Source organism: Chamaea fasciata, unplaced genomic scaffold (genome assembly GCF_029207755.1).
Source record: "Chamaea fasciata isolate MVZ Bird 193981 ecotype frontalis unplaced genomic scaffold, bChaFas1.0.hap1 SCAF_5, whole genome shotgun sequence".
Taxonomy (NCBI): Eukaryota; Metazoa; Chordata; class Aves; order Passeriformes; family Sylviidae; genus Chamaea; species Chamaea fasciata.
In genome coordinates this window covers 73,181,020-73,289,218 of record NW_027094090.1, presented here as the reverse complement: position 1 = coordinate 73,289,218, position 108,199 = coordinate 73,181,020, and the positions used below count along the sequence as shown (strand labels likewise).

At 40.5% G+C, this 108,199-nt stretch overlaps 2 protein-coding genes across 6 annotated transcripts in view; one reads left to right on the top strand and one right to left on the bottom strand.

Annotated features, from left to right (window-relative positions):
- Nucleotides 1-19,632: 19,632 nt before the first annotated feature.
- Nucleotides 19,633-80,498, bottom strand: SLC15A5 (solute carrier family 15 member 5). Of its 5 annotated transcripts, XR_010720928.1 has the most exons (12): nt 80,366-80,498; nt 79,393-79,510; nt 78,206-78,713; nt 76,310-76,532; nt 72,095-72,264; nt 70,006-70,226; nt 67,384-67,570; nt 63,639-63,827; nt 59,325-59,456; nt 51,332-51,440; nt 20,673-20,959; nt 19,633-20,260 (listed from the first exon to the last, which is right to left on the bottom strand). XR_010720928.1 is itself a non-coding variant. In XM_066184446.1 (11 exons), the coding sequence occupies exons 3-11, from the start codon at nt 78,642-78,644 to the stop codon at nt 20,797-20,799; spliced, it is 1,833 nt and encodes a 610-aa protein (XP_066040543.1). In that variant the 5' UTR covers nt 78,645-78,713; nt 79,393-79,510; nt 80,366-80,498; the 3' UTR covers nt 20,611-20,796. The 5 variants fall into 5 exon arrangements, 4 of the variants coding, with proteins under 4 accessions (XP_066040543.1, XP_066040546.1, XP_066040544.1 ...); XM_066184446.1 differs by lacking the exon at nt 19,633-20,260 and having other exon boundaries at nt 20,611-20,959; XM_066184447.1 differs by lacking the exons at nt 19,633-20,260; nt 20,673-20,959 and adding an exon at nt 49,522-50,004.
- Nucleotides 80,499-106,072: 25,574 nt separating this feature from the next.
- Nucleotides 106,073-108,199, top strand: part of MGST1 (microsomal glutathione S-transferase 1) — a 5,856-nt gene continuing 3,729 nt past the window's right edge. Inside the window, exon 1 of the mRNA XM_066184670.1 lies at nt 106,073-106,179. The gene's annotated coding sequence lies outside the window, so the exon portion shown is untranslated. The remainder of the gene's footprint in view (nt 106,180-108,199) is intronic.

Below are 108,199 nucleotides of genomic sequence, written 5' to 3'. Positions count from 1 at the left end.
CAGCTGAGCAGGTATGAGATCCATCCTGGGATGAGGCAGGGCTGGAGGGCAGCTGAGCAGGGATGAGATCCATCCTGGGATGAAGCAGGGCTGGAGGCCACCTGAGCTGAGTGGGGTTGCTGGGCAGGGCCAGAAGCATTCCCAGGCTCATGCCAGCACTGAGCCTGTGAGAGAGCCAAATACCGGGACTCCCCTAAGTTGTGAGCTGAGGTTGGAGGTGGCATGGCAGGATCTTCATTCCCACCCACCAGGAGCTGGGAGTGCTCACAGTGTGGGCTCCTAGGCTTGCTGTCCTTCACCCTAACCCTTCACTGCCCTTTTTTCCACCTTTCCCATCTTTTTCCTGCTGGCCATTTGCTGCTCTTCAGCTGCGGTCAGCTGAAGTTTGTGGAGGCTGCAGCAGCAGACAAGGACCTGAACTCCTGGGAAGCGTGCAGCTCCGTCACTGCGCAGACTTTGGGAAAAGTTCAGATTTAGTTCTCTGCTTCAGGCCATTAGAAAAGGAACAGGCAATTATGCACTCATGTCTAAATATATTTCAGAGTGTAGCATATGTTTTGTGCAAGTCAGTCTTGTATACTAATTTATTATTTTTATAACACTTATTCATTTAGGATTTTAAATAGCTTCATTTTGTAGACCACATTACTTTGCAAAGAAGAGAATAAATTCAAGAAGAAAGTAAAGTAGAAGCTGCAAATCTAGAATATTCTGCATCAGCTTATTTACTAGAAGAGGGAATTGGGAGAGAGGGTAAGCTTTTTTCCTGGTTTGTAGGAAACAAAGATATTAAATAGTAATTATATGTGAAGTGCACATATCAGCTGGGGCAAGTAATACTTTGATATCTTTATTTCATCAGTCATATAAGTTCATTCTTTCATTTCCTTTGTGAAGCAGGGAACATACATTATATACACCATAGCACATGCCACTGAGACAGAAAAAAGTGATCTACTTTTAATTTTATTTTGCGCAGTTGGAACTTTTGACTCCTCGCCTCTCTTGGGGAGAAAAATCCCCACGAACAACAACAGCAAGTTTTCTCCAAATCTTGATGAGCTTTTGCTGAAATCACAGCTGGATATGTATTGTGTGGGGTAGGAGGAAAAGGAGAAAACTGCTTTTATTTAGGTGCAACCTGCCCAGGAGAGGAAGAATATTGTCCTTCCGGTCAGTCCTTATGTAACAGGGCAACCAGAGAGAAGAGTATTCTTATTATGTAAAGACATCATTGGTAAAATTACTGATTGCCTGTTACTATTAAAGTCCCAGAAAGTCAGAATAATGCTAAATTAAGAGGTGGATAAGACTTACAAAGAAGCACCAATAATGTTTGCAGTCCTTGCACTCCTTAAAATCAGGAGTAAGTGGGTGATGGCTGCAAAAGAATACAGCAAAGCTCTCTTGAGGCATGAAAGTTTCAGATCTCTGAGATCACAGGGAGTATTTGAAAACACTGAATTGAGGAAGCATAAATTTAAAATCGCTTCTTTAGCTGAGATGAAAACAAAGGGCTTTTAAAGCAATGTTAACAAAGTGAGGAAGCCATACTGGAAATGACTACATGTGTTTTCTCAAGTCTTGCTTTCTCTATGGGAGGAGTAGAGGAATCACAGAATCACAGAATGGGTGAGGTTGGAAGGGACCATGGCTGGCCCAACCTGCCTGTTCCAGCAGGGCCATCCCAGAGCACACAGCGCAGGATTGTGTCCAGAGGGGTCTGGAATATCCCCAGTGAGGGAGACTCCACAGCTTCTCTAGGCAGTCTGTTCAGTGCTCAGTCACTGCACAGGAAAGTTCTTCCTCATGTTCATATAGAGCTTCCAGAGCATCAGTTTCTGCCTCTTGCCTCTTGTCCTCTTGCTGGGCACTGCCAAAGCAGGGCCTGGCCCATCCTCTGACACTCTCCCTTCAGATTTTAATGGACATTGATGAGGTCTCCTCTCAGTCGCCTCTTCCTGAAGCTGAACAGGCCCTTTGGTGATGAGCATCATCTCTATACACTACAGCAACCAAACCCTATGACGGATGATGATTTGTCCAGAAGGATGAGGGAAAGCTTCATAACCTGATTTTTCCATTTTAGTAATAGCATGAGCTCTGCTGTCTTTTCAAAGTCTTAAAGGAGTTCTCACCTCTTTGCTAGTTAACAACACAAGCAAATGAGCAAATCAGGCAGCCAGTTCCCTCCCTGTGTCTGGGCCAAGGCTGTTTTGGTAGTGCCATGGGTTGGTGTGATGGTTATGGCTTCTTTTCTGCCAAGGTTGGGAGCCATGAGCTCTAACTAGCAAGTTAGAAAACAAAGGTAAAATGGAGCACCTCTCTGTCTCTACAAGGTCTTTTCGAGGACAATCCATCCAATTATGAAATGCCACCTAAATTATTTTTACTTTAAACCCAATAACTAACCACTTGAAATCTGCAAGCAGACTCTATCAACCGATTACAGAAAACCACCCAAACTCATGAAGAAGAAGGAAGAAGAAGGTGAAGAAGAAGGACTTAGACATCGCCTTAAATCCTCCATATTGCCCCCCACGCACCACTGTATACCAAACCCCCAAACTCTCAGTTTCCAGAATTCCAACAGGTTAGGGGTCCCTGCCACTGTCACAACCTGGAGAGGAAGTGGGCTGGTGGAGGAGCTGGGTGAGCTTCACCTCTGAGCCCGCCAGCTGCAGCAGCCAGCCCATGCTCTCACTGCCTGAGAGGCTGCTCTGGGGCTGGAAAGTGCTGAAACCTTCTGTAGTCATTACTAGTCTGTTGAGAACTCTTCGTTTTCACCCTAAAGCTCAGACCTGAGCAACCAGCTCCTGAGGAGAAGGTGAGGAATGCGTAATGCTCCACGATTTAATTTAATTACACGTAAGATGATTAAGGATGTTATCTCCATTTCCAGGGGAAATGAAACATTCAGGCAGCATCATGTCAGAAGGCTGAAGGCTGGCATGTCTCAGTGCTGGCTGCTTTCTGCTGCCTTCTCCAGGGTGTGAGGCTTTCTTCAAAGCACAGGCACCACAGCTGACCCAGAGCGTGATTTCTTGGTGAAACTTTTTTAAAGGCATGAACTGAAACATGAGAAGCAAAGGACGACTATGGGGGCTCTGAACTAGAAGGGCTTTGTGTTCTAGTTAGCACATATCTGTCCAATTAAAAAAAAACCCAAAAAACAACCCATGAATGCCTCCACCCCGTGTGATAGCAGCTGTAACGAGGCCTCTGGGACGGCTGTGATGGGAGGATGTAGATAAAGGAAAAACAGAGGGGTGTAAAGAAAAGTTGTGAGGAGTAAGGGAGATCATTGCCACCACTGTTATTGCACTGTTATTGCTATTGAAGTATAATCTTTTGTGATCTCTTTGGAACAGGAAGTAAATAATAAAACACAAGGGAGGGAAAAAATTAAAATAAATGCAGCATGCGAATGCATGTTAAAACAGATGTCAGATTAAAAATAACTGAAAAAGAAATTCTACTGTAGGGGGAAAAACTGCTTTTTCCTTCAACATTTTATATTCCACCTTCATTAGGCGAAAAGTGAAAGAGCTGTAAAGGAAAAGGGGAACTTTTGTGGTTTCCCTCTGAATGTTAAGAAAAGCCTAATGCAGGCACAGAGGGGAGGCTCTGTGGTTCATGGTGCTGGAGCAATTCTCCGGCTGAAGCCCAGAAGTTACAAGGATGTTAAATAGATGCTGTGTGTGCCTAACTCTGGGACTTGGAGCTTTAAACCTGCAGTGCTGCACATCCAGGTGGTTTCATCCTCTCCATCCTCCTTCCCTTAGTCCCTTCAGGGTTGACAAGTCCTCTAATGTTGTAAAGAAATAAACCCTGTGTTCTGGTAGGATCACATCATCCAGTAATACCCCTCTAACTATAGATCCAGGCACCAGGGACTGACTTCTGGTTTCTTCAGCACTTTTAAACGGGTTATTTCAGTGTTTGATGACAGCAGAGGTGGGAACATCTACACAGACACATATTTTCCCCCACATGGCAGCCCAGACCGCACCCTTCCTCAGAGATAGGAAATGCTCACAGAATGCCTGTGCCAGTCCATAAATCAATGTCATCCCAGGCCTCTTCTGCTAAATGTGCTTCAGAACGCCCCCTAAAAACTCATGATCTGACAAGTGACCTGCCCTGCACCTGTTAAAAGCTCAAGGAGCTTTAAATAAATACCTGAAGACATTCTGAGGCTGGACAGTAAGCCATTTCTCGGAGAGCTGGCATGGGTTGCTTGGCTTCTTCAGGTCAGCTAATGAAATGGGAATAATCTTTACATGGTTTCCTTCTTTATTTCTGAGTGTGGAATGCAGGTTTAAATGAAAAAGGCACAGCTCTGTGACTAATGTCTCAGCTTACAGAAAGAGCTAGAAATGACAGATATCTTTGGCTGCTCTTATCGTGCAGATGTCCAACATATTCAAAAAACTTGATGGGATCCAGTGTGACTATATTCCTGCAGTGATTGAGAAAAATATCTTTACTTTTCTCTACCATTATCCTGAGCAAATTCCCACAACTCACATTTCTTTAAGACAAGATGAGGAGGTGAGGAGGAGGAGGCAGCTGAGACAGAAGAAAAGGTATCCCCAGCAGACTGAAGTCAAAGCTGTTTCATAACTTCTGAAACATTTCTTAAGCTTGCCCTGACAATGCCAGGTAAGATCCCAATGCAAGATCCCTAAGAAGAGCTGCTGAGGAGTAGCATAATCTTGACATTGTGCTGGTTTAGGATTTGCCAGAGAGGAAGGAGCAGATGTGGCCCAAAGCAACTCCACACAGCCAGACAGGGTGAAAGGGGCATGTTAGCAACACAGGAGGGTACAGAGCTGCTTAAATGTGTTGTGTGAGACTGCAGGGAAACCAGCATTTTCAGAGAGTATGGACAGACTGTCCTTGAAGACACAGCAAGGATGTCCCCAGTAGCAATGACCTCCCCACCAAAGTTGTGCAGGCAGAGGTTTTCAGGAGGTCTCACCTGTCCTCTTCCCTCTGATCTAATTTCAATCACTGCCCACCCCTGCTTCTCTAGAAAAAAAAAAAATCCTCTTGACCTTCTGCTCTGAACAGACAAATAAATACATAAATAAAAGTCACTTCAACTGCAGAGAAATATCTATCCACTCCTCACTGAGTATGTGTTCCCTGAGCTCTCTCCTCCAGTGGAAATTCCTTTGTTTAGTGTTAATTTCACTTCATTTTGCTGATCGTGGCTGCCATTGTCTCCATTAGGGGGCCTCAGAGCAGTGTGTTACAGTGTTTTAGGATTGGATTTAAACCTCTATATGTACTTTGGGCCTAATTTCCTGCTGTATAGCTCTCCTGAACTCAATGGGGTGTAAAGCTGGTGCAACACACGGAGAGAGCAGAAAAAAAGTGCTGTGCCTAAGAATACATCAGTGCTTTGGGTTTTGCTGACGAGATTAAGAAACGCTGAGATGCTAAGAGAGAATTTTAAATACACGTGTGACAGGTGAGGCAGATGAGTAAGTTAATTGCTGCCCATGTGTTTGAATACAGTGTAATTGGTCAATAGGGTTTGTTTCCAGAGAACAGGAGTGAAGTGCATGAACAAAGCACAAATAGAGCTTTAAATCCTTCCTCAGAAATTACACTTATTCCAGGCAGAAGTTGGAGGTCTCAAACACTTATAAGAGTCATAAACGTTTTATTCTCCATTATGCTCCAATTGTGACACTGGCAAGCTAATTGCTTGGACTGAAATTTTCCGGGTAGGTGTCTTTCTTGACTGAATTTCCTTACAAAAGGAGTGTCAGAAGTTAAAGCTGAATAAAAATAAGGAGTGGGCTGGGAGTTTTCAGCCCACGCCTAGAAACTGGGGCAGTTGAGATCTGTGGAATTTCAGTGTTTCAGAGCATGAACCTGTGCCAAGGAGAAGAACGGTCCTGCTGCTCAGGATCTGCCTTTGTGGTGCCAGGCAGAGTGGAATTCCATCAGCAGGCAAGAGCTGGACTGGAAGGGGAGGAAGGCACTGGCACAGGTTAGAGGAATAAAGGAAACAGGGAGTGCCAGAGGGAACAGGTGAAGTGGAAGGAAAGGCATGGGGGGGAAATGACTCAGAAGCCTTAGATGCAGAGCAAGAGTGAGGTGATCCAAGAAGAGTGGAAGTGAACCTGCCAGAAACACAGTTCCTTGTCTGGAGAGGAGGAATACTAGGACCGAGAGAAAATGGTTCACAATCAATCTCCCACCAGTTCAGTTTTGGGAATGGCTGGGAGACAGGCAGATAGACCAGGAAACAACGTTGTCACTGATAGTTATAAAGATTGAGAGATGATTACACGGGCAACCTAGTCTTTTATAACTTTGAAATGCTTTGCCCTCCAGACCTCAGTGTTTATTCCTTATTTCCTGTCACATGTGGTAAATTTAATTCATCTGGGCAATTAACTCATTGAGGCAGGGATTGATTGTTTGGTCCTGTTTTCACACAGCCCTTGCTGGGATGTGTTGTGGTTCTTGGCTGGAGCTTTTGCACGTCATGGAAGCAAAAGTGTCCATGGAGGTAAATTTGAATTCCAGCAGTGGAGGAGAATGATTTGATACAATGTGCTGGGTTTATATCAGAGGCACCAGCAAAAATAGCAAAGGGGGAGTTTAGGATGAGTGCCAACAAGTCTTTCTGTAAGTCATTATCTTGTTTGGAGCCCACTGGGGAGGCAGCAGGAGCCCCTTAGCTGGGACCCAACTCAATGCAAGAGGGCCATGTTCAGAAAGCACAAGCCTACACAGGGGCACAGATAGGTCTTGTGGGTCCACTCCATCTTTAACTTTTCAGATCCTGTACAGCCTTCACCAAAAGCTGGCACCAAGGAGTGTCAAAAGACAGAATACAAATTCATGGCCATTTCTGGAGCTGCAAACTATGAAAAGAAATCAAGTTGTTCTCATCCGTGGACTGAAATTGAGAGTACATTCTAATCCAAAAGGATCCCAGCTCACAGAGTGCTATATGAAAATCTTATAAAGCACTGCAACACTCCATAAATAATTTTCAAACAAGAAGCTTTTTGTTTCAGTGATGGCAATACTAAAAAGGGAGAATGGCAAATAGCCGTCAAGAAGAGGCTGAAACGCTGAAGCACTCTGTGCTGATGTTAACTTTAATCACTGCAAGAGTTACACCCAGAGTTATCAGTCATTTATTAGAAGCTGCAGATGATCATTGCAGAGGTTTAGATTAACAAGGACTGAAGCCTGGTGCTGTGCCAGTGGGGTGCCACGTGACGGGCAGCCCATGGAATAAACATTCTGGCACATCAGAGCACTATAAATCCTCCAAATGAAAGAAATTAAAAAGCCAGGAGCAATTTTGAAAATGATTTATGATTGGAGGTGCACTTAGGAATGCTTTTATTGTCACAGGAACATCTCCTTTCACATTCTTAAGGTGACAGACCCACTCTGTTTCCCTCTGGATTTCTTGGGCTACCCTGTGGATGTGAGCACCACAGAAGGGGGCTGGGGGTTGGGGGGCATATGGGCACTTTAGAAGCATCCCCTGAGTTGTGAGGGTTGACTTTGCCTGAGGGTGAGAGAACTGCAGATCCATTCTGACATTTTAAGTATGAGAAAAGACACCAATTGTGGGGTGTTTTTAAATTTTTTTTCCTTTTACATCTATACCATAACCGTGTTCTTAAGTGCACATATAAACATTTTATAGTGTGGATTTGGAATAACACTTGAAAAATAAACTTAAGAATAGTTCCTAAGCAGAAGGTATTCTTATCAAAATAGCAGTCTGTTGCAAGTCAGCCCTTTGCTCCATACGTAAAAGATGCAGCACTATCTGTTAGTGTTCTGCTGGTGTAAATATTGCTGAATGTTTTGCTAAAATACAATTCTAGCGCTGATATAGATATGTTTTCTTAAACAAAAAGTGCTTTCACAACAGAGTGAAAGGCGAAACACTCTGGTTTGCAGGCAGAGTACTCTCTTGGTTATCCAAGGAAGAGCAGTGGCAATGGGAGTGAAGGCTGGGATATCTGGTAAATCCAAGATTTGGGCATGTCGGGTAATCCTGCCCCAAGCCAGTGATACCCTAGGCCATGGACACAAACTCCCTGCACCTTTCCTGCCTGCCTGGCTTCTGCTCTGGGCATGGCTTCCCTGCTTGGCCTCTTGTTCTTCTGGGGTGGCAGAGGGGTGTCCCAGTGGGCTGCCATGCACAGGAACGCAGTGTTGGAATACACTTGGATTAGAAGCCCCACGTGGTCATTACTGTCCCCAGATGGATCAAAGCTTTAAAGAAGTCAGCATGGGTGATGATTTCAGGTAAAGCCTTGAACATCTCCCAGTGCTGCCTGCCTTCTTTAGTGAATGTGGATACCTGTATCGATCTACAAACATTTCCTCCACACGATCTCACAGTTGACTCCTTAGAAAGGGTTAACTTTGCATCTGTCTCCTGATCTTTTTGATGTTCCCATCCTGGGGCAGTGCAGCATAACAACTTTTATAACTTGGTTGGAGGTCGGCTCTTCAAAGGCCAGCAGCTCAGGAGCTGCCTTATAAAACTCTGCATGTGTTTGCTGAACGTGACTTTTTCTGTGCTGGGCATTCAACTCCCGCAAGGTTCCCTCACCTTTCTGGGGAGAGCCCCTGACATCCCCAGCCCAGCAGGGCAAGGAGGGCCCCCTCCCTGTGGACACACACCCTGAGTGGACTGAGAGTTCATGGAACATAAAACTGCACGTGCAGCCTTGTGGGGTCCCTCTGCACCCTCCTGTAGGGAAAATGTAGTGGGAGCCTTTTGGGGATTAGATGTGGAAGGCTCTCTTTGAATTTACAGGTATTTATTTACATTTTGAAAGCATCTTGTGCTGTGGTTTATCTGTTGTGGTGCCGATATTGACCCTGGATTTATAGTTCACTGATTGCCAGTTAATTACACGCCATTAATAAATCAGTAACTTGCGTTGATCCTGATTTGCTCTAAAACATACGAATTGAGCAGCTTTTCCCTGCAACAACACAAATCTTTCTCTGTCCACTTCTGAGAAATAAACCAATGAAGTTGTAAAGCAGCTCCCCTCTGCCATCCACCAAATTCAGCTATCTCTTTGCACCTATCAGACCTCATCCACCATGGTGAGCAAAAGGGGCAGAATGGGAAAAAGAGGAGCTGGACACTAAAGATGATGTTTAAATGGCTTAAAGAGGACTTTAAGCCATCCAGGACTGCTCTGTGCTAAGCCTGAGCTGAGGCACTGCACACTCCTGACTTCCCTGGCTCTTGTAGGGAAGACCAGGTGTTTGCTCTGTGCATCCAGGCCAGCCTTGATCTCTCTTACCAATTTACTGCCAAGGCTGCTGAACAGTGGCTGCTATGACATTAATAGATTCCTATTTAAGGATAAAAGAAATAAATATTGAAATAAAAAAATAATAATAAAAATATTATTATCTATAAATATATAAATAAATAAACCAGGGAGAAATTCTCTGTCTGCATAGTAGGTTAATGTTCCTCCCTTTTTTGGTAATTTGGATTTGATTTAGAAATGCTAAGCCATAATTTTAACAGAAGAGGTGCTGCCAGAAAGGCAAGGTGGAAGAAAAATTGTTTTAATCCTCGTGTTGCATTTAAGGCAACAATATGAGTAGATTCAGTGAAGGACACTTTAGCATGGATCAGCTCCACAAGAAATTCGCCATCATAGGTAGAAGAGCATGTCTGCACTGTGATGGGGGCTGTGATCCCCCCTACACACCCCCAGTTTGTATTTCAGCACTGGGACCTGAACAGGGAAATGTCTGGGTTTGCCAGGGGCTCTGCCCCATAAAATCTGCACCAAACCTGCCCGTGGAGGGACGGAGAGATCTCTGCTCTCAGAGAGCTCTGTGGGACGTGTGCCTTGTCTTGCAGGGCTCTTCCCTGCCTGCCTGCCTCCCTCGCCCAGCCCATCAACACTCCAGCAGGAGCAGGGGATGCCATCAGGCACAGTTATTAATGCACAATGCAAGTGCCATGTGTGATTGTCTGCGAGTGCTCCAGTGCTTTATGCAAGGCAGATTTAGGGATTTCGCTGTAAAGTCGTTTTAAACTCTGAACTAATGGGTAGTTTGGCAACAGCTTCTACGTATGAAATCATTATTAATTCCTTTAGTACCATAATAACATTGATTTAGATGAACTCTTACAACATAGAAATTGTATAGTATTTAGCTGTAATTAACGTCCCCTAATTAGGAAGTGTTGCCAAGTAGTTTTCTCTGCTGGCTCTGTTGTACTTAAGTGCAGCTGGATGAAAATTAACCACAAAGGGAACAGCTTGTGTTTTATGTGAAGTTTGCCTTTGATTGATTAAAAAACTATTCCTTAGTACTTTATTTTATTATCAAAGAGGGTGCATTGGATTATCAGTGTTACAAAGAGACACAAAGTCCACATGCCATAAACTACACACACATTTTGGGTAGCATTTAAGCCCAGTGACATATCTGCACATTCAGAAAATTCACAGATTTATTTTGTCTCAATAGGACAAGTTACCATAATAAAAACAAATTGATTTTAATGTTTCTGTCATTAATAAAGTCTGTAGAAATTGAAGCAGAATTAGCACAATTTAATGTCCACTCAGAGGAAAGAGTCATGCACTGCAAGCTGAGAGGCATTTGTTGATGTGAAAAATGCTGACATTTTTGGAAATTCAAATTATAAATGAAATACTGCTGTCAGTTTACTGTGCAGCTTTGTAGCATATGGTGCTTCTGCTGGTGGGTGTTATTTCAAAGTTTGCAAATCACACCATGAGAGTGTCCCTCTGGTGAGCTTTTGCAACGCTTAGCAACTGTGAATCAAAAGTGACAGTACAGAGGAAGAGGGGCTAAAAAAAAAAGAATTCTCTCTCTCTAAGTTGGTAGAACAAAGTACACAGTAAGTACAAAATAATACATTTTTACAGGGGAAAAAAAAGGGGGCCAACATGCCAAAGCTAAAGGAGACCATGCCTCCACTCCTGCAGGATAATGCACAAAGTCTTCTAAATTGTTAAAATAAAAATATGGTTTGTGTCTCCCAGTCTCTCTGACTTTGCTATGGCGAGAGAATGAAAGCAACTGGCAGGTATGACCTATAATGATTCACTTTTAGAATTAGGAGAGTTGCTGCAAGACATAATGCAATCCCCTCAGATGGTCCAGAAGTTTCTTTTATCCATCTCTGAAAAAAGTTCCTACGACCATAGAGTAGCATTTGCCATTTGAAAAGCATTGTCCATCCAAGGCTGGCAACACAGAGGAAAAAAAAATAATCAGAAAAAAAATTAGGTTCTCTACTAGCCCAGCAGTGTGGATTCCAACTAGGCTGATAATTCACAGGGAAGATAAATTTAAATAACTGAAATATGAAGATATCCTTCATGATGGTTTTCAAGACTCTGCCACCCAGTGACTCTTTTAATGTGCATTTCCACTATCAAGGAGTGAACTTAAAACTTGGATTCACTGTGGTTTGATCTGACCCAGGTTGGTACTTGCTGTTCTGCTCCAGGTAGTGACTTTTGGCACCAAGGTGGAACTGTGGCTGTGAGGTACAGACCTCATCAATTTGCCAATCAAGCTGGCTGAGAATAGAAAGTGATGGGGCTGTCAGTAGCAGTTCAAGCATAAGCAATTCTAAACTAAGCAATTTGGAAATTTAAATAGTTTTAATGACCAAGATTCTCTATGTTGGCCCTTAATTACTGCAATGTCAATTCAGCTGAAAATTGCCTTTCCTAGGTAATGATAATTCTTAGAAAAGTCTTTGCTTATACACCCACCCATAGCACTCATTAAGTCAAGCTCCTTCCTTTTGTCTGAAGAGCTGTCAATTTTATGTGACATCACCAATCATTTGCCATCTAAAAAATCTCCAGGCTGTCTAGCTGAAGGCAGGTTTCTTCTGTCTCAACTGCAATGCAGCCCAGCCTACTGTTAGGAGCAATGTTGCACCAGATGAGTGTGATGAGTTGCTCCACTAAATGAAGAGTGACTCAAATTTGGTTGTTGGCAGCTGGGACCCATGAAATACCAGTGTGTGTTTTACATGTGATGGGACCCCTCTCTGTTCCACACACTGGATTTCTTATCTTTCTTTTGCAGCAATCTCCAATTTCCAATTCATCACTATCAGATTACAGCTGTCTGTGTTCATCTGCACTGGTGGACATCACTAGTGGTTTTCTTTCAGCAAGAAAAAACATGAGAAAGAAGCAAAACCACCTCCATCACCTGAATGTGTTATCAATAGTCCACTGTCATTGCAACCCATGTCAGATTTTTTTTTTTTTTTCCCAAGAAAAGGCCAGCAGCACCTTGCAGCTGTGGCTGCAGAACAGGAATGCTTCCTTTCCCTCTTCATGTAAACCTGGAGCAGGTTTTGCCTTGTGTGTTCATATGAGTAATATGGAATTCCATGGAAACCAGGAAAAAGCACCAGCAGCTCCAGCACACAGTGCAGTCCTTGGGGTGTCCTATACAGGGCCAGGAGTTGGACTCAATGATCTGATGGGTCCCTTCCAACTCAGCATCTTCTGTTCTATTCTATTCTATTCTATTCTATTCTATTCTATTCTATTCTATTCTATTCTATTCTATTCTATTCTATTCTATTCTATTCTATTCCCTTCCCTTCCTATTCCTATTCCTATTCCTATTCCTATTCCTATTCCTATTCCTATTCCTATTCCTATTCCTATTCCTATTCCTACTCCTATTCCTATTCCTACTCTGACTCCTACTCCCATTCCATTCCATTTTATTCCATCCCATTCCTATCCTGTTCTATTCTATTCTATTAAAAAAAGAGGAAATGGACTCTGGTTTTGGTTTCAAAAAAGAAGAGGGTTTCTTACATGCTGCTTTGTTGACCACTACTCCTCTCACCAGTCCCGAATGCTGAATGTGGCATTCTGCCACATCTGTAACAGCTGCATAAGGGTTGCAATCAAATTCTTACAGTCAGAGCAGTTGCTCACTAGTTTTGATGCAACTTACTTTTTCACCCTGCTTCTAATTCTTGGCTTGTACACAGTGAAATAGGAGGGGCCTTAGGCACTGAAAAAACCCACAAGAAAACAGCCCTCAATAAATCCCCTTAAGGGCCCATTTTAATTCTGCTTATGATCTTGATGTGCAAGTTCTTACCCTGCTATTCCCCTAGAAGCAGTTTATTTCTGTCTGCCAGCACTGCCAAAGTGACAAAATCCCCTTTCCCACCCACCATGTAATTGCTCTGTTGATGCCCTTCCCACACATGCCTGTAGAAAGAAAGCTCTCACTTTATTTGCACTGCTAAAGTGAATAGCACCTCTTTCCTCCCTCCCTCCATGTGGCTTTCAAACAGTCACACTGTCATTAGTTGTTTCTATTCTGGAGCAGCACCCCATCTGAGAAGGGAGCATGTTCCAAAGGAAGGAAAGCCAAGGCCTGATCTGCCAGCCCTCTGTGCCAGCAGCTCCTGGAGCTGAGGAATTTGGGGGTTGTCAGAAAGGCAGAAGCAAGCATTACAAATAAGGGACGTTCAAAGAAAGGGAGTAAAATAAGAAAATCAAAGGCTGCATTTTTTTTTTCTTACTGCAAAGGCTATGGGATAAAGTAGCTCCCTCTGTTCTGTGCTTGTACAGTGCCATGTTGGTAATTTTAGATTGTGATGGGAGAACTATCCATTGGAATTAGGTTATTTTAACTTTTCCAGTGGCTCTCTCTCTGTCTTCTTAATGTAAACTTCTACTGTATGCAGAAAACAAAAGTAGTTCTAGAATCAATCTAAAGTTATGCTTTTCTTTTAATTTCTTTTGGGTTTATTTATCCATCTACTCTAAAGGTGCTCCAGAGATTAATTTCCCCACCTCATTCCAGCTGCCTGGTGTGTGATTACAGAAGACCACAGCACCACTACTAACTAAATCACCAGAAATAATTTCTTCAGCTTGCCCAAGGAAACTGACCCCAAACTCTTGTTAAAACTTCAAAACTTACTGAAGCATGGTTACATGGAAACAAGAAATAGAGTTTCAGAACCACTCACCTCTAAGGCAAACAATGCTCAATAAATTTATTTCTTAATAAAAATTTAAAATATAATACATGGCCTGAGATAGAACAATTTTTTGTTAAGACATGCTAAGTTTTTCACATAGTTTTGCTTCTCTGTGGTTTGGCAATCTAAGATTGGTAAATAACCAATTGTTAAATAACAGGAAAGCACAGCTGTAACATATTGTGCAGTCAGCATCCCATTATATGAAGCTTTACAATTTTGCAGCGTGACAACTCTCTTTGCAGGGAAAAGTTGTCAACAATGGCCTAAATCACACATTTGTTCTTCCTCTGAGCACTGGCGGTTGTCAAAACCTGTTGCACACTGGCAGGGGAGCCTTTTAGATATATTCCAGGGCTTCATGCAGACAAAATGCATTAAAAGCAACTCAAATGCCACATCTGAGGAATCACAGAATCCTGCTCGTGCCCACACCGTCCCAAGCAGCCCTGTGTGCTACACGCCGTGATCAGCCCTCCTCCTCCTCTTCCTCCTCTGCAGGCTCAGCAAACACCAGGGCCTGGCTGCAATCCTTTTGTATTACTTCCTTAGGATGTGTTTAGGATATCATAGGGGGTGTTATAAAAAAATAATGCATATGCTAAAGTTAGGAGAAAAGGGGAAGAGTCTCATTTTAGTAAGAGCATAATGGAATAACCTGTCCCTCTCTGGGTATCCAGACTTTTCTCTGGGCTGTTTTACAATTTCCCTCTGCTCCAGTAACTTTTTCTTAAAGCAGCCTACTTTTATTTGAACTTCTGTTTATTTAGAATGAATGAGTTAATTCCTGAAGTGGCCAAAATGTATCTGTGAAGGAGCTATGTTGATTCCCATACTCTCCCTGGGTTTGCTCATAGAAGTCTGTTCTGGGGGAGAACCTTATCAGGCAACTCATAATGCTCTTCTGATGGTGCTGCCTTGCTAGACACTGGCTGTGCACTTTTAGGCTTGGATCCCAGTCCTTCACATCGCTTTTTTTATCCCCAACAGGACCTTCTGTCTCCAGTTCAGGTATTAACATATTTTCATAGCTGCACCTGATTACAGCATTTTATAATCAGCCCTAACTTTTTCCATTTAAACCACAGCAGCATGGATTTGTTAATGGCAGCCTGCAAATAACAGCCTTTGTCATAAAGCCCTGCATTAAAATTTTATCTTTGTGAAAATATTTATATTTGGATTTGGATAAACAGAAACCAGTTCTGCTGTGAGTACAAATCAGTGCTCCTGCTGTGCAAATTGAGGGGATGAAAAACGTGAGTGAAGATGAGACTCTGCAGTATGCTCCCCAATGATCTGCAGAATGCCCCCAAACCCTCTTATTTATTCTTAGACAGTGATTCCAAAGCTGAAATAAAAACATATTCCTCAGAGTGGTTTTCGATTGGTTCAAAGGTGATATTTCCATCAGCAGCGATTTATTTTTCTCAGCAGTCCCACTGATCCAGCCCTTGTGAGAAACTCACAGAGGAAAATTGGGCTCACCCCCACTTGCCACCACTGGGGTTTTGCAGTGTTACAGCACTTGAAGAGACCCAGCACATCCAGACTTGTCTTTTTTCACTGTAAGAGGACCCAGATCTGCATGTCCTTCCCTCAGCACCAAGGGACAGCCCAGCAGGGACACAGCACCCCTACAGGTGTGGGAGTGCTCTCCTGTGTGCTGTAACAGCTGTGAGTGAAGATGGGAGCTCTTCTGAAAAGCCAAGGAGCTTCTGTTTGAATTGAGCTGGGAAGAGAGGAGAAAGAGGGTGCGTAAGCAAGAAACACATAATCCGTGCAAGAGTATTTGGTCCCGGTGCACATTGCTAGGTTGCTCCTAATCTTTTTTTGCATTGCATGGATTTTACACAGATAAAATACAGAAGGAGCTGGGACTGGAACTCAGCATCTTTTAAGCAAAAGGACACAAGCACACAACTGGCTATGCTCTCCCTCCCTCTCACCCACTCAATCTCTCCTGTGCCATGGTAGAGCTACCCAAAGGGAGGTTGGAAAAAGCAGCCCTGTGCTGGCAGCTCAGACCCATACCTTGAGAGGAGAGGGGAGGAAACAGGTCCAGGGCTCCTCCTCTCTGGCTAAATGTCCTAACACCACGCCACTCACAGGACCAGAAAGCCCCGGTTTATAAAAGAACTTAAAGGAAAGCAAAGACTTCCACCATATTTTACCCAAATTGGTCAGCATTCCCACCACTTTTAGATTCCTCTAGGGTAAATAAATGTATTGTTTGGAGATCTTGATCAGGTTTAGGCATAAAGATAGTCAAAGAGCTGGTCAGCCATTTCAAGGCTAGGAAGCTGATGCCTGTGCATTAAAATCAATCATGAGGTTTTTGGGAAGCACAGAAAGGGAAAGCTGCCCATAAAAGATTAAGAGTCACAAGCTGGGGGTCCAAATAAATGATGCTCAGCAGGACTGCAGTTTAGGATATACTTGACATTTAAAGGAAATAATGCTTAGGCATCCCAGTTCTTTTTCTGTCTTCCCCTTTGGAGGCTGACACCCATCCCTGAGTGGCCCTGAAACCACGTTCAGCTGACGAGGTCACAAAGTTTCAGGTCACAAAGTTCCAGCGCCGCATCTGCACCGGGCTTTGATTCCTTCCTGTTTGAAGCAAGCCTACGTGGGATGAAAGACAAGCACACACTTCTCAGGCAGAGGCATTTCACTTTTGGCGGCGTGACACAAGGATGAGAGACGCGCCCAACCTCCCAACTTCTCGCCTGAACTCGCGCTTCCTTTGCGGCTGACATTTCTCCTTCTGCCAAGTCAAATCAAGCCCCTCTCTCCCTCACAGCCATCCTGAAAGCTGCATTCACAACCAGCCCAAGGCTCCCTTGCCCGTGCCAGCTCTTTGCACGTGTCAGAGTGTTTGGGAGGGAGGAGAAGGGCCTTGTGAAACACACCTGCTTAGTTTTGCTTCACTGGGCAAGAGCCTGTTCTCATTTAAGAAGCCAGGCACAACTTGGAATTCCTGTGCTTGGGAAGGCACAGGAATTGTTCTAACGCTAACTACAAGAGCAAAATGCATCCCCCTCTACTCATGCAAAACGTAGTCCCTTCCTTTTGCCTTTAGGATATGTTGTCATTGGCTCCAAACTTGCTCTGTTGTGATTAACATCACAGTTCTGTAGGGTAAAATTTGGCTCGTGATCCCCTGTACTAATTTAGGAGGAAAAGAGGGCTCATGAAATATTTCAGGTATAATCAGGAAATTGTGGTTACAGATGCAATCCAGGAGCAGTTTGGGTTGGTAACCAAGGCAACACTTCTTGCTTCAAGACACACTTTTCTGTTGATAATCTATTGTAATGCCAGTAATTGCAGCTGACAAGGCTCTGTTTGTTGTGAGAGATAATTAGCACTTGAAATAAAGTAACAGATTTAAATAAATTGGGGGGAACTGAGTGGTGTGACCTGATCACTTTAGAAACAAACAAGAGCTTTGGGGGCCTACACACTGTGTGATGTTAGTGGTGGCCTCCATGGAGACTGAACAATACCAACATTTATTAGCAGTTGTTTAATTGGGAATTTCAGTTGCTTTCATGATGAAAACAATTTTTCTCTTTCTCATCCAGGGTGAATTTACATTATAAAACATGTTTAAAAAAAACTACTCACAAACACCTCTACCTACCTTAGCAAATGAAACTCCTGATGTTCTCCTGTGCTTGCTATTTTGCCTAGAACTTCATTGAAAGCCAATGTTTGAAAATAAGTGGTTTCTTTGACCGTTGCAGTCTCCATGGTGATTGTGCCCAAAGGTGTGGAGGGAGCACTGTTCATTCAGCATGTCCCAGGTGTGTCCCTAGGGTCAGCTTCAGTTTGCTGCCAGTTTGTTCCAGTTCCAGTTCATGGCTTGGATTGTTAACAGGGCCCCTGTTGCTGTCTTGGTGTTGTATCCAGAGCTGGACAGGCAAACCAGGGCTGCTGCCTGATGTCAGTGGGTTCCCATGTCCTGTAGAGGATGTGTGAGGTGTGCGTTGAAAGCAATTCCTTTAGGCTGCACTAGGAAAGCCAGGCTAGATGTTTTGTTTTTCTTTCTGTCATTGTGAGATACAGCTGTTTGGCTCAGTGGATAGGAAGAGGAGGAATACAGTGCTAATAAACTTTCCTGCCATGGGGAATGGAAGTGTTTTACATAAACTTGTAGCTGTTGAAATGATGATGCTTCTGTGATGGAGTGACACAACGTGTGCCTGCATGCAGCAAAAACTAACCTGGTTATGTGATCCCCTTTTCCACAGTGCCTGAGCATCATTTCCACAGATAAAGAGAAAATGAGATTTCCTAACAATATGAAATCAGCTTGTTTACAAGACAGGAATGAAGGCTCAGGCTGCACAGCCTTATCCAGGCTCCCAGGTAGACACGAGGCAGGTTTACTGTGAGGGTGGTGAGGCCCTGGCACAGGTTGCCCAGAGAAGCTGTGGATGTCCCATCCCTGGAAGTGTTCCAGGTCAGGCTGGATGAGGCTCTGAGTAACCTGAGCTATTGAAAGCTGTTCCACCGCCCCCCCATGGCAGGGGGGTTTGGAACTGCATAAACTTTAAGATCCCTCCCAAACCAAACCATTCTACGATTTTAAAATCAGTGAACTGAGCCCATGTCCCACAAGGTCAACAGGAGCAGCTGAACCTGGAGGCCACATTTGTCTTCTGAAAGCCAGGCTAATTTTGGGCTGGAATGATTCATCTCCTTCACAGGATTTCACCAAATCTGTGAAACCTTCTGGCCAGGACATGATATTGTATCTAGTGTCAGAACAGAGGCTGTCATACAAATGAATTCATCTCAGGGCTGGCCAGAAGGCAAATTCAGTCCCCTCTTGAGATTTAGTCATGTGAGATATTAAATGCCTCACTCTGGCTAGTAATATAATTTCTTTCTGTAATACTTCAGGAAAAAGGCAACATCTCTGTTATCCTCAAGACAACAGCTGCATTATTCCTTCAGCAAACATTAATCAACAATTCACATCAGAATCACACATCTATTGTACATTACTATTCACAGCCCACGTCAGGCAGGATAGTGATATCCTCAGGGGTTCAAAACTGCATTATTACTTTCTTTCTAAAAGTGAGGCCTGTGGTACAGATAAGATACCTGAACTGGGTTTCCTGATGTTTGCTAACCTCTGCTGAAGTTACAAACATGGCTAGCAGAGGAGACCACACTGAAGCCCAAGGGATTTCATGCTTCCAAGGTGATCAGGGTCTCCTACAGCAGCTCTTCCACTCCCTGTTTTCCATACAAGTTCTCCAGAAGCAATCAGAGAAAGGTACTGTGGTATAACTACAAGCTCAGCCCATGGAATGCAGTCGTCTTCTTTCTTTAGTAATCAGGAACTGACTTCCACCAGGCAATGATTTTGCTTTCTAAATGCTTCGAAACAAGTAAAAATGTTGCATTTATAAGTTATTTAAAAACCCACAAGAAAAAGTGAACTGCAGTAGCTCCCCAGGAATTCAAAATTGCTTACAATTTGTAGCGTATGCAGGACCTTACCACAAATCCCATCCCAGCCCTCCTTCTAAGTAGTTCATAAAAACGGCCTGTTTATTTTCTAAAATGATCTGCATAAAAAAAGATTAAGCTTATTTATTGTAAAAATTAACATCTTGCTGAAGCAGTAATGGCTATATCATGGAGGAATGCTCTTCCCCCTGTGCAAGAAGACCTGCATTTATGGTCTCCTGGAATAAAGTTAATGCTCATAAGACTCCGCTCTCGTACGCCCACAGCTAAATCCTGGGATCTAGCAGATGGTGTGTGTGTGTTTCCTAATGCAGTGCCTTGTATGTGTGTAGTTGTCATAATTAAATAATAACTCCCAACACCAGCTCGTGTAACGGGAGAGCCAGGGCCAAATTCCCCCTCGGAGGGAAGCCATCAAACCCAGCCTGTGGGTAGATGGAGGAGGAAGGAAATAAGGAAATAATACCCACAGCACCCCATCCCCTCTGCTCAGGGAGAAAACAAGTTCTGCTGCATGTGGCCAGCCTGTTTTTAAAGGTAAATAAAAACCTCTCTGCCCCCAAACTGGCAGAAAATAGGGTTCCAACATGTCTGAGGTTAAGTAATCTATTATTGGGGGAGAGGATGCTGACCTTATATATTTGGGATTTTCCCTGCTTTTCATGGTCATCGTTTTGATGGAGGAATTGTGGACATTTGCAGGAGAAGTGCCTGTGAGATGAGGCAATTTACAGTTATCGTCTTCTTAAGATAAATGCAACAGCTGCTTGTTATATTCCTTTATGGATGGAAGACAGAATGATAGGTCTCTGCAGATATTCATTCTTCCCTTGGCTTAGGGAGAGAATTAAGTTGTTGATTACGCCCAGCAAGAAACATCACTGTTCAAACTGAGGACAAATGTGACTTATTTTAAGGGTACGAGTTTAACAATTCCACTATTATCCTTCACTTTGCTGTAAAAAAAAAAAAAAATCCTTTTGCTAAGGATACTATAAATGACTTGAACAGATGAAAGGCATTTAGCCTTTATTTCAGACTAAGAATTAGAATGTGAAATCCAGAAAAGCATCTTTCAAATTTGAGTGCGCAAGTTAAACAGGAAGAAGTTGGAGCTATTTACCTCCTTTGTGTGAAAAAATACAAGGACTCTTTGGCTCCTGTTTCCTGTGGCCAGGCAGTGCTCTGTCCCCAGATCAGCCTCCTGCTTCTCCTGTCCCAGCATGTCACACTTCCCATTAAACAGGCTACTTCTTGGGAGTGGAGGGGCTGTGGACAACACCTCCCTGCATCTTCCTCTCCTGTAAGATGGGACAGTAATAGCTGATCTTTTGTTCTCTTCTCTTCTCTTCTCTTCTCTTCTCTTCTCTTCTCTTCTCTTCTCTTCTCTTCTCTTTCAGCTTCAGGGAACTGAGAATTAAAAACAGAAGTCAGTTCCAAACTTTGCAAAGGGCCTCCACCTCTTAACAAACAAATCACTCCTCCTCTAGCTTCAGGATGCTAATATCCTTTTTTTTTTGGCTTGAAAAATGGAAGACATAATTTTTTAGAACACATGGATGACTAACTCAGTATTTTATTTCATGCCATGATCATTTTGCTTTACATATGTGAGAAAAAAAGAAAAATTCTACCTTTAAATTTCACATCATATCCTCTAATTAAAAGGCAAGGTGAGCTATTGCCACAGGAAGCTCATAAAGACAACAAACTCACTTTTAATTTTTTTTCCCCAAAGTTTACATTATCATAAATATTCATGCCATACTCCCTTCACAGTGTAACTGCTAGAGAACACACTGTAATCTGTTTAAGAAGAACATGAATCAGACTGATAAAAATAATTGGTTGGATTTTTCTTTTAATTTTTTTTAATGTTTTAAATAAAGCTGTCAAAGGTTCCTGTGGCAATGAAGAGCTTTGTTGTTATGACAACTGCTTATTCCTTCTCCTTTGAAGAAGTCTGCAATTTGATAGGCAAAAACATCAGGAATAATTAAAAAAAAAAAAAGTAAGTGATGAAAAACATCTGTTAGGACAAATCCCCACCCAAAATCTTAGCAATCATGTCATTAGTGAAGTGACAATCTTCAGGTGGAGTGTCTTCACATCAGCAAGCACAAGGGTGTTCAGCAGCTGCTAGGGGTTTGGGTAACCCCCTGTCAGAAAGCTGCTCTCTTTGTCAGGGTCACACATGTTCATGTGACTCTTTCTCTTCCTCTCCATAGTCCATTGTTATTTAAAAAAAAAAAAAAAAAAAAAAAAAAAGGGGCCTTTTCAGAAGTAAATTCTGCTTTTTCTCATAATTTATTCTGCTGATTCAAAAGCAGCCCTCATTTGAAGCATGGCCCCCGAGCTTTTGTCAAATCACAGAACTGGTGTCTCCTGCAGCCCACCCCGCTCTCCCCACAGCTGGGGGCATGTACCAGGGCAGGCATCAGGGCTGCCTTTGGGAAGAAAGGTGGATGTTGAGAAAAAGCCTTCTGGAGAAGATTAAGCAGTGCTCACAGCAATGGCCATGGCCAGAGTGGGGATCTCCGTGGCTGCGCTGCTGTGTGACAGCTGGGGCTGTCCCACTGCAGGGAGTGCCAGCAGGCAGCCACACACACACAGTGCTGGTGACACTACATAGTGTGGTGGTGACACACAGTGTGGTGGTGACAGCCACACAGACACAGTGGGGGTGACGCACACAGAGTGGTGGTGACAGCCACACACACACACAGTGGTGGTGGTGACAGCCACACACATACAGTGCTGGTGGCGACACTCACACAGTGGTGGTGACAGCCACACAGTGCTGGTGACACTGCACAGTGTGGTGGTGACACCCAGACAGTGGTGGTGGTGACACTCACACATTGGTGGTGACAGCCACACCCACACAGTGGTAGTGACACTCATACAGTGGTGGTGACATTCACACAGTGGTGGTGACATTCACACAGTGGTGGTGACATTCACACAGTGGTGGTGGTGACAGCCACACACACACACTGGTCCTTGAGACACATCATCAAAATTGTTTCTGCTGCCTGGATCTCTGTGAGACACTAGGGGAAAGCACACCACCAGAACTGCTGAAAACTTGGAAAAGTTTTCCCCAAAGTGATTTCTTTTCCCCCCTCCTTGTTGACATCTCCTGGGTTGTCCTTCCCATGAGACATGTGACTGTCAGATTTTAGTAATTTCTTATGTATGATAATTAGTCTGCTCCACTTTGCAAACTGTGAGACTTCACCCCATGCATGCAATGTGACAGAAGGGATACAAACACACGCTCCTGGCTCTGTAGTGCTAATAAACCAAGAGTTTGGTAATAAGTTGTAATGATACGTGCTGCTTTGGAGGCTGGAATTGGGAGTGCCAACATTCCTGCTGTGCTTCTGACTTCATGAGAAATAGGACGCTTTGCAGTAATTTCAGTTTCTTTGCACGCCAGCTCGGCTTGCCAGGCACACCATGGTCTCGTTTTGCTGTTCTTTGTGGCACACTCTGCTCTCCATTTTTCCATCATCTTGGAAATAATCCAGGGCTTTTAAGCAGCAAAATTTTAACCACTGTCTTGCCTTGCCACTGACATTGAAGAACCTGCATCTTTCATGAAATCCCTTCTTAATACCTCTGTGTTCCTCATTTATTCAGCCAAGATACTCTTCTGAAAGTGAAAATTTCAACATCCCTATCAGGAAAGGTTCTTGATTGCTGCCCTTTTCTATGCAGAGATTTAAGACATTCGAGAGAAGACAGTTGTGTTAAGTAATGGCAGAATTTGGAAATAAAAGCATTATTTCAGATGGTACAACTGTAGACTTTTCTGAAGGTGCTGTAGGAGCCTGTGTTACCTTAAAAACCCCAAGAATATCCCCCTGAATTTTCTTCTTTAGGCCACAAATGGCTGGAATTCCCACGTTAAGGACGTTTGAATTGCTAGTTTGCACACTAGGTGGTGCTAGGACAGTGGTTTGTCAGGAAATTAAATAGGAAAATTCTGGGTGGGAGAACACAGTAGGTTGCAAATGGTTACTTGCCAATAAAGCATTTGCTCTCGTACAGCTAATCCATTACTATCTGTCTGTTAGGCTCACCCACCTGACTGGACACCATTAGCTGGCAACAGGAACACCTAACGCTGCCTTTGCCAATCCGGTTTCCTGTGCCTCTGCAAGCTGTCAGAGGCACAGTGCTCCTTTCATGAATGTCATTCTTCCCATCCTTCTCCCATCTCCTCAGGGGAGGAAAACAGCCTGGCTGCCTCTAGAATGAAGAGAGAAAGATGCTCAAGAAGTTTCCCTGATGCTCAGCTGGGAGGGAGGCAAGTGAGTGGGATTACTACATGGTCACCTCCTCACCTCCTGGCTGATCCCATCCCCTTTTGGGTGGCTGTGCAGCTGGACATGTCTGGGAATGGATTTGGTTGTAAAAACCAGTTTCTCCCCATGTTCCAGAGTTGGGTTGGTTTTTTTTTTCGTTGTTGTTGTTGGCTTTTTTTTTTTTTTTTTTTTTTTTTTTTCCATCTGGGCTGGGTCCCCCACCCAATCCAGCACAGGGTCAACCCCACTAACTGCAACTGTCCAGGAATGTGCAGCCAAATCCACCTTGGCAATCTCTCCTGGTAATGAAGATACCAATGATGCCTTAAGTTTTAGCTTTCATGTTTTTCACATTCTGTGCTGCCTAGGGGTGCAGTTCTGAGCCTCATATTAAGTGCTGGTGAGCTCTCTTCACAGAGTAAGGAGACAAAACAAATCCTTTTCCTGCTGAAGACCAAGGACAACCTTCAGGCCCAAAGGCACAAACAACAATGGACTGAAGGGAGGAACAAGAAGGATGGGACCTCACAACCTGAAGCTGCAACTGGACAATTAAACCCAAATATACAAATGGACCAAAACTTATAAAAGTGTAAGACCTCGTGACAGGTCGGCCATTTTGTGACCATTTTTAGTCCACCTTGGGTGTAGCCCTGGTCAGGCTCCTGTCCTGCTCAAGGTGTATCCTAGAGGCCTTTCAATAAATATCTACTTTATTCTCTAGCTCCGTCCAGTCTCTGTTCCAGGTCAGCCTTCCCAAGGCATCACCAGAAACCACAGAATCATAGAGTAGTTTGGGCTGGAAGGGATCATTAGAAGTCAAATGGTTCAACCTGCCTGCCATGGGCAGGCACATCTCCAACCAGATCAGGTTGCTCAGAGCTGCATTTGACCTGACCTTGAATGTTTCCAGGGATGGCTGTTTGCTGGGAATGGGCAGCACTCAGCTCTGCTCCCTGCTCTCCTGAGTCCCCCAGTGCAAGGCAGCAAGGCTCAGTGCCCCACAAGCTCCCTACTCCCCTGGGAGCCCTGATTCCTTCACAGACATGGCACACACCCTCCAGCACCTGCATGAGGGAGGTTTGGTGCTCCAGAGCAGCTGCCGCACCCCACAGACCATGAACCTGACCAAGTCATACTGAGGAGTGCTCTGCTCCCAGAGTTGTGAGTGAATCTGGTGACAAGAGGAATAAATAGCAGTTAAAAACAATTAATAGGAAAGGCTTGCTCCCTCTGATCTGGTTTTGACACCCAAGTAAAGTGTTTCTCCTCACTTACATGGGTGACAGACCTCTCATCACATGTCTGCTCACCCCTCTCCCCCAGCCTCCAGGCAAACTTCGCCCCCTTGTTTATAGACAGCAAATTAAATTAATTCCCTGGGGTCAGTCAGGTGCAAACTGTACATAGCTTGGCCATATAATAAATATGGTCAGAGATAAAGAAGAGTTTGAAAGAGAAATCATGTAGTCTTAATGGATTGACTGAAAAATTCAGGGAACAAATTGTTTTTCATGTTTAAAGTTACTTCCAAACTACAACAATTAGGTTGTCTCTACTTCAGCCTAAATCCTTTTACTCAAAACATTACAAAAGTTAATGGGCCCCTTAATTTGATGCATTCTCTTGTCAGACAATCTATTTGGAGAATCAGGACCAGTTTAATGCAACTTAAAAAAAAAAACCCAATAAAAAAACAAACCAAAAACAGCATCAAAAAAGCAAAGCAAGCCTTAAAGAATAAAATGCATTTTCAGAATAACCAACAGAACCCAGAAAATAAACACTTTTGTTAGAAGTGCAGCAAACCTAGAGCTGTTACCTGGCTCAAGGTACCAGTACAAGGCCTATTCCCATTAACAAGAAATACATTACAATGTATGATACACAAAGAAAGGAGCTGGTTATTTTCTTCTCCTTCTTCTCTTTCTTCTCCTTCTCTCTCTCTCTCTTTTTTTTTTTTTTTTTTTTTTTTAATTACAAAGCTCCACTTCGTGGCAACCAGAAAGGTTTGGGTGAGCTGCTCCCATTTCTATATTTATCTGGGATGAAATACCTAGTCTGGAGCAAGCACGCCAAGATTTGAAAGCACATTTCTAGGTAAGAGGGTTGTAAACATGAGATTGCTCTGGACACACTTTTGAGTCCAAGATTTTCCTCAGAACATTTTCTAAGTAGCCTACAGAGGTCTTGGGACAGAGTGGAAAGACCTGAAAGCTCAGATTTGCAGAATAATTCTGTCACCCAGGAAAGGCAAACAATAAATTTAGCATTTTGACCTTTAGGTGCTTGTGTTATGCACAGCATGTCACCCATCCCATCCTCATCCATCAGGTACCTGTGGCAAGACAAACATACTTTAGCAGATAGGGCAGGTTCTGGGACTTGGCATCAGGCTGAGTCCATCCTGTCCCAATTAACCAGTAACTGAGTGTAGGGTGGGTATTTACAACAGCTCTGTGAGCAGATTTCTATGTATTTCTTGCCTTTCCCTTGCTCTTGCTCTGTATTCAGGGGTTCTTCAAGACAATAGTTTACACACATTAAAAGTGAATTTAAAAAAAAAAGGCGACAGTGACTTTGTGGCTATTTCATTATCCAAATAATCAGTCCCTGATGACCATCTTGTTGATGCACACTTATAAAATATATCACCTCTGCTTGGTGGATGTAAAATTAACACAGAGATTTGTGGGTTCTGGCAGTTGCTTCTTGCTCAGCAATGCTCATGCATCTTGTCACAAATATAAAATGTAGGGGTTTTTTTTCCTTTTAAAAAAATATATAATTATTTCCAGCTTGGCAAAGTGATTAAAGACAGAGTATATCCATCTTCAACTATCCAAAGGTATAAAAATGAAAAAGGGAAAATATTAGCAGTAATTCACAAGGGGATGGGTCAGAAGATTCAGATATGATCATGGTTTTTAGCCTCTGGGGAAAAAAAAAAGTGTCTAGCCTGAAAAGTACTGGTCACCTGTGACTTCAGGAACACGCAGTAAGGACCCTGCCCTCTTCTGGCAGTGGACCAGGGCGCTCTAAGTGCACTCACGAGGTGGACAGGACCCATGGAGCAGCTGCCCCTTCCCTGTCCCACCTGATGCCTTGGGAAGGCTGACGTGGAACAGACTGGACAGAGCTAGAGAACAAAGTAGGTATTTATTGAAAGGCCTTCAGGATCCACCTTGGGCAGGACAGGGCCTGACCAGGGCTACACCCAAGGTGGACTAAGAATGGTCACAAAATGGCTGACAGGTCACAAGGTCTTACACTTTTATAAGTTTTGGTCCATTTGCATATTTGGGTTCAATTGTCCAGTTGCAGCTTCAGGTTGTGAAGCTTCTTGTTCCTCCCTTCAGTCCACTGTTGTTTGTACTTTAGGGCCTGAAAGTTGTCCTTGGTCTTCATCAGGAAAAGGATTTGTTTTGTCTCCCTACTCTGTGAAGAGAGCTTACCAGCACTTAATATGAGGCTCAGAACTACACCCCTAGGCAGCACAGAATGTGAAAAACATGAAAGCTAAAACTTAAGGCATCACACTGACTGGGAAGATCTGTGCTGTGGTCCAGCTAAGCAGGGCTCCTGAGGCCACTATTGCTGCACAGTCACACAGATTCCAAGGGCTTCCCAAAGTGCTTGTCCTGGTTTAGGGCAAATTTGGGAAGAAATTTCCAATGGGGTCTCCTCTAGAAAGCAGATTCAAGTGGCCCCTCCCCATAACTGGTTTGGGAAACAGAACACACACCCAGGAGCAAGCTGGAGTGGAAGTGCTGCTGTGAGGAGAGGATTGCTGTATAATCCCTCAAATTAGTCCGAGAGAGAGAGAGAGAGAGAGAGAGAGAGAGAGAGAGAGAGAGAGAGAGAGAGAACAAAGCTAATTACACAAAACATTAATAATACTTGAAGTCCTTTTGGTAATAATCAATGAAATCAATGTAACTGCAGCTGATGAACATCAGTGTGGAGCTGCTGAGCAAAACTTCAGGGAACGAGGTGTGGATCCTAGGGCCCCAAATGAGTCACTGAAAATGGATTTAGTGCTGATTCCCAGCCTGCTCTGTGCATTTACTGCAATGCATGTGCTTGCAGCAGGTGACTCTGGTCTTGGCAGGGAGGGAAAATAGTGTCCCTGAACAACTCCTTGGAGAGCCTCTCTTAAATGCCTGCAATTCCTGCCTGTTCTCTGCCTCCCCTTTCAGGGAAAAAGCACAACTGTGCTGTCATTCTAGCGGATATTTATTAGACAACGGGCAGCAAATCACTTTCATTACAGCAACCAAAGGCAAAGCCTCGAATGATGCAAAGATCTTTCAAGTTTACCGGCAGCGCTTCCAGAGGAAGGGAAAACGAGTGCGAATTCAGTTTTGTTCTTCTCATCCTGTCATCCCTCAGCATCCAAGGGCTTCAAGCTTGCTGCAGTCGGACTGTTGGAGACCCCCACAGATTAACACGAAGCCGGGAGACGGCAAGAGATGATCAGAAACAGCTGCTGAAAGGAGCTTTTCATTCCACGGGGGTGACAGACCCGATATGCTAATAGGAACAATGTCTGTGTCTGCTCCTGCCGTCTCAAAAATGGAGCTAAAGCTTCGTTTTCCACCCAGGCACAACAAAAATAAAATTCTCTTCAAAAGGGCGGTGGTGACCTCATTCAGACACACTTGTGTTCATGAAAGGTAAATATGGCAGACAAAGTAGTGATGCGAGTAGTTTGTTCCTGGGAAGTGGGGAAGGAGGGAAGGAAAATCATCACACAGTTTGTCTTTCCAGCAGGCCCATTTCCTTTAGCAGCCTGAATAAGCAATTGGCCACTAGCCAGCTGTGGTGAATTTGTCCCGCGTTTGCAAGATCACTCAGTGAGCAAAGCTGTTTTCAGTTAATAAATATTTGATTTACAAGGTACAGTAAGTAATAAAAAGGGAAGGGAGTTTAGCTGCTGGGAGATTTGTTTAGCACTTTAGTGGGGATAACTAACAACCAGCTTTGGTTGTTTTTTCTCCTTCACATGGCCAATAGGCAACCAACTTTATCAGTCTTGCTGCATTACAACTGGTAGTGAGCAGAACTAACACACTGAGCAAAACAAGTGGACTGGGACATACACCGTGCCTTGACAGAAAAACAGCTGAAGGGAACACTCTTAGATTCTCCTTTCTTCTTCTCTGCAAGTAACCTGTGATAAATATTGCATTTCTCAGTATCATTGGGAAAAATCAAAACTGTTTGATCCTTTCCATATGATATAGGTAGCTATATATGAGAGGGAGAAGGATATAAAGTAGCAGGTACAGAACAGCCAGCAGCATTTTATCAAAGGAGACAAGACCCCAGAAGACACCAATCAGCCGACTACGCAGTCCTGGGTATTTTGGATAGAGCTAGAAAACAAAGTGGGCACACACACACACAAGAAAACAAGGAAAAGAAAAACGTATGAAAGGGCTGTGCTTAAAAAAGAGCTCCAAAGCAGCTATGATAGAAGAAGTAGCATTTTTTTTTTCCTTTTCACATTTTAATTTCTTCCTAGAGGACTGAGCCTCTAGGAAGGTGGGGATGTGGTAATGTGGGCAAGGCAGGGCAGGGAGCATGGAGAGGCCTGCGGGGCAGTGCTGAGCACAGGTGAGCTCTGCATGCTGAAGGAGCAGGCACTTCTGTTCTGTCTCTGGTGCACAGCAGCCCTCCCTCCCTCCCTCCCTCCCTCCCGTGTGACAGTGGGCACATCACCGAGTCTGTCAGATCTCCAGTTCCCCCAGCTGGAAAAACACTGGCCCTCCTACCCACTGCTCAGGCACATCAGGTTGTTTCGTGCAGGCTCTGAAAGGGAATTTTGAGTTGAGTTGCAGAATATTATTGTCAGAGTTGTGGCTGTTCATTGCAGATCAAGGACTCCACCAGAAGAGTATCAGCCTCCTTCCAGAGGCTCAGAACAGCAGAAAGGGTGTCCACACAGCCTCACCAGAAACACCAGGAGCTGCTGATTTCTAAGATGCTGTCAGGTATTTCTTCCCAGTAACTACCAGCAGGACAGAACAAAGCAAACTATTTTCTCTGTCAAGCAAAAAATAAAATAAAATCTAAATAAATAAATAAATAAATAAATAAATAAATAAATAATAAAAAAAATCCTGAGAGTTCTAACTTCTCAGTCTATACAACTTTACACTGTTTTGTACTGCTTTGCATTTGACCCCTGAGATATTCCAGGTGTTTGCCTAGCAAGAGCACAAAGCCAGGCCTGGACAGCCTGCAGGGGAGGGGCAGATCACAGGTCTTTCAAAGCAGGCTCTGGACGATCAGCCCTTTCTGCATTTCCTACCACCCTGAGAGGTCTCAGCACCTGGAGAGGACAGCAGAAGGCATCCCTGGATACCCCCAGGCTGCTGTGGAGGACACTGGTGCTCTGGCAGGGGCTGAACAGCCCAGCTGAGTGACCCAGAGCCCCTTGCAGCCATGGAGGAAAGTCCGTGTTCACTTTTCTGCCAGCACAGAAAATCTGCCTTTGAATTCTGTCCCACGCTTCAGGAAAACTTCATGCCAGGAGTTTCATCAAAGCATATGCTTCTGCAAAAGAGCTTTAATGAATCAGTGTTTCCTGACAAAAAATAGCTTTTGCCAGAAATCCCATCCAGCTCCCCTATTCAGTTGTCTATCTCCAAAGACCACAGTCCTCCATCTGCAAAACAAGGATAAGAATTTTACCTTATTTTTGTGAAACACATTATGATCTAGGGGTGAGCAGCTCACAAAATAAAGAGCTATTAAAAACTGGTGCTTTTACATTGGTCTGAGAGCTGCCTCACTCTAAGATTGAACAATGGTATTCAAATTGACCAGACAAAGCAGCAATTTTGGCATGAACAAACCCACATTACATTTTTTTAAGATATGCAGCCATTTCCCTGCAATTGGAGTTCAAGGGTGATGCCAAGAGCTTTGGGGAAAGGAGGGAGCAGGAGGAGGCTGTATTTCTTTCATATGTGCTTTACTTTTTAATAGCTGTTGAGATACCTGTTAAACTAAACTGCAGTAGCTGTTTATTTTAATAACAGCAGCATTATAAAACTGATCAGCTCCATTTTCAGAAACAAGCTGTGCCTCTGTTTGTTTTTCTGTCGAGAAGGGACGTGTCCCAGAGGATCTCCCTTTGGGAACCCCTGTCTCAGCATGAAATGAGTAACACGATTTATGTAGACACTGCCAGCTTCTTTCCCTCCTCAGACAGAAAATGGCTTTATCTAGTCAGGTAATGTCACAATAAAGTGGTACAGTAGAAATTTCATCACTGAATGGTCTAAAAGAGACAGATCACCCAATCTATATTTCCACAGGCAAACAATGTGCTGCTCTCAAATGGTAGCAAGCAGCAAAGAGAGAGTGGAAAAAACCCCAACCAGCCACAGTACCAAACTCCTGATGCTAAAACACAGATTTCAAGCCTAATAGTTACATGAGGGACCAATTATAACATTATCAAAGTTGGATAAATAGGAATCAGGACAATGCAATGTGCTGATCAGATTTAGAGGATCTATGAGAGTTGCTTTTGGTGAGTTTTTCATAACAATTGTTGATTTATTGTCTGTTAAACCATGCAGGGTTTGAGTTCAGGGCTGACAAGCCCCAGCTAACTGCATTCAGTAGGATACTAACACCTCTCCAGCACACCTGCACCCATCCCACCTTTCCTCTCCAGCTCAGACTGGGACTTGTCCCACTGTATTTGCACATGCAGAGATTATTATGGGGATTATCAATAGCTAATTTTTAATAAAAAGAGAAACATAACCAAGTGATTTTTTTTTTTTTTTTTTTTTTTTGCTACACTTCTTACTTGAATCATGTTTTTCCTGAGTCAAAGCCTGGTGGTAGGTACAAAGCTGCCTGTCCAGGAGTGTCCCTAATGGTCACCTCTTGCATCCAACCTGGAACATCTCTCTCTCTGTCTAAATAAAGCACTGCCACTTTGATATCTTTGTGTTTTTGAATACCTGAATAGAAAACCTTAAAAAACCACCTACAGCCACATTAAGTACATAATGCAATGGTCACACCAGTGTCCTGAAGCCCATGGTTTCAGCATAACAAGGTTTCTCAGCCTAGGAAAAGGTCCAGTGTAGAAAAAAAGAACACCATGTACCATGCAGCTGGTTTGAACCACTTCTGCTCTATCAAGAAAAGACCAGTTAGTGCCTCAGAAAATAAGTTCCTTCCAAAAAACCCAGACTTTTCTGGAAGCTCATATCGGTAACTCTGTATCACATCATCAGTGCCAAAGAGGGGTGGGAATGCAGGAACTGGTGATGGGATGTGGTAAATGAAGGGAAGAGTGATGTGTCACCACCTACATAGATTTTTACTTGTTTTCAGAGGTGTGAGTGTTTACAAGTTCCCTGCCCTCAAAAGTAAAAGCAGATATAAAACAAAACTATGTTGGTCACTGCTGTCTCAACTGATTTAGGCAGCTGTTGTTGCTGATGGTATTTTTGCATCTCAACATTCATGAATAAATTCCTTCACCTTAAACCTTATAAACATATAAGTTCATGAAAGAAACCCATATGACTCCTTTTATTTTTAGGAGGCCAAATAAAATATTTATATCCCTCTGCGTCCCAAATATCAATTACTTCCTTCACTAAAAAAAGTGTACATGCAATCTGATTAAAAATTTACCCTACTACAAAACAACATACTATTAACTCATACATTTCCAGCTTTCCTTGACAGACAGGCTGCACACATCCACATCCATCCTGTTTAAACCATGCACACCATCAATTCAGCCTTTCAAATCTGACAGGTAAGTAAAAAATACAGCTATTATCAGACAATGCATCTACATGATCTCCTGACAGCTACAAGCACACACAGCAGCTACCACTGGAAGAAGCCAGCATCCACTAATGTGTGTTGGATACCAGTCTGATTTCCCTAGATTATAAACTTCCTGAAGTACTTTAGTTACAGAATTAATTTTTAGAGGAATTTAGACAAACACAGATTCTGAAATGTCCATCTCTTTTCTTCTTTCTTGTGACAGCTTCCCTCTTCCAAAAAAGACTATCCAGCAAAACCCCTTAAAACTTTCTCCCAGTAAAGCTTTCAATTTTTTTCTCTTCTTCTGGAAAAAAGAACATGAAATTCAATAACAACATTTGCTTCCATCACTTCAGTTTACGTGGGAGACATGAGGAAATTAAAATTTTACTTAGAAATGGTTTTTAAATGCCTCTGTAATAATCTTACAATAACAGCCATGAAAATCGGTGGTATTAAAAAAAAATTGCACAAAAAATACCTAGTTAAAAAACTCAATCCAATCAACAAATCCAACCAGGAAATCAATGCTTACAAAGCAGAAGCAGCACTGAAAAGATTTTTTAATTTTTTTTAATCTACATCATCTTCAAAATGTTTCTTTTTAGAAAGTGTCCTCAATCTCTCTAAAAATTAATTTTTGTGATATTTTAATATTCAGACCTTAGGAGTCAAGAAAGGCAGAAATCAATAATGAAATATGCACTGAAATGCCATTTATGAAGACCAGATCCTGCAGCAAAATACAACAGTGAGCCAAAATTTGATTTCCAGCCCAGAAGGCTAAGGGGTTATTTCAATTATTATTTTTTTTTCAATTAAATAGCTGTGCTACAATCAAGCATCAACGGGTCACACTTAAATCAGCATAAACCAATGTATATCTTCTGGTATGGAAAACCATTTAGAGATGATTTTTCTTTGTACCAATAAGAAAGGGATCCTACTGCATTCATGTGAGCCATATTGAAAGGGCTACACATTTTTCTATTCAAAAAATGCTCCAACTTCCTAAAAATAAAGATTTTATTGGTTTTGGGGTTTTTTTTCTCAGATACTTAGTGACATCACCTCGCTAAGCAGAGCCTCCAGGAAAGCCCCCATACTGCATCTGTGACTTCTGCTGCCCCATAAGATGTAATTTTTGCAGTTAATAAGGGCTCAGACCAACATTAGAGGAACCATGGGGTTCTCAAGCAAAGGAAAGCAAAAAAAACAAAGGAAAAGAGAAAAAAAGTTTTTTGAGAAAGCAACTCCCCAAGTCCGTCTGCTGATCTGCATTCCTACAACCACCCACAGCAACAGGGTGTTGTGGATTTGGTTCCTGAGTTGTGGATCTGCTATGGCCATCATTTGCAAGATGAGAGGAACTGCCTGACCTCTTGGATACTCCCCCTACAATGGAGAAAAGAAGCATTAAAAAGCAGATCAAGGCTCACGGTAGGACGACTCTACAGATAAAACTGAACTACTGAAGTAAGGAATAAGTAAAACTCCTCAAGCTCTTATGGGAGGGTGATTATGTTCCTCTTGTATTCAGTTTTGGAAGATGGCAAGGCTGTCTCCACTTCCCTATTTCTGGCTTCCTACAGCCTCTGCTAATATAAAATAGAAGGACTTCCCATCTGGATGGGTCTTCTGACAAGCAATAACAACATATGACTCGATGATTTCCAGCAGGAGCATGGAAGAATGCACAGTGGAGAAATGTATCTTTGAATTCAGCATTTTGAAACTTTTTTCCATTCTCATTCTATGAAAAATTCATCTGTACTATTAAAAACTGTTATGGCGGAAACCCAAAAACCCAAGCCAATTTCATAATGGAAGGCAATTAAGTGGATTGCTGAATGATAAACACCACATCTTTCTTCAATGGGATACTGTTTTTGAGTAAGCAAACTGCTTTTCTGTTCATGATTTTAAGAGAATGCATCACAAATCTCACTCTCAAAAGTTCAATGGGAAGCAAACATTGATTAGAGTGTTCTTTAAAATCTCAGCCAATTAAAGAGCTTATATACCAATACTGGAGGCAGAAAAAAAGCAAAGCTACTCTCATGCAAAAGTATTGGAGTTAGAAAAAGTAACTCTATGAATCCTAACTTGCATTTTTGCTTTCCAGGTGTCTTTTCATTTTTAGAACATCTTCCTAGGGAATCTGTAGGTTGATTTAAGACTGGAATAAGGGAGTTACTACAAAAGAAATAATTGTTTCACATATACTTCAACAGCAAGGTTTATTTCTTAAGCAGGACCACAAAAGTGCATCAGAAGCTTATTGATTTATTCCCTTGGTCAAGCCTATGTGAACTGTATAGGTTAAGATCCCTTATTCTGAAAACCAAACCAATCCCCATAAAGAACTGACTCTACCAACCTAGGAATTAATACAGAACACAGATAAATTTAGTGCTAGGCAAGCCTGAAAATAAAAAAATACAAGATTAAATCTGCAGTAGAGATCAGTTTTGAAATTAAAGTCAGGTAAGAGTTGGGGGGCACTAATTACTACTAGCAAATTCCTAGGCTTCAGGATTTTTCTGCTGCTGTAGAATCATCAATGACAAAACGCCAGACCCTACTTTGGTTTGATCATAAACCCCTAAATTTAGCTTCTATCTTCTGTAAACCACATACATGACAGGTAAAATGTAGGAAACATAAAAAACCCCAAACCCAATAACAATAATAAACAAAACCTTAGGGCAATGTTAGGAATTTATATGGTTGAAAAATTCCATAGATCATACCATAGTAGGGAAAAGACCTCTTAGACCATCAAGTCCAACCTTGAGGCACACCCTGAGGCTCATAAATGACCAAGTCAAGCCAGGCAGAAAAATGAAACCAGGTATTAAACCCCAAATAGTGCAGTCATGATTCTCATGATCTAAAACACACAGCATTCACGAACAGCTGAGGGAAAACTCAAATCACATGGAGTGATGTTATCAAATGGCATCAGCTGGAAAAAAAGTTTTAATTGGTTGGAGTATGTGATATTTCTCTCTTGTTTCTTAGAATTCTGGTTTTATTGTTTCATAAGGCACTGGCAAGTTCCTGAGGTTAGACACTCTCCATCTGTTGCATTTGAACAATACACAGAGAAGCCAACCCTGCACGTAATCTGAATCTTTGGACACACTGAGGAAAGCAACAGTGACACTAAAAAAAGGTGAATATTCTTAGCAAGCTGCTCCTCCCTTCAAGTCTCTTCTGTACAGGTGAGGCCAAGTGTTGACTAAAAATAATCCACAATTTTAAAAAAAGGGCATTTTACAGTTTCATTGGGAAAACCCAAGGTTTTTGATGCGTTGCAGTGTCAAGAGAGAGGAGAAGCTCATTGAATTATGTATTTAAAAAGACACTAAATAAGAAATATTTTGCGATTGCATAAATGTGGCTGGGGCATGGTAAACAGTAAACAGTTCAAGCTACAGTAACCACTCTCAGAAAAGCAACAGTGTGCAGAAATACCGGATGATTAAGCACAACAGATTGCAAGGAAGGTATTCCAAGTCAGGAGCCCCAAAGCCTACATGAGGATAGGATCATTTTTAAAAGCAATCTGAAAATGTTTTGTGGGAGATGGTGGTTTATCATGTGCTGACAAGCGGGGTATAGGTGCTCAAGGTGATGTTTCACCAGAACTCGATTTTCACGGGGTGCTGGGGACTTCTTCAGACCACACCTCCTCTCCTAAAGGGCAACCCAAAGGGGCATTTTGACTGGAAGGTCCTGCCAGAGCCATCGAAGTGACCCTAGACCTTCCCCTCTTGTTGCAGTGGCGAATTTGAGGGAGATCAGTACCTTCAGCAGCGTCACTCAATCTTTGAGATCTCTCTTTCAAAAGACATGCTTCAATGGCATTTATTTTAACCAACTGCAACATACGGCAAGCTGCAGCTTTCTCATTAGGTTTCTATTGGGGTAAAGACTGGGCTTAAGTAATTGGTGAAACTCTTAAAAGACAGTCAGATAATTTAAAAAAAAAAAAAGTGTGGCAGCCTGACATGACTCAGCAGTCAAATATTTTCATTCAGAGCCATTTAGCATTAAAATTCAGACTCAGGTGCCATTAGTTATTTATGAGGGAAAGAATCTCAATTAAGTATCCTTGATTTGTTCAGAATTCAAGTTACAATGAAGCTTTTATTTCCTTTTAATTGTAAGCAAACAATATTATTAGTGCTCAAGGCAGACAAAACAGCAGTGTTATTGTTATTCATTCACCATTATTACTAAAAAGTAACAAGAAAAAGCAACAGAAGCCCCCCAACCTCAATCTCTTCCTCCACCCCTCAAGATATCCTTTCTAATCCTATAAAAGCATCTGTATTTGATTTCAAGTGGAGTACCTGCTGTGCAGGATGCAATGCCAATCCAATTTGTGTGCAACAAAACCAAATGGGTTGAAATGAACTCTGCATTTTAAAGATGTTTTTGTTTAATCATTACCGTCACTCCTCTCTAATGAATACATTAATCAAGCAAACCTTCAAGCGCAAACGGAAAGGCTCATCTCGAGAAATGAAAAAAACAAACAAAAAAATCACCCCCCCAGCCTTCACGGTATCCGCTGCTACTGTTAAACACTGCTACACTTCCCTCTGGCAGGGCTTGAAATGCATATTCCTGAGGGTTGTTGGGAGGCATTAAAGTAGGAGCAGCAGAAGGAAGTGGAGGAGTAAGCAGGTGAGCTGCCATGTAGCCCCTGCTCCGCTCCCAAGCTGATTAATGGTCTGCTACACAGCCCAGAGCCTTCCTGACACCCCCTCAAATGTCCAGAATCTCACTTCATTTTAAGGGAATGATAACAGTTGCCACTGCAGTGTCAGCAACATGGAAAGGCCATGTCCATAACGTTTGTTCAGGGCTTGGAAATGCATTTCTTTCAAAACTCGGTATTGGTAGGAGCGATTTCCCACTCGGAAGGTTTCCACCAGACAGTAAAAGGCACAGGACTTTGGCCTAAAGACAAAGTGTTTTTTTTTTTTAAATTAGGCTTTGTAATGTTCACTTCTGACATAAATTCATTATTTAACTTATGATGTTCACCCATATTTTTGAAGTAGGTATTGAAGATGAATTTGCATGGGAAAATACCAGCAGAGAAGAGGGGACAAGGAGAGAACACCACGGCTTTTCCAGTCTGGTATTGCCACCATTTCCATCACCCAAGAAAAATAAAGGATTTGTTGAAATTTAACCATCATGGTACACAGAAAAAAGCCAATTATTTCACAAATAAAGTGGAGGTAAAGCAATATAATTTGCTTGAATGTCAAATGCATTTTAGGTAGGTTTTTTTTTTCCCTTATATGAGTTTGCCTGCTGAAATCATCATACTCTTCCACAGAGGTAAAATTCAAAATCCATGACTTCTTTCTTGCTTCATTTGTGCATCATATTTTTACCAAATGATGAAAGCATTTTGGCTGATCACTGCCGCCATGGTACCACGTGGAAACCTGGGGAAAAGAATTGCGGTACCAAAGTTGCAGTGATCCTTCAAAAGGCTTTGTTCCAGAGCTAGACCTTTACCAAGAGGAATTATCATGCTGCACTCCATTAAAGGACCATAAAACTTTTAAAGGCATTTTATGATTAGGCCAGTGACCTTTACTAGAATTTCTCCCGTGGCTTCCACAAATTTTATCTCAAGGTGGAAACAGTAAACAGCAGAAGAACAGTCATATTGTTTAAATTAATTTGTAATTTGACAACAAAATAAAGACAGTCCTTCCACTATTGCATGGACTGAGAGAAGTGTAGTAATATTACACAAGATTATAATAAATCAATTTTAAAATAAGATTTTTATGTGCTCTCTCATTCCCTGGAAGATTCATACTCTTTAAAAATATATCTGAAAAAAATGGGGGAGCAGATTTGACCACACTGATGCAGAGCAGAAAGACATTTTGCTCTTCTGATGCTAAGATCAGCCTATGCCATTTTTGGAGTTACCTAGAGAGCAAAGGACAGTTGGATCCTCTGTACGACAATACAACAGCAGCAACAACAAAAATATATATATTCAATTAATTTAAATTGATTAAACTTAATTTAACAAATATTATATATATATATGTATATATACACACACACACAGAGTACAAATTTAGCAGGACAGGATAAGAAGCATCTCCCATCCTCTGATGGAAAGGTCTAGAATTCACAGTTATGCTATATTGTGACAACCACAGAACAGGTCTATTTTTATTTGTATATTTTAAAATCTATCTTGTTCAAAATCATTCCAGAAAAAAAAAAAAAAACCTCAGTTGGGAAAATGGGAGGCTCTGCTTCCGAGACAAGCAGGGACTGAATCTGATCACTGCCAAGTTCAGAAAAGGGAAGGAGACAGCTCCTCTCAGCCTCATTACAGACGCCAGATGAACCAAGGTGCACATGCATTATGCATGAGGTAATTTGAAAAAGTTGTATAAAAAGTTTAAGTTGTGATTATTTGTCATCACTTAAAAAAAAAAAAATCCCTGTCACCACCAGCAATAACATTTATTTACCAGTTATTCCAGTGTTATGCATTCAAAAGAATAGCTCGTATTTTCTTTACTCTTTCTTCCAAATCCTCAGTTTGAAAAGCAATTAAAAGATATCCCCAGATATTTGTCTGCGAGAGACTCAACTTCCTGATTTCTGCTGCTGATAGATATGAAGCAACATCACATAAGGAGAAGAAAAAGACGAGAGAAAACAAGTCATCCCAACCTTCTGTCAGGCACTTTACAGCATAATGAGCTATGATGAAAAACAAGTCAAACGCCGAGAAAACAAGAAAGCTTGGAAATTTGATCTCCCTGACGGGATCGGGAGTAATTAATTATAACCCATGTGACCACTGGATGTCCCCACTGTTCCTGGAATGAAGCTCAGACTCCAATTTCTTGGCAGCTCCAAAGCCAGTGATGCCTTGGGAAGGCTGACCTGGAACAGAGACTGGACAGAGTTAGAGAATAAATTTATTCAAAGGCCTCCAAGATACACCTTGGGCTGGACAGGGCCTAACCAGGGGTACACCCAAGGCAGACTAAGAATTGTCACAAAAAGGCTGAGTGGTCACGAGGTCTTACACTTTTATAAGTTTTGGTCCATTTGCATATTTGAGTTCAATTGTCCAATTACAGCTTCAGGTTGTGAGGTCCCATCCTTCTTGTTCCTCTCTTCAGCCCACTGTTATTTGTGCGTTTGAGCCTGAAAGTTGTCCTTGGTCTTCGTCAGGAAAAGGATTTATTTTGTCTCCCTACTCAGTGAAGAGAGCTGACTAACACTTAATGTGAGGCTCAGAATCTGAAGACAGCACAAAATCTGAAAAACACAAAAGCTAAAACCTAAGGCATCACCAGGGGACCTGACAGAGAGCCGTGAGTGTGCAAGGACACAGGCAGTGATGATTCCTACAGAAATCAAATTCCCAACGCATGCAGAGGCACAGGTGGGAGCAAAGCAGGGGAGCAGCAGGTCACACACATACACACAGAGAAACACTCTTTGAATACAGCTCCCACCAGGTTCACTCAGTGTCTGCTTGATGGTTAATAATGTAACACTGAGCAAGGCTGGGTGACAGATCCTCAGAGGGAGCCGGGAAAGCTGAATTACTTCTGAGGAGATGCGAAGGCAGCCTGGATTAGAGCACTGCATGCCATGGGGCAGAACAAAAAACGACCCTTGTGCCACAACAGGTGAGAGAAAAGGTGAGCAGGAGCAGGGATGCCAGCACAAGGCCGCTGAGAGCTGCCTGTCAAAAGCAGCCAAAAGAGCTGGAAAAACAAGGAGAACATCTGTAACGCCACGGGGTGCTCTTCATATCAAAGCTTAGAGGCCACTGGTGCATGAAAGCTGAAGAAAGCAAAGGAAAACAAAAACAAACCCCAAAATATCCCAGGAAGACTACTTGTACACATCTTTCTTCTGAGGTCAGGTCGTGAAAGGTTTAAGTTCATGTGAAGGTGTAGAAGCCAAGGTGTTAGCATCAACTCATTTTTATTTATTTCCCAATGTGACAAAAAAGTTACACCTAATTCTTCCATCAAAGAAGACCCAAGTGCCTTGCTTGGTATGATAAAAAGGAAAGATCTCATCCTGTTTTAAAAGGAAGGAATTTTCCCCAGATAGATTCTGAAGCTAACTTCAAACCAACCATGTGTCTATTTTGTGGACTTAAGAAACTCAAGCTCTGATAGCCTATGCTTTATTTCAGTCTTGTAATGAGAGGTTACACCACAAAAAGCATAAGTCTCCACCTCCTGTCATTAGCACAGCTCCCTGACGTTAGATGTTGAACTACAAAGCTATGGGAAGGGCAGCAGTGGCTCAAACAAAATAGCAATTTAATAACAAAATAACATTTGAAGAATGTGCTCTCTGTGAAGGTGATGTACAAGTTTATTCTCTCTCCTCCATCCAAAATCCACTTCCTACTACTTGTAGAAGCCTGATCAGGGAAGTGTCTGGCCCACAGCTGGTTTCACCTTGGACCTCAAAAAACAAGGCACAAAAACCCCACAAGCAAAAGTACTAGCAGAAAGATATTAAAAACAAATATAAACTGAAAACAAGCACCTGAATTGAACATTAAACTAGATCGTACCAAACTGGCAATTAGGATTATGTTTAGCTATTGTTTGTATTCTGATTTGTTACAGAAGCTATTGGGACAGCAGAAACACAGAAGTAAAGGTATCTCCTTCAGCCTGGGTTCCTCTAACCGTTTACTCAGAAGGTTTTTGTGTTTTGTCCTTTATTTTCTCCTCCTCACACACTGTGTGAAAGGATGACTGGTCTGACACACTGTGGATATTCTTTTGTTCAGATCTCAGATGTTCACAAAACAGAGCTGTGCTGAAAAGGCAGGGGTTTTTAGGGGGAAAGCCCTGGGGGAGGGAAGTATATGAATATATTTGAAAAATATACTAATTTGAGGATTTAATGGTTTGCAGTTAAATTAATTAGGATTTCTGACTTACTGGACAGAGTCTTCAAGCTTGTTCTACTTGTTTTGAAGTGATGCATATGTACAAATGCACCAGAAAACCTCAATGGGTTTTGTTCCCTCTCCTTGATCTCATCTGTACTTTCAGATCCGTGGCTAACCCTAATACAGACACTTTGTAAGAGGAATAAAATGGATAAAGTGATTTGCTGAGATTTCACAATAATAATAAAAAAAATATTGCTACCTGTTAAGCTTACTTCTGGTAGTCACCACTCTCTTTTGCAGCATGTTGTCTGACAGACAGAATTCATTGTGTACATCTCAGCCTTCCAAAAAGTAGAATTACTATCGTGGCTCTTCATCCAAAGATCTGAGATTGCTTAAAAATGTCAGGGATGCTTTATGACAGCTGCTCAAATTCTGAGTAGTTTCTTTACAGCTTTTGGCTCTCAGAAAGGATAAGTAACATATCTAATCCTGAGACCTGATTACTTTCCCAGGTTTGAGAGGGAGACTGTGCACTCTCATTTTCAGGCTCACTGTTGGAAAGCTGGTTCTCTGGCACCCCCTCCACTCTCAGAGCATTACATCTCCACTTGACTCCAAGCTGAAGCCAAGTAAGAGGGCCTGGCACTCTTCAGTGCTCAGCTTTTTGCATCTTAATCAGGTGCTACAATTGCATAGGCCTTAATTATGGCTAACTTGTAAATTTAGGAGAAAATAGTAGCAAAAGCAATTGCAACACATAATTAAAATCCCTTGAGCCAAATATTTTGGACACAAAAGTTTGAGATCCCATCCAGTCTCTTGGGCCTACAGCCCAGAGAAGGAAGAGTTTAATTACACTTATGTAAGCAAAACAGGGATTACTGAGGCATTTCTAAGGATACTTTCCAGTGCCTCCACTGGAAAGGTTTCGCCCATGCAAGCCAATGACAATTGAATGAAAAAGTATTAAAAGATGTCCACAAAAGAAAAATAAAGACAAGACTTTGGCCAAGTTTAGTCATACCTTTATTCTGTGGCATTTTTTCCTTATCAGTCATTTATTTGGCAGAGAAAAACTGGGTCTAGAGTTGCTACATTGATCTCTGATTAATGTTTTAGCTAATCATCTGTGATACAAAATTTGTGTCTGAAATGTAGTCCAGCCCCAAATACTCACACTGTCTTCCTAGAGCCCTGATAAATCAAAACAAGGCTACACGGTAAATCCTGTCTTGCACTAAGGAGTCTCACAAATCCAGTTTTGATTTTTATAAACAGATTGCTTCTTGAGTTGTTATTATTAGTGTGAGCTGGACAGCTTGAATTACAGAATAATTTATTCCCTGTGCATTTCTAATTACAGAAAAGAGGTTTACTCACTGACACACTTGTCCGTCTTGTTCTTTCCTGTCTTTCAGGCATGGCTGATTGCAGCTAAATAGACAGACCAGCACAAACTGCATGAGAAACACAACTCTGTCAAAAAAGGACTGAAGTGTTACCATTAATTATTCTGGACCATGTGCTCATTTACAACAGATCTAACACGAGAAATATTCTCAGAGGTGTCAAACAGCCTCAGTTTCATAGGTGCATGGGGGTAGCACTGACTAAATGTTTGACTGACTGGTAGGATGTGACCTGCCAGAGACCCTTGAAGCTTGGGGATTTCATGTGCAATTTGTGTTTCAGCATTCAATAGATAATTTAAATTGGGCCACTCTCTCTGAGCATTTCTGAAGGATCTACATGCCTGAGCCTGTGTCAGAACTGCACAAGTATCTAAAATAAACCCCAACCCCCCCCCCCCCCCAGAAGCAAACAAACCAACCAACCCACCCCAAAACACTTATGAACATCTCTACAAATGATTGTTTGGTGCTCACTGCATTTTAAAAAGGCTTGAGGAAAGTGAAAATGCCATTTACTAAAGAATGTTGAAAGGTAGTTGTAGCAATCACTGAGTGCATAGGAAAAGAGCTTGAAAATAACTGGGGGAAAAGAGCAAACCCCAAATTACCTTGCTTTAGTTAACTCTAGCTACAACAGAGGCTGTTGTTTAAAATAACTGAGTAGAGGATAGTCCATTTCAGCCATTAATCAGATGAACATACTTTGCAAAGGCAGGAATCAACTGACTGGTAATTCACATTTGAACTGTCAGGAGAAGCAGCACTGGATTTACTAAGTTATACCCTTCAGATATTTAAGTCAGAACTACAAAAGCAGCCTTTTCTGGTAATTTAAAAAAAAATAATAATAAACAAATAGATTCTTTAGGTGTGCCCTTACTGCCACTAAATTTAGTCTTTTTAACACCTGTGCATCTAACAGACAGGAAGTCTCACATGTTCTCATAAACATGAATTTCCTATCCCAAGGAGCAGCAATGAAAAGCCTCAAGGAATAAAGTATCACCATTTTCAAATGGCTAATAATCACCTACCTCCCCTCTTCATGCAGTTTTCTGTTCTCTGTTCTTGAAACTGTTTGCTTATTTTTTGCAAGGCCTGCATAATTTCTGTGCTTGTATCACTGCAAAGAAGTTTCCTCCTTAAAGTCACAGATATTACCTAGTTTTTTTTTACAGAATATGTAAGGCTACATAATATTTTTGCTGTTAAGGTTTTACACAATATTCTCACCTTTAAAGTTTAGTTTACCAACAGCTTAAGTTTAAAGAGCATTTCCACTAAATGACAGCTCTTTATAACCAGCAACAAAGCTTGTTGAGAAGGCTATCATCTGTCAGCACGATATTAAAATCTCTCAGTTTTTTCTCCTGAATACTTTAAAAGGGAACAATTTCAAGACAACAACAAAACTCTATGAACTAAGGTGAAGAAATTCAGGATTGCACGTAATGCTGGATTTGCTTTCAAGCAGCAGCCTCTTGCAACCTTTGGTTTACTAGTTAACATTAGTTTTGAATTAATGATTTTGCTTGTTATCAAAGATTGCTTCATGCTGCCAGCTAAACAAGCAGGATCTTCATATCACTGTTGTTGACCATGCAAAAAATGAAACTGAGATAACTCACTGTGCCTTTTTATTAAGTGCTACTATGACTACTACCCCCAACCTCATGACAGTCTTGCTTCTGAAGTTCACACAAAACGACAATAAAAGGATTCAGGATCTGCCTTCAAAAGATGCTTTTTACCACGCTACAAAGCAGGTAGGACAAACATCCACTGCTTTAAGGTTTGTTTTTCTGTTGATGTCCCCACTGACTCCTCCTTGGTGCTTGGCTATTTCAGATTGTTTGCTAGGTGTTTCAGGTTTCAAAACATTTCCTCTGATCCAAAAGGAAAAAGAATATATTTAAAGAACAAAAGGAGAATCCAGAAAAGATGCATAACCTGCATTCAGCTCCAACTGGCCAGCACACTCTGCTGGATACTCAAGACCAACCTCAAGACCTCTGCTCAAAGCTAAGCTGTGACAGTGCAACCACTTGAACAGGAGTTTCCCCATAAAAAAAAAGGAAAGAAACCTAACCCTCAAAAATATAAAGCTAATCTCTGCAGTATTTTCTAGACTTGGGGCATTTTCTCAGAGGTGAGTTAGATACGAATAAGAACATTTTGGCTCTACATGGAACTGTGGTGATGGTAAGGTGGTGGACTACTCCCCAGTCAAATGTAGATATACATACTCCAATTCTTTTATGTAAACTGGGGAGAACAAACAATCAAAAATTCAGCCTCAAAACAAACAAAATCAAAGTAGGAAAAGATGTTGGTCATACAGTATAGAAAAAAAAAAGCTAATTTTATTTTTGAAATAATAAAAGAAATCTATAGACTGTATTTACAACTTGGTAGTCTTAGGGTGCAATATCCAGTACTCTCTAGAGATGAAATATTTCCAAAACACTGAAAAATCCCTGTCAGAGCAGTTTCTTTCACTCTTATTACCACCAAGTATTAGAACTGATGAACTTTAAAGAATCATCACCAATACTAGTAGATTTTGTAAGTTTTAGATGTCAACCTTCTCTGGTTCATGGAAATCTATATTTAAAGTTACAGACAGAGATTGAAACTAGAATAACTTTTAGTACTACATCACCAGAATATGACTTCTATGGTGTGACTTTCTAGACACCAGGTAGATAGAAAGGAAAAGGTAATTTTTATTTTACTCAGAACAGAGAAATCATGAGGAGACTTGTGAATTTCCTTTTTTGTTTTCAGATTAAAAAACCAGACCTCCAAAATATCCTCTGGAAGGCAGATACATTTGCCCTTGCCAAGACAAATCTAATACACGTAATACCAAAGAGACACCAAATTTAAATTAAAAGCTTTAGTTCTCTGCAGTTCTGCTCTGTAATGCCACAAGGAAGGGATTCTCCCACCTCACCTGTCCAACTCAGTTCCCACAGGAACTGAACAAGACTGGTTCTCATGTCTAGTGGATCATGCACATCTTTCCTCCATCCCCAGCAGAAAACAAGTGATTCTAGAAAATTTACAAGAATTTTCAAGATGCTTCAAGAATTTTCAAGTAGCTTCCACTAAAAGAAGGGAGAAGAAATCCAACATAGAACAAGACAGCTCAGTTTAGGCCTGTAATATTACCTCCAAGGTATTTTGATCAGACATTCTCTTAGTTCTTTAAAAAAAAAAAAAGTTACTCTTTCTTTTGTATTTAGGGAAACTGATTGAAACAAATTAAGTAACTTGCACAAGGAAACTCAAAGCCTGTGTAATTGTCTAATCTGGGTTCTACCTTCTGACTACCACTGCTGAGCCTTAACAACTCCCTCTTTCCTCCACAAAGCTGCAGGCTTCAGCAAACAAAGCATTCCTTATAGCTAATTGGTATTACATAGGAACTCAACTGCTCTTATTTACAAAACTACAGATTTATGTCAAGCAAAGCCAATTATGCTTAATGTTTAAACTATTGCAGGTGCTCAATGACATTGTTGCTAGGCAGTAGAAGTGAAATTGCTCTTTTAACGCATCTTGTTCCAACTGGGAGCATGTGTTTTATCATCAGTGCAAACTTAACAGATGGAGATCTTAATCCTCTCCATCGAGTTTTCTTCAGCCCCCCCCCCCCCCCCCCCCCAACACAAAATGGTGTCCTATGCATTTAGACTTAACTGAGATGGTCCATGAGCTGTCTGGGACAGAACTTGTAATTTTATTTTGTATGTGTGCCCATGAATACAGTATAAAACACACATTTAACCACTAAAAAGACACCCCCAAACTCTGTCAGCTGTAATCAGAACTACATCTGGCTATTCAAGGCTAGTAATGACCTCTGATGAGCACAGCACCGACTCAGTTATAACCAGAGCTGCACAAAAGCAACCTCTTCCAAAGTCAGCTCTGAATCTAGACTCCTTTATACTAATTTCACTCGGTGCTGGGAGAACAGTTAGAAAATGTAGGCAGAAATCAAACAGAAAATGGAACTGGGATGTTTCTGGTCACTCCTAATCTCATCTAGGATGCAACTTTTTCCACAATACATTTCAAAACTATAAACATTTATGGTGAGGGTTAAAACATGCCAAAGTATCCTAAATTTTCTTTGTTCAAAGCAATCCAAAATGGCAGCAGGTGACCTCACACACAAGCAATCAGATCTGAGTGCTTTGTTATCTCCCCTGAAAACTGCCATAGATCAGCAAAAGGCTGAACAAAGGAAGGCTCTCCTAACATTTTCCAGCTGTTTATTGCATCATTTTGTATGCATACACACATCCTTGTTTTTTCTGTCCTCTAATTATTTTTTTTTAATGTAAAAAAGTCACAAAATTTTTCAGAAGTGAAAAGCAGCTTCCTTCAAAGTAAAGACCAAACCTTTAGAGTCTTTTACACTGATTTCACTGTGTGCTGGCACAAGATTTATACAATTTAGGCAGTGCCCTGTATGTAAAAAGAATTCCATCAGCTTTGTATGGAATCTTAGATGCTGCAGTTCAAGAAAAAAATCCTGTCTGTTAGTTTTAAGTGATAAATTGCTCTGTCATAACAGGGAGATTGATTGATTGATTGATAGATTTTTGCATGCAGATTCCTCTGCTCCACCAACTGAACTAAGCCCAAATCCAGCAACCAGTGCCCCCTTTTCTTCTGCTATCCATCTGAAAGGCCAAACTCTTTATGAAATCTGATGGAAAAAGTGTTCTTCCCATCCGTGTGAAGAAGTCAGGGAGTTTTCAATGTTCAACTCTTCATCCCAAAGCCCATTCTAAGGAAGTCCTATCCAGGGAGTTAGCTAATCCTCTTTTTCTTGCAGAATTATCTTTGCCAGACAACTCAACTCAAATGGCTGCATTCTGTTATCTGCTGTCATCTATTCTCATGTTTCAATTTCTGAGGAGAAAAACAAGAAAGTGGTCCTGGGAAGTTTGAGGCCATTCAGCCTGAGAATGCAGCAGACTAAACATTTTACCTTAAAATAGAGTTAAGTTTCTTGTTCTTGATGTCAACAGTTCTAAACCATTGTTACTTTTGCAGTTTAAAAAAAAAAAATCACTAGCCAATGAAAAACATCTACAGCCCAATCATATTCATCTGCACAAAATTTAAATTTTAGCTTTCTATTACATAGGTCTTCTTTTGTGTATAACCCTCAAATGCAATGAGAGTAATCACATCCCTCCTGTCCCCAGACTTCAATCAACATTTTTGTAGCTTTTCTGTGCAAGGACAAAGGTCAAGTATTCAAGAATTTCTCAGGAAAGAAACTAGTATTTTTCATGGCTTAAACCTGGGTCTATTGCGGTACAAATATGATTTAGAAAATAATACCTTACAAGCAAATAACTGTCAGGCACCATGGATTCATTTACCCAAATATGTGGAAATTAGCCTGTCTCGCACTTTCCAGTGCCCCCAGAGAAGAGATCTTTCAGCCTTTTGCTGCTGCTCCTCTCACAGGCCCAGCTCCAGCCCAGCTTCTGCAGTCACTTTTGGAGAAACAATCTGTCCTTTGCTGGGAAGGGGGGTATTCACTACGTTTTTCTCCCACTCCCACAATGCCCAACCTAAAGTCATGACATTAAGTGTGGTTAATGGTGCAGAAGAGATTTCCTTCACCAGCTCTTCCACAGTTTCAGCTCACAAACTGTGGCACTTCAGTGAATTACATCCTTTTAATGGAGCCTCTCCTGTGGTAGCGCATTCCTCATATCTAGCAAGCATTAGGACTTAACTGCCCCTTCCTTTATGAACATCTTGATATCAAAGTGCTCCTTTCGATATGTTGGGTTCAATATATTTCCTTAGCACATAAAGACCCCACTTCTCTCATCACTCTTTTTAGTTGTATGACTTTTTAAAAGAAAAGGGTTAGATTATCATCCCTCACAATAAAAAAAATCAGCCAATTTTGAGAGTGTTTAATACTGCATAGATCTTTAAACTGGAAAGCATTTTACTAATAATTATTTCCCCTCATCTCCAGCTGCACCCACACTTTCCCAGTCTTCTTTTCCTAATTCCCTTCACCCCTCTTCAGATGGGCTGCAATTAGTAATTTTGATGCTAATATATTCCACTCTTCCCTTCTCTTATTAGCAATTTTCTTTACCTCATCCTTTAGGAATGGCAAATCTCCCAGTGTTGCTGCTGGGTGAGCCTGGATGCCTCAAGCACCAATGTTTCATGACACACCTCATGGACTGATGGCTGGTATCTTGTTTCTGGTGTATTTTTGGTAGATCTCAAAGCAATTTGCAAAGAAGGTTGACCTGCTTGTGTCCCTTTCCCTGACAGGGAAACTAAAGCAGCACCTTGCTGAAGGCTGGGGAGGAGATCAGCAAGAGCCAAGAACAGCACACAAGGCTCCCACCATTGCAAATATCAGCCAGCCAACACCAGATTTCAAAATCACTTGTAAATTATACTGTCACAAAGTAATTTGCTAAACAAATATCTGCATTTTTATTAATTTTTGACCACTCCTAAATACAAATTTATGTGGATACCTATTTCCATATAAAGATTAAAAGCCTCTCCATCAGCTATGGCAAGCAGTGAGCTCTCCTTGGCCTCGATGTGAATTATGACAGTGCAGCCTCCTTCAAGGCCAAATCCTATGAAGAATGCTATTTCGTTAACTTATAAATAACATTATTATTCATCAGATAATTCATGAATACCAGGACACAGTTCCACTTAAGTGTGCTGGGTAATTTATCATTAGTGAGCTGGTGGATAACGAAATCAAAATTTAGTCAAATGAGGGTGAAATTTTATCAGGTTTTCTCCACAGGAGACAGAATGGGAGAACTTTCCAGGACAGCATTATAATGCTTGATGGTTTTTTCATGCTTCAGAAGTTTTTCTCCAGGAAGATTTCCTCTGAACTCATTGGTGCAATCCTCATGCAGATTGTTGTATCTGGGGGAGATGATACAGAAAGAAAGTAGCAATTTTTTTTCTTGGTAAACCTCAAATCTTTTAAGATATTAGCTTCACCCATTGTTTATACACAACACTTTTTAAGTCACAGTGACTTCCAAGTCCTGAACTTCAAGGCAGCCAAAAAACTAGGAAAATGCATGTTTGCAGAACTTTCAGAACTTCAGAATGAGAAATATCAAAGTGGGTGGAGATATTAATAATACCTATACTGTGTCCTTTAAAAATAAAAATTAATAATTAACATGGTTTTTCCCTCAGAGAAATTTTAGTGTATTTTTTCTTATTTCAAGTTTTAAAATCTGTTTTCCCTTCTGCCTAAATCAGTGTTTATCTAAATAGTCCTCAATCTTTTTCCTCCCTGTTCAGAGAATTCTTATTCACCAAAAAATGAAATAATTACAATTGATTTCAAAAAACATATTTCTAGAAAGTCAAAACTCATATTTTTGAAAAACGTGGTACCTTGATTCTAAAGTGAAATGCTGTTTAGAAATAAACTTTTTAAAAATGTTTGGTTTTCTATTATTAGGAAGATTGGAGGCCAACAGATTTCTTCATAAAAGTATTAAACCGCAGCAGAATTTTTTTTTTCTTAGTTTAAACCAGTTTTATGGTAACATTTTGACAACAAAAACCTTTTAGTTTCAGCAGTAAATGTCACAGTTGAAAATTTCAATTTACAGAAGAATAAAATCCCACATGAGTGCAAAGTACACCCAGGAGAAATGTGTTTGGTTGTGACCCAGTTCACATTTAAAAGAACAGAATCACAATGGAATAATCAACAAGATGCTATGATAAACTTTGGTGCTGAAAAGTTGGCAATAGAAAAAAAACATCATTTTTTTGTCAAAAGTTCTAGAAGTGCACTGCCCTTGGAAGTTTTCCATTGCTCTCATCATCACATCCCTGCTTCATCAAGGCTCCTGCAGGATTTCCACAGAACTGCTTCCCAATGCCTAAGAGCCACTTTGATGTGACCCCTCCCACTTGTGGTGGCGCAGACTGCTCCTCTCCCTCTTCTTGGCTTCAAGGACTTCAAAATATTTAGACCCTTCTAGGAAGAATATGATGCTCTTCTTTCTTTAGGGCTTTTTATACTAATAAAACCCCTTAACTATTTAAAGGTAATTACATCAGTGTGTTTCAGTTTTTTTTATCCTTACCACATTTTTGCTGTCAAGTCTCTCCATGTGTGATCTATCACTACCAATTCTTTATTACACACTAGTCCACAGGCTTTACAAGAATTTCTACCTGCACCTACAAATGAAACATCGTGTTTTCATTTTCTCACACGTACCTGTGTGCAATGGTCCAGAACCCCAGGGTGTTCACCATCATTAAGGAAGCCAAGAAGAAGAAGAATCTCTCCAATTTACCTTCATGCAGCAAGTGTGGAAACCAGCTGCCTGGTAAAGCAGACATTTGCAGCAGAATTAGTTTGCCTTGCAGCACAGCTCGTGTGGAAGACATGAAGATAACTTGGTGTGAGACGAAATCCCCTCAGGTGCTCTGACCCCCCTGCAGCTGTTGATACAGATTTCATTCTCACAGCATCCGTGGAGGGTTTTGAGTCTACTCTTGCTTTGCAGACAGGCAGTGGAGATCTAAAGAAACTAAAGAACTTCCCTAATAAATCTGAAGTGTGCTGCAAAACCTAATCCTTCAAATCTTCCGTCTGTATTACCCTGTGCACACAGCTAAATCAACGTCAACTGCGAAAATTTTAGGAAGAGCTAGAATTAAGGTGGGCTGTAGAAATCCTTGCTTGTATCTCTCATACTTTAAATAGTCTCTTTTTAATAGAAAAAAGTTTGAAAAATATTTTTAACACTCAAAATATTAAAAGCATTAACTCAGTGCCTTGGGATGGTGCTCCATTACCAAGATACCACCTGACATTTTACTTTTCTTTACAGCTGCCTTTAGCTATGAACCTTTAAGGTGTCCTTTTATTTCATTCAGTATTTATTTACACAAATAAGACCTTTTTCAGCCAAGGCTTTGGCAATAGTGTCTGGGCCATTTTGGCACTCCATTCAGCAGAGGATGGTACCACCCACATGCAAACAGAGAATTCCCTGCCTGTGTATTCCTGTGCACTCCAGTTTGTGGCTGTGCTGCTTTTGGTGTTGTTCACTACAACCAGTCTGCAAACAAGTTCAGGTGGCAAATAACTATAGAAATTAAAATAAAAACAAAGCCAGGCCCAGCCAGTCTGCAGTTGAAGACAATCAGTACCTGAAGTGCCATAATCAACTACAGAAAAACTATTTCAAACCAAGGTGAAAAAAAAAGTTCCAGTAGAAACTGAAGTTACAGAACATCAGAGACCTATAGAGTGCTGTAATGACCATGTACATGATTTGGGAATAGAGGATATTTATTGCCTTTGAAAAAGGCAGATAGACTGTCTTCATTAGCAATTAATGAAGAAATGCAGAGTGTGAAACAGCTGGTGCTGAGAATGTGATGTCCACACTCTCTGCAGCTCAGGGGGTTTCACATCAAAACAGTTCCCATTAACAGCTGGAACATACCAGTCATGAGCTTATTTTGTTTTTGTTGTTTAGCTCCCTCTGAAAAGAATTCAGTTATTTTCATGCTCCAAGATCATTCTGTGATGCAAATCAGAGATTAGTAGGAGATTTAGATTAAAAGCATAGTCCTGATCTGAACTACACCAGCATCAGCATCACCTTTCTCTGCTGCATGAAAGTCTGGTATCAAATCCTGCCTGTCTAAACAGTGTGGCTGTTCACCCCTTGAATGAGCAAAGAAGGAAAACCAGCCTTCTTACCACAGCTATACTGTAAAATCCTGAGGGTCTTAACAGACCTTTTGGCCACTAATGCCACTTTTACACATTGATTGCCATCTTTAGAATATTAATATTTTTGCAATTAGAGACAAAGAGCAGTTCCACAGCATGGGAGAGACACCAGTCAAATGATTACACCCTGCCAAACACACATTCATATATTTACATTTTTCTCTTCCTTCCACATCTTAGACTTATAAACACATTTCTTTTCAGAGCTGTTGCCTTTAGCTCTCCTGGGACTGACAAAGAACAACTGCCACCAGTTTTCCTAAGCTTCTCCACAACTCTCTCTCCATGCCATATCACTTTTTTGTCACCATGTCACAGAGCAGCAGCACCACCACACCTCTGCCTGCTCCCTTCCTTTTGCAGCGTTGTCTCAGAGCCAGTTTTAAAAACCTATCATCTAACACTGTAAGTTGACTGAGCTCCTAGGTGCTGTAACTTCATTTTAGTAGCTTATAAACTTTTACTGTCATCATTCACAATCAGGTAGTTTTTCATTTTGCATCCCCCGGGGGCCAATAGAAGGCAGAGACAGAGCCTGTGGATGTGATGAAAGAGAAATCATGCATGGGGGTCTGCACTACAGCTTGTCAAAGCAGAGCTCAAACTGCCTGCTAGGTTATTCACCTTGGCTAGGCTAACTACAGGAGCAACAGGAGCTTCCTAATGGAATGGCATTTACAGTGGAACTCAAACAGAAAACATATACTTAAAAAGTTAATGAAAACAATTTGGCAGCTTCTGAGTTTCAAAGGTCCATTTGCACCATTCTCTGTCTTATCACTGATAAGGGCACCAGACAAAAGCACCGAAACTGGGGCTGGTTGGTTGGTTCTGTGAGGGTAGGATGGCTGCCTGGCAAGCAGGAGATCTACTCCCACTGGCCTGGGTCAAAGATCCTTGCTCTGTCTCCTCCCTGCTTCTTTTAAGAAGTGTTTAAACAGTGAGACCAGGATAATGAGAGAGCACCTTTGGAAAATCCAAATGATTAACAGCATGGGCAGGGACAAAATCAGATAGGATATGGTGGGGCTCCAGCTGCCATAGAACACTTTCTCTCTGCTATCCTGCTCTGTCCAAAGCAAGAGGTAGGATCAAGGCTTTCTTTTCCTCTCAGAGAGAGACAGCAAGGTTTGTTAGGGGTAGACCTTCCTCTGCAGAGGAACAAGGATGGCAGCAGTCCTCAGGATATTCAGGCTATAATCCTTCCAGTAAATATTTTCATCAGTGAATGTAGCAAAAATTAATATAACCATTTCCTACTTTCAGCCAAAAAGAAATATATCTCACTCTTTTTTCTTTCATTACTTTTCCTTTTAATTTTTCCCCCCTCATGAAATAGGGAATAAACCTGGACTACATTTACATCTACTTACACTCACTTTACAGAGAATCCTCTCTGTTTGCAGGAAGTCTTGAGAGAAGAGTCACCAGTGCTGAAACTTCACCCACGTATTTCAGGCACCAAAACTCCCCTTAGATGCTGACCCCACTAACACCTCCCACAAGCTGTCTGCAGACTCCACCCTCCACTGGCTGCCTTTGGGGTTCCTGTTCTCAGGATATTACTCTCAGCCATGAACATCAGGCACTCCCTGGGCCAGGATTTTTGGTTTTGCTGGAATTGGGCACCCTGGGCACAGCTGTGATTGAAGAGTCCAGCACTTTCCCATCCTTGCCTCAGCATGTAACATGCTAACAATTCACTTTTCCCCAAAAGATACTGCCTTTGGGCTCTGTGCATCCTTTATTTTTCTGTGGAGACTGCCAACAGAAGTAGCAATTACGAGGTTGGTTTGTCACACAGATAATTGCTCACTGGGAATTAACTTTCCACAGCAAGCTCCTGATTTCCATTTTTATTCCAACAATAGAAATACTTAGTAGCATGAATCACCACAAAGAAACAGAAGTTTCCTTTAGGTGCATTATTTTAAATAGACTTTCTCTACTGGTTAGAGGTGAATTGGTTATGTATTTTATGGCAAATTTGGAACAAGTCAAACTGAAGCCTAGGCAGAGTCTGTTCCTCAAGTCTGCTCTACAATCATGGAAATAAAGCACCTGGTAAACTTTCACTGACATTTTGGAGTCCCATCAATTTCACATCAAAATGCTCAGTTAATTCAAGAAAAGGAATAATTTACAAGACCAAGAGGAAACACCTGACCCTACCAAAACAGGCAGAGGTGGAGGTGAAGCAGAGATTAGGACATGGACAAAAACTTTCCTGGGCTGTTTCTGGTGGGTGACTGACAGCAAGGAGCTGCTGGCAATACCAGCCACTGAACAAAACCTGAAAAGGGACAGTCTTTGACAAATATTAGTGCACACAACATATCTGCTGCTGTGGTGGCACCCTTGGAGAGCTCAAGGGAAAGTTGCACAGGGAGACATCCAGGATTTTTTGCTGAATAAGACTATCCCATTTTATTACGGGGAAAACCCTGAAGAAAAAATGAGTCAGTCACATGCCAGAAGTTACTCTACCCTATACCATTCCTGCATTTTTGCAGCTATCCTGTAACCTATGCTATGACAATAGAAAAAAATTAATTCATACTTTAAAAGAAAGTTTGTATTGCCCTCCTTCATTTCATCAACTTAGTAGGCATTTATTTAGTGTTTAATCATATCCAAATTAAAGTCTCATTCTGCCTCTAATCCCTATTAGCTAAGTAGGCACCAGTGGCCACCACCATCTGGACTGTAAGAAATATCCTTTAGCTTTATCATCTTTGGTATTTAGAATCACACAAGAGTAAAACGATAAAAAAGAACCAAAAAACCCAACCTAAAACAAAACCCAAAAAAGCCAAACTCAAACCACAAACCCCCCAGTGATTCTCTAAATGCAAGCATGAAAACTGTGTCTGGGACAGTTTCCTTCCTCTGACCTTTTTTTTTTTTAATTTTTATTTCTTACTTACATATTTATATTAATATTTTTGGAGAAATATATTCTGAAATGATTGGCATAAGAGGACAGGTTTTGTCTTGCATCTTCTTCCGTTAAAATGTTAGGAGAGGTAAGAAATCCAAAAGAAAGCAGTTTCCCAGCTTGTACTGAAAATATCACTGTCACCCATCATCTGTTTGCACTCGTCAGATTTTTTAAAAAAGTCTTATTTTATCATATTCACACCATCCTCCATAGATGCGTTAAAAATGATTAATGCAGCTTTGACTGTGACTGATATCTGATCAACTTTGCCAATAAAAACCCAAATAAAATTCTAAACGAGTGACATAAAATGGGATATAAAAACGTTTAAATTTTGTCAACACCCTCTGTGCTTCAGCACTTCAAAATACACAGTGGAGGATCTACTTCGCTGCAGGAACATGGAAAACATGGTCTCACTGCTTAGAGATGGGAGAACCAGAAATAGTCTTGGCTCAGGTTTTAGTGAAACAAGAATCATGGGACAAGACAAAAGCATTCATAGCCCAAGATTCACTCACTAAACCTTGTTAAATCTTACAGAATCATTTCATCAACACTATCCTCTCTTGTTGTTCCAATATAAATAAATTAGTAAACAAGCTGAGCCTTTTTTTAGGAAGTAAAAAAGAGTTCTGGTTGGTTTGCTTTACTCCCAGTTTCATAATTTGTCCAGATGCTGAATATTTAGAAGCTTTTTAAACAGATCTGGAAAAAAAAAAAGTGAGTAAAAAAAGAGCTTACTTTGTGTCATTGGACTGTAATTTGACTTAAGAGAGGCCACAAATTTGTTCCCTAAAGCACTCATCTTCAGGGGATTCATTAGGCAACCACAAGGTTTTAATAAATTAAAAAAAATATTTTGCTAATGGTCATGAGCACCAAAGTCCACTGTAAGAAGAACAATTGGAAGAAATACAGGTGGAACAAAAAATTTGTGCGTATAACATTTCCTACCAAAACAGGAGAGAATCAAAACTGAGCCTAAAATGCAATTTTTGTTTTGCTATAGTCTATCCCCACCTACAAAAGTCTGATCCTAAACCTACTTTGATTTAGGAGCTAGCAGGATGACAGCCTGGGATGAGCAGAGGAGCTTTAGAACACAAATGAACTTACAGGAATATCACCATCATTTGCAAGTTGTGAATTGTGGTAACTTGGAATTATTCATCTTATTCAAGCCAGGAACACTGGGAAAAAGACACCCAGTGAGATCCAAATTATTTTTAAAAATAAAAAGTGAGAGCCCAGTAATATGTTGTTTACATATTAATAGGGCAAGTAATCTCTAACACTCTTCTAACTAGAGCAACAGAGCAATCACTAAGCATTTTTCACTTCATTTTCCCTAAAGCTTTTCAAGTTTTGCAGAGGACTTCTCCTGCTTAGCAGCAGTCATTCCCATTACAGCATCTTAATCTGAATACAGACTGTCACCAATTCCCTTGGAAATTTCAGAGTGACTTTTGCTCAGGATAATGGTGCAGTCAATTCCACCTACAGGAACAGCAGGTCTGACAAAGTTAAACAAAGACATAAGTTACAGCTTTGGAACAAGGAAAAAAAGAAAAGAATAGAAAAGCTAAGTTGAGAAGTTTGCCACCCAACTTTCTAAGAATAAGGAATATTTTAGCCAGGAAACTTTTCAGTTTGCTCAAGAATCCTGAGCAAAAGGGGTTAGAACGTGACAACTGCAGCCTGTGGAGATTTTGGAGAGTTCAGCCTTGGTCTCGGCCAGGGTAAGAAGTCACAATCTCTGTTAAAACAGTATTTCTGGCCAGAAAAGAAAATTTGCTTTTTTGAATCAATTAAATTATTTCATACAGGCTCATGGAAAAAGGATGAATAACCTTGATAGAAAACCAGACAAAAATCAACTGAATTTGCAAATCAAATGCAAAAATTGGTTTTCTCTATTACAGAGTACAGAAATACTCTGTAAAGAAATTAATTATATAGTAGTGACACAACATAGGCAAAATAATTTGGTGCTGACATTATGCTTAATTATTTTGCAATTATTTAATTATTTCCAAAGTCAAATTGCAGTAAAATATGTCAGTTTTACGAAATATTTCAATCTCAAAAATTAATAGTTTCCATACTTTGGGCGAGGGGAAAGAAAATATCAGCAACACAGTCTGTCTTAAATTGTTTGTTTCATTTACCCCATATTACACTGAACTCACAATAATGAAAAACAACTTTTTCCACTGGGGGATAGTCAAGGAGCTCAGTCCTCTACACTAGATGTCTTGGTACTTAATAGTTCTTTGCCTGATTCATTTGTGTAAACACTCCTGCTTTTACCCATCTCCAGGTGATGTTTTATACCTTGTAATAAAATTTTAATTGAATTTTTAACTTAAAAACAGGACTGTGTGTCAAAACATCATTTGTTTGTTCAGATCTTGAGAGTAGGAATAAAAATTTCTTGTCACACTTTCAAAACACCTACTTCTGCCTGTTTTTAAATTACATGATCCTTTAGATAGGAAAGAGAAGAACCCAAAACTTTAGACAGTTACAAAATCCTGCAGCCATGGCAATTGCAGTGGTGTCATGCATTAGGGCCAGCAGTCATGGTCTCTAAAGAACAGTTCTCTGTAACAGTTCCACCAGAGCTTATCAATGGCATCTTTACAAATATTCCTTCAGCAAGTGGGACGATTTCAAAAATGTGAACAAAGGGATGGATCCCTGTGCCTCAGTTCAAGAACTCAAGTGCTTTACTTGTCAAATTTAAATTTACTTGTGAAACAAGTCTTTTCTGTATTGAACAAAGATTCATCAGCAAAGGAAAAATGACTTTAAGAAATTCCTGGCTTCTCTTGAAAGTCAGTAACCCAGGAATGACTCCAGCTCAGAGCTTCCACTAAATACACCTCAACAGTCTGAATCTGCTATAACTCCTTTTGAAACAGGAAGTTTTCTGGGAATGGCAGCATTCATCTGCTAAAGTGCAAACCCACAGTGAGACAGTATTGCCACAGAATCTGGCTTCTCCAATAGCTGGGCAAAGCCAGAGGGAACCAGAAGATCCGGGAGAGTGTGTTCCCCAGACAGCTTTGAAACCCTCAACCCATCCTCCTGCTCCCTACAACACTGTTCCCTACAGACAGAAAGGAATATTCTCCATTCTTTAAAGCACAGATCTTGCTCTCAAAGCCAGAGACTTCCATGTAAGTGTGAATGACATCAATGTACTTCTTCATGAACACAAAAAGGGTGCTTCCTAGCCAATTTATTTTCAGTCTCCCAGAACAGAAGTACAGAGATTGGACAGGACGACTTCCAGCAAGATGCCATCCTCTAATTACTCTGACTATCAAAACTAAGATGACTCATTAAAATTGGATGAATACAGCTGGAAGGCTATTTCCTATCTTAATTCCATCTTAATTGTGAGAGCAAATCAATAAAACTTTGGCATCCCTTTTAATTCTGCTGCCTGATTCTCCAAATCAATAATATTAAAAAACTGCTCAGGAACACCCATCATGAGCATACTCTTACCTTGAGTGCCTGCGTGGGCTGTCTGAACAAAGAGAGCTCCCATAAAGCAGCCAGCTCCATTAAAGAGAGCTAAAAAATGCATGGAAATCCCTCTCATTCTTTCAGGCACAAGCCGGAATGAAAGCAAGGAACCTTAGGGAGGAAGCAGATACAGTTACAAGTCAAAAAAAAAAAAAAAAAAAAAAAAAAAAAAGGGGAAAAAGCCAAAAAAAGGGCAAAAAAGTCAAAAAAAGGGAAAAAGACAAAAAAAGGGAAAAAGACCAAAAAAGGAAAAAGAAAGAGGAGAAGGACAAAAAAAAAGGAAAAAGGAAAATGACAGAAAGAAAGAGGAAAGAAGGATGATAGAGCATAGATATCACAGAAAATAATTCAAAGCATCCCTATTAGTGAATTTCAATATTTTACACAGAGAATGGACTTGCTTTGTTATAGGGTACATATTAACATGTTATAGGGTACATTTTAACATGTTATAGGTTACATCTGATTGCTCTTCTGCAGCATTATCTAAACTGCCGAAATGAATATCTGTAATAAACTATCCACATATAGCTATCCATATTCCATGAACACAGAAAGATCTTTCACCCAGACATTTGCTTGCACCTTTTAAAACCTCAGGCATGAGCAAGAGCAGAGAAACACCACCACAGTCAAGTTTGCATGAAGACAATGGATGTGATATTTAGCTCAGAATAGCAGGACCTTCTATCTCAGAGCCTGTGCAGCACAGCCACTACTAAATACTTCCAAAATCTAGAGCTCTGCCCTAATTTGGACACTTAGCTTGCTTTACCTTTACGCTGGACAATGCTCCTGTTCCCTGGAGTGCAACCCCCAGGCTCACTGGCTCATTTTTAAGACCTCATTCTTCACTTTCTTGCCAGAAGGTAAAACCAGAAGCAGCAACAGCTTTGGTAGAGAGGGGAAGCTGGAGAATGCTGCTGTAGCATGGATGACTATAAATAATCCCACCAGCTGTAATTTGGCTGTGACAGCAAGACTTTATGATAGCTGTTCTTTTAGTGAAGTTTTCACTGATCTTCAAGAACTTTTGTTTCCTAATTTCACTCCTTGAGTTCTCCTCCACCCTTTTTCTCCCAAGCCCAGAGTCTCTCCACCTGCTTTATTAGTTGAATTACAATGACCTCCAGCTTGAAAACCTTGCCAGCAGAGGATCCTATTTGGATGCTGAGTTGCCTGAAGCACCTCTGAATACAAATGAAACTTTGCAATCACCATCTTTCACCATTTTTGATTTGGATGTCCAAATGAGAGCTTTGAAAACATATGAAAGAAAAAATACCACGGACAGTGTTTTCTTCCTCATTCACAGTAGGAACCAGAAGCCTGGGGGCAAGAGAAAGCAGGTGAGCCTGGGACAGCAGTCTGAAGCATCATACAGCTAAGTTGAGACACTAAAAGACTTAAAAGTTTCTGGTTGTTCCTCCCTTTCAAAAGCAGGGATACAAAACATGCATCCTGGTCAAATTCAGCCTGCGTAATTGCATCCTACTTACCAAAATCACTCCTGCTGTTTCAATAGCCTGCTCTAATCCTCCCTTTCCCCACAGTGCTGCTGGGAACTATTAAACAGCTGCTGCATTTCCCCCTGGAGACTATTGCATTCCATTGGTGGGCAAAACCATCCCCAATATATCCTCTAACTAACAGAGCTGAAGTTTCCTGGTTTAAAGCAAGCTAGGGTTACAAATTCAGGCTGTCAAAGGCCAGTGAGAACTTTGTAGCACTGTGGAGAAGAGCAATACCATTGTTTTATTTTATTTTTAAACCTTCCGCTAAACAAGGCTACTGAGAGCCTAACCTGACCTTGAACAATACCAGGGATGGGAGAGTCACAGCTTCTCTGGGTAGCCTCTGCCAGAGCCTCATCACCCTCACAGAAAATAATTTCGTCCTGATATCTAATCTAAACCTACTCTCAGTCTAAAGCTGTTCCCCTTTGTCCTGTCACTACATGCCCTTGAAAATAAACTCCCTCTCTCCGAGGCTCTTGTCAAGTACTGAAATGACACAATTAGGTCACCTTGAAGCCTTCTCTTTTCCAGGCTGAACAACCTCAATAAGAGAGGTCCTAATGAAGATAAAGGGTTCAATGTGCCAAATCTAACTTCTCTAACCAAGATCTTCAGAAATGAGGTATCTCCTTTCTTCCCTCTGCTTAAAAGAGTGAATATTTCCCTTATCAGCTTGGATCATGTACTTTCAGGTCCAGTAAATTATTATAATTGAATTTGACCTTCTGCATAAGAAAGGCAGTAAAATGCCAGGAAAGGTGAGAAAACTCTGTAAGTGTCTAGGCTGTCACTAACATCCACAGAGATCCACCAAATGGTTCCTGAACAGCAATTCAGTTCAAATTGAAGTAGAAAGCCAGAGTTCAGCTCAGAAGCCTGAATGCAGAGCCTGAAGGCGGCTGGAGATGATTCAGTGGACCTCAGCCACCTGCACTGGGCTGTCTGATATAACGCAGGACCTGGGGGAAAACCAGGCTCTTCTCCAGCAGCAGCTGGAAGTCACAGACTGCAGAGAGCCTGCTTGCCCTGCCTGCACAGCCAAGACACTCTGTGACAAACACCAATTTGTGCAATGAATGGAGCCCTTCTTCCCCATCAGCTACAGCAATATGCTATTTTAGGCACCTCCCTTTAGCTTTGTATCTGCAAGTCTCATGTTCAGACTCAGTCCCTTTTAGCTGGGTTAAGTCACACCTCTCACTGCAGCTCTAAGCACGATGCTGAATCTCTACTTAAATGGGGAAGGACAGGTTTTCTTCCAAAGAAATTCTAACTACAATCCTTTAAAAAAGATCTTTTAAAAGAAAAAAAAAAAAACACGAAAGGAAGAAAACCCCTAAGATGGAGTTTTATTTCTTTTCTACAGGCTAATGTAATCTTCCAGTCATTGGACTCCAGTTGTGTCCCATTGTGCTAGATTAAAAGGCCTTATTCTACCAGCAATATTCTTCTCATGCTTTTGCATGAGATGACTGTAAGCAAGTCACCTCCTAACCTTTTTTTTTTTGTTAAGCTAAACAGAGAAGGTCACAGTTTTCAGTTACACTTAGCCTGTAACCTAGAAACCAAATTACCTGCCTAGAAACCTGTCGCAGTTAAGTACTTGAGAGCTATCAGATGAAGAGGCATTATGAAAGTGCTAAGTATTTAAAACTAGGGAAAATTACCTTTTTAGTGACAGACTGTGACCCACAGCTCTCAGTAGTCTCAGAGTATAAGAATGAAGCTGAGACACTGAAGTCATTTCCTGCTCTTAAATAAAAACCTGAACATTTCTGGGGTTGTGCTGGAACAAGAGACACTCAACCCACAGAATTAAATGCCTGCAGAGATCAGCCAGCCAATTACTTTACCTGTATCTCTAGGTGAATGATGCTTAGATTATTTTTATAATACTAACTTGTTTTGTTGGTTGTTTTTTTTTTTTTTTTTTTTGAAGCTCTGCAAGGTAAAACACTGGTAAGCACTCTGCATGCTCCTCAGAAGAAAATAAGCCTCAAAAATGTCAGTGTAGACACAGAAAAGTAAATTGTGGAAAGCAGAAAAGGTTCAGACTCACAATCGAGTAAGACTACATAACATGTGGAAGGCGAGCACAAGCTGAGGCTCTGCCTGAGCTCTGGAAAACAGGAATGTTCATCTCTGGCTCGATGTCACATGCTAAGATGTGGTGATCTGTGGAGGCATGTTCTCATGGCTCCTGATTGGAGCACTAAGAAAAACCTTGCAGCTGCCTACACAATTAACTAGGTTAACCTGTCACTGTTACCTGCCCACATATGCTCTGTGCCAGTGTAAAACATGTCTTTATTCTATTAGCTGGGCACAAAAGTGAAAGTATTCACCTTGCTCTGACTGTGGCCTTTAAGGTGGTCACAGAGCATAACCACAGCTCAGCTCTCATGTGCATTTTTGTTCCATCTCAATAAAATCATCACAGGAGAATTCAGGTCAGAAGGGGCCTCAGGAGCTCATGCAGTCTAGGGCCTGCCTGAAGCAGGTTCAGCTTCAAGACCAAACAGAAGATTGTACCCCCCAGGGTCCTGACTGGACTGTGCTCCCTTCCAGTTAATCTGGAACATCACTGCTCATCCTGAGTTACAGCCAGGAAGACAAATTATGCTTCTTTGAAGCAGGTAAAACACAGATCTACTCATTAAGCCCATGGAAGAGTGCCAGGGATAAAATATCAGATGACAGTAATTATTTTTAGGAAGCTGATATAGCTCTCTGAGAATCAGGACGCCCTTGCTTTAGCCTATTTGATTTTACTTACAAGAGGGAGTTACCAAGGCTTCAGCCACTCCAAGCAGGATGTACTGAGGAGCCAAGTGGAAGCAAGGCATGGAGGAGACCAGCAGAACCTCCTGGGAGAGAGTCTGCTCCACCTGAGGGAAGTGCTTTCGGTGCATTTCAGAGAAGCCAGCGACCATCACAGAAAGTGCAGCAGATAAGTGACCTACAACTGGGTGAAGAGCACACAGCATTCACCAGGGCTGTAGTGACAGGACCATCCCATGTTTAGAGTGAAGCAAACCCCTGAGAAATGCAAAAAAAGCTTCCTGTCCCCACCCCCAAATCATTTTTTCTGAACACCTAAACACAAATAAAGAGTGCTTGCTACATATATATGACAAAAGGACACCAGCTCAGCACAGACAGAGTTTCAGATTTCAGAATAAATGAGAGAGGAAAATCTTTTCTGAAGACCAAAGTCACAAATAACTTTTTACCTTTTTTTGAAGGCTGAGTGAGAAAAGGAAGGAGAAGAGAAAGAAGAGGCAAATGTCCTTTCAGATAATAGAAAGGGTAGGAACAAAACTACCAGGCAGCAGGAATGTTTTTAAAAAATTAGGATGTATTATAACTACCCCACAATTTACCCATTGCATAGAGGGTGCTATTAAAAGTTATTATTTTTTATTTCTTGATGTTGGCAGGATGAAATGGTTGTATCCTCTCAGAAAAGAAAACCACAAAGAAAGTAAAGTTTCCAAGTAAGTCTCTGAACCTGAATTATCTATACTTCTCATGATCTGAGGTCCCATTGATTTTGACTAGAATTCTGCTTTCTCAGCATTTCTAAGCCATAACATGAGGAGAACTTGATTGCTTTTGACAGTTTTGGCCCAAATGTTTGGACTATGTTATTCTTACCAAGCCTTCATGACATAATTGCTACACTTACTAGACTGGACATCAGCCAAAAACTTTTGTTTCATATTATATTTATAACATATATACAACTTTGTCTTTTTTAGTGTCAGGACAGCAGAGATGAAAAACTCATATAGCTAAGTGGCCTTAGCCTTGCTGTGTTTCTGCAGGCCTCTGTGTTTCTTCTCTCAGCACCAAACTCTCACACCCTTCCTCTAGCACAGTTTTCCTGTATGTTCACAGCTTTAAATATCCTTACCCACCCCTGCCTAACCTGAGCCTCAGAAGCTGTTTTGCTGTTTAGGCTCCTCTAGTGCTTAATGAGAATATCAGTGAATTATTGCTTGAAAATTGATGACGGGAGGGAATTGAACAGTGTTTTCTGGCCAATGCACCTTATCAAAGCCAGATATAAAGCCCTCAAGGAGCTTCTTGTAGTCGTCCAAAACAAGAGTTCTCCTAGTGAAAAATTATGTTGGTACTAAAGAAACCTCCAGCAGTTCAGTATTTCTAACAGTGCAACAAACTTGAAGCATTTTCCTTTACTAAAAGCCAATACATTTTAGAAAAAGTAACCTCCGGGTGCCCAAAAATTTCAACTTTTTTCTTTCAAGACTTTATGGGGCAGAGGAAGAAACCAAGAGCTTTGGAGATACCGTTTTCATCTTTATTCTGCTCCTTTCAGTCCTCTTTAAAACGAGGGGTTGGAATGGGTGTCTGAAGCTTTGCTTTTACCGGACAACAAGCTGTTTCTTTAATATTTAGGGGTGATTCTGAGACAAGATTCTTTATATTATCTAGAGACTAAGGTTGTATTGGACCTTTATGAATAAATCAACAACTATAGAGAGAGTAACAAATTACAGTTTTTATGTAGACCTTTAATACAGAGCAACCAGATATTTCAGTTGTCTATGTGGTTCATCCTTGAAAACTGTTATCCTTAACATGATGAATTTTTCCAGAAAACTATTTAAATTTCTTCTTCTTACAAGAGTTGAATTAAAATATAGTTATAGGCTGGCTTAACACCAACTGCCTATTTATACTTCCAATTTTGTTGCTGAAAATAATTGAGAACCTAATTAACTGTTGGCAAAAATATTGGCACTTAGAGGCCTACCATACCTGCAGGTGCAGTCATATACTTGGATATCTAAAGCCATTGCCTGCACTCACAGGTATTTTTATGCCTCAGGTAGTTTATCACCCCTAACAGGAGGCTATTTTGATAAATGAACCTATTAAGAATAAACCACTGCATATATTCTAATGCTGTTCAACATAACAGGATAGAACATTAATACTAACTTGAAATTTCCGTGGTTTAAAGGAAAATGATTATCTGAATGTGCTTTTTGTTTTTTAATGCAGATGTTATTTTAAAAACTAGGCTAATTGCAACCTGCTGTGTTATATGCTTCTGGTTTGTATAAAACTTAATAACACTCTTAATTAGGCTAATTTAGTCAGATTAATACCTCCGTGTGTGTCAGTACTCACTGTGCTGCCTGCCATGGGGCACTGAATTAATAGCAGCACACTGAGAAAATAGCAGTTTATAAATATTTTCATCGGAGGTTTGCAACGTAGACTGGAAGATAAAAAATGTAGGAAGTTTAATGGGAGTATCTATGAAAAGGAACAGTTTTAAGTGAATACAGAATGGAAGATGCTTTACTGCCGGTACTATATGTAGCTGACATCTGAAGAGTGTTGCAGACTCCAGAACAAAAGAGGCTTGGGAGTAATTAAAAACCAAATAACTAAAAGAAACCATATCAGTGTCAAGAGAAGGTGACCCAACTCTTACTAAAATTATCATTGCTTCTAGGCTATGAATTTCTGTGGAATAAGTGTCAACCTACTACAGGGAAGACTTCCTTTTACCACATCTGTGAGAAAAAGGTAACACTTCACCTTTGGAGAACCCTTTCTGCTGTGACTGAGGGTACAATAAGGATTTTAAAAGTGAAAAGTACAAAACACTTGAACAATTACCTCATATTAGACATTCTAGTGAAAACTCTAGTGCTGGGGAGGAAGGCTGTACCTCTCCAAGTAACTTTCTACCTGTGAAATACTCAGCCTGTTCAATGGGAACAGTGATACACACCCATTTGTTTTGCATAGTTTTCTGCATGTTTTCTCTTGCTCATCCATTCTAAAAAAAAACCAACCAAAACCTATTGCACATACAGAATTAGCCTAGATACTTTTATTTCATTTATGATGCCACTGCAGAGTCTGGAAGAAACTGTTCTAATGGTAATACAATTTCCCTCTTATGAGTTGCAGTCCTAACAATAATGCACTTACAGCATAAAAATCACAGAAAAACAAAGCCTTTATTCCTGAGTTATCTGAATCCAAATTCATAATTTTGAGCAACACATTTCTCCAGCGTCAGAGAACAACTAAGTGAAGGAATTTTTAATTTCTAAAAGAGACTTGGATTGTAAATTAACTTTACAAAAGCTAATGGATAAAGAAACATATAGAAGATAACCAAGTCAAAGTAATTCTCAGGCATAAATAGTTAATACTGCTTCTCTCCAATACCAATTCCGTAGGATGAGCCCTAGTTATCTGTGACTGTGCTTCAAAATTTTTATTGGTCAGTGGAGTCTGTCCTACACAAAACTTACTAGATAGTGAGAAAAAAGTGTAAGTGTTTTCAGGACTTTTTTTTCCCCCAATAATTCCTTTGAAACATGTTTACTTCTAAATATCATCCCCAAACAGGTCCATCTTGACATTTATAGTCAGATATAAATGTCTAGGATCATCCATCACACTGAAATTTCTCTTTCAAAACCAGAAAACATATTAAAGCAGTACAAACACATGTGTTTTTTACATACCAATGTAAATTGTTGGAGAATGCCCAGTGTCCTTGGAGCTGAAGAGCCATGAGTTAATGCACTCCAAAATAGGAACAAGAATCAGTAGTGGCACGATGCTTATCACATTCATTGCTGCAACTGGCAAGAGAAATCCACCAAAGTGCAAGTTGGAATTCATGGTTTGGAGATAATATCCTGAAGGAATCTGTATTGAAGGATAAAACCACAATCCTTGGATAAGATTTTCACTGTATTTGGAAACCTCTCCAAGTTCTTTTTTCTGAGGGAGTCACATTAAACCAAATACCTGCTGGCAAAAAGGAACGAGCATTCATGAGGAAAACCTTTCAGATAGTGACAATATTGTTCTCTGCCAGAATATTTCCCTTTCATAAGATTTTCTCCTACATTTAACAAATTAAGCAACAGTCTAAAGGTTTATTAGATCACCCTTAATTACAGCCATCAGCCAATGTACTAAATGATTCCACCCAAAACTTCAGTCACTTCACCCAGACAGTGTTTAACAGAACAGAACCTTAAAATAGCAAAATGCAGAGTGATTTGATTTTAGAATTACAGGGCACAGAGTGATTTTGGACTTAAGATTGTTTGCTCAGGGTAGGAGCAGTTTAAAAGCTACAGGGAATGAAAATTTGGGTACAGCCTTAGAACCAGCTGAATGCAACTCAGAGCACCTATAGAGGACTTCCTTTTACCTGGGGGAACTGAAAACCAAAGACAAAAGGAAGCAGATGAGGAACCTCCCAGTGGCAGTCAACAGGGCACCCAATTAAGTAGATTCATAAGACTCTGTCACTACGAAAGCAAATAATTCCTCCTGCTGGTGTGAGGCTATACAGAAGAGCTGCTGAGCTTATAAAAAAGTGTAAAATCAGAATCCTGAAGGCTTCTACCAACAGATTCACAGATGTTTGTTTGTTTGTCTGGGATATTTTTGATTAAATTAATGTGCAGCCAAGAGCCATAATCCACTCCATTTTACAGACTGGGAAACTCCAACTCTAGCAATTCACAGAGTACAATCATGACAAAACTGAACCTGGAACTGGTTTCTTTACTCTGTATCTTTTTTTAGTGATTTCTGGATTCTTGCACCATCCTGCACACTCTTCAATATGATCAGCAATTTCAAACCCAGGTAAAATATTGCTGCTTTACAGCTGTCTGAAAATCAGTGTATAGTTGTTAACTGAGCTGGTGTAGGGTTTCTCATCAATGGTTATAGTCAACCCTATCCACTGTGAGTCTGTTCAGTTCTCAAGGATTACTCAAATCCTAGCTCTTAAAAAATATTTTTCACTTTAATTCCACCTCCAAAAGGAAACATAAATTATAACTGAACTATTGCAACCGAACTATGTACGTTTAGGACTGAGTCAAATTTTGTTGGTTCCTTTTATCCAATGCCTATTGCAAATAAGAATTGACTTCTTAATAGGAATTAAAATATCATCAACATGAATCACAGGCACTGAAAGCTGTTAACTTAATAATATGAAGAAAATACTAATAATCTTTACAAAAAAGATACTGATCTACCTCCGAGTTTGAGAAAGAGCCTTGAACTTATTGGAAATTCTGCCAAAGGATTAATTTCTTTCAGCAGTGGAAAGACATCTATATTTTGTAGATAAATACGTAATAATAAACTTGATAAATGATAATATCTGCTTAATTTTCATCTGGTCACTAATGCATAACCTTGGTCATGTATGTGTGTTTGTTGATTTTGAACGGGTTTTTTTTGTCTGCTTGGGGTTTTTTGTGCTTTTGGGGGGAGGGAAGAGGAGAAAGAAGGAGGCAGATGGATGGGAACATGGAATGATGGCATAAAGAAGTGTCAATGAAGCAGTGCATGCCACATATTTGTAAGAATTTCCTCAAGCAGCATTTTAACACCAATGAGTAAAAATGAATTTCGGAGCTGGCTCATAAACTTGTCATTCCAGTTGCCAAAGGGTAAGCTACCTCCAGCTCCTGCTTAGCCAGGATCATCCAGACAGAAAGGAATCTGAAGGAATCGTGTCAGCTTAAGGAGCTTCTTGACACATTTACATTTATATCACACATACCCGCTCAGAAGTGATAAGAACCACACAGCCTGGCAGAGGGGCTGTGAAAGGACTGCTGCTCTCCACAAATGGAAACCCACCCACTTACACTGTAGGTACAACAGCCACACAATCCTGTCAAAACAGGAGGGGAAATATGCAACCAAAACAGCAAATAAAGGCTCTCTACCTCTTCCCAAATGTGATTGAACACTTGGGAAATTGGAAAACTACATTTTTCGAGAACATTGAGCCTGAGTCTCAATGTTGGTAACTGCGACATGGCATCATGAGGGGAACAGGACTCTCACACAAGATGGTTCAGTCAGTAAAAAGGTTCCAGGAAAGGAGTAGCAAGCACTCACAGAAGTTTATTAATGAGTCTTGACCAGGACAATTTTCATTATTTGAGGAGATCAAAAGCTACATCAAGGTATACTCTTAGGCAATTAAAGCTACTTTGCAAGGCTGGCAACAGTTAGAAAAAAAATCACACGTAGAGAGATAGCATTAAACACGTGTCAGAGGCTATTTCAAGATTTTTCTTTAAAAACCATGTACCCACCTGCATAATGCATGCTCTGTACAGAATCTGGAAAGTGAACAACGGGAAGAGTCTGGCCAGTGACTTAGTGCCTTCCACCTGAATCTCGCTGTAGTGACCACCGTGGTTTTCCTTGGCATGGTCCAGCCAGCTGGCCACGGCGGAGCTGAGGTAGCGGTGCCGCACACAGCACATTTTCAGGGCGCTAAAAATGACCCCAAAAGTCGTCAGCAGGGAACTGTCTGCAAGCAATCAGAGACATTAGAGGTTGGCATGTTTTTTACCTACTGTCAGGATAAACAAGCTAAGACAAAATGCTTTGAGAGGGAAAATAAAAGGTGGTATATTCACCTTTATGACCTTTTAGGGAGAGGAAAGATAAGAACTCTAGATTCGTTTAAAAAAAATCTTATTTTGAACCCAGCTGTTACAAAAGCAATTCTGTTGAACAGCCACGGAGAAGAGTGCCTTTTGTTACCAGTTATTTAACACACCACAATGTGTTTCTCTGGTTGAGCAGGTAAAGTATTAATCTCCTTTGTTTTTCCGTTCCATTTGTTGAATGCCTATTGAATGCCTGATGAAGTCCAGTAGCAAGGGAAGGGAAGTAGCAAAGTGAGAAGGAAAAGGAGTTTAAAAACAGTTGACGACTTAAGAACATTTTCATGGATGAATTTCAAGGCCAGAATTATCATCTCAGATCTTCCAAGCAGTATGCAGGACAAAAGAGGAATTTCCAGTCTAGTACTTGGCATATTAAAACTTATTGACTGGTTACTGTGTTCAGGAATTGACAGCTTGGTTCTCAGATGAAATAGAAGTAGAATGAGCACAAAACTGTTAGCTTCAGGCTTGGGAATGCAGGTTCATTTATCTTTGGCAAATTGCCACCCATACAAATAGGGGTTACGGCACTTCTATGTTTTCTGAGTGCTGAAGCATGACAATAAGTTGAGTATCTATAAATAAATATTTTCCAAAACCCATAGTGAACTAAGACTGCAGAATGAAAATGTCTCCCTACTATCTCTGATGTGGAAATGATTTTCTAGAAATATCCATTGACACCTACTGGAACCACTAGCTTTGAAGTACTAATTAAGGACATTTTATTAGAAAAACTAATATTCAAAACTCCCTGGCTGTGTGGTACTAACCTGCAGAATGTTGTCCCTATGGAATAAAATCTGAAATAGCATCAAAACCTGAAAACAGAGAATTGGAAGAGGTGGTTTTTGTTCTGTAGGACTGTATCAGGCAATTATTCTCACCACTCCTTGTAAGTGATGTTTAAGTTTCAGACCTAGATTATTTTAAGAGCAAATCTGAAGACTAAAAGATAAAAAAAAGTTCAGAATTCCAGAGTGAATTAACTAAGAAGCTAACCAGAAAACAAGTGGGACCTGAGCCTCTTCTCAGAGCAGAGTTAATTTCAGAAGTAAATAAAAGAGAACAGAAAATTTGGTATTAGCTCAATTCATTGGCAGAGCTTGTAACAAGATGCTTTAAGTTAAAGAAATGTCATTTTTCTTTGCCCTACACTAGAGATTAGACAGTCACAAAAAGGGAATAAGAAGTATTAATGTGGTGTAACTGCTCTGCAAGGGTTTGAACACAGCCAGGTTTGGAATTGGAAGATACATTGAGTGCCCCATGACAAGCCCGGCAGAGAGCGCAATAAAGCAGCAGCACAGCTGTGTCCTGGCCCATATGACCTGGTCTCCATCATGGTCATGGCCATCTCCTTTCCTTTGGAATGTGAGGGGTTGGGCAGACAAAAGGTTGAACAAAATTTAACAAAATCAATTCCACCAGCAGCAGGCATATTACACCTCTTCCTGCACAGGCAAAGGCTGTGACAGACACATGCCCTGACACGACAGAAAACAAACATGGGTTTGGTCACCAGAGACTGCTTCCCACTCTTACAACCTACCCAGAATCTCCAGAGGATGGATATCATTTCTCACATGCAGATTTTGAAGGGCGAAAACCCAAGGATCTCCAACCAAACAGGGCAGAGTTATAGAAGAAATATAATTTTATAGAAGAAATACAATCTGTGAAAGTAATCTCTAAAGATATTTCCTAAGACAGAATTTCCTCTTACCTGCTTTGGGTTTGTAAATCATTTCACCCCGAACCATGTGAATTGTGATCATAGCCATAAGCCCAGACACAAATGGTATAAGAAAGCCAAGATTCCTGGCCACGGACTGCTGGATGTAAGAAATGCTGACAAAGACCACTGCTGAATTCAAGTTAACCAGCCAATGAAACCTGGAACACAGAGACAAGAGAGAAAAAAGTGGAGAGGCTGAATAATATAAAAGCCTTTACAGAAGATTAAAACATCCAATTAAAGGCATGGTTAAGTATAGTAATCATGGACAGTGTCAGTACCATGCACACATTAGCACAGCAATTAAAACCGATTTTCACTCAAATGTCTCAACTCCAAGAGGTGTATGATTAAAGTAAGTGTACTAAGGCAGTAGAGCTGAACAAATTATCAGTCTAGTACTGGAAATATTCTTGTGGGTGACATTAATTAAATACATCAACATTTACCATTTTCACACTTAATATCTGGTAACAAGTTTTGTGTATGAAATATCATCAAATCATATGATTCAAGCTTAAGAGAGAAATGTCTTAATGCCACCATCCTTTAGTTAAGAAATTTTAAGTGTTAAAAATGTAAGAAATATTAAAATTTGGTTTTTCAGTTATTAGTTGGAAGGCTCAGTTTGAATTTTTGCTGTCTTCTGGAATATCCTGACAAGGAGGCTCCCCAACACAATTTTCTCTGAGACTGTAATTGTTAGTAGAGGTGCTTCCCAAGTAAGTACTGAGCCCCTCCTAACCACAGAAGATATCCAAAGGATAAATTACACACTCCCAAAAGCAGATGGCATACCACTAGTGACAGGCCTGCTGCAGTTTGGAATCCCTGAAGATAGCACAATTTTTGAGCAGCATTATCCCAATATGTCAAAGATTACAGTTTGGAAGCAACTGCAAGAAGAGATTCCTTTGCCTTTGCTGGAGCCATAGCAAAATGGTTTCATTTAAAGATGAAATACACATCAATACATAATTATAAAGGTTAATGCATATTACTAGAAGAAACAAAGCTCATTTTCTTGTTCAGTACCACTTTTGCGTCATGCATGCTGTTTGAACTTGAGTATTTGGGCTAATGAATCTAGAATTATCTTCTCAGTGACAAAAGGTTTGGAGATATGTTACTTGATGATGATACAGTTGGAGGGATTTTGTACATAAAAATATTGACCCATTCAACTAAAGCTTTTAAAAAAATATAATTACATGATTCATTTGGCTGGAACTTGTGCAAGAGTTTTGAATAAATTCTTAACTGACAATTTTTAAGTTAGAAGCTTCAGTGGCTGTTTTCCAAGCTTTCTAAAGAAGTGTGCCTGAGCTACCTGAAGTCCAGACATTCTTCATGACTCTATGAGTGTTTGACTGGGAATCGGAGCATCCAAAGAAAACCCTGGAGTACAGGAGAACACTCATTTTTCACTGCTGCTTAGCAATGTACTTTAAGACTGAAATGTAAGGCTCCTGTCCTCTTACAAAAATGAGAAGAAAATAAAACCCCAAACAATGTGTTTAGCAATCCCTACGGCCAAACCAAGAAAGATGAACAAACCTTGACACAAATACCAGAATCCTGGGACGTGCTCATATTGTACTGACAGCAGCACATCAGCATTCTGGCCTTTATTACATAAAGAGTCCCAGAGCTCACATCAGAGCATGGCAGATTAGTTAGATATATCAAACTGAATATCTTGTCCAGCCTTGCAGGGAAGAGTTCCTTCCTGAAGCTTCAGCACTCTGAAGCCTCTTCACAATGAGAGCCAAAAGCCAACTTGAGAGGTTCATTTCAAGAAGGCAGTCCAGATAGAAACTTTAATGCTACAAGCCCACATAAACCTGAAACTCTTCTTAAAACATTTCAAAGAAATGCATTTGTGGTGAAAGCTTTAAAGAAGTAACATCCAGGTGGTTCTTATTGAAAGTATTGTTTATGTTAATACATCTTTGTAGGAGGAGGTCAGTTTTTTCAGAATGACTATGGAGTTCTCTGCAAAAACAAAGTGGGGGGAAAAATCCTAAAGAGGTAGAAAACATTTTTACAAAGTCCAAGTAAAGTGTATTGAGGAAGATGGCAGAAATTGTTCTGCAATATGTGGAAATAAATCAGAGACAGTGAGGGTGGAAAACACCATTGGTCCCATTGGTTCTCTTCAGTTTTTACAGCAGTCCGTAAGACAAGATACGGCTCTGCTCGTTCTCACTGTACCCTTTGCTGTGCCCCCACTGACAGAAAGAATGTATTTCTCCTGTTGCAAAATAGTACCAGTCCATAACCTTAACCCTGGAAATGCAGAAGACCCTAGAAAAATTTAATTCAACAGAATCCAAATTTCTTCTTCACTTAGAATTGGAATGTTCTGTTTATTTATAAGGTCAGAGCCATATAGTACGTACTGCATCTTGGAACCAAGGCCTAAGATGTGCCAAGCAACCTTCTTGAAGGATTGAATTAGAAAACAGGTAATTACCAGGACTTTTAACCCAGTTTTTAATTCAATAATTCTGATTGTTTAAACAGAACTTGGTTAAGACGAGATTCAAACTCATCAAGAGTATGCAATCCCATTTTATATAATTTTAAAATTCAATCCCAAGAAAAACACCCACCAAGAGAGAACAGGCTACCAAGAAAAAGTGATTATATTCTGAGTGGTTTAATGAGGTTAAAAATCCATAGAATGAACACCCTATTTTTCTCAATTTTGAGATTGCATTCCAACAGCCCCTCCTTGGGTGCCAGTGCAAAAATTAAGTGTTTTTGAATCACACACATGCCTTTTTTGATATTTCCAAAGTTCCAAGAACTGACCCACTTGGATTCCCCCAAGGAACTTTTTATTCGTATTATATCTCCTTTGTAATCAACACTGAAAAATGTCACTTTGATTAAACACAATTCTGAATGGCTAAGACCACAGTACAATAAACTCTCCAGAGCTATCTTTCAGAACAACTGATTGCTCTCCAGTCTTAATCCCCCAGAGTCTTACTTAATAAAAATGATCTTGCTAATTAAGGATTAAAACTCAGAATAGAGTAAAAAGGAAGGACTTTTTTCCTCTTCTCTCCTATGGGCAGGTCAAGGAGGCAGAATCTGCTCTAAGGAACTAAACAGTCTCATCCACCTTTGGTAAAGCTACTTTATTCACTGAAGTTTGGATTTAATTCAAAACTCCTTGATATTAACATAATTGGAGGAATAAAAGAATAGCCAGGAATGCCATCCCCAAAGGAGGAGAGATCTGATTCACCAAGATCTTCATTGATTCTCCAGCGTTGCATTGTTAATATGCAAATGTGCTTAGTTTTTATTTTAATAACCATGTGCATAAAGGAGAAAAAAGGGGCAGTTTAGGGCTTGCTTTCACCCTGCCTTGAAACAGGAATATGGAGAGTCCTACTGCAACTTCCTCATTACATGGTTTAACCAGAAAATATAGCACTCTCTATAGGGCTACAGAAGGGGCAAATAAAGGCAACCAAAACATCAAAAATTACCTCCCCAGTAATGCATGGAGAAAGAAATAGTTAATATGGGAAAAAAAAAAAAAGGTACTCCAAACCCTGATTTTTAAGAACATTTTTAAGAGCAATTTTTCCTAAAGAATGAAAAATTATTTAACCAACATAAAATGCTAAGTGATATACCAGATGCCAGAACTTTGCAGCAACAAAGTTGAAATAATACAGCAGATCGCTACCACTGAGTTTAGTTTGAGACTACTTGCAATCCTGACTTCCAGTAAAACAGCAGTCTACTGCTGCCTGTCACTGCTAAAAATTTACCCTGACGTAAATCCCAAGACATCATTGAATTTTGCCACTGTTACAGAGCAACAGCAAAATATCCTAAAGACATAGCCATGCTAAAGGCAGAAAAATCAAATGGAGTATGTTGTTTCAACAGCAACAAGGTTAGCACATCTTTTGAGTATTTGGGCAAATTGTTTAATCCTGAAAACTCTGACTGAACACTTCTGTAGGAGGCCAAAATAGATTATCATCTACTAGCAAAAGAGAAAAGCCAGGAAAAGTTTTAACTCTTGGAAGCTATTCCAAAATCTCAAAGTCTTGCCATTAAAAACAAAACACGAAACCAACCCACCATCCACAGAATCTTTGAATTTCAGCTGTGCATTTCAAGGCAATGGTCTATCATTCCCAACAGATATTTAGCCAACATTAAATTACAAACCAGTTGAAAAATGAAAGCAGCTCCTTTGGTCCACAGTCCTCGAGGTTGTAGGCACTCAGTGGACACACAATAGCTCTTATACCTCCTATTCCCAGGCTGGCTGTGAGGAGTGCAAAGTAGAACACGATTTTCTGCTCCCTTTTGGGTAGGGTGAGAAGAATGTGCCGTCTGTCAATGTAAACGTCTTCAAAGGGGAATGACACCACAGGTAACAGTGCTGTGCCTGGAATGGAAAGAAAATTGTCATTTGAAAGGAATTAGAATCAGATGAACAAGACATATTTTTATAAATATATATATATATTTATTTTAGAGCAGGTATGTTGAAAAGACAGATGGAAAATCAAAGATACACAACAGAAAAGCGCAAAGAGGGAGAGACAATTCTGTAGAGAGGCAGAAATTTTTGGATGTTTCTATGTAAAGCAATACCACTATGGACCTCTGAGAAACCAAACCTTCTCTCAAGTGCTTGTAAGGATTCAGGGACTTCAATCAATTGAACCACCAATTAACCAAAAAAACCCACAAAACATCTGACAGCGGAGTGCAGCTTTTTTTTTTTTTCATCTTCTAAAATCCCAGAATTTTAATAGGAATCATAATTTAAGAAATAAATTCTCAAAACTTTTGTGGAAAATATTTTTTTCTTTTTTTTCTGTAGCAGCTTCATAGAAAATATGATTTTCAGAAAATTTAACTATAGAAGCACTGCCACAAATTTGCATTTGCCACTTCTAGTCTGCAAAGCAAGTCTTTCAGATTTAGTCAGCTATAGATTTTTCAAGTTTCAATGGACACTAAGCTTAAAATATATTGATGTTTCAAGAACACCAGTATTAGCCACTACTGTGACTGCACATTGAACTTTAATATATCAGGAATGTTTAATGATTTATCTCCAAAGGAAGAAATGTTCTAGTTAAGCAATACCCAAATGCATCAAATTGTGTTTGTGTCTCCAATCTTCTACTTTAAGAAATGCATTGAAAGGACAAGTGGCAGAAAGAGATTTAAACCAGAATATCAGGGGAGAAACAGTTGGACACAACAGCAAACATTTTTCCAGACTGCTTGAATAATGGTTTTGCAATCAACTCAAGAACATTTTAGGAATGACTCTGATTTTTTTACTTGGATGTTTCTATGCTTTCTTGCTTTGGTGTGTGTCTAAACAACAATGTGGCTGGCTATTGTAGAAATCAGACTTCCTCAACAACTGGTTCAAGAAAAAAGCATTTCTATCAACCTGGTTTAATTTGAAAGAATTTAACAGATCCTCCCTACTGGTAAGAGGCCAAACTAGTGCATGGGAGATGCCTTACCTGCTATGGAACAGGTGGATTTTGTTTGAGCAGTGCTTTTTTGTAAAAAGTGCTCAAAATAATACCCAGGGAAGATTCAGAACCTGCCAACAGAAAGCAGGCCCTCAGTGCAGGTATTAGGATACTTAAGGGAAAGTTTGTTTGTACTGGTGTGTTCTTAAATACTTTTACTCTTGTTGAAATACAAAAGTCTTGTACCTTTATATATAATCTTACTCCTAACAGCAGAGAAGCAGTTCCTAAATTCTCTCTGACTGAAGCCTTGCATTTGTGCCAAACGCAAATAACCTTAGGGACCAATTTTAAGAGCAGAGCATCCATGCTGTCAATAGCCAAGTTTGTGCACCACCCACACAAGACACACACACAAACGTTGCTTTGTCTTGTTGAAAGCGTTGCCTAGAAAACTACAGAGGTGAAAACACTGCAGTGCATTTTGCAGAGGAGGAGCTAAGTCATTAGGTGTTAGAGGAGGTTGAGGAAAACTCTTAGATGCCAAACACAACACTCCAGAGTGCGTTTCTGAGAGAGAATAAGGAAAACACAACACAGTCGCCAGGCTGCCACCCACCTAGGAAGTGCAGGAACATGCAGATGCACACCAGCTTGATCCTCCCCACCAGGTACTCTGCCAGCCAGCCCACCAGCACAGGTGTCAGCATGGAGGTGCCCACAAAGCACATGTTGACCATGGCTGCCTGGTGGCTCCGGTAGCCCAGCTTGGCGGTGCAGAAGAGGATCATGTTGCACACAATGCCAAAGAAGGTGAACCTCTCGCACAGCTCTACCAGCAGCACACAAACAGCCTCGTGCAGCTTCTTCTCAGCTTGAGGCATGAGCTTCCCAGCATGGTCACTCCTCCCAGGTTGTTGCTCCTTGTCGGCCATGTGGTTCAAAAATCCCCTCTGCTGCGTCTCTCTTCTGTCTGCGTCAGGCATGCCTGTCTGTTTTTTTCCTTTGAGTAGATCAGCTGGAGTTACAGGTATACTTCTGTGCTCCTCCACTGTCATTAGCAGACTGGTAAGACTCTTGCTTTGAATTCCACACTCTGCTACTACAATTTCTTAGGGCACCTGTCACTTTTGAGATATTACATATAGGATCAAAGAGAATTAAAAAAAACCCCAAAAACCCCAAAATAATCAAAGAACTACGTGAATGTTTCAGCTTCTGAATTTAGCAACACTAGGAAGTTAAGTAGTTTATTTGATTAGTTCACTTGGGGGTGAACGAGATTTTTCCCCAGAATTATATTACCTATTAAATTATGTGAATCCAATACTGTATGCTAAACTCAATCTGTATGTTAAAGATAAAGGTTTAAACGCACATGAAAGCTAACATTTTCAGCAGAATTCAAATAACAGATTGAGAAAATAATTTGGTTAAAATAATCCAATACTTTAATTAGGCAACAAGTGAAAAACAGCAAGTAGATAAAGACAGGGATTCTTTTTTAAGGTTAACATTATCCAATGATTGTGCTATTTCTTTCTATTTCTGGTTGAAATTCAGATAAAGCTAATTATAAAAATAAGTAATGCTACTAGGTTTAAGTTAAAAAAACCCAAAATTTAAAATAAAGTAGGTTGAATTTAGTATCAAATTAAAAAAAAAGAAGCAGCCTAGCCCACACTACTTCTGAAGGCAGATTCTGCCCTGTAGGAACCAGAAGGGGCAGGGGCACAGGGAATATTCTTCCATGTCAAACAAAAACTATTGCAGCCTTGAAAGGGAATTAAGAAGAGCCAAACTCACAGTGCTTTATAATGTTCCTGCTACTTTATCCACAGCGGAGTTTGCTGATTTCCTAGGTTGGCTTCTCCATTTTGTGGAGCTCATTAAGATCACTAACAACTGTTCAAAATGCTCCCACCTACAAAATGGAAGCATCCCACATCTATCTTGTGCAAAGGTAAAAGCACACCCATGTTACAAGGAAGTGGAAAACCAGGTCTGCTTCTCTAAACAGAGCTCTCAGTGTTTCTGATGGCATATTTTGAGACATGGTTTCTGCTATTTGTTTTCATCCGCCCTTGTAACTACTCAAATTTGGCCTCTTCAGATCTATTTAGAATATGAGAACTACTACATCATAAACCAGAAGCACAATAGTGTATAACCAGTATGGATAAAGATTCCAAAATTACCTAAAACCCCCCCCCAAAAAAACCAAATAGAAAGCAACCATGACTCAAACACAAAGCCTAAAAGCTCTGAAGCTTAAATCTAAGTAGTAATAGCTTGTTTCCTAAAATTAAATATAGTTTTTAATCTATTGCAAGTCTTAAGCAAGCACTCAGACAGCAAGAACCTCACAGTTTTCAGAGACATTCAACTGGGGGTGAAAACAGCTGTGACTTATCACATGTCAAGAACTCCTTCTATTTTCTAATCCATGATCGCTAAAATGATCCCCTTTTGAGCAAACCAACCAGAGAAATCAAAAGTATAACTCAGCTTAGTTTCTTCATCAAAGCCTAAAGAAGCCAATCTCAAATCAAAACAGGCCAGAGAAAAGTATTTTACCTCAGAGGTGCACATATTTTCTGTTGCATGAAGCTACTTTTATCTAACTGTTCTTAAAGAAAATGATTTTTCCTCCTTTTTTTTTTAAGCAAATAAAACTGTATTTTAACATCATATAGAAAACATTGGGACAAATAAACTCTTGCTCCAATAGACATTTGAATATAAAACACTCTATTTTCCTTTAGAGTGCAAAGTTTACCTGTTCTCATGGGTGGTAGCAGTTCACAGTGAATCACATCATGGGAAACAGCACAGAGAGTAGAGCTCCTAGCTGGGATGGCTCTTAGTCCTCATGTGGTGTCATTTACCCCAATTTGGGGTTACAAGCTGGGAAAAAGGAATAATTGACTGAGCCCTACAAAAGCCCTAAAACACAGGAAGCAGTGATTTTCATGATTACTTTTGAATTGCATTTGCATGTGGTCTATAAGGGTGTGGTGATGACAGTCACAGATCAATCAGTACATGATTAACGTGTTCAATGCTAAGAGAATGTACAGCTCCATGTAACAATAGGACCTTTATTGATCTACTTTTTTAATCACTTCTGCAGCAATTATAGGTGGTCAGTCTGTTTACTTGACATGTTTTCTAGTGGATCCTAGTTGAATCATCTGGCATTCAATTGGCTTATTTTTACACAAGGTAATAGCACTGCATAAAGCCTGATGAAAAATTCTGTTATTTGCATTAACATACGTAGAGCTTTACATGTACTGAAGTTCCTAGAAACTGGACTAACAAAATAATTGCTATTCCAAAATCCAGCCATTCTGGCAGTAAGGACTTGGTGCACTTTTTAAACAAATCTTCTTAAAGATCTGAAAATGTGGCAGTCACATCTTGGAGAGAGGTTTATAAAAATACTCATTCTCACATGGCACTGTCAGCCCACTAGAAGGTCTGGGTGTTAATAAAAGAGTTGCTATTTGGTACCCCACCACCCCAGGTTAAAGGTTACTTCTTCTCATACTAGAACCCACACATTAACATTAGGCAAGTGAATTAAGCTGGTCAGGTTGGAAGTGAAATTTTCTACAAATTTTCTCTGACAAGGGATAATTGTCAGTGTTTTTATTGTAGAGGTAATTTACTGAAATTGAAGAGGCAGAACTTCAGTGTCCAGCACAACAGTTCTTCTAGCTAAAAGGTAGTAGTGGCTTTAGACCTCTGTGTTCTAGAAAGGTCACTCTTTCTAATTTATTAGTAAATTTAATTCAGCTTTACTCTTACTCTTTTAAAGAGCATGTGAGAGGTGTTACCCATCATCATAGCAGTGGCTGTGGTTCCTGCTAAATATCTGGGGTGGAAACATAATTGATATGGACAAGGCTGACAATGCAACATAAGAATTTTGACACTTGTAAATAAAAAAATTATGTGGGGTCAAATCTTCCTAGCTAGCACCAGGATACCCATGAACTTCCATGGTTTGAGAAGCTGGCTCAATGACCACTGACTTGAGGACTGCAATTTAAAAGACAGAAGCAAATGCAGAGCAAAAGGTTCATAGTGAAAAAAAAATTAACAATTTAGCTCCAGGGTGAACTTTGTGTCTATTAATTTTTTTGTTCTTCTGTCTTTTTTGGTCCCTTTTTTTTATCTTTAGGTATCACATTGGACAATGTGCTAATTCCTATGCCCTACATCCTATTTCACAGGTGAATAATAAAACTTCTTTTCTTGAAATTGTTATCTCAGACAACTTATTTATTGATTTCTGCACTGCCTGCCACTGTAGTCTCAGAGTACTTTGGACTGAAGGAGAGCTGTGACAATTATGGCAGTGCTTCTTTTGGAGTTCCCAGCATTTCAAACCCGTATCTGATGCCTCTGAGAAACTTCATCAGCATCAGTAAAAATCCTGCCTAATATATATCTGACTACACACCAGAAGAATGAATATGTACAAACCCCAAGTGCTTGTGAAGGATGTAAAAGGTCAATTAAGAAACTGAAATGCAGTCATCATGAGTTTGAGAAAGCCAGTTTATGAAAACTGTTACGTTAGCAAATCTAGTAAAATAAAATTATTTTATAAAGGTCTTTCAAATGTATTAAAAGGACATTTTAAAGGCTGAAAAAAGGCATCCATGAAATAACCAGTTCTTAAAATTACTGATTATATGAGAGATTCTTTGAGAAGTTCTGGAACTATGGTACCACATCAACTTTGAATAATTTTATTCTTCTTTGGTAAGTATTTTTGCAAAAGTTAACATCTTTAGCCAGATGTTAACTGGTAACATTACCCAGTTCTTCCTTGCTGCAGGAGGGATGTTAGGTCTGTCTTTTCCCATGGCCATTTTTGCCTGTGAAAGTGCAAGACCAAGGTGAGGCTTTAAATTTAGGGAAAAGCTGTATTTTAAGAAGTATATTTGCTTTTTCCTAATAGAGTAACAATCAAAAATAACGTGGGAAAGCCATTTTCTTCATTCTGCTGAAATGCAGCATACCAAAAACAAAAATTAAATCCCTCTCCCCAGAGATCCTGGTGGAGAGTGTAGACAGGACATCTTCTGCTAGAAGCTTTATTTTCTCTCCTTGTCCTGCAAAAAGCCTTCTTCCTGAATCCCACTTTTCCCCCAGAGTAACTTTTTTCCTCTCTCTCTCTGTTATTTAAGCAGGGAGTGTGGCAAAAACATAGAACTGACAGGAAGCAAGAATTCCATCGCTTTTTCCATGGTGCCTAGGGCAGTACAAGAATGCACAAGATGTGAACACACTGGAGTGAGTCCAGTGAAGGGCCATGAAGATGCTGAGGGAGCTGAAGCATCTGTCATATCAACAGAGGCTGAGAGAGCTGGCACTGCTCAGCCTGGAGAAGAGGAGGCTCAGGGGGTTCTTATTAATGTATGAAAATACTTGAAGGGAAGGCGCAAAGAGGACAGAGACAGGCTCTCCTCAATGGTGCCCTGTGACAGGACAAGGCACAATGGGCACAAAATGAAACAAAGGGAACTCATTTTAGGAATAATTAAAAAACTTATGTGGTTGTCAGATACTGGAAGGGGTTGCCCAGAGAGGATGAAGCAGAATCTTGAAAACCTGACTGGAGACAGTGCTGAGCAAGCTGCTGCAGGTGACTGCTCTGAGCAGGTGGGGTAGAGTAGAAAATTGCTAGAGGTTCCTTCCAGCCTCAGCCATTCTGTGATGCTAAGCAGCAGCACAAAATATTTTGGCAAAGTAGACTCTACGCAAGACGATAGAAGAAAAGAGTTACTTGTCCAGTTGCTGGGCATGACCTCTCTCAGTGAGAAATTTACTTTACACTCTATGAGTGCTAATTTTTTTTTGATAATTTTTTTACAGTGAGATGGTTTTAAAATTGCTGATCCTCAGACCTTTACTATAAATGAGAATTATTTTGGCATGATTACCCTGTTCCTTCAAACTGCACATGTTTTATTTTGGGGACTTTGTTCAAACATATATAATTATCTATGCTAAGCAGTTTATCATATGTTCTAAGGCTTTTGTCTTTATTGCACCTAGCTGACTGTTTTATAATTCAGGAGTAATTGAATTGCAATTATTTTTCATGATGCATGGGGTGGTTTTAGATCATGTTGTTGGCAGATATTCTTTATGGTGTCGTTTGGTCTAATGGGAAAATTAGAAGTAGCTCTATCATATAGAAAGATGGCTTTTTTGTGTCATGTTATAGTTTGTAGATGGCACCCAGGGTATTTTCTTTTGACATATAGATTTTTAGGTAGAGGCTGAAATGAGATTCTAAGGCAGAGTTCACAGTTGAGACAATATTATCTGTACATCCAAGATGATTTCAACTATTCTCCCATAGTGACAGTTCATTTATATTCAAGTCCATTTAATAGGCTGTGGTTAGTATTCTAAAATACACATATAAGTACGGTGTGGTGGTGGAATTTCTGCTCTAAATTCATCCATGATCCAACAGAACTGGTTTCAGAAAAGCCAGGAAAAGGTGTCAGCATCTTTTTTAGAAGGAAATCTTCATCAGAGCAGGGGATTGACAGTAGATCTCCCACCTCAGTGAAGAGATTTCCAGCCACCGCAGTGTCCAGGTAGTCTTTTACTCTTTCCTGCTGGAGCTTCACATTGTGTAAAGTTTTGTGAGCTGTACAGGAGCCGACTTTGTGACCTAGAGATTAAGGCTGCTCTCCTGGAATTTGGGAAGAGGCAAATGCAAGGCTCCATATCAATGAATAGTTAATTATGTCTACAGAAGAGAAATTCTTCAACAGACAGGAGAGAGAAAGCACTGTCTGAGAGGAGCAGTTTTGGCCCAAGAATGGTAGAAACTGAGGCCTGAATGCTGGAGCCAGCAGAGCATCCTTTTATACAGGGAAAAGTATTACCTCAAATTTTTTGGTTTGTCCACAAAAGACTATCTGGAATCTCACAAATTTGCATGGGATGTCTCAATGGTCATATGAACCCCAGATTGTCTGCCCATATACAATTCTTATACACACATGATCACATAAAAGTTCAAGGCAGGAAATTTCAAACAGTCATCTTGAAACCTTTTTCATTTCCCTTATCTGTTTATACACATTTCTGCCTTGTAAACTGGTACAGGAAGTAGTGTAATATAATTTTATTTATTCATCTGCAAACTTGAATGTCCACAAGATGAGGAAACTGTGTCACTACAGACCCTGTCTACAGTGCCTTGTGTGTCTTGGTTGAGGGAGAAACTGGCAGGATTTAAAGTGCTTCTCTTGTAATGACCAATATTTTCTCATTAAAACTGATTTTTAATCGAATTTTTGGTCTTTATGAAACATTTCAGCATAGTCAGCAGGTTAAAGGAGGTGATCCTTCCAGGTACAATGTCCTTTATTGTCAGCAATTTGCCTAAAATGAGCAAAACTGAAGTTACACTTCTAGCCTGGGGATACGTACAGCAGAACTGTTTCAAAATTAGCTTCAACAGAAATACACCAGATCAACTTTTTCAACTCCACTTGCAGTTAAACCTGGCTGATTTGAACACCAAAGAGATGACAGAAGGCTGACACAATCCTTTCCACTGATGGAATGGGTGGGTGCTGGGATGCCTTCAGCTGCAGAGGTTTGTGAAGGAAGGGCAGGTTTTCCTATGCCTCAAACCCGGATAACAACACAGCACGTAACTTTATAGCTGGCTGCACCTCTGGGCCTCTGATGATGTGAATATACCTTTTCCTAACTTCATTTGGCTCTTTAAAGACATCACTGAATTTCCCAAAGCACAGTTACTCTCACTTAGATTGCAGCCTATGAGATTTGAATTTTTGTTTGGAAGTGCTGTTTTCAATTTTCACTTAAAAACCACACTACAGCCATCAGTGGCTCTTCCGCCTGCTATTCAGTGTTCACATAGACTATATGTCATGTTCCATACAAGAGGTGTCAGCAACATCTGCCCAGGCAGTTTTGAAAGCATGGAAGCAATTTAAGAGAAATAGAACTAGAATAATTATTACCTTTATTTATATTTGATACACTTTTAAGATTCAGAGTTATTCGTTTTTAAACACTGGACTTTAAATTCCAGTTAAAGTGCCGGCGTGTGAATTTCAGGACAGAAATGCAATTGTTTACATGGAATACACTGAGTTTAAAAATAATCCTCCTCCATTTTGAGACATGCAATATACCACATTTTGAAACATTCGGGTTTTTTTAGAGAGGTGCACCTGAATGTGTGATTCCAAAACAATATGATCAGACCAAATAGCTTTATCAAAGATAGCAATTCAAAGCTTTTAGTGCAAATGCATCCCGAATGCTCGCACTTAGAAATTCTCTTTCTAAGGTCGTGTTTACAGACTCTGCCACAATAAAAGAACAAAAATATCTTTGATGATTTAGCAGAGAAAAGGGTGGTACTGAAAAAGAGATGAGAAAGAATGGGATGTGAGACACTATTGAAAAATAATTGATACTGTTAGAGGAAGAAAGCCTAAACTCAAAAAGAAAGGAAATAATAGAGAAATAAATTTGGTATTAGGTGCTCACATTTTACAGTTAGATACATAAGTGTTTGTACATCAGTAGTTCTGTCACATTCATAATGCACATTGACCTAAACCTACATTCAAGTTTCTCAGCTTTTCTCCCTATTGCTTTCTCCTTGACAGACTTTTTCAAGATCTTAGATATGAAATCTCTTAGTGAGACAAATATCAAGTAATTATATTTGTGGCAGAAGAGATGAAGTTGGAGGAATGCAAACAAAGTTTTGGGTATCACACTAGGATCTGACAGGAAATGAAAAACACAAGGACACCCTAATTTCCTCACCCAGCTCCCCTGGCTCAAATGGAATGGTGAAGGAGAAGCCTACGTGCCAAGTGATGGATAAGGACACCACATGGGCTGCAGTGTTTAACAGTGATACAGCTGTGTCACCAAAATGTTTGCCTTTCTCCATGTGTAACAGTGGGCATCGATTTCAGAGAGAAGACCTCAGGTTTTAACAGAAAAAAAAGTTTGGCAAATGTTTCAAGGGATGAGGAAGACACCTTTGGTTCCACTGTCTTTTCACAATTTCAAGTTCCCATTCCATGGACATGCAATGAGTTTATGTCTCTCAGATTACCACACTGCACCATGTGAAAATAAATACTGAATTCAGACCAGTTCTTACAGTTACTTATGGGTGATAGAGCACACAAACTGGTCTGGCTCCTTCCAAGAGAAAAGAATCATGCTTCCCGCTAAAAAAAAAAATGGCAGGGAGATGTTTAATATCATTGCAACTAACTGTTAAAATCCATGCAGCTGTCAGAAGAAAAAAAATAGCAGACTTATATTGTCCCACTGCAGAGATGTTACATTTATAAGATAATCTCCAGCACAGCACTCGTAGCTCATGTTTGTTCTCATACTTCAGTGGAATGTTTTCTAATCATCCAGAGAAGTTTATAGTGTTGTGCTGAGTTAACACCAGTGGAAATCAGGTCAGCAAGCAAGAGATCATCATGAACAGCTGTATAGCACCTGTGTGTGCTGTGCGAATGGCTGCTGCTTCCAGTTTGGTGAAGAAATCACAATACACATTTTTCACAGTGAAGGATTTTGGCAGTATCACAGACACGCTTTCATAGAGTTGTAAAATCCTGATGGAGCTGTAAAATCCTGAGTAGATCCAAGCTAAAATTTGAAGTTTTAAAATTCTTTTTTCTCATGGTCCATAGTGTGTTTCACCTCTGGATTTTGCAGGTGGGATGGGCAGAGTTTGCCCTTCTCTGCTAGACAAAATGGAATACACCAATAAAGAGTAGGTAGGAGTTCAAGTCTGGCATTGAATAAAGGAAAAAATTAGGTTTCAAAATATGTGCATGAAAGTAACCATTAATATATTTGCTGTGATATGCAGTAATGTGTTTAAAATGCATCTTATCAGTGCACCAACTGTTTTTCAAGTCATTTGTGAATTTTCAGTGTGAATGTGTATCCAGAGGCTCAAGCTGATAGTCTTGAAGAGCGTCAATTTTCACAAGATGTCTTTAACCAGTCACTTCTGAAAACATTGTCTGTTGCTAATTAAGTCTGGCACGTTTCTGTCAGATAGGCAAGGAATGTTATTTGCCATGCTAGAGATGGGTCAGTTATGGTACAGAGAAACTGTAGCTCCCTTGCAAATTAACAGTGGGGCCAAATAAAGAAATGAAGAATCCTAAATAAGATCAGAGGAAAAACTAGAGATCCTAAATAATGACTCTACTTACATAAGGATGAATCAAAGCCACTACAAATTTTACATGGGAGAGGGAAAAAACAAGCCTTTTCAAAATATTCAACAGTGTGACGATCAGATCATGGGCTTTATAATGGGGCACACTATTTAAAGCCTTTCTGTCACGATACTGACCATTATATTGATATCTGTCTTGCTGGGAGAATAACCCACAGAACCCACAGAAATTTTCCAGGCAGATATTCTCTAAATTGCTCTGCCTTGCAAAAAGGCACTAAATTTAAGTGAATCTGATTTTTTGAAATTGGACATTAAAATAGCAATCCTTATTGGAAACCCTTGGCAAGAATAGTTTATCACTGCTTATTTGAAATCAGGAAACAAATACTATACTCCAAGTATTGCAAGGTATTTGGCAATTTTTTTTACCAGGGCCCAGACTTCAGTTCTTGGAATTGACTTTGTAACATGGTGACAATGTGACTGCTGATAGAAAACATAAAATGGCCTTAATTCTGCATTTGAGTTGTATGCTAAGAAATCCTTCTATACTAATTGGTAAGGCTGCTGATGCTACTGCCACAAACCTTGTGTTTTCCTGTCTTGGGGAAATGTTTTTGCCACACTCTTGTCATTGTTAATGGTATTTAATGCAGACTAAAATGTGCTGCCATTATCCCTGGCAAAAATGTAGTTTGTACCTGAAGCTGCTCACAGTCTTCTTGATTTAGACTGTATCCACACTTAAGACCTCTCCCAGCATAACATTTTAGTTGTCCATTTTTTTTTTCCTTTTAGATGTAACTGTAACATCAATAGAAAGCTTCAGTGTGCAATACAGTACAAAAATCACCCTGCTCCCCTTGCTGTACAGGGACAAGTACATGACAGAACCATGTTTTACAGGGCTGTAAGAACAGCCAATGGGTTGTAGCACTTTAATTACAGCGGTATATTTAAAGTGGCACAATTTTGGAGTGCAGACAAAGCCTTATTTACCACTTGAGGTATAACAGCTGCATAAAAAATTATACTCCACAGATAAATCACCCTGTGATGGTGGCAAAATACTGCATTTAGCATCTCTCTGTGCCAGTAAGAGTCTCAGCAAAGCTTCAGACACCTGCTAATGGAAAATAGAGAGGTTGATTATTTTTGTTGCCTTTGAAGTTTTTGTGCTACTAAGCTTTGGATGAATCAGAAATTACTGATTTTATTCCCCTTTGGAAATTTGAACTTTGCTGAGAAAGAAAGAAATTACTCCTAGTGATTTCCTGATTTTTTTTTTTTTTTTTTTAAACAAGCTGTGATGCTGAGCTTTTGTATTCCCTAACCCAACTCTGTGCTGGACCATATCTCAGGAGACATTAATGAGGGGAAGAAAATTGAACTGCATTGCTCCCACTCAGTGTGAATTTTTTGCCACAGAGAGGGCAGAACATGGCTACTTTTCCCTGAGTGTCAGGCAGGGCCCTCATGCAGTCAGGTTCCCAAAGTAAATACAAGCTTCCCAATGGTGTGATAGTTTCTATCATTTGGGAACAGCTGGAGTATGAAAAGATCTCTTAATTTTCCTTGTTTTTTTCTTCTTTTTAAAAAATTCAAAGGGAATTTTGGGGTTTCCTGGAGAATTTTTTTTTTTTTTTAATCTACCATCTGTCCCAGCAGTTAGTTGCTCAAACAGACAAAGCTTAAGAAAATACTGTCCAATGATTTTTTTTGGTTTTTTTTTGAAAACAGTTTAGACTCTGTTCTGTTTTTCACAACAGAAAAGTGAGCTGAAAGCCCAGGACACATTGGAAAGCACAGCTATACTTCCTCTTTTTTTAACTCCTTGTGTCTTCAGGCTATTCAGCACCTTTTTGTAAGTGTACAGCTTGCACTTACACAGGAAGAGAAATAAGGGGATCAAATTTCCTGCTAGTTATGGAAGTTCAGCATGGCAGGACTCCAGAGCAAGCAAGTGCATGGCAGTGGCACCTATTCCTACTGGCTGTGAACACTTCTGTACAACTCACACCAACTTCACCAAACCACCAGAAGGATTTTTTTTTTTTTTCCAAATTTTTGATACTTTCAATATAGCTTCTTCCTGGTCATAAACATTCCACTGATGTCCCACTGAAAAGTTCCAGGTTTCCACTGAGCAGGAGCTTGCCACACGCCTGTTGTCCCCTTCCCCACCTGGCTGGGGATTGCTGGGCCACCGAGGAAAAGACCAACATGGGAATTCTGCATCCCAGGAGCCACCATCACCTCATTTCCAACCAAGCAGTGTGCCCCAAAGCTGGTACAACAAGAGAGCTTCCTGTTAATACAAGGTTTCAAGGTGAGATATGTCTTCAGGAAATAAGGCTAATAAACAGAATTTAAGCATTTTTAGAGCTTTGTTAAAGTTTTAGCTCACTTTCCATTTTTACTCAGCTGATTCTTTCTACTCTGGCTGATAGCAAGGATGTAGTGCAACTCTAGCCTTGAGACAGAAAGGTACTGACTAGAAAGTGAAAAGCTATCAGCCTCAGCAAGCCTGCAGACATTATGGTTCACTGCCTAAATTGCATTCATACAGCTCTCATCGTAAGAAATATGCTGGATAAGTTCAGGGGCAGGTTAACCTGCCATTGGTGTATAAACTTTCTAATTAGTTGTTGTTTTTGTTTTGCATGTAACAGTTTCTAGAAAAGGGTTTGATTTTATTTTTAAAGCAGTTCTGAAATGAGCTAGATAACAATGAAAGCTGTCAAATACCCAGTAATTGATGCTTTTTTTTTTTTTTTTTAAACAGACTGGGAAGAACTAAGTTCTGCAAAAAATTGTCATTTGGTGTTTTTAAATGCTGGTCAGGAAAAGTCTCCTCCAGCAATTTAAATTCCTGTAGTCCATTCAGCCTTCTGCCTGTTGGCCACAGCTGCCAACCAAGGGTTATTTACTGAGTGCCAATTGTGGCAGGACATTTTGCAATGCTGAAGGACCAAAGGGCACAGCACAACTTGCTATGAGAAAAATGCCTCATCTTAATCGGGAAGTCTGTGAAGGAAAAAAAAATTCAGCCACCAAAAAACAACTGGTATTGAGGACCTTTTGCCTGATAAAGACTGAAAAAATATTTCAAACATCATTAGAAAAATAAAGTTTGCCTATTTCCCCTGTTTCATACATTGTGCAGGAAAGGAACACATATGCTGTCACATTCAAATTTTAAGGGCTCTTTTCCCCCCCCAAACCTTCGTACCTCAGATTTGAACTTTAAACTTGTGACAGTGTTATGTTCATTAGAATAAAAATCACTTGCTATTTCCATTGCAAAGCTCCCCCCAAGAGGTTATCTTAGCTGTTTTATAAATCATATCAGGAGGAAAGCTGGCATAAAGGTTGACAGCTCACTCTAGATAATCACTTCCCCTTCTCTTAAGTGACTTTAAGCAGAAAGGAGCATGTAGCTTGCCAGTTCAGGTTTTAGTGGTCAAGCATCCACATCTAACCACCACCAACACACTGACTAAATTAGCTTGTAAGTATTTTACTGAAATGCAGGAGGATCACAGTTCTGCTCAAGAGAAAGAATCTCCAACATTCACCAGCTATCAAGCCATATTTTCTCTGCCCTTTCAGGGCAGAGCTCATTGCACGGAATGACATGAACACCAAAGCCCTTTGACACAAGGTCCTTGAAGAGAACCTGGGGTTCAGATTACTGTTGATTTATCAGCTTCCTCAAGAGCTGGACTGATTAGACTAATGGCTTATAGGGGATATGATTTCAACATTAAAGTCCTGTATTGTGGAGGCAGACAAATGAAGCAAGTTAGATCTTGTAGTAAACAGAACCTGCAACTCAGGGCAACAACCCATTAAGTAGAATCTTAAAGGAATAAACACACACCAAAAGAATCCTGGGTTTAGGAGATAAGGTCAGCTTATGTATTATAATTTTTCTACATAAACTAACAAAACTAAATCCTAATCCTCTCTCAGAGAGATTGAAACAGTCTAGAAATGGTGCCACATCTTCCCAGGCTGAGTCAGAAGAGAAAAAAAAACTCAAGAAAACCCCCCTTAACACTTCACTTCCTCATGACCTGATTACTGGCATTTTGCAATCAATAGGGACCTCCCACTGCTTTTATTGGATGTTGGGGGCAGGTGCTTGGAAGAGAAAGGGTTAACTATAGCAGGAAAAGTGTAGAGGGGGCAGCACAGGAAGCAGATGGAAAGCCTTTCTTGGAAGTTGGTTGTGATAGAAGCAAGTATTAAGGAAGGAAAAACCTGAGAATATTAGCCTGAAACATGATTCAACTGCTTATCACTCCATCTCTCCCTGAAACTGTTGTCTCTTAGTTAAATGAGGATAATAAGACTGTCCTTTATAAAAAGGGTAATCCTGAAAGTGAGTATCAGTAACAAAGATATAGGGACCTTATTTCCTCACTGTCTCATAACACAGAATCAGAAGACAAATTCAGCTCAATGCCATTAGGAAGAATAAAATCCAACCCTGAGAAAATGATACTTTTTACTCAGCTTATAATTGGACTTTGTGATTAATTTCTCTTGAAAGCCAAGAACTTGACAAGATACAAAAAGGAACTGGATATTTATGCAGACAATGAAAATTATCTATGGAATTATTAATTTTGAGGAACAAATGTTAGGAAAAGATATTAAATTTCATGCTTCAGATATTTGGCAATGATAAACCGAACAGCTTAAACTGACAGAGACAAAGAGAAGTTAATTTTGTTCCCCCAACTAAATAGTTAACTGTAGTGTTGTGGAAATAAAGGAACTTCTGAAAGTAGAACAAAATATGAATCTTTGGCAATAACTTGCATGAAAATACTTCCAGTTAAGAGATGTTACACAAAGCACTACAGATTGCAGTTGTTACTGGTTCTCAGTCTTCCCCGTACTTTTACTGAGTTGATCTTAGATTGTATAACACCCCCAGGAACCAGATGAGCCTTTTATCTAGTATACCCTCATAGCTTCAGAACTTGGCAGCCTCTTCACAATGATGAAAGATGTATATATAAGTATTATTCAGTTATTTACATACACAAATCTTAAAAAGGCAAAGGGACACATGAGACACCACCCAGAAAAGTGGGTCAGAGTTGAGGGCGTGTTTGCAGGTTGGTGGGAGGACACTGAACATCTTTCATTACCAGATTCTTGCAGCATGGAGTACTTTTCAGACCTGTCAGGTTCTCTCAGGTCCACATGAAGGAGAAGTTGTAAAATACAGAGATTCCTAGTGTGGTGCAAAACCACTGAGTAATGATTACCTGGCATTTTGACACGGGAAGTTGTCATGAGCCATAGCAGAGCTGGGTGTGCACCAGCTGCTAAGCAGATTTCGTGCCTTGCTTTCACCTCTCACGGGGTTCAATGCTCAGGAACAGAACTGGGAGACAGCTACAAAGCCAATAATGTGTTTGCTCTAAAGGAAGAAAAGAGGTGAGGAAACTAGGAACCAAAACCTCTGCATAGTGTCTTCCACCTACCTTCAAACTTGCTAAATGCAAATATTTGGGAATGAAACACGGGAACCATTTAAAAAGATGCAATAATTGAGGAAAGGACCATGTTTGATTACTAGTAAAACTCCCTTTAGAAGAAAAGTAGTTAGAGATAGCTTAATTTTTCATGTAGCCATTAACTTCTTTAATGAGAATCGGCTGGAACAAAGACGCAGCTATTCCAGAGCCTGGCTGAGCATTGTTATTGCATTTAAAACTGAAGTGTGCTTTTAACTTTGCAGCTTGTGATGAAAGTAAGTTGTTGCATCAGTGAGAGTTCCTGGCAATACTAGTTTCCCAGAGAAGAGCTTGCCTTGGGTAATCTCACAGAAAAAGAAACAGTTGCCAAGGTCAGTGGCAAGCTTAGGACACAAAATAAGAATCAACTGGGTCCATTGTCTCCAGGAGCCCAAGTGACATAAAGCATCTTTCAAGAAGCCAGATCCTCCCACTGGGAAACCAGTTTTGCCCTGCTTTGCTGCTTATTTTAGCTTTGGTCTAAGATGTGAAAAGGCATGGGGTGGTGCTGACTCCTCCCATGCTCCTCCTGACAGTTTCTGATGGCATGGTTTCATTTCACCACGTACACTCCTCCCTGAGGGACAGAGACACCATCCACGGGTGTTGGGAATTGCTTGGGACAAGAAATGCCATGGCAGCAGCCAGTGGTGTGTGCGTGTGTCCATTTCAACAAGAATTAAATACCAGCGCATCAAAATAGGCCACTCCCATTTTGGCTTTGACTTGGACTCTGGAAATATCCTTACAAGAATGTAATGTCTGCAGAATCCTTTCTGAAAGCATCAACATGTGCTGTGGGATGAAGATATCGCCTTATTTACTCCAGACTCACCTTAACCTTGCCCCAGTTTTGCACATTCTTTTTGCATTTTGCTGTTAGAGATGCTAAGCCATTAATGTGACTACCCTGTTGTACTAACCTGAAATTATTAAATTAAGTGTTTATGAATTTCACTGCATTTCCTTGCTCCTCGAATGGGGACAGTTCAATACAATTTCTAACCTGCACATGCTTGCAGCCTGGGGGCTGTGAGTCATGTTTGCTTTAAAAGAGGCAGCACTCCCAGACTGTCACTCACCTGGGTTATTAGAAACAGAGCACTTTAAGAGTTACTCTGCCACCTCCTCACCTCTAAATATAGCTGGTGTGCGTGGGTCTTAAGCAATTTAGCTAGTCTGAGAAAAGGTCTCATTCCAAATAATCAATTAAAAATCCATCATTTTAAGAACTATATGGGCCTCAGGCCAAATGCATCTTGGATGTAATACCTTTGACTGTTTAATGCTGATATTAATTACTTGTATTACAGCTGCAGATCTTGACTCAGAATGAAATCTCTCTGCACTACCCAGTAGCAAGTCCTGTTCCAAAGAGTGCACTATTTAAGCAGGCATGATGGACGAAGAGCAGCAGCAGAAAATCATCATTATTCCCTGCTTCACGGATGGGAAACTGAAAGACAGATTCAATGACCTGCCAAGGGTCACATAGGAAAAGGACTAATTCATAAATCCCACTACAAGGTCTTAAACCATGAGATTTCCTCTCATTCTCTAATCAATAATAAAACACCACAGATGTCTAAGAATCTAATATCTGCAAAACTGCTCCAAGGTCTATAGGCATGATACAATTAATTTCCATTAAGAGCAATGTGATATGAGGACACTCTGAACTGGCCAGAAAAGGAGGCCTTGCAGACCTTGCAGGCTTTAAATATTGTTTTAATAGACAATATAAAAATCAGGGATAGTCTCATTAAAACAAAAATATGGGGAAACAGTTGTCAAACCTTGACCCAAGTTAAAACCAAAGGAACTGAATCAGGAAGCGAACCAATGTTTAAAAAAGAATTAGGTCTAGAAAAAGTAGTCTTTAAGTGAAAATATTTATAATGGATTTTCCCTTTTTGAATGAGGATTTTGTTTCTCAGTGCTGTGTGTTGTTGTTTGACCTTTAGGGCTGTACTCAGCCACATTTTTTAACTCCTTCCTCCCCTACTAGCACAAAGGATTACCAAGAAAAATTCTCAGAGATTCACCTGCCTGAAGGACTTGGATTTCAAGAAGAACATTGAGTATCAAAGAACTTGCAACATGATTACAGGCATCAGCAACGCTGAGCTGCATGAGACAACACCTGCAAGTTACAAGGAAGAAGTTAAGCACTGTGGGAAAAGTTCACCTCACCCAGCGCCAACACAGGGAGTTCCATAACTCCTCCTTTTCCTCTACTCCTATCCAAACCCCTCTGCAGTTTCTTTCATGTATTTCCACAAATGTAACAGGAATCATCACTAGGTTGTGCAATACAAAATCAGACTTTACTAGGTATAACTTTTGAATCTTTCTGTCACCCTCTCTTATTGTTTGTTAAACGAGTAGCAAAAATAAAATTAAAAAATTATTACTGCTCCAATAAGCCTGAATGCTGCAGTGAGTTATGTCTAAATTTTTGTGCAATATGCACAGTTAAGCATACATATCCATTTTTAGGTGCTGTGACAGGACTGACTTTTATTTTATGCTTTTGAAGAATGCACCTAAACTGGAACCTGTAGCTACTGCTCCAGTTAAAAAAAATCAACAGTACTCATATTATTTTAATACAGCATGCTACATTTAGAACATTGATACCACCAAAAAAATAAAGAAATTAAACTTGTTTCTTTCTAACCAGTCTTAAACCTCCAATATTCCCAACACATAAATCCACCTGACAAAACATTAAGGAAACCTTTGGCTAGCACATTTTAACCACCATTCTGGAGAAATGTAGAAATTCTGGTTTAACCATCCATTCTGTAGAAAGACATTACAATACAATATAGTACAATACAGTACAATACAATACAATACAATACAGTGCTATTTTCCTTTCTTGCAGTGCCACACAATGAACTTTGATTCTCTAAGGAATTTGCACAGGGAGCCACCCACTATTCTTTGTTAAAACTATTGCAAAAAAGTGCAGAAGTGAAAAATCAAGTTCACTGCTTTATCAGAGGTGTCAAATTTACTGGCTGGCACGGACTAACTAGCTGGAAACTTTGGCCCATCAGTGTTTATTCTGATAAGTAATCTCCAGCTGTTGCAGGGTAAAGTTCTAAGAAAACAGATGGCATTGCTGTTCCTTTCTGCACTTGTGAGAGGTGAGATGCAGACAGGGTCTACTCATTTAACCTATACTCTTAATCTTCTTCATCAACAGGAGAATTCAGGTTTAAAGGAGGTGCCACTACTTGTTACTGTGGTTATTTTTCAAAACCGTGGGAATGAGTGAAATCCTTGTGTGTCACTTAAGCTGGATATGAACCATGTCCCAAAAATTAGAAATAAAATCTGTTGGGTTACATAGGACTTGGACTGGGTCTATTGCAGAGGAAGAAAAAATCAACTACATTTCTTTCGGCAAGAATAGTAGTCAAAAACCTTGAATTCAAGTCAGTAAAGCTCATTAAGCAATAGCTATATTTTAGGTGTTTCTTAACATATTGTAAAAAACACATGAAACTTTGTAGGTGGCTTGTTTATTCAATAAAATTTAGTGAAGGAAGGAAACTTGCACTCCTCCTCATGGAATTAACGGAAAGTTCACAGATTTTACCAGTGCCTTGTGTGGAAGGCCAGTAGCAGAAACTCTGCATTCAGGCAAATCAGGCCACTCTAATGTGTCCTTGACCTCCCTTATGTAGCATTAATATCAATTTATTTGCCTTGTCAAGGTAAGAGTAGAGGGAATACTGAGTGGCAAGAATGAGTGATAAGAGTCTCTGAACTGGTTTCAAAAATAGAGGGGGCACAGTTTCAGAGAGGCTTTTCAGAGGCTAAAAATGAGATGGTACACCTGAAATTTCATAATTAAATGACTGAAGTAGCTTCATGAAAGTTTTAAAGAAAACATGAATGAAATGTATTGGTGAACATATAAAAAATCCAAGAATATGAGGTTAGAATTTGCCCTTGGCTTGCAAGATTATGCAGGGCAGCTAAAGGCTAAAGCTAAAGGCTCATAAGTGAGCCCACTTATGCTGCTGAGCAGCTCTTTGTTTTGGCTGCTCTGGGCTGGGAAGGCAATGAAGCGTCTGAGTGTACCATACACTGCAATGTTAACAGCTGGAAAAAAATGGTAAAAGGATGGAGAAAGTCTACACTTCCAAACCAAGGATAATCACTTAACTCTGTTAAAAGTTAATTAAGTACATTATTAAGTAAAATCCTCCAGTCTTGACTTGTTCTTGAGGAACAGTCACTCCAGTGCAAGGAAAAGACAGAACTTGGCTTCCATCCTTCATCTGAAGCTTCCTCTTCAAAAAGGCTTCTCTCACCTCTTCTCATAGACCATTCAGGTCATTGTTGAGATAAGAGCCCAGGTTGTCACTAGCATATCTTGGGAGACTCTTGCCAGGACAGTATGACATGGACAGGGAGGAGGTGGTGTGTCAGGGATCTTTGCTTTGATGTTTTCTTAGGATACACTCAAGCACATTTCTCTGACTCTCTTCAACCTGTAATACCATGAAAATCTTCTACTCCGCTTCACAAGAAAGTAAGTTTTCTTGTATGAAGTTAATGCTAACATTGGAGGCCAACATTGCCTTTTGCAAATAGGCACCTGTGTGGAAATTAGGATAGGGTGAAAAGCACCAAGAGGTCAATTCCAAATAATCTTGGTCAGCTACCAGGGTGGGAAGCCAATCTTTCACAGAAAGGAGAAAAATCCTGCTTATCTTCAAGTGGGAATATGCTCACTTTTCTTTTAGGAACCCTTTCTCATTCTCTCTTGCTGCACAGCTCCTACACTCATTCTATACATATGCATATATTGATGATTCACTAGAGCTACTGTCAAGGACATATTTTCCCTTCAGCTTCAGTACACCCAAATACATAGTAAAATGCCTTCTCCTGTAGAAAAGTAGCTCATTCCTGCTGGAAGAAAGCAAGGTTACTGCTTTGCCATCCCTCCCATGTAAGGAGGCACAGACACGGCCTTGCACAGCTCAGAAAAGCAGTGTTTGGCTCCAGGAGGAAATGACCTGCCCCAGATCTGTAACATCTCACATTGTGATGACTTCTCTCCAACTCTGAATTCAACACTCCTTGCCAGAGTGCTGGAGATGGGAATAGAAAAGGGGTGAATTCAGGGTCTTTCCCTGCTGCATGGTAAAAAGAGGCTCTGTTCCTCCTGCTTGCCTTCACTCCAGGCAAGGCCTGTGGATATTTTCCCTGCAGAAGGGCACAAGGAAGTATTTCAGAGCTCCTGTGTGCAGTGCACCCAGGTAAGAAAAACCTGGCCTAAGTGTGAAAAGACAGATTACAGTGAAGAAAAAACAACAACCCAACAAAAACTTGCACAGTTCCCAGAATTATGTTATTGAGGACGCTATTTGTCATCTGCAGTATAACAGAGCATACATTTTGAAACAGGCTGGCAATTCCATTTCATTCACTCTTTCCTATTCCACCAGTGTCATTGAAGGTAAGCAGCAAAGTCACCCTCTTCATGAATTTCTCAAACTGAAATGCTCTCCTGAGGATTGTTATCCTGCTGCTATGTGATCTAGTCTGGAAGGCTGCATGTACCAAATTAAAGAGAGCTCTATGAATCAAAGCCGAGAGACTTGGTGCTGAGATACATAATGAGCACAAGAGCACATGAGGCCGGGTCCTGCTCCCACAGAAATGAGCAGCAAGGGTCTGATTCTGATTTTGCTGATCCAGCTATAAATCAAGAGCAACTTCACTGAAGCACACATGAGTAAAAAGTGAACAAGCAGTCTTTCAGCCACTAAATTCCCAACATTATAATGCATTGTATTTTGTACAAAACATTGTCCCAGTTTGACTTTGCCTGCATGGTCATCCTGGGACAAAATGGTGAGGATTTATTCAAAGTATGTCTTAAGAGAAAAGCAGTTATGATCCAGCAGAGGAGTGGGTTAGCAGAGCCCACTGAGCCCCCACCAACTGCCCAGCTGAATTAAAAAGAATCAGGGTCTCAGAGTCTAAACTAAGAAAGTGTACTTCTCTTCCCCTGCTGTACTTCAGATCCTCCTGAGTCTTGAGCTGGAGGCAGGTTTTGATGACCAGATACCAGTTTAGAGAGAGATTCCATAAAATTTTATGTGTTTATGAGCACTCTTTATTCAAGGAAAATTGACAGTGCAGCTGAAAATCCCTCTGTATTTTGAGACTTAAAACAACAGAGAGCATCAAGCTAAGCCATGATTTATTGTAATAGCCAAAAGATTTTCATCAGGACTAGTTTGAATTTCAATGGCAAGGAAATTAATTAGTTTCAGCAGAGTGTAACAGAGAAACACTGGTTATAGTGGCTTGGAGGGGAAAAAATATAAATGGTGTTTTTGTTAAGGCATGGTATTCATCAGAATAGCAAGGCTGAAGCTTTGAGAAAGGAAATATCCCATATTTACCAGAGGAATGTCTGATTTTGTGATGTTCTTTGTACACAGGATTGCTCCAAAGAAGATCATCACTACTGAAGAGAACAATTGCACCCCCATCTTATCACCTTTTTATCTTTTTAATGAGAGTTGCCTGGCAAAGAACTATACACTGGGTCACAACACTTCCCAACGAGGATTTGTGTTTGAGTAGTGAGTATGTATTTGTAGCCTATTATTACTGGGCATTCTAAAGACTACTAAATGAAAAATGGTCCCTGTCCCAATTAACTTTTAAATCAATTACACAACTCCTTTTTTTTCTACAAGCTAAACGACGGAGCAAGATGCAGACTCTTGTCTTGCTACTGTGGTTTGTTTGTTTTTATTTCCCATCCCAGGGCTTTAGGGAGTCTGTTTCTGCTAAGTATTTCTGCAGCTGTTCAAAAGCAATCTTACTGCACAATACAGTATCTGAATAATTGTCTCGGGTGACTATTAAAGTCTGCAGCTGCCCCATAAAACCACGAGGAGTAATCTTGCACCACAGCAGAAAATATCTAAGAGCCAACCCTGCAGAGTGTAATTTCTGTTTGGAGAGAGCTACTGCAACTGAGTGGAGATTCAGGAAGGCAGAAGGAGCACAGGGAAGGCTCTGGACCTTAAATTGTTTCTTTTCTTGCTGACCAAGCAAAGCTGCTGATTGTTAAATATTGAATTGTCTGTATTCCTCCCCGATCAACTGAAGTCAATGGGCAGGCATGGAGGAGGACTTTGACCTGTTACACAAGGAATGTTTGTCTTCCCCTTTGCCTCTCTGTCTCTCCTTAAAGCCTTTTACACACTGCACTAAAAGAACCCCTTTAAAGCCTAATGTATGGTAATACAGTTTAATTGTGGTTGGTTGGGCTGTTAGGGATAAAATGAGCTGGTTCCAAGTAATTTTGCTGACTCTAAACTTGGCTCTCTACAGAGAGCTGGAGGAGGGGAGATTACTAACAAAAATAGCTGTGCTACCTGGGGAAGCTCTGCATACTGCAAAGGTACTGTTGGAGTAGGCCCCATGATTGCAGATAATTGATTTTTTAAAACAGTGACATTTGCCTCACACTGACTATATTACCTGCCTTTTAACCCTTATGTAGGAACAACTCACACACAAATGTAACTCCCAGACAAGCACTGTCTGAGCACTCTTTTCTAACTTAGCAAAATCTACTCAACTTTAGATTCACATTACACAGCTCCTTTCAATCTGGGAGTTGGACGCAGCTGAATGGTTGAAGGCAGAAATGTTCTGTCTTCCTTTCCTGCAGGATGAAAATAGACACCCCAAATCTGGGGGACCTGTTTCTTCTCCCCATCCTCTGATGCAGAACTTCCACTGAATCCCACACAGAGTCCAACAGACACTGATACCTGCCTGTTGGAAGGACAAGTGATTACTACTGATCAATACTTCGCTTATATGGAACATTTTATTCTTTCAGATGGTTGCTTCTCAAAAATAACCATCTGGGCAATAGTATCCCTCTCCTGCCCTGCCTTCAGCTCTCACAATCATCACCAAGATGCCAGGCAGAAGCTGCTCTATTAGCTAAGCAGGGTTCACATCCCATCAGTGATATATATATATATATATATACAAATAAAATGTTAAGAAACTCCAAATTTAGATGACTAATAATGTGCAACAGGATCATTTAGCCTATTGACATTCAACTGTGGTATGAATCCAGTTAAGATTAACAGAAACCAAAGGTTTAGACCATCCTAGAGCAGCATAGAAATCTCATGAGAAAATGAGTTTGTTTCAATCCACAGGGCCAAGCTCTTTCACTGCCTTCATAAATAGGTACACAAGTAGTAGATCAGGGAGAGCTTCAGAAATCAACTTCATAACTTTTCCAGTTTATCTATAGACATACAAGGTCTGTCTGTTGTTTACTTACGGAAATATCTTGTCTGCAGAGATAAGTTAGCAACTTCTTGCTAGATACTTTTTATCATCTCTGTCTTCTCAGTAGCTCACTCGAGCCTTCTGTGTGCAGTTGGAGTGCCACTGTGTCATCGTGGCAAGAAATCTTCCAGTCTGGTCTCCAGCTTTGTAATTTCCTTGTGTCTCTGGAGCACAAAAGTAGTACAATAACAAGTAAAACCCACTGGACTCTTATATAAATGATCAAAACCTCAATGTCTTAAAAATCATTTTGCTCTCTACACTCTGTCATTTCAATCTGTGAATTGAAATTTGAAAAGCATTCTGCTTTCATAGTGAATACTTTCTCCTTCTACTGCTGCAGTGTTATTTTAAAGGATCTGATTTTGTTCTGAGCTGTATGTAATAGTGTTTAGCAAATCTTTCTCATTGCATTAGTTTAGAAGAAAGTTATTATGGTGGCTGCAAAATCTGTTTTATGGGCATATATTATCTTTCTTATGTCCTTTGATAGCAATGATATCTTGCTTTCCTAACCAAAACAATTGTACAGCTCAAATAGCATCACAAAAGCTGAGTGAAGCTTTCCCCTTCAGTTCAGCATGAGGCTCAAAACACTCACCCCACCACACATGGCATTACTGCCAGCTGCAAAGGTGGTTCTGTGCTGCAGACTTATTTTAAGACGCATGATGGCTGTTGCAGTATTCTCATGCATTGAAAAAGGAATCAAGGCAACGAAAAAAAGGTCCATGTATAGACCTACTAAAAAGGTTTTCCTATATGCCCTCCAGTCCCTTTCTGAGTTGGTCCTCAACTGGGACATCTAGCTGGTAGAGCACAGATTACAGAACATTCTCCTGTGTTGTACTGTTTCTTATGATTGCTCTGCACCTAACCTTTGACCTGGAAGATTTTAAGCAACTTTAGACGTTAACATGATAACGATCAGTAAATGAGCTTTGTGGGGTCTCTGCACAATGTATAAATGATGTAAAACTGGGCATATAACCAGCAGATGTAACCACTCCTGTCCTTTGTGGAGTTTGTATCTTTTTCTCTCACTGCCTGATGGTCACCACCCACTGTGACTGGTCACTTCAATTGTTTATTATAATTTATGTCTCCCAAATGAACATCTGGAATTCTGAAAAAAATAAAAAGGCAAATTCCAATACTGAGAACTGTTGTCCTCTAAACAGTGGCATGGATAAAAGACTGGATGGACACTGCTCTGTTAGAAGCTCTACCAAAAGGCAACTTTTGCCAGAGAAGCCTTCACTGAGCTATATCCAGCAGGAAGCATTCCCAAAGGAACAATGATCCTTTCTTGCTGTTTTTGAAACAGTTCCCCAGAGAAACCAGACAGCAGCTTGAGGTCTTAGGAAGAAGAGGAAGTGTGTGAATCACAGCGAAATTACACAGGTGTCAACATTTGATATAGTGAAAGTGCTTCCTAACCAGAAGGTGCAGGTTTTAATAGAGCAGCACAAAAAATTACTCTGGTCCATCATAATAAACATTTTTGCAAGACTTTTCTTGTGGTATTTAAACAGCATTTCAGATTTTAAGTTAAAATACGGATTGAATCTTAGTGTTCACGATCTGTTTTACTCTGTAAAGTGCTGGTTTATTTCATGAAGCAGGCATAATTTGCCAGTTTTATTGAAGAAAAAAACTGATTTATATTATCAAGGAGGTGGTGGACAAAAGCTTGAGGTGTGGTGAAAATGTACTGTTGCTACCTTCTTTACCACTCTAATTATGATGAATAAATGGAGCCAGAGAAGGAGACAGGACAGAACAAGTCTGATCAATACTTGCCTGTCTTTTGCCCTCCCTGCAGTTAAAAGAGAATGACTGCACTTATCTGGCCTTCTTGGGGAGTATCCATTCCTTGCTGGAGGTTAAATGAAAAACTCTTTTATTCCTACTTTTATGCTGACCCTAAACTTGTGTCCTGATTCTATTGTCTCTGGCTACACAGATAGTTCTTCAAGTCAATGGGAAAACTGTCATGAAAAAAGGTTGCTCACATGAATGAGGTTTGCAAGATCAAGTCCTTCATGATCAGTATAACCCTGGGCTCTGGGCTGATATGGCATCTCTGATTTACAAGAGTAATCCCATTAGCATCCAAGGGACAATTGACATGAGTAAGAACTGTGGGAATGGGCCCCTCAGGAGCAACTATCACCACAGTTATGTATCCAACCTCACTCAGATCACAGCAGTTTCCAAATGTTCTACAGGCACTTTATGCTGGAGAGAAGAAAACAGACCTTGGGCACAAGTTCACTTCTGCTTTACAGATTATGCCCCCACTTTGGCACTCTTCATACTCTCTGCCCTCAAAGAGTCTCCCCTCTAAGAACCTGAATGTTTTAAGTGATTCAGGGTCTGCAAGAAATCTTGGCTTCTCTCATTTCTTTCTTTCCCCCCCCTTTATTCAGCCTTGCTTTTTAATTTGTTTTTAATTTCTCCTTTTCAGTTTCCTCTATTTTTTCTGATACTATTTCCATTTTAGTATTGTCCTTTTATTTTTTAGCTTTTCTCTTTTCTTTTCTTTTCTTTTCTTTTCTTTTCTTTTCTTTTCTTTTCTTTTCTTTTCTTTTCTTTTCTTTTCTTTTCTTTTCTTTTCTTTTCTTTTCTTTTTTCTTTTCTTTTCTTTTCTTTTTTTCTCTTTTCCTCCTTTTTCTTATCTTCTGTAGCCTTCCCTATTTTGCTTTTTTAAAAAAAACAAAATTCTTTTTCTTTTCTCCTTCTTTCTTCTTTTTCATCCCTTCCTGTCCTCCTCCCTTCCTCCTAAACTTCTTTCTCAGAATTAGAGGTATTCAAAGAGGGTAGGAAAAAAATTAACAAGGTATTTGCCTCGAAATTCAAATGGGAGTAAAGCATCTTTTCCAGTTTCAGAAGTGCTTTTTTAAAGTCACATAAATCATTCTGAACAGAATCTTAAAAACTGGAATGTAAAATCCAAAGGAAAGCATGGAAATAGTAGATTTTCTACATGCATTTATGCTTCTTTTTATATCCTACCTACAAGGAATGAAAATCACATTTTTCCTGGTTTTCTGATGTTTCTAAGCGAAGTTCTGAGAACTTGTGTAAATTAATTACCATCTTTTCTTCTCACGCATAATTATGTGTGTTTAGTTTTACTGTTAACTTAATGCATTTATCTGCTTTTTAAACTGACTGCAGATAAGGATCAGGATGCCAAACAAGCAAAAAGGTGGTAATAGAAGATAATTACAGTTTTATTTCAGTCATACCTAGTGATTATGATATGTATTAGGTGTGGTATAAAAACTATGAAGATACAATTCCTGCCTTGAATAAGGCATGAGCTGCAGAAATTCTTCCGTGTTTTTTGAAATAAATCCATTCCCTGGGATGGACCCACGTCCATGTGAGTTTTTGCCGACTCCAGCAGAAACACTATTTGTCGTGTTCTCAGTGAGAACGAAGGTTGTTGAACCCAACTCCTACCAACATTTCAAAAGAGTTCTGATAGAAGAGAGTGCTTGCTCAAATGAGTTTCCCTGTGTTTTATGACTTTAAGAAGTGTTACACAGGAATTTGAGATGACATGACAGGACATGACAGGAAGCACAGAAGTAACATCAGTGAACGCTGAATATATGTACCTGAGAGTAAGGATTTTTCCTTAAGGATGAAGCTTTAAAAACTGTATCCCTTTCTGACTGTGTACACATCTTTAGGATTCGTTTTGAAACCTTTTCTGGGCATCTGAATACATTCATCGCCATCTTTTTCAGTCTTGCTCATCATGACCTGCTTAGTCACAAGCATTGCTCCTGACAATGGGGATTGCTGTGGGAATAGTATAATTCTCCCTGAAGAACCACCGGAAAGCTCGGACACCAGGTTCCCCCGTTCATCGCTTTGTAGCACACTGGTAGAAGTCTGTGGCCAGCTGCGGAGTTCCTTAATTTTCTGTTTCACTTTGCAAAGCAACATGATGAATATCTATTGGAACGCGGCTGATGGCTTGGCAATACAAGCGCGTTTAATTTTCTTGCCCTTTGGTAAATGTTAAGGCCCATCAGAACAAGGGAGGGGAAGAAATACTGAGACTTTCAGGCAAGCTTTGAGCCTTCTTGGGAATTTGCACAACCGCTGGACTCGGCTGACACTACGAGCGCCTGTCCGGGCCACAGCCTTTGGTTTCCCCCCGTCCAAGGCTGTTCAGACAGCAGGGCTTTCCCCCGCTCGTTTCCACACGTTCTCCTCTTTCCGCCAGGTTTGCCGGGCTCTGGGCTGGACCCGCCGCTCCCGTGCGGCCGCCCCGAGCCCTCGGGGCTCCGTGAGGGCGGCCCGGGCGGGACCCGCCTCCGCGGCCGGCGGGGCGAGGCGGGGCCGGGCCGGGCCGAGGCGCAGTGTCGGCCGGGGAGCAGCGGGGCTTGGATCGCCGTGGGCACGGCCGAGGTGCGGGCGCTGCGAGGGGGCGGCGGGGCCCGGGAGCCAAACCCGCCGCGGGTGCGGGAGGGCGGTGCGGGATCGGGGAGCTCCGTCTGAGGGGGTGCGGGGGGGGGGGACCCGGCGTGGCGGCACCTCCCGCGGGGTCGGGCCGGGAGTCAGCAGCTGGGTTAGGAGCGGAGCCTGCGGCGAGACGGCGCTTGGAGAAATCGCCTTTGAAACACGCACAGACAAGTGGCTCCGGTGGTGCCGTGGCCGCCCGCAGCCCCGGGACACGCGGGGCGGGGGTGGCGGGAGGGTCTGAACTCGGCCGCTGCTCCGAGCCCCCGCAGCGGGCTTGTAGAGACATACCATTAGTATTATTATTACCATTTTTACTGTTATCACTGTTGTCCACGTATATCAGGCTGTTTGTAACCGTAGTGGGCATAATCCCTTAAACCCCCGCACTGTTGGCGTGTCTGGGGGTTGTTTTTTGCACTTTCTGCTGGTGCTGAAGGCGGATTTTTTCGGTGCCCTTCCATTTTGTGCCGAAGGCGGGTCCTGGGTATTCTGGGAGCTCGGAGGGGTCACAGGGCAGCCAGGGAAAATGGATAAATGTGGCGCAGAGCCGAAGCTGCTGCTGAACAGTGTCCCGTGCCAAGGACCTGGCATCGTGCTTGGGTGTATTTTCAGCGTAGCTTAGGGAAAAATGCTCTGACGCCGTGGATTTACTTTATTTTTGTTGTGTGAAACGCTGTGTGCTTTTTGCTGTGAGACGAAGTTAAAAGGTAGCAGGACAGTTCTGATATATCATTTTAACAAGATTGTTACAATGAGTAGAAACAGTTACTGTCCATTTCTGAGAGAAGTTGCCCCTGTTTGTCTCGGGAACTGGACTGTCATGAGAGAGGAGGGAGAGTTACGTTGAATTAATTTCCCTTGGTCCACAGACCCTGTGCTGGGCCCAGTGACCCAAGCAGTGTTTTAGAAAGGATAAAAGTGGGAGCAGGATCCCATCACCACAGCAAACAGGTCCAGGCAAAGCTAGATTTGTTTTCACTGAGCAAACCGCTGCTTACCTCCATCCAGTCCACTTCCCTCACCGAGGGTGTGCCTTCAGAGCAAGTCTTCCATAGTGCTCTTTGCTCATCAAGTTTCCCTTGTTTGGCAATAGCTGGCTGTGCTGAAAGCAAGATGAGAGGTTGTTAAAACTGTAATCAAGTAAATACTAACATTTTTATTACTATTGTTAAAATTATATCTCAGGAAGTCAGTTAGCTGTGACAAAAAAAAAAAAATCATTTATTTCAGTCTCTAGTGAATCTAAGACATCCTAGCTGTATGGATTCCTAGTCACTAAGTACATGATTGAAGCACTTGGTGAGGTAAAAGCCAGAGTCTGTGCAGGGCAAAAATTGAATGTGCTTGTTTTTTTCTCACCTGCATTCACTCCTCAGCACCTCTTAACTTTCTGGTGTGGAAAAAAGCTACAGCCTCCATAGGATTCTGGGTTTGGTACAGTCTCATTGGAAAGAGACTTCATTAGTTTAAACTCTGCTAAGAGCAGAAATAGTCCTCTCTTTTTTGTCATTACAACTTAATCTTTGCCTGTGAGTCATGCTAAAAGCAATTTTTAAGAACAAGGTCTCAAAGGGGAAAAATGCGTGCTCAACTCGGTTTGATCACAAGTTACTGCTGGGTAGGAAGATACTGGTTAGTTTGAAAGCTGAAATGCAATTATAATTGTGTCATTTTACACACAAAAGGGTAGGCAATACTAATTTTCCTCTTTACATTCTGTAGTGTTCATAGTATTGTCACACACTCCTTCTGTCCTGATAACTGCTTAGAGAAATTTGCTAATTCAAATGAATTGGTCTACAATTGGTCTAATTCCTTGTGTTATTTCAAAAGAGTACTAATTTCTGTGACTAAGTATTGTTTCTGCAATTACATTAAATATTTTGGTGGTTTGTGTTTTGACAGTTTAATAAGCACTTACAATGGAAGCAAAATATTATAATTTATCATCTTAAGATATTACATT

Bases quoted from the DNA above. Each gene is read 5' to 3' on its own strand.
- SLC15A5 (XM_066184446.1), bottom strand. From the start codon at position 78,644: ATGACAGTGGAGGAGCACAGAAGTATACCTGTAACTCCAGCTGATCTA. The intron at 76,533-78,205 runs GTGGGTGGCAGC...TTTCCATTCCAG, and splicing joins CATGTTCCTGCACTTCCTAG to GCACAGCACTGTTACCTGTG. The intron at 67,571-70,005 runs GTGGGTACATGG...CCTTCAATACAG, and splicing joins ACAGAGCATGCATTATGCAG to ATTCCTTCAGGATATTATCT.